Source organism: Lissotriton helveticus, chromosome 10 (genome assembly GCF_964261635.1).
Source record: "Lissotriton helveticus chromosome 10, aLisHel1.1, whole genome shotgun sequence".
NCBI lineage: Eukaryota > Metazoa > Chordata > Amphibia > Caudata > Salamandridae > Lissotriton > Lissotriton helveticus.
This window is the reverse complement of record NC_136071.1, coordinates 528,111,923-528,256,101: the sequence shown is the minus strand read 5'-3', so window position 1 is coordinate 528,256,101 and position 144,179 is coordinate 528,111,923. Positions and strand designations below refer to the sequence as shown.

Below are 144,179 nucleotides of genomic sequence, written 5' to 3'. Positions count from 1 at the left end.
GCCAAATTATGCTGTTCTACTTAAAAAATAGCATTGAAGAAAATGTATTTAAAATCCCGAACCTGCTGAAATGTGCAAGTCTTGGTGAAACGTGTAATTGATTTCTCCCCTCTCCCCACCTTAACCCTTGATTCAGTGCCCAGGATCTCAAACCGGCATCACTGTTGACCTCATATCGCATTTTATTGGTATCACAGAAGTTGCAAGCTGTCCCCTTATTATTTTTTTTCACCTGTTTGATAGCCTTGGCAGTGCAGGTTTGTTCTGTATGTGCTCATTGTGGTTACTTCATTTTGTTGAAGGTGGGACTATATGCTTCTAATTATAAAGAATGTACTGCTAGCTAGTTTATTAGCAGTATTTTTTGATTTGCTGCATTCTCTTAACAATTGAAATGATAATGTAATCAGTGGTCCTCGAAGATCTCTTGGTGACGTTGTGAACAGTGCAATATGAAAGTTAAGATAACATAGCTCCCAAAAGGGTGTGTGAAGGAAAAACCTAGTTTGGATCTATATCTTAAAAAGATTTTGGTCAGCCTGAGATAGGACTGAGTGAAAAGGGCTGTTGGGTACCTTTTTTGATTTGGTGTTTAAAATGAGGTAGTATATAGTGCTCCACCCCCCCCCCCCCCTTCATAATAGCTCTATTCCCCCAAAGACCATTGTTGGGTTTCGGCCGTGCCCTTCACTCAGACCTACACAACTGTGTGGTTGTAAATTGAGACTTGAATCCTCTGTTCTAAATCTTCCTCTCTTTGGATTTTTCCCAAGGGGCCCAGGGGGGCTCAGTAGCCCGAGCTCTAATCAGTGATGGCACCTTTGCTGTGAGGGCTGTGACTCGAGACCCCAGTAAGAGTGCTTCCCAGGAACTGAAGAAACTTGGTGCTGAGCTCTTCAAAGGAGACCTGGACCACATTGAGACTTTAAAGCCTGCCCTGACTGGTGCCTATGGAGCCTTCCTTGTTACCAACTACTGGGAGCATTGCAGTAAAGAGAAGGAGGTTGCACAGGTGAGACCTACCACTCTTATCAGGGGTGAGTGCAAGGAGCTGCCCAGCCATCGGGGGAAGCCCTCTCCCTCAACCCCATCTTGTTATGAGGCAGGGAAACACTGTACATAGCAGAGAACATCTAATATTGCATTGATGTCAGATTTTGTGACAAACTATGAATCCTACATGGTAGGAGCTTTCAACACCTGTATTTGCTAAATCGATCCTGGTTTTGGTGTGTGTCTTATAGGGTAAGGCTCTGGCTGACCTGTCCAAGGACGCAGGCTTAAAACATGTGGTGTTCAGTGGTCTGGAGAATGTGAAGAAGCTGACGGAAGGCAAGCTGGAAGTACTTCACTTTGACGGCAAGGGTGAGGTGGAAGAGTATTTCAGAGACATCAACGTCCCTATGACCAGCATCCGGTTGCCTTGTTATTTCGACAACTTTCTTAACTTCTTCCGACCTCAGAAGGCCCCAGATGGCGATGGCTACGTGCTTGGTAAGGGGAGGAGTGTGGTTATTTTAATTCAAGCTGCGTGGCTGGTTGTGGCGTAGGTGTTAGCCTTGCTTCTGGGACACTGTGTTCTTAAAAACATTGTATCAAAAATGAAAGCATGTCAGTGCCAATCATGGGCTTTATTCACAGTGAGCCAGATTACTTTGGGTATATCAACTTTCAAATGCTAAATGCCTAATATAAACCCATGACCTCCAGAGATTCTATTGCTACCATAGCTGTCAGGCTTAGTTAATTTTATGTCCCATCCTGTTTTTTTAGCTGTACCAATGGGAGACATTCCAATGGATGGGCTAGCTGTAGATGATCTTGGTCCTGTAGTAGTCGGTGTCCTGAAGGATCCAGAACAGTTCATTGGGAGGGACATCGGACTCAGCTCGGAGAAACTGACTACTGAACAGTATGCAGCCATCCTGACTAAATTCACCGGGAAGAAAATCAAGGATGCTAAGGTGAGACTTGCACCTTTTTTTCCATTGTTCATAGCTTCTCTATCAACACTTGTTTGTACTTTTTCAGGTATTGCCTGTGACAGTGCATGTGCTGCATGCTCTCATGTAAGACATATTGTATACAATAAGGGGCTTGCAGCCCACCCATTGCATAACATATGTTGGCTTCATTGTCCCTTTCATTTGCTTGCTTCAGATTGGCCATCACATGCTGGCTTCCATTTCTCTTTTTTTTCGGTTGGAGCATAGACTGCTGTCCTTCTGCTCATCACGCTTTGATTGAGGCACTACTTTATTTTTATTCCACTTTCTTGTCATCCTGGTAGAACCGTCACAATTTGTAGCTATGTTTTACTATGCTACACACACTTCAAAGAAGCCCTTTTCTCCTTTGAACTGGATGTTTATTGTGGCAAAAGATGTTATCTGCTTCCAAAAGTATTTTTACTAAGGCATCAACATGGGTGCATTTGCTTTCTTTTGGTAGGATTTTTTGCCAAATGTCATCTATTTTATTTAATGCATGGGGAGATTAGCAGATTTGCTCAGGATCATAGCGGTGTTCTGCCAGACTTAACAAGCATTGGAATAGTCAATGGGTATCACCATTTAGATTATTGGCCCTGCCATTGCCCTTTGATGCATCCAGCACTAATGCACTTTAAAAAAACTCATTATTACTGTCTGTGTCATAGCGCTTTTCAAAATTGGTTTTAGCCTCAGTGCAAAGCATCCACACTGCTGTACAGCATGGCTACAAAACCTTGCCAAAACCAATAGCTCTCGTTGGCAAGACCTGTTGGATTTGCCAATGTTTAAGTGTGGTGCTGTCTGGATCTGCTGCTTGCCTCTGTCTACCCCGCTTCCCCCAACTCTACTAGGTTTTGAGTCTGTCTAGATCTGCATCTGTCATTGAATTTGTACACATTTTGGACCATATGTGATTACCATTCTGTTTCTTGGTTTTGAGCACTGGTTTGCATTCTTGGAATTCTAGGTTTAGTGGCTCATTTGCAACTCCTGTTTACCACATCCCTGTTCTTTACATTAAATGGCTTCTAGTACAAGTGTTAGTTGCTACTTAACAGTTGAGCAAACTATTGTGGAAGAGGCTACAGCCTAGTTTTTGTTACAACCTTTTATAGTTGTACTTTTCATTTTTTGCATGTTTTGATGAGCGATTCCCAAGGGTGTTATTTTTCTTCACACGAGGTAGTTTTATGATTGTCTAATCCACCTGTAAAATGTGCAGCACTTCAGTCTAACTCACTCTTTATGTAGAGGGTTCTTTTAATTTTCCTTGGAAGTTCAGCAGTGCACTCAAGCCTGTTATTACCATCGTGGTTAATTCTGTACTATGCGGCTGGACTTTGCAGTGCTTTTTCCTGTTGGCAGGGCGTTGGACAGGCCTTCCACTGTCAGGTCTGTTTGGAGACTGCATGTCGCATCCGTAAGGCTTTTATTTTGGTAAATACAATTTTTACAAGTGTACGTAATCACATTTGTATAGCGCATACATCTGGCCAGCTGTTGAATGCTGCTTAAAATTGGTGGTGATTGGCTGGCAGGTAAGAGTCCATTAGGAACTTTTTTAACAGTACCATAATGTGAGGTGCAGAAGCCCAGATGAAGAGCTAGTGAAAGAGTTTCACAATGTGACGAAGTAACCCTTCTTCATAGTAGCCATTTTCAGCAGGCTGATGGTAGAAGTCATTGTCCATTTGCTCTTGTGTTTGGGGCGACATGCAATAAAAACATATTTGGAATTAAATATTTGGGACAGTTCCAAAGAAAAACTTGTATAGTAGGCATCCGATTTTAGAATAAGAATCTTCTTCAAAGCTTTCTGAAGCTATTTCCACACCCATTTCCTATGTTGCTGTCTCCTAGAAATGGTGCCTTTCTGCTTGGTTCAGTCTGGGCCAATATACATGCTGATCATGGCCAGTTCCATCTGGTGGCGACTCTGACTACCTGCGAGTACTAAGGGAAAGAGACCTAAAGCACTTGTCCCTGATTAGGAGAGCGAGCTTCAAAATGCGCACTTCGCCTTAAATGGCGACCGTGCGAACGCGCAGCGTTGACGCGCAGCGGGCGCGCCGATTGTGCGCCGAAGGCGCGCCAAAGGTAAGCCCGTCTGCGCCCGTCCGCGCCTGGACCGCGCCCAGGGCCAGGACCCCTGGACCTCGACGATCCCGACCGACCCGCAGGACGTACTCCGCCGCCACCCTCAGCGCACTCAACACCGGCCGACGCCCAGAGTGCCACCAAGCCACTCCACGACGCACCCACGGACCTTTCAGCTGCCACGCCTGCAAGTTCGCCTGCATCCGGACCTGCCTCACACCAGCACCCGCCAAGTCGAACACCAGCAGCACACACCTCAAGTGCATCTTGCTCAACACCCGCTCCGTCCACAGACACGCCGTAGAACTCTGGAACCTCCTAGACGCCACAGCCCCTGACGTTGCCTTCCTCACGGAGACCTGGATGAACGCCTCTTCAGCTCCCGACATCGCCATCGCCATCCCAGAAGGCTACAAGATCGTCCGCAGGGACCGCAACGCCAACCAGATGGGAGGAGGCATCGCCATCATCCACAGGAACACCATCCGTCTCACGACCAGCACCGACAACACCCTGACCAGCGCCGAACACCTGCATTTCCAGATCCACACCAACCCGAACACCACCCTCAGAGGCACCCTGATCTACCGACCCCCCGGACCACGCACACATTTCAGCGAGGACATCGCCGACTTCGTCAGCCCGCATGCCCTCCCCTCCGCTGACTACATCCTCCTGGGAGACCTCAACTTCCATCTGGAAAACAACAACGACCGCAACTCCAGCACCCTGCTCGACAACCTCGCCAACCTGGGACTCAAGCAACTGGTGTCCACCCCCACCCACCGCGCCGGACACACACTCGACGCAGTCTTCTCCTCCAGCAAAGACGTCCGCTTCAGCCACGCCACTGAGCTTCAATGGACGGACCACAGCTGCGTCCACTTCACCTTCAAGAGAACGACGACCCACCACCACCAGCAACAGACCGCCCGCAGAAGCTGGAACAAGATCACAGCAGACCAGCTCGCCACGTCCCTGAGCCAGCACCCTCCTGCCAGCTCAGCAGACCCCAGCCAGGCCGCCGACAACCTCACGAAGTGGATCAGCATCTGCGCGGACGAGCTCGCCCCTCTGAGGACCCCGCCTAGCAGACCCGGCAGCAAGAAGGCCCCATGGTTCACCGACGAACTCAAGAGCTCCAAGAAGAACTGCCGAGCCCTCGAAAGTCTGGAAAAGGGAACCGACACCGGACAACAGGACCTCCTTCAAACTCGCCACCCGGAAACACCACCAGCTGATCCGCGCCGCCAAGAAAACAGCATTCAAGGACCGGCTGGACAACAACGCACACAACTGCAAGGAACTCTTCAACATCGTGAAAGAGCTTTCCAACCCCAGCGCAGGAAACAACGACATCACCCCATCGCAAGACCTCTGCAACTCCCTCGCTTCATACTTCCACAACAAGATCGCGGACATACACAACAGCTTCAACAACCAACCAACGCACACCATGACCGAACAACCACCCCCACCACCACCCTCCACGCCTGGACCCCGATCAGCACCGAAGACACCATCCGCACAATGAACTCCATCCACTCCGGATCACCAACCGACCCCTGCCCTCACCACGTCTTCAACAAGGCCGACGCAGTCATCGCACCCCACCTGCGAGACATCATCAACACATCCTTCGACACCGCCACCTTCCCGGAGAGCTGGAAGCACGCCGAACTCAGCGCTCTACTCAAGAAACCAACAGCGGACCCCACCGACCTCAAGAATTACCGCCCCATCTCGCTCCTCCCGTTTCCAGCCAAAGTCATTGAGAAGAACGTCAACAAGCAGATGGCCGCCTTCCTCGAGACGAACGGATCCCTCGACCCCTCACAGTCCGGCTTCCGAGCCAATCACAGCACCGAGACCGCCCTCATCGCCGCCACCGATGACATCCGAGCCCTGATGGACAATGGAGAAACAGCGGCCCTCATCCTCCTTGACCTCTCCGCGGCCTTCGACACGGTCTGCCACCGCACCCTAGTGCAGCGCCTCGACAACGCCGGAGTCCAGGGGAAGGCACTGGAATGGATCATCTCCTTCCTCGACGGAAGAACACAGAGAGTCCGCCTACCACCGTACAAGTCAGAGGCCACCGAAGTCATCTGCGGCGTCCCCCAAGGATCCTCTCTGAGCCCAACCCTCTTCAACGTCTACATGAGCCCCCTCGCGGCCATCGTACGCAAACACAACCTCAGCATTATCTCCTACGCCGACGACACCCAGCTGATCCTCTCCCTGACCAACAACCCCGCCGCCGCCAGAGCCAACCTGCACGAAGGGATGAAAGAGGTAGCCGAGTGGATGACGACCAGCCGCCTGAAACTGAACTCGGAAAAGACGGAGGTCCTCATCCTGGGCTCCTCGCCCTCCGCCTGGGACGACTCCTGGTGGCCCCCCGCCCTGGGCACCGCACCCAAACCGACGGACCACGCACGCAACCTGGGCTTCATCCTGGACTCCTCCCTCTCCATGACCAGGCAAGTCAACAACGTCTCCTCGGCGTGCTTCAACATCCTGCGCATGCTACGGAAGATCTTCTGGTGGATCCCCACCGAGACCAGGAAGACCGTCACCCAGGCCCTCGTCACCAGCCGGCTGGACTACGGCAACGCCCTCTACGCCGGGACCACCGCCAAGCTCCAGAAGAGACTCCAGCGGATCCAGAACGCCTCAGCCAGACTCATCCTCGACCCCCCACGAACCAGCCACATCTCCGGACATCTGAGAGACCTTCACTGGCTCCCCGTCAACAAGAGAATCACGTTCCGCCTCCTCACCCACGCACACAAAGCCCTACACGACCAAGGCCCGAGCTACCTCAACAGCCGAGTCAACTTCTACGCTCCCAAACGCCACCTCCGATCAGCCAACCACGCCCTCGCCGCCGTCCCCCGCATCCGAAGAGCGACATCAGGAGGAAGGTCCTTCTCCTACCTGGCCGCCAAGACCTGGAACTCCCTCCTGACCGACCTGCGCCTGACCCAAGACCACCTCTCCTTCAGGAAGAAGCTGAAGACCTGGCTGTTCGAGCAGTAGCGGCACCCCCCCCCCCCCCCCCCCCCCCCCAGCGCCTTGAGACCCTTCGGGTAGGTAGCGCGCTCTATAAGTGTGACTGATTGAATGTTAACTGAGCAGAATTTTTGCCCAGGCTTCTTGTCTGCGCCCTCGAAGATGGTAAATAGTGTGTCCTTCATGGAAACGCGTTTGCCATGCATCAAAATATTGATGATATCCAGCTGTGCCTTGTACCCACAGACTAACCAGTGAAGTCCTTCCACTTTAATCAAGCAAACTGGATGCAGGCGCACTCACTGAGCTAACGGAACCCTCAAAACTGAGATCCAGAGATATTAAGATTCAATGTGCAAAAAGTAAAATGCGCACCTTTTTAAAAAAACTTTTATTATCCAATCATAATCATGCAGGGCTCGAAAAATCCATAAAAGGGTACTAGTCCTGCAGGACTAGTACCTTAAAAAATTTCGTCGACCTAACTGCAGCCTACTTGACCTCTGTCTCTGTAAGGGGAGCACATGTGACAAGATAACAAGATTTAAATGCATCTTTATTGCTCATTAACTTTGTGAGCAATAAAAATGCCTTTAAATCCTGTTATCTTGTCACATTTGCTCCGTTTTCACATACAGAGGACAAAAGTTGGTTTGTTCTCCTACGCACCAGAAAGTGCGAGTAGGACCTAAAAACAGCTCGACCTTGTTAAATTTACTTCGACTATGCGAGTGGTCGAGTGGAATTTTGGAGCCCTGCTATGTATCCGGAGTTGCCACACAATGCAGATATTTATGAATTCCTTGAAATCAGTTTTTATTTTTTTTATAAAATAAACTTGTAAACAGCATGCACCTTAAAATCTTTTGCGACTTTGTTAAAACTCCAGTCAAAGCAAGAAAAAATTTGTGCTTTGACGCGAAGCAATCAAGTGAGTCGTGTTCCACCTGAATCATTACGCTTATGTTTTCATTCTGAACCAGTTTGTAGCTTTGGTTTTCTCAAAACGCACAAATGCGCACCTAGGAATGGAGGCCGGAGGGAAACAAAGTATAATGGAAAAGGGGCTGGTGGGTGAAACGGAGGGTGGGTTATAAACAAGGGAAAGTGAGAGGAGAACAAGGGCTTTAGAAACCACAGAAGGTGGAGGTGGGTTAAAGGGGAGAGGATTTAGCCTTCTGGCTAGAGCAGTGGACCTCTAAACTCTGCAACGTGGGTGGGTTTACAAAATGGGGACTTGCAGTGGGGGTGGGGGGGGAGTCGCAGAACAAACTGCATAATTATTATTCATTAGGCAGATCTCTATTTACGATACCCCCCTATGATTGGCTCCAATTACCGGAATGGTAGCCTGCAAGCGACCACAGGACACCTTCCTTGTGATTGTGTTCCAACACTAACTTTTTATTTTCTCTTCTCCGTCTATATCAGAAAACATGGGGAGCAGGCAGTGGTCCCAGATTCAGAAAGCAATCAGTAAGAAAAATCCCTTTCATATCCATTTCAAATTGCGATTTGTTATGGTTTGCCAGCCCAGTTTTGTGATTTTGGAAAAACATTTTAAAATCCCAAAATAGAATTCATACATAAGAAAGGATTTTGCAGTTGCATGATTTTTCCAAATCGGAGGGTTTCCAACTGCAACATTGTAGCACATCTGACCCGAAATGCCGTCTCATGTTCTAAACTGAAAACCACCAGCAGTTCAAAATTGGCTGGCTTCTGCTTATAAATTGCTATCTTTCATCCCTTGTTCCTCCTGCAAAGATGCTTGGGTGAAGCCTTATCCATCATGGAAGGATATCACATAGCCCTGTGAGATTCCTACCGCCCACCTTGCCTGGAGAAGACTCATCTCTTGGGGCATGGAACTAGAGATATACTTCCCTTCATCTCTGGTGCTGCCCATGGCCATATCTATCTCATTTCTGGTGCCAGAGGCGCACAAAGTCCTTTCTTTCAAACGCTGCTATTGGAGCCACTTTCAATTTGTTGGGCCAGGTTCCTTGATACCAAAACAGTTGAATCACATTTCCAGTACTTTCAGTTCAGAATCTGATTGTAACTTGTTAAGCGTTTTGATGAGTGGGTGACAACCTTCTCCCCGAAAGCTTGAATAGCTGAACTGCAATTGAACATTTATAAGATCCAGGGCCATAAAGTCCAGTCAGTAACCCCAACAAGAATAATTTGGTTATCCTATCAGAGTGCAATGGTATTTCATTTTTAAACCTCAGTACCGACCCAAGCTCCTGGCCTGTAACACCCGATTGCCTTAGGCCTTTGAGGAAAAGGCATTGCAATGACCATTTAAATTTTGTACTGTCCTTGACATGAGCCAGCGAAGTGCTGGCGGTGCCCCAGGGACATGGTCCGTTCATCTCAGCCCTACAGTGAATTTTTTTTTTAATGTCTTGCAGTTTGCAGATTTTTTGTTTTTAATTCTTTTTATTGAAAAAGGAACAAACAAAATAGCATCAGGTCAGCAACATATAACATCATTGCAAGGTTTGAATTGTCATTCGTACAGAATCATAAACTACAATATGCAACATTTTTGGGGATCACGGGAATTCCTGTCTTTCAACTTTTATTTGTCTCGACGGGGGTGTACACAATTTATTTATTTTATTTGTTTACATTTGTAATGCGCACAGCTACCCAACAAAGGGTTTCCCGGCGCGGCAGATCCCAATAGCAATGCGGTTACAGAAAACTAGATGTTAAAGAGCCATGTTTTTAGGGCTTTTCTGAATTTGATGTAATTCGACTCAGACCGCAATGTATGTGGCATTGAGTTCCAGAGAGAAGGTCCTAGGAATGAGAAGGACTTGCCACCCATGCGTGACAGCCTGGTCCTTGGAATTTCAAAATGATTTGCCGTGGAAGACCGAAGAGATCTGGAAGGACGATAGGGGCGCACCAAGTTTTGCAGATATTTAGGAGCGGTGTTGGTGGAAATCCTGTGCATAAAACATAGAGATTTGAATTTAACTCGGTTTTCAATTTTTAGCCAGTGTAACTTCCTGATGTATTTAGTAGTTGGAGTAGAGATGGGAATTTTACAGAGTAGTCTGGCTGCTGCATTTTGCACAGATTGCAACCTGCGGACAGTAGCTTTGTTCGCCCCCAGGTACAAAACGTTGCCATAATCCAGCCTAGATGTTATCAGGGCATTGACAACTGTTTTCTTGGTGTTTTCAGGCAGCATCCAACAGATCTTTTTTAGCCATTTTAATATGGCAAAGCAGGTGGCTGAAGTCTTTACCGCTTGCTGATGTAAACTGAGTGAGTCGTCGATAATGACGCCCAGGTTGCGAGCATGAGTAACCGGGGTAGGGGGGGGTGCCCATTTCAGTTGGCCAATGTTGGGGTCCCCAAAGTTCTTTATTTTTGCCCAACACGATTAACTCGGTTTTTTCGCCGTTAAGTTTTAGAAAGTTTTTTTGCATCCAGTCGGCGATTTTACAGAGTCCGAGTTGTAGGGTGGAGGAATTGTCTGAATCTGCAGCTGATAAAGAAAAAAGCAGCTGGGAATCATCAGCGTAAGAAAACATTAAAAGCCCTGTTTCCTCCACTATTTTGGCCAGGGGGCTCATATACACGTTGAAAAGCAACGGGCTAAGGATAGAGCCCTGTGGAACTCCGTGTTTGAATGTCATGGTATCGGAGCAGGCAGTTTGTGAAAAGACCTGGAACGTGCTGTTTTCCAATAATAATCTAATCCAGTTAAGAGCTGCCCCACGGATGCCCAGGGAGTGGAGTGTTTGGGCGAGGACCGCATGCGACACGGTGTCGAATGCCGCGCTGAGGTCGAGCAGTACAAGTGCCACTGTTTCGCCCTTGTCCACCATGCGGCGGATATTTTCGGTTACCCCCAGCAAGTACCCCCAGCAAATCGCCACGGTGACTATTCCAGGCCCCCCAGATCTTCCCCTACTTCTTCGGACAACCCCAAGTCACATACACAGCCCTCTCCCTAAACCTACACCAGTCTAGATCCTGGGCCCACTTGGTAGGTTGGGGTGACTGGCTGGCCCCCCACAATTGAGCAGTGTTACGCTTTGCCACCATGCACGCCAACGTCACCCACTGTTTCTGATATCCATTCAAATCAGTGGGTTCCCATACATTCAATATACATCTCCGGGCTTCCGGTCGTATTTCCGCCCCCAACACTTCTGTAATCACATCATGTATTTTCATCCAATAATTTTGTATCTCATCACAGTGCCATAGGATATGCATGAAAGTGCCCAGTTCTCCACAACCTCTCCTACAGTCTCTGCTCGTCGCTCTCCCCATGTGCATCAGTCTAGGCTCTGTGATATATGATCTATGTAAGATCTTAAGTTGTACCAACCTAAGCCTCATCTGAACCGCAACCACTATGGGGTAGGAGATCGCCTCCACCCAATCTTCATCATCCAACTCCAATCCGTCCGCTCCCCACTCTGTTTTAATGCTCCCAAGTGGGTCCTCCATATTATTTACAAGCTTCCTATATATTAGGGAAATGTTTTTTTTCTGGGAGGTGACCATCAAGTACTCGGTGCTCAAGGGGGGAAGCCCCTGGAAGCTCCGTGCCTCTAGGTATGCGGGCGAGAAGGGCGTGCCTGATCTGCCGATACCGAAAGTGTTCATTTTCATGTAGGCTGTATTGTTTTTGGAGATTCGAAAGTCTTTACACAGCCCTTCCCCCATACATCTTTAATCTGACTAATTCCGATAAGGTCCCACTTAACGAACCCCCTAGACTTCCACAAGTTCCCTAGCCTCTCCGAGCTAAACAGGGGGGTGGCCAGTGTCAGTTCCCCTCCCATCCCAAACCTCTGGTAGCCGCGTGCCAGACATGCACTGCATGCGCCGTCTGGCCCGCCAACGTGAATCTTCCCGGTTTTTCATATAAAGCTTTAACAATATCCCCACCTGGTGCCTGTCCACGGTCCATAGCATAGCCTGGGTCCCCTGGGGGCCATAAATCATGATTCACCACTGCAAGGTGAGAGGCCCAGTAGTATTAAAGTCTGGTAGACCGATGCCCCCATCATATCACGGGAGAGTCAGCTTGACAAATGCTATGCGGGCCCTGCCGTCCCAAAGAAGTTGCCGTTGGAGTGTCTCTATCTCCCTGAAGTAAGCAACAGGCGCTGGATCCATAGTGTTTTTAAGTATGTATAGGAACCGAGGCAAGGCCATCATCTTCAACAGCACCGCCCTGCCAAGTAATGTCATGTAGATAGGCTTTGCCTTTACACTGTGTTAAGTTAGCATGAGCTTATTAGAAGTTTAAATGCCATTTTACCCCTCTGCTGCTTTTGCACACGACACATTGTTATTAATGCTTTGAGCCTAGTAGAATATTTTGCTTCACACGAGAATAATATGTTTTCCTTTTAGTATCGGCTTTGCTTGGTAAGCTATGTCTGAACAGTGAGTGCAGAGGCCTTCAAGGTTATTTCAACACAGCGGTTGTTGTTCGGTCTGATCAGCGCACGTCTTAGACATAACACATAGGCAGCTGTGGCTAACTCTGGCTTTTGGCGCGTTTAATAATGCACTGCGCAGAGCATGCACACGCACTTGATGAACATTCGCATGCAAAGAACTGGTGTAGAAGATGATGTGATCCCTTTCTACTAAAACCAGAGGTATGGGGCCGCCCTTCTAAATCCCAAAGAGACCTTCTATACTATAATATAATATACTAGCAAGGGAGGGTGAGACTGAGGTTCTATTTAGACCTTTTCCCTTTAGCATTTTAACATGCTTTCACCCTTTGTATTTTATGGACTAGTAACTATGCTGATAACCTTGTTGCTTATAATATGTTTGCTTGTATTAGCCAAGATACTGCGCTTGAGAACACTGCATTAGAAATAAATATTTCAAACTTGCACGTGTCCTCATTTACTCCTCGTTCTGGACTGGTATGATAGTATAACGAAAGAGTGTTCATGTGTTCCACGTGACCTGAGGTGTTCGAAGTTCATGTTCTGGGTTGTCTAATCATTGGGGGTGTGTAAGAACCAATGAGACACTGATTGCTAGTCTGGTAGGGGATTTTGGATACTAAGGTGAGTTTTGGCACACCCTAATACACTGAGGTTCCAAATCTCTATGCACAGTTCTGTGTAGGAGCAGAATCCCTGCGACAGTAATGACAGGGGAAGAGCCCTCCAACGTTCCACATCTTTTCTGAGCCGACCCAAAGGGGGTTCCAAGTTATTAGCATATCTCGCCTACGGTTCTAGTGTTATATACATGCCAAGATACTTAAATCCCACCAGTTCGATCTTTATAGGGCATGACTGCGGGACCACGGGCGGCACACCCGATATAACAAACAATACCGACTTCATCGAGTTTATTGCAAACCCGGAGTACCTACTAAATATAGTCAGGGCATCCAAGAAATTACTCAGGGATGCCCTGGGGTTAGTGAGATATAACAGGATATCGTTCGCGTAGAGCGAGATTTTATCTTCCCACTCCGGTGTCCACCGCAAGCCACGTATCGACCGGTCCCATCGGATCCATGCCGCCAGTGCGAAAAGAAGAGGGGACAATGGACATCCCTGTCTTGTGCCCCTCCCAAGGGCAAAATCAGCTGATTTACAATTATTTACGATCACTCTGGCCAAAGGAGCGGCATACAACAATCGAACCCATCTGATAAATTCCGAACAAAAGTCCATCTTAGTCAAAACCGCAAACAGATAAGCCCATTCAACCCCATCAAATGCCATAGTGGCATCCAAGAACACTAAGACCGCCGGTTCCAGTATTTTCCGGGAGCGACCCAAAATCCTGTGGAGTCTCCGCAGGTTCAGGATGTGTTACGACGCGGCATGAAGCCAGATTGATCGGGATGTATCGGGGTTGTAATGACCTTGACCAACCTAGTGGCGAGTAACTTCGCCAATATCTTGGGCTCAGCACTGAGGAGTGAGATGGGTCGATATGAGGAAGGGGACGTCCTAGTTTTGCCTGTCTTATGAATAACTACATTATTCGCCACCCGCTGGTCGTATGGGAGTTGTCCCGACTCTCTACTTTCTAGAAACATGGCATGGATATGCGGAGCAATTTTATGGGCATTCAATTTATATAGCTCTATAGGCACTCATTCGGACCTGTTGCCTTCCCAGACTTTATGCTTCTAATGGCTTGTGCAATTTAATCATCCATGATGGATGAGTCTAAATATTTTCTATTGTCTTCGGAGAGGCTCGGCATAGCTATATCTCTGATCATTTCGCCATTCTCGGTCTCGGTAAAACCATTCGCTGAGGTATATACTGCTTTATAATACTCGGAGAAGGCGTCTGCCACTGCCTGCGGATCCGTGATGCTATCCGATCCCGACCCTTCTAGCTCAGGCACCAAACAAGAGGCCTGCTCTCCACGTTCTAACCAAGCAATTAACTTACCGGCCTTATCCCCATGCTCGTATACTCGACTTTGTATGTCATTGTTATGAGAGACTGCCTTTTCCCTGGAGAGGCCCTTGTATTCATCTTGTTTCAATTTCAACAGATGCAGGTCTCCCTGAGCAGCAGTCTCGGCCACCAATTTCTCCAACTCCACAACTTCCGCCTCTACCCTGGTTACCTCTGCCTGGTGTGTCTTCTTTTTGCCTGCAATCAAGGAGGACCTGACCCCGCAGTACTACTTTATATGCCTCCCACAGAGACTGTGCTGAGTCGACTGTGCCCACATTTTCCTGAAAATAGTGTTCCGAAATTTGGCATATCTCCTTCTTTGTGGCCGGGTCCTGCAAGTGCCATGCCTTAATCGAAGCCACTCTGCCAACCACTGATTGCCCGATCTCGACCTGTAATCACATCGGGGAATGATCTGAAATACCCTCCCCAGGTATCTTGCTTCTCTAATTGTGTCTGCCATAGCCGCCGGCACCAGTATGTAGTCTAATCTAGACATGCTATTATCTGCGGCGGATATATGAGTGAAGTGTCTCTGGGTCGGGTTACTCACTCTCCAGCTATCTACTAACCCAAGCGATTCAAGAAAGTCAGGGAGCCACTTCTGTGATGGCGTATGAATACACGCTGGGAACCTATCCACTCCCCCATCAAGCACAGCGTTGGAATCTCCCCCTAGCACCAGGAGACCCAGGGGCAGGGTTGGAAAGACAGCACTCAAATCTTTAAAAGTATCGGAATGAAGGCCCGGTGGTAAATATATGGATAGGAAGGTAACCTTCCCACCTGCCCCGAGACACCCACATATCTGCCCCTCTGGTCCGACCATGTAGCCTGTAGATCGAACTGGGAAGGAATTTTTAATGAAGATGCCAACCTCCCTAGACCCGGATGTAAACCTAGCATGTGCGACTAGTTTATATCCCCCACTATGGAGGGCCATGCACCGATTCCCAACAAGATGCGTCTCCTGTAATAGTGCAACTTCCGGGGAGTGTCTTCTAATTAGCTGATTCACCATCCCTCTCTTGATCTTGTCACCCAGACCATTGACATTCCAGCTCAACACTCTTATCCCCGATCCCTGATTAGTACGAGACATTTACCCCACACCGCTAGCATTGAATAGCAAAACTGTCACCTGATGCGAAAGAAATTCGTACACATAAGAAAAAGTGAAACACCAAGCACCCCCCCACTCTAAACCCCCCCCTCCCCCCACCCTGCACCCCTGCATATAGCTAACGCTCATCCCCAACTAGCAGTGTGCCTGTCGCCCCAAATCTACTCTACAATTAACTAAAAGTAGAAAACCGAGGAGGGCCCTCGGACAGACCCGCCGCCACCTCCCCCCCCCCCCTCCCCTGACCCACCATCGCTACCCCTGTGTTGATCAACCCACCAAGATATCTTTCAGAACTCAGCAAGTCAGGGGATCAGTTACATACCTGCCCCAACCCTCACAACAACTTACTACAATTGAAGCCCATTCAGTCCCCATTGTGTACTAAATCATTGTCCATCCGCCTCTTCTCGATCTTGACTCTGGCATGTGGGTACTGTCTAACCAATTCGCTACCACCTCAGGATTGTCAAAAAAACAGGGTTTCCTGTTTAGTTCCACCCGGAGGCGGTCTGGAAACATAATAGCGTATTTTATACCCTTGTCTCTCAATTTCCTTTTCACCGACAAGAAGCCTTGACGTTGCTTTTGTACAGTTTGGGTAAAATCCAGGAAGTAGTCGCATTTTCAAATCTCAGTGGAGCCCCAGCTCGGGCCGCCTGGAGGATCACATCTGTCTCGAAAGTTCAGAACCCTTGAAATCATAGGACGGGGGGGCGCCCCCGGTCTAGGCCTACCTTCTGGGACTCTGTGGGCCGTTCAACCGTGAAGTAATTACTAAGACCTTTAGGTTTGAGGTGGTTGAGAATTAGATTTTCAACAAATAGGTCTGGTGTTTGGCCTTCTGACTTCTCTGGCACCCCCAGTATACGAACGTTGTTGCGCCGTGCCCTTCCTTCATAATCATCCAGTTTGCGATCGGTAAGAACTATTGAGGCCTTAAGATCACGCACCTCTTGCTGCAACAGGTTCATATCGTCTATTAGGCTGGCTGTCTTGAGTTCCAGTGTTTTGACCTTCTCACTTGTCTTTGTGAGATCCGCTCTCATCAGCCCCACCTCAATTGTGACGGTATCAAGTTTATTGTCTAGAGCCTCCATCTTCTGGCCCCAAGGATGTCTGAACTCCGGTGATGACCGCCATGAGATCTGTCAGCGTTGGTTCATCCCTGGCAGGAGTTCCCTCCCCCCCCCCCCCCCCCCCCCCCACGGGGGCCTTTTTCGATTCCACCGGAGACCCCTTAGGCAGAGTGTAGCGATCCAATTTGTTAGAATGTTTCTGGCCCCCTTAGAGGACCGGGACAGGGATTTATCCAGGTCAGTTTTTGTCGCCATCTCTCCTTCTGATCCCAAATGTCTCTTCTCCATACCTGCCGACGAGGCCCCAGCTCCGATATTCGACGGCAGGCTGTCTCCAATCTCGCCCCACTCGCCTCTACCAGGCCGCACCCAGTCGCCCAGACCGAGGCGCTCCTCGCACACTGCTCAACTCCTGGGGGGGGTATTTCACGACCCAGGGGTTCCTCGCTGCTGTTAAAATCTCCCCTACGGTCAAGATATCTTGCTGACTTCAACGCGGTGGATTTAACCCCCTGGCAGGGTCCTCCGCTTAACGAAGCAGATGTTATGGCCAGCACTCCCTCCGGGATCTCCCCCATAGTTTCAGCCAGCGTCCCCAAAACTCTCCTGGACGGCTCCTTACCACTCTGGAAGATATGCCCAGCAACACCTCACAGCTCTTCCTGGCCGCATCTACTGTCTCTCAGGCATCTCCCCTACAGGGTGGACTTTGGGGGCACCCCCTGCGACCAATTTCAGCATCTGACCACCGACAAGATGTTTAAAGGGTTCCCCCCCAGGTCAGCCACGCCAATATTCCCTTCTAAATGGGCTTCCACACCGCCTCTGGTACCTGTGTAACTCCACTGAGTGACGCCGCCACCATCGCTTCCCCAGGGCCGCGCCGCTCTCACGATCTTCAGTGCTAGGCCACCACGACGGCCAACACCCGCTCCCCCAAGGCTTCGCACCAATTCTCTGCCAAGCGCAGAGCGAACACTCTGTGCCTCGGGGGGGGGCACGCACGCCAGCCGGACCCATGCAGCCGGATCACAGCCAACACCAGGCAATCCCTAGGGGCGGCAAAAGTCTTCTGGGGCTCTCACACAGGGAGTGTGCAGGCAGGCTGAGCAGGTCGTCCTGTGCCAATTCCCCTCCTTTACAGTCCAGCCGCTGCATTCATGCTGTGGGGCCCGCCGAATATCCCGGGCCGATAGCAGCTTTCCTCCAGATCGGGCCGGCCCCACCAGGACCGCGGCAGCCGATGTTGATGCACTACCAGGCGGCCGCGCCGCCACCTGAGGCCCCGGCTCCTCGAACTGACCAGGCCCCAATCTTCCCGACGGCATATCTCCGCCGCCGGATCTCGGGGCCGGCCCAAAACACCTGCGAGCGTTGCTTCAGTTCCCCTGTATGGGAGTGGGGTTGGGGCTCAGGATTAATGGCAGGATGTTGTGGCAGGAAAGGGAGGTCGGCGGAGCAGAGTCCCTAAGCGGCCATCTTGGTCGCCGGCTTGACTTCTCCCCCCGCAGTTTGCAGATAAAAATTTTTTTCTTTTTAAATATTATAATGTCCAGGCTTCTGTTTTTTCGTACTGAAGGTTGATGTTTAGAGGAGTTCAAGGAAACATAAGGCACTGAGAATACAGTAGATGTTTTTTTTTTTTTTAAGACCTTTATTTCTCACATTTTAAAATAAAACAGCCGTTGGCCTACAACCCACCGGGCCGGCCGCATCACTTTCTTACTTTCATAAACATTACACTTGGTACACAGCCTTGTAGCCGACAACCCTGGGGTCCGGTGGCGCCGTAATGAATGACATATAGCTGTTATTCAGAAAGTATATCAGAGTACTGAAAAAGGTCTGCATTTTTCTATTACAGTCTTGTCATATAGTACATTTATACAAAACTTTGCACAATCAAACTAGTCGACACACAACACACCAGTAATCCCCGCACTTGTGAGAGGTAAGGCACGCCCCTGATCGGGGTACAACTATAAATTACCATCTAGTGGGATGCACCATGAAGTCCACCATGGCCCAGAAGGATTCTGTCTATTCCTACTCTTCCTCCATTTCCTCATCCGAGTCAGTGTCATCATCTTCCAGTAGTGGATCACACAGGTCACCCCTGTACGAGTTCCACGAGGACCAGACCCCATTCCATTTACGAGGACATGCCCTGTTCATCTAGACCGTCCGTTCTGTGATCATTAAAAGGTCCATGTTCCTACACCACTGCGCCACTGTGGGGAGCTCTGGGATCCCCATTTCTGCGCTGTGTCCCGCTTCGCCACCATCATGGCCAACGTACTCCACAACAACCCATACCGGGATAGATCGTTTGGCTCCCAGATGTTCAAGAGGCATTTTCGCGGTTCGGGAGTCAGTGATATACCCAATGCTTGCGACATTGTACGCATTACTTGGCGCCAGTAAGCGGCGATTAGTGGGCAATCCCAAAGGGTGTGAAGTAAAGTACCCTCCTCCCCGCATTTCCGAAGGCAATATGGGTGCAGAGCTATATGTAGTTTATGGAGCGTAACCCTTGTGTAGTACACTCGATGTAGGACTTTTAACTGGACTAGTTTGAGTCTAGATGAGATTCCTACCTCTCTTGGAGACGCCAGCGCCTCGTTCCATTCTGTCTCATCCATGTCCCCCAGCTCAGCCACCCATTTGTCGCGCAGATTCAGTGTCGGGTCTGGTTGGTTATTTAGTAGTTTCTTATAGGTGAGTGACGTGGCGCTGGGCTGCATATAGTCTGTAAGCAGTCTTTCTTCTAACGGCGAGTATTCCGGGACCTCACTGTCAGGTGGTATCGCCTGCATTAACGCATGCCTTATCTGCATATATCTGTAGGTTTCGTTTGGGCCCAAATCATACTGTTGCTGAAGAAGGGAGAATGGGATCACCGCGCCCTTGTCCCACAGGTCTCCCACCGTGGATATGCCAATGCGGTCCCATTGTGCTAACCCTTTACTTTTCCTCAATTGCCCCAACGCTTTAGTGTCCCAGAGCGGTGTAAGTTTAGTGATGGTGTCCCTCCATCCCAGCTGCGCCTGCGCCACATGCCACAACATGACCGTGTGCTTTGTGGGTCCCATCAATCGGGTCATCTGACTTCTGTTATAGAGTGTCGCAAGCATACATTCCGCGCCTAGCTGTGCCCAATCTGCCCTGTAAGCAGGGTCATCTCGGGGCGCATGTATCCACTGGTTGATTTTAAGTTGGGCGGCCCAGTAGTATAATCGCAGGTTAGGCAGAGCGATTTCTCCCCCCCCCCCCCAACTTGACCTGGGCGACACGCGCCGGTCTATTGTCCCAGAGCAGGGCAGACACCAGAGCCTGCACTTGTCAAAAGTAGGCCGCCGGGACAAGGTATGGTGAATTCTCCAGTGCGTACAGGAACCTGGGAAGTGCCATCATTTTATATAGCGCTGCTCTGCCTAGGAGTGTCAGCGGCAGTGAGGCCCAGTGCTTAACATCCACACTGAGTCGGGTCTTGGTTGGGATCAAATTTCTATTGAGGTAGTCTGCTTGATTATCAGTTATGTATATACCCAAATACTTACGGGGGATGTGGTTAATTGTAGCGGGCACCGTGCAGTAAGTTGTGGATCTGGCCCCTTCAGTACATAAACGACGGATTTCGACCAGTTAATAGTATACCCCGAACACTTCCCGTAGTCATCACACAGGGCCAGCAAGGCCGGTACACTACTATCTGGATCCGTAAGGTACACTAGCATATCATCAGCGTATAAGGACACACGGTCCCTCCCATCCCTCTCTCCATTGGATCCCTCTTAACAGCGGCGTACCTTTGATCAATATCGCCAGTGGCTCTAAGACCAAGGCAAAATAACGGTGGAGAGAGGGGACAGCTCTGTCGAGTCCCTCTCGCCAGACGAATCGTGCGGGAGATATCAATCAATCAATCAATCATCGCATTTATATAGCGCGCTACTCATCCAGAGGGTCTCAAGGCGCTGGGGGGGTCCGCTACTGCTCGAACAGGCAGGTCTTGAGTAGCTTCCTGAAGGTGAGGTGGTCCTGGGTCAGGCGGAGGTGGGTGGGGAGGGAGTTCCATGTCTTGGCGGCGAGGTAGGAGAAGGACCGTCCCCCTGTGGTGGCTCTTCGGATGCGGGGGACGGAGGCAAGGGCGTGGCTGGTCGATCGAAGCTGGCGTTTGGGAGCGTAGAAGTTGAGGCGGCTGTTGAGGTATCCTGGGCCTTGGTTGTGTAGGGCTTTGTGTGCGTGGGTGAGGAGACGGAAGGTGATTCTCTTGCTGACCGGGAGCCAGTGCAGGTCTCTCAGGTGTCCGGAGATGTGGCTGCGACGGGGGATGTCCAGGATGAGTCGCGCTGAGGCGTTCTGGATTCGCTGGAGTCTCTTTTGGAGTTTGGCGGTGGTTCCGGCGTAGAGGGAGTTGCCGTAGTCCAGACGGCTGGTGACGAGGGCCTGGGTGACCGTCTTCCTGGTCTCGGTGGGGATCCACCGGAAGATCTTACGTAGCATGCGCAGTATGTTGAAGCACGACGAGGAGACGGCGTTGACTTGTCTGGTCATGGAGAGGGAGGAGTCCAGGATGAAGCCCAGGTTGCGTGCGTGGTCTTTTGGTTTGGGTGCGCTGCCTAGGGCGGGGGGCCACCAGGAGTCGTCCCACGCGGCGGGTGAGGATCCCAGGATGAGGACTTCCGTCTTGTCTGAGTTCAGTTTCAGGCGGCTGTTCTTCATCCATTCGGCTACCTATTTCATCCCTTCGTGAAGGTTGGCTCTGGCGGTGGCGGGGTCGTTGGTGAGGGAGAGGATCAGCTGGGTGTCGTCGGCGTAGGAGATGATGTTGAGGTTGTGCTGGCGTGCGATGTCTGTGAGGGGGCTCATGTAGACGTTGAAGAGGGTTGGACTGAGCGAGGAGCCTTGAGGGACGCCGCAGATGACTTCGGTGGCTTCAGATCTGAACGGAGGGAGACGGACTCTCTGTGTCCTTCCGGCGAGGAAGGAGATGATCCACTCCAGTGCCTTCTCCTGGACTCCGACATTGCTGAGGCGCTGCACTAGGGTGCGGTGGCAGACAGTGTCGAAGGCCGCGGAGAGGTCGAGGAGGATGAGGGCCGCTGTTTCTCCGTTGTCGAGTAGCGCTCTGATGTCATCGGTGGCTGCGATCAGGGCGGTCTCGGTGCTGTGGTTGGCTCGGAAGCCAGACTGCGAGGGGTCGAGGGATCCGTTCGTTTCGAGGAAGATTGGCCAGTTGCTTGTTGACGGTCTTCTCGATGACTTTTGCTGGAAACGGGAGCAGCGAGATGGGGCGGTAGTTCTTGAGGTCGGTCGGGTCGGCCGATGGCTTCTTGAGTAGGGCGCTGAGTTTGGCGTGCTTCCAGCTCTCCGGGAAGGTGGCGGTGTCGAAGGAGGTGTTGATGATGTCCCGCAGGTGGGGTGCGATGACAGCGTCTGCCTTGTTGAAGACGTGGTGAGGGCAGGGGTCGGTCGGAGACCGGAGTGGATGGAGTTCATCGTGCGGACGGTGTCTTCGGTGCTGATCGGAGTCCAGGCGCGGAGGGTGGTGGTGGGGGGCGGTGGTTCGGTCGTGGCGTTCGTCGGTAGAGAGCTGAAGCTGTTGTGTATGTCCGCGTCCCCGACCACTGCGCCTCTGGCCTGGTTGCCCCCTCGCTCCTCCGCGCTCCTGCTCCAGAGCCCCTTGCTGAGCTAGATCTTCACCGACGCGAGAGCAGCGCCCCAGCCGCCACAGGGCCGCCCGCTCAACCCGATCCTGTTTTCCCGCCGCTTCCTGCCTGCGGCCCCGCCCCCTCGCCACACGATTGGTGGACGCGACCCCGCCTCCCAGCTGACCCGCCCTCCCGGCTCCCCTCTTAAGGGGCCATTTGTTGTGATGTGTGCCACTGGATTAGTGTATAGGAGACGTATCCACGCTATGTATTTGGGCCCGAAACCCATACGTGTCAGGACTGCAAAGAGGTGCCCCCACTCGACCATATCGAATGCCATCCATGCGTCTAGTGAAAGAAGTACAGCCGGCTCCGATAACAACGGAGCCCTTGCTATCACCCCATGCACTCGCCTGAGGTTGAGGGCAGTACTCCTGTTTGGCATGAAGCCGGACTGGTCTGGGTGTATTAGCTGTGTGAGGCAGGGCATCCGTCTCATGGCCAGTACTTTCGCAAGGATCTTAGCTTCAGCATTGATTAGAGATATTGGGCGGTATGACGCACTTGTTGCGGGTGGTTTACCAGGTTTTAAAATTGCTACAATGGTGGCAGTCCTTTGGTCTACGGGGAGCGTTGCCCTGTCTCGGCTCTCCATGTACATATCTAGTAGGGGCGTTCCAAGCGTGTCCGCCACTAGTTTGTACCACTCTATAGGAATTCCATTCGGGCCTGCTGCTTTCCCTGATTGTAACGCGTGGATTGCTGATTGTATTTCCTCGACCGTGAGGTCTGCGTCTAAGTCTTGGGCTGTTTCTGGTGTAATTGTTGGGATTTCTATATGTTGCATACTACTCAGTGCATCATACTCTGTGATCTCTTGTTTTGGGGTGTATACTGTCTCAAAGTGATCCGCTAGTGTGTTCACTATCTCTTCTGGGTGTGTATGTAGGTGCCCCGTGCTAGAATGCCCCTTCCACTCCTGTCCTTTTTGTCCAACCAGGCTAGCATCTTCCCTGCCTTGTCTCCTACTCGTAGACTCTGTGGGCTGTAGCTGAAATATTATTCATCACCTGCAGTCTAAGATGTTCCCTATGTCGTTGCTGACATAGCTGTAGTGTATGAGTTGTGTCCGGCGTGGGGTTTGCTGCCTGCGCCGCCGTAGCCACTTGTAAGGAGTGTTCTAATTCTTAAAGCTCCTTCCTACGCGTTTTCCTATGCCCTGCAATAGAAGCAATTGCTTGTCCACGAAAAACTGTTTTATATGCTTCCCATAAGATCGAGGGGGAGGATACCGAGCCCCCATTCTCGGCAAAATAGTGCGCCGTCACTTTTTTCAGGTCTTTCCTAATAATTGGGATTTTTAAATGGTTAGGATATATAGGATAAATTCTCCTTCGAGTCTTTTCCTGACAGCGCATTGTTAGCATTATCGGGGAGTGGTCCGAGATCCCCCTGGACAGGAGGATTTCGACCTTATCAACGCCCCGCATCCCATCCCCTACCCCGAAGAAATAGTCAATCCGGGATAAGCTGTTGTGTACTGCCGAGTGATAGGTGTATTGTCTCGCTGTTGGGTGCCTTTGGCGCCAAAGATCTATCAAGCCCATTGCCCCCAGGAATCCCTGCAGGTTAGTGGGACCAGGTGCATGTGTCCTAACTGGGAATGTATCTACCTTGGGGTCTAAAACCGCATTGAAATCTCCACCCAGGAGTGTCTCCCCCACTGGGAGTTCGAGTAGGAACGTTCCCAGTGCCGGCAGAGCTACTGCAAGGAGCGCTGGTGGGATGTAAATCGATACAATGTTCAGGAGTCGACCCTCCCACTGCCCATGTATTGCAGCAAAGCGGCCCTGGTCGTCCACCATCTGGCTCAACAATATAAATGGAGAGGTCTTCTTTAGGAGAATACCTGTACCTCTAGAACCAGAAGTGAACTCCGCGTGTGCCACCATTTTGTATCCTTTACGGTCAAGTGCCTTACCAGCCGTTCCTGTGAGGTGCGTCTCCTGCAGTAGCACTAGATGTGGGTTCTGGCGATTAAGAGCCTGCATTACTAATCCTCTCTTTATTTTATTACCCAGTCCCCGCACATTCCAGGTCATTATTTTCAGGGGTGAGGTGTCTCCCAGCCGTACTGCCCCGTTAAAGGCGAGCCCCTGTGAGCGTTGTGACATGGTAAGGTGTATTTGATTTAAGTCTCCGAGTCGCCCTTATTCGTGTCAAGAGTCCTGCTTCTCAGTGGGTGGATCGTGTGGTACGGTTGTGTCATGTCGCACAATGCAAAAACTAGAACAATAAAACATTCCCTTCCCACCCCCCTCCCTGCCTCCCTGCTACATGGACTTAGAACCGCCCCCCTGCCCAACTTAGCAGAGCGCCTAATCCCTTCCCAACCCATTGTACTTGCTTGTAGGGGGTAAGTAGTTCCGTGATGACAGCGGCCCCAGTTGCCCTCTTTCGCCTCCTCCAGAGTGGAGTCCAAGGGCCTCCTGCCCTACTTGCTAAGAAGTTCGTCACCAGTGTCAGCGCATCCGGGCGTTTACGACTCAGGTTGTTCTCTGTCCTCCAGACCCGATTCCGCGAACAGGTCTTGGCTGTGTCCTGGTGATGCCTGTTGACTCATCTGGTTCTCTGTCCTTTGATCTTTGTCCCCTGCCCGTTCTCCGAGGAGCCTCCACGCGCCTCCAGCCGTCCAGCCATTCTCTTGCCGCTTCAGGAGTGTCAAAAAACCATGCTTTATGATTTATCAACTACTCTCAATTTTGCCGGGTAAAGCATGGAGTAAGGTAACTCTTTTGCCCTCAGAGCTTTCTTGATGTCCGCAAAAGTCTTTCGGCGCCGGGCCCCCTCAGTTGTGTAGTCTGGGAAGAAGGCGATGGTGGAATTCTGTATTTTAATAGGTGATGAGGTCCTTGCTGCTTGAAGTATGGCGTCTCTATCACGGAAGTTAGAGTCTAGCTAGCACTGGCCGTGGCTGCGCCCCCGGTTTCGGTACTCCACCGGGGACCCGATGTGCTCTTTCGACAGAAAAGAAGTGTGAGAGGCCCTTTGGTTGTAATTTCGTCTTAATTAAGTCCTCGACGTAGAGATCCATCGTTTGTTTGCCTTCTGACTCTGGTACGCCTAGGATTCAGACGTTGTTCCTCCGGGAGCGCCCTTCCTGGTCGTCCAGCCTTTCCTGAAGCTTCTTGGTGACCGCATCCATGCGCTCCACAGCCAGTTGCAGTTCAGAAGTATCCTCTACTAATGATTTCGTGACCACCTCCACCTGCGCCACCCGTTCCGTCATCTTGTGGAGATCTGCCCTCAATAGGCCAACGTCCGCAGAGATAGAACCCACCGTCGCCTGCACGCTGGTAAGCATTTGCATTAGATCTTCCAGTGTCACTTTCTTGGCGCCATCTCCCTCCGAGCTCTTGCCATTGGAAGGACGTCCTTCCGGATGCTGCGCGGCGGCTTTGTCGAAGGCGTACTTTTCAAGTTTTGATTGTGCCGCATTGCCCCTGGGCCCCCGTCCCGTCATGGTTCCTGACTGTAGTCCCGCTACTGGATTGAAATCGCCTTTCAGTTGTATGCTGGGTACACTAGCCTCTCGTGGTTCAAGGCAACAGAGACAAAATGGCGCCTCGTCCCAGGGTCTCCTCGGTATGTCAGGGTGTGCTGGTATGGTCGCGTAGACAGGCAAAGTCACACGGTAGGAATGACTCCACAGTGTCTCCCCCGATGTGTCCGCAAGCCTTTTATCCAAAATTGCCAGTTAGCACCTCTGGCCTGCCTGATGGCAGTACAGTCGTTCAGCCACACCGCTCACCTCGAGTCTTGGCTCTGGGCACCCCTATAGTCCACAGGTGTTAGCAATCAGGCCCTGGTCTCTCGGCAGAACGGTCGGGTTCTCCGCCAGTTGGTACCGCAAGTCTCCAGCACTTGAGCTGTCTCCAGCGCCTGCCCTCGAGATCTGTTCGAAATATTGCCGGCCACTCTGGGCTCCGCCAAGGCCTCTGAGTGGGTGTCCCGTGCACCCCTGCCTTCCCGAATTTTAGGTGCCTCCGGGGAGGGGGGTTTCAAGGAGAAAGGATCAAGTGCCGTGATTGAGGTCCGGCAGTAAGGCGGCCGGCAAGCCTCCGAGTCCCGGTACTCGCAGCGCGCTGCAGTCGCACCTCCGTCGGGGCTCCGAGTGTTGACTCTCCGGTCAGTGGGCAGCAGCGCCGTAGGGTGTCGGGGCAGTCGTCACCTTCCCTCTATCCCGTCTTGTGTGCCGACAGCTCCCGCGGTCCACTTCCGTTCCGCCTCGACTTCCGGCTAACGTCCCCGTCACCTGGGCACTTCCGGCCGGCTCGCGGCTCAGCGCAAGGCCGGCGCCCCGTATGCACGGCAGGGCCCACTCAGTCTTCACGCTCCACTCCCGGTTCTTCTTGTCGGATTTCGTCCGGAGTTTCAGCGGACAGTGTCTCTCGGTCCCTCCACTCCAGATCAGCTCCCAGAGGTTCAAGTATGCCGGATTATTAATCGGATTGATTTAGTTAGAGCCGCCTCTTTCACAGAGCTCTTCCGCTACGCCGCCATCTCGGTCGGCTCGTAGCCACGCCCCGATAATTGTTTTGTACTGCAAGAGGTGACAACAGATTTTTCTTTGTGATGGTCCTAGCAATGTAGTGATTGGTTCTTCTGTAGAATGAATCCAAGCGTAGCTTGATGGGATGGAGTTGTAGGCTTGGTAAAGATGAGATTACACCCAGCCGCTCAACTCTTGGTTAATTAATTGAATGTTCTGAATAGAATAGCTCCTCTTTTGGCTGCTATTCTGCAGGCAGCTGGGTTGTATCCATTGTGAGATCAGTTTAGGCCAATATTTAGTCTGTGAAAATGTTTTGTTGCTGAACCCTTTTGAGCACTAATTATTTATCACCTGCATACAATGGATATTTCAGATGGAACATTAGTGTTTTTTTTTCAGGCAATTCTTTGTTAACCACTTCGGCGCTGATGACTCGTCATGAGTTGCGCCGCTCGCACGCTGATGAGCTGAGCTCGTCATGTAACGCGCGTTTTTAAAAAACGCCGCGTACAGCGGGAAAAGCCGCCGCGTGCATGTGGTTAAGCACATGAACCCAACACAGGGCTTTGCATGTTCATTCAGTGTCTGACAAAAAAGTAAGTTGCGATCCACAACTTGGGTGACATTACACCACTCAAGAAGGATGAAGATCTGTACAAAGTCTACATCTGCTGATCATGTTCTGTCTAATAACATTTATGGTATTGACCACTACTAACTCATAAGACCTGTGAGGTCACTTGACCTTTTTCTGCAGCTTCAAACACAATATGCCTCCTCTGTTTAGAAGTGGAGGGGGTTTACGTTCTCAATTTGGGTTCTAACACTGCCACCCTATCTCTTTTGTAATTAAGATCCGCTAATCAGGTCATCAAGGAATATTGTTAGCTTGGACAGGTGACCATTTCTTAGCTCTTCTTTAGCACCAGCTTACCTAATTTATTTGGGATTTCTGATGATCTGTTGCTCTCCCTAATACTGCTGCTCTCCCTAATACCCTGCTTCCGGTGAAGGGCTCAATCTCACAAGCATGCATATACCTTTCAATTTGCAGTTCATGGACAGACTTCACTCGAAGCCATCCAGTTCTTTTCCAAAGGAGTTTTTGGCAAGAGTTTGAGTAATTGAATGAAGACCACCATCATTTATAGGTATGATCCACTTCTGTAGGAGATTAACCAGGAGCCCTCGCCTATTGCAATTGAAAGATGCAGACCTCGATTCTTTGGGCAGATCTTCCAAAATGTTACCCTTTTCTTTCCCGCTGGCACCTCGTCACCTTTGATACCTCTTAATCTAGTGGGCTTTGGATGCCAGTTCGATACTGCTATAGGTCTGTGGCCTGTTATTGCAAGATTCCACAGAACTATTTTCCCATGAAACCTCACCCTCTTGCATGAATCTCCCTCTTCTCTTACACATTCGTTGTATGTTTTGGTCTGTGGCTGTTTGCTGGACTTTTGACTATTGCTGTAGGCAGAAACCTGCTAAACCGGGCTCAGTCTTGAGTGCTCTGTAACATGGTACGCCTTTCTCTTCTCATTGAAGCAGCTCCTCCCGTAGGCTTGCCCTGACTGTCAGGATTCACGATTGTCACTGGACATGTCCAAAATGTTTAGAAGCAGCCCATTGAAAAACAGCAGTATTAGTACAGGACAACCAGGCCTATTACTGGAGAATCCTTTTTTTAAAACCTTGGATCATAATACATTTTTATAGTTTTGAAAATGCCACTCAGCTTGGATACAGCACTGAATTCTGACACCTGCACTGCAAAACAATATCTTATCAAAATAAATACATCATTTGAGTTGGATAAAATCTGATCCTGACCCCACAATTTCTTTTTTTTTTTTTTTTTTGTGTTCAAATCATTTTTATTGGAAAAAAGAAATGAGAACGGCAATACAGCATCATTATTCATATGAGCATAGTGGCACAGTGCCGAGGTAAAGATGGGTCCATATATAGGAAATGATACATGAAATAAAAAGAGAAATTAAACAATACAATAAACATCGTTCAGATCCATAAAGAGGTGATCGCCAGTAACCAAACAATAACAAATTATCATTATTCTTCATCTTGCAGTTCCGTAGAGCATTTCAACCAGAAATAGCCCATGTAAAACCATATGATACCTTGTCAGTCCTGTACAGTAATTCTACAGTTATTTGCACATTCATTAAGCGTTGAATTTAGGCACATAAATATCTCATGGTGGATCAAAGGTAAAGGAGGCCTCATCTAAGGAGGACAATAGTTTTTTGTTGGTGACCTGCCACGGTGACGAATGTAGAGCGGGATTGTCAGTGCCCCTAATGCAGGACAACCATTCTCTCCAAGCATTAAAGGAAACCTCAGCCGCTGTCTTCCAGTTGCATAATACAACCTTACATGGCAGTGTTAGTAAAAGGTCCAGACGCTGGCGGTCATGGTCTCCCCCCACTGTTGGGTCTATGGCTCCCAGGATAACATAAATCAATTCTCTTTTGGGTTGTAGGGCAAAAATGTGTTCGATATAATCAAAAACTTTCCCCCAGTATGTGTGAAGCATGGGACAGTTGAATAACATGTGTGGCAGGTCTCCAGTACCTATTGAGCAGTTCCAGCATGTTGGTGTGTCTCGAAGGCCAGCCTTAAATAGTCTCTGCGGGGTCCAGAATGTTCTGTTAAGTATCATATACTTAGTCTGTGAGAGTATCGGTGACACCTTATGTGTAAGTGCCGATGTGTGTATCCTGATCCAGTCTATATCTATACCGGTGTTATTCAGTTCTGTCTCCCACTTGATTTCATTACGTCTCATTGCTTTGTTGGGCGTTGGAGCAAGTAGTTTATAAACTTTTGAGACGAAATGCCCCGAGGCTTGGAAGTGCGGTAGCATAGATTGTAGCCAGGGTGTAGCTAATCTAAATGTGCGTGTGGATAGAGCTGATTTGAGTTTCAGAAAGGCATAGAAGTCAATCGGTAGTAGGGAGTGTCTAGTCTGTAGAGTTGAGAAGGGTAATGGCATGTTATTTTCACTTAGATCTGAAACCACATTGATACCTTTGTCTGACCAATGGTCCCATATGGGAGGTAAACCGCTAATTCTGATCAATGGATTGCGCCATAAAGACGCAGAAGCAGGTTTGTGAATCTGCAGGCCAGTCTTATGAACTTGATCTAAACGTAAAAGTGCTCTCTTGGTATTAAGCATAATGTATTTAGAGTGCGGAAGGTGTGAAAGGTCCATTGTGAGTGCAGCAGAAAGCGGGGCCTTGCCCATGATGGATCTCTCAATATCAATCCACAGAGGCGTATAGCTCGAGTCTTCGGCAAACCAGGAAGCTCCTTGTTTGCAAAGAAAGGCGGTCTGGTAATTTTTAAAGTTTGGCAAACCAATACCTCCTTTAAGCTTGGGGAGTTGTAATTTTTTCATCGCAATTCTGGGTTTTTTCCCTGTCCACAGGAAGTCCGTAAAAGATTTATCTAATTTATGTAAATAATCCTCCGTGAAGGTCATGGGTAGCATACTCGCCATATAGTTTACGAAGGGACTGATCATCATCTTTAACGTCTCTGCTCTACCCCACCATGAGAGGAATTTCGGCGACCATCCATCTAGCAGTTTTTGTATTTTTTTATAGAGTATATCCTCATTGATTTTTAGGGTGGTGATCAGGTCTTTCTCGAATTCCAAACCTAAATACTTAAAGCTCTTCGGCTGCCACGTAAGCCCGGAGTCACCCAGAATATTTTTGTCACACAGGTTATTTAATAATTTCACTTCTGTCTTATCCTTATTCAGGGAGTATCCGGAGACACACGAGAAGTCCTCAAAGCTATTCCTGCATTACTAACCACGATTATCAGCTTTTTCACTCAATACCAGCACATCATCGGCATAGGCCGTCAGTTTAATTGTGCATCCTGCGAATCGAATACCAGGAATATCAGGGTTTTCCCTTATGTAATACAGGAAGGGTTCAATTGCCAGTAGGAACAAGGACGGGGACAGGGGGCAACCCTGTCTTGTGCCTTGTTCCAGGTTAAAGGGGGAGGAAAAGGCACCACCAGCTCTCACGCTAGCGGAGGGACAGGCATACATGGACCTGACTAATTTAGTGAATAGAGGACCCAGGTCAAATTTGTGAAGCACCGCATTCAAATACATCCAATCCACCTTGTCAAACGCTTTTTCTGCGTCTAGTGTTACCGCTACAGTAGGTGTGGATAGAAGCTTTGCCTTCTCAATAACGTGAGCCAGAATTCTAGTATCGGTTTGACAGCCTATTTTTCAGGAATCCCGCCTGTGATGGATGTATTAAGGACGGTAAGACCTTCTGGACGCGTTTTGCAAGGATCGAGGCCAAGAGCTTGCAGTCTAAGTTTATCAACGAGATAGGCCTGTAGTTTTTCGGCTGTTTAGAATCTTTGCCTTCTTTAGGTATCACTGCAATTACGGCTTCAGCCATTGTTCCTTTGACCTCTCCTGTGATACCAATTTCTTGGAATACTTCCAAGAGTGGAGTAGCTAGAGCGTGGGCGAAGGTCTTATAAAATGGTGCCGTGTAGCCATCCGGGCCAGGGGCTTTCCCTTTTTTGAGGGATTTGATCGCGGCAACGATCTCTGGTTCAGAAATCGGCACATTCAGAGACTCCCTTTCTGCGGCTGTGAGTGTTGGGAGTGCACAGTTTGAAAGATATTTCTCCATTTTTTCCCTGTCTATATTTTCATTCCTAGCATATAGTGTCTTATAGAATTCTCTGAAAATGTTCGCAATTTTATTGGGGTCAGAGTTAGGATCGCCACTATTGTCTAGCAGAGAGGTTATAGCGTTTTTTTGAATTTTAAATTTGAGATATGCCGCTAGTCCTTTTCCTGCCTTATTAGAATCGCAGATTTTAAAACGCTTCCTCTTATCAAGCCAGATTCCTGCCTTCTCACTAATAAGTTTATTATATGTGTTTCTTATTGGACAATTCAATTAGATCTTCAGGGTTTCTGTTATTCAGGTATTTGCGTTGGAGTGTAGAGATGTCCTCCTCCAATTCCAACAAGACCGCGAGTCGGTTCTTGTTAATTGCAGAGGATAGTTTTATGATAAGACCTCTAATGGTGGATTTGAGCGCCTCCCATCTCATGGTGTCCGAGGTGTCCCCTTTTTTGTTTGTCAGTAAGAAATCTGAGATGGCGTGGTCAATGGTTTCTTTGTGTTTTGTGTCATTAAGAATAGCATCATTAAATCTCCACATAGATTGACGAGTGGTTGGTGCGACATTAGAAAGTGTGAGAGAGACGCAAGAGTGATCAGAGACCAATCTCGGGGCAATATCCGAGTCTTCAACTCTGGTCAACGCATTTTTAGAAATGAGTATGTAGTCAATTCTCGAACGAGTCATGTGGTGGGGAGTAAAAAGAGTAATCTCTTCCATCAGGATGAAGTAGACGCCATGTGTCCACCAAATGGAACCTATTGCATAACTTCATGAACGCTTTGTGAGCTTTACCTGGGCGAAAGGTGCATTTGGAATCTGTCTAATACCGGATCATACGGAAGATTGAAATCACCGGCCAGAATATGAACTGCCGTGTCTGGGATGGAGTCGCTCTGTCTCGTGAGGCCTAGCCAGAAGGACGGGTCATGGGCATTAGGGGCATATATTGACGTGATAAAAAATTCTGTATTATCTTTAAGTAGTTTCGCCGATACCCATCTACCTTTTGTATCCATGGTGGAGGAGAGTATCTCCACACCCGCAGTCTTTGCTACAAGCATTACCACCCCATTCTTTTTAGAGATTGCCTCAGAGCCTAATGTAGTATTTGTTTCGCAGTGTGTGAAAATGTTTTGCTTCCAATTTAGTTTCTTGTAACAGGGCTATGTCCCCCCCCGCTGCCTACGCAGATAATCAAGTACCTTCTGACGTTTAACCGGTTGATTTAGGCCTTTTACATTTAGCGATAGTATTTTAAGATTGGCTATGGTTGTTGTCCCTATTGGAGTATCTAAGACAGAAGCCATCAATTATGTAGCGCCTGATATCGTATCATAACACATGTATATAAATGGGAATCAGATCCAAAAGAGAACAGTATACAGTAGGCACTACAGGCAATGACAGAACTTGCAGTAATCACAGGGCTAGCAGTGTTCTGAAGTACGGCGCGGAAGCTTCGGAATGCAAGATAAAACAGTGTGCTCATTGTGTGAAATAAAAGAAAAAGAAAAAAAGACAGAAAAAGTAAGAAATTAAACCCTCCCCACAGTCCCCCAAACCCCCCTCCACCCTCCGCCCTTCTCCTAGGCCCACCCCTCCCTCCCCCATGGAAGAATAGGAACATGGCGACTCGGGAACGACCACGAGGCCGCCTCCAAGCAGGCTTAGTCAACAAATTTTAACATCTGAGCTGCTGGAACAATCGCAGCCAAGAGAGCTAGACAGCTTTCAATAACCATCAACAAGGTATCATTATGAACAATCCAAGTGTAATTGCGGGGTACAGCAAAGAACATCTGAGATCAGATAAGGCACATATAGAGGCAGTTTGTACTTCTGATCCCTATGTGAAAGGAAAAGTTACAGGTCAACCAAGACCAGTGGCGCCCGCGCTTCCAGCTAAGGATTTCCCTGCTTTATTAGCCTTGCATAGGTTGATCTGTTTGTATTTGTTAATCCACAGTCCTGCCCTTTCACTCCGAATCCTGTTGTATTCGTATTTTTTTCCGTCAACTCTGTGAGGTTGTCTTCATTGTACCTTTGATATGGGTTTCCTCTAGACTTTTGATATCTGTATCTAACGTGTCTAGATATAATCTAGCTACCCTGTTCCGTTTAGCCATGATGTTGATTAATGTCCCTCTGACTGTCGCTTTTAGAGCGTCCCACACGATGTTGGGTTCCATATCTCCCATATCGTTGTGTTTAATGTACTCGTTAATGGCCTGCTTTATTTTAGCCTGGTCTTCTTGGTTTGTCAGGACAGCGTTTTTAAACCTCTACTTGTGTGTGATGTGTTCGTTGTGTCGGCCCGACAGTTGCAAGCTGATGCATGAGCGATCTGAGATGGTCCTAGCCGCTATCTCCGAGTGGTCTATTAGGTGGGTGTGAGTGCCTGATATTAGGATGTAGTCTATTCTACTGTAGGAGTTGTGTGGGTTGGCGTGAAAAGTATAGTCTCTGGTGTCCGGGTGTTGTAGTCGCCATGGAAACCTAAGATTGAATCTGTTGCATATGTTTTTTAAAATGTTATGTGAGGCTGGGGGGTGGAAGGGTGTGCGTTTGTGATTATCTGTCCAGGGTGTAGTCAAGAGCTAAGTTGAAGTCGCCCGCCAACAGTCATGTCGTTTTGGGCCCCTGCTTCTAGTCTCTTGGAGACATCTTCCCAGTATGCGGTGTCCTCTGTGTTTGGGGCGTTTATGTTCGATTGTTTCGCTCCCTCTTTTCAACTGTTACTAGTAGTCTACCTGCGTCATCGTGCAGTTGGTCTTCTATGGTGATTCCAGAGTTCTTGTTTATGAGTGATCACTCCTCATTTTTTTTCCCTACCGCTGGTGAGCATGCAGTCTGTCCTATCCATCTCGCCTTCACTCTAGCCGCGTCTTCTAGGGATAATTTGGTTTCTTGTAGCAGTGTGACTTCCCCTTTAGTCTTGGCTGAGTAGTCTAGTACCTTCTTCCTCTTGACTGGGTGGTTAAGGCCCTTGACATTGAGGGAGACTATCTTCAGATTTGCCAGGGAGGAGCTGTTATTGTGTGACATGTCTTAGATTGTATGCGTGCCGCGCATCCTCCCCGCACCCCATTGTGGGTATCGTTCCCTGTTTTTGGTTTTGTTAGTCAACCTTTTGCCCCGTCGGCATCCCTCAAGGGCCCCTCTCTTTGGTTAGGAGCTTCACTACGATAAGATCCCATTCCCGTGCATCTGGTTTCCTTTGGGAAAGGGTTGAGCAGGATGTAGAAAGGATTGTGTGTAGTAGGAGTTGACAGAGTAGTCCAGAGACACCGGTAGTTCGGATAAGACCGACAGGACGAACTAGACAAACTGGATGAGGCAGACAGACAAAACCAACAGACATTAACTTTCCACTCACTCTCCCCCCTCATCCCCAACCCCTCCCAGCTCCCCCCACCCCGTTCCTAGCACGCTGAAAGTGCGACGGCAAGATTCTCGATCCGCCTCCCTGAGATTGACTCGTTTCGCTCCCCATCTGTCTCATGGGTGGTGCCCTTTGTTAGACTTTATTGGTCTCCCATATTGGTAGCACCTGGTTAGGGCTGGCAGATTGTGTTGGACTGTCCTTTTGGAGCAGGGTCATGGCTGATTTGCATATGGTTGGGTCCAAACTGGCGTGGCATGGTGTGCAAAATGATGGTCTGGGATGCGGCTTGAGTAATTACCGGTGGATTCCGCATTTTCTGACTGTTTTTCTGCTCTCGTCTGCCCAACAAAGGTGAAATAAACATGTGTACTCCCAGGCATTCCCTGCTGGCCTGCTCGGCAAAGAGCTTTTCAGTACCTTTTTTAGTAGACGCGGGTAGATAGATGACTTCCAATAGTTTTTTTCTTAATGCATATTGTTTTTCTAGCAAGATCTCCTTTCCTTCGTTTTGATTCAGAGTTCTCACTTTTAAATTTCATGTCTTTTAAGATTACCCCACTGCACCTCCCATATTTATGAAGTGGCCATAAATATTATGTTAATTTATCGAACGATCAACCGAGCCTGACCGGATATGAATATGCGGTATTCATATCCTGTCAGCCAGATTTTTTTTTCTGCTTTAGTCTATCTTTCACTTTGAAGATTACTGTTTTTTAACTTTTGGCTGTTCTTCCTACACGTGATAGTCTTTCTCAACTGGTGTCAGTTGAGTTTGCAGTTTGTTTTTGTTTCTCTTTGTGCCTGGCCTGTGTTTGGTAAGCTTCTGAGAATGTATCTTGATCCCAATGCTAATCCCCAGGTTCAAATCAGAAAGGTAAATACTGTTCCAGAGATGTTACATGAATTTCCAGAAGTGTTTTTTGAAAAAGTGGGTGGCATTAAAGGTTATGTGCATTACATTAAATTCAAGACTGGTGATATGCTTGTTGTGTCTAAGGTTAGGGCTATATGGTTTATCCTGAAGGTTGCAGTCAAGATGGAAATTGAATCGATTAGGTGAGAAGGGGATAGTTGCACCTGCAGTAATTGCCACCCAGAATTATGGTGAGATCAGACTTTGCAGGGATCTATGGAAGCTCAACAGTGAAGTAGTTGGGGACAGGTTACCCCTACCTAACATTTCTAAGATGGTACGCCTATTGGGGGATGCAACGTTATTCACCACTTTGGCTCTAATCTCTGCTTTTCACCAGGATTGCTTGGTTGAAGATTCTTAGGATCTAACTGCTTTTTACACCAGTTGGGATTTTCTGTTTTAGCAGGATGCCGTTTGGATGCTTTTCAGCAGCGTCTGTCAACTCCTGGAGTGGCTAGGACCCCTGCATCGTTCACTCCAGCCCGCTACATTTATAACGGTTCTCACCTCAGGAAACTAAATAACCCCCCATGAACTAACTGTGGGCAAGTCTTTTCCCCTGACAAGATCTCAATCAAATGCCCTACATGTAAGCATGACCTTACCCCACACAGGCTAGACCACACCCACAATAAAGCTGAATTTAGAATCCTCCTCCTCAATTGTAGATCCCTGCCCAAACATACGGCAGAGATCTGGATGCTTCTCAGAGACCAAGACCCTGATCTACTTTTCCTTATGGAAACATGGCTCGCTCAGAGCCAGATATTGTGCAAGCTCTTCCCCCTGGCTTCGTGCTACAAAGAATTGACCGACCGACTGGTCGAGGTAGTGGGATCGCCATTGCCCATAAGGAACAGCTTACCTGTCGCCTCCTGGGCAACCCGCTCGAAGACTGCGAGAATGTTCAGTTTTCTATTGAATTCTCCCCACTTCTCGTCTTCACAGGCATTTTGATTTATCGTCCCCCGGGGCCAGTGGGGTCATTTAATAACTCACTGCTCGAGGCCACGATCAATTTGGCAGTGCAACGGGCAATTTCACGATCCTGGGAGATTTCAACCTCCATTTTGATGAGCCGCAAGTTCTCAATGCATGCGAGCTGTCCAGAGATCTCTCATCTCTTAAACTCTCCCCAAAAACTAGTAAGACCACTCACGCTAGAGGACACCTTCTCGACCAAGTGTTCTCTAGCCTAGCCGACTTCCTCGGCTGGATCTAGGAGTCACTCAATGCGGTCCTCCCAAAGATCAAGATAAATAAGTCGGCAGGGCCCCATAATGCCCAATGGTTCACACCAGAATTACGCACCTTAAAGCAGCAATGTAAAGTGAAGGAAAGACATTGGAGGAGAGATGTTCTTCCTTCTAAAGAACAGGACTATAGGCTAGCCATTCTTGCCTACAACGCAGAATTATGGAAATCTCAAGTATCTTATTATGAGAACAGATTCTTAGCAGCGTCCAACTCGCCCATAGAAACTTTTAACATTATCAAAAATTGACTTAAAGACCCCCTCCCTCCCCCCAGATCAGTCCCCGAAACCTCGGGCAAACGGTGCAATAAACTTGCCGAGTACTTCAATAACAAAGTCCAGCTTATCCTTGAATCCCTCCCACCTAAGATTGAGGAAGACCCTCCTCCCCTCCCTCAGACAGATTTTCAATCGGGCCCCCTGAATACATCCTTGAGGACTTCCCACCCGTGACTCAGGAAACCATCACCTTGCTGTTGGCCAAGGTAAAGAGCGGCTCCCCTACTGACCCAGCGCCACTGAACATTTTTGAAATGGGTCATTCCAATAATAGCCCCTAACTTGATAACCCTGATCAACGCCTCGCTTACCACTGGAAAAGTCCCCTGAAAGAGGGGAGGGTTAAAGCTCTACTAAAAAAAGTCCAATCTGGACCCGGTTGAATTGGGCAATTATCGCCCCATATCCCTTCTTCCGGCCATAAGCAAGGTAACAGAGAAGCACATTAACCTAGCTCTCTCTAGGTTTCTTGAAAGCCATAGCCTGCTCCAACCCTCCCAAACCGGTTTCTGACCGCGCCAAAGCACCAAAACCGCTCTATTGACTGTGGTAGAGGAAAGTAGAAAAATCTTGGACACTGGAGGTTCGGCGGCCATTCTACTCCTGGACCTGAGCACCGCTTTTGATAAAGGTGAACCACTCGATTCTAATCCGGCGACTCAGGAACTTAGGAGTGGATGGTACGGCCCTCCAATGGCTATCCTCTCTCCTGGAGGGAAGAACCTTTCGGGTTTTTGAGGAAAATATTATTTCTAAGCCCACACACCACCTGAGTGGGGTGCCTCAGGGCTCCTCATTCAGCCTGACTATTTTTAATGTTTATGTCCCCTCTAGCAGCCAGAATAGCTCCACATGGAATCCGGATAATCACCTACTCCGATGACACTCAACTGGTGGTCTGGCTCAATCAAGCCGAACAGTAAATCCATACCCTCTACTCCTGTCTAAACGATATCTCAAACTGGATGGACGACTCCCAGCTTAGGCTTTATGGAGGAAAAAACGAGATTATTATTTTAGGCAACTCTCTCCGCTTTAATCCCAGCTTGGTGTGGCCCTCTTGCATGGGCCCAGCCCCAATCCCGAAAGCAGAAATTAAGAGCCTAGGTGTATGGCTGGAGCAGGACCCCAGTCTTGGGACCTAAGCAAGGAAAACAGCAGCTCTCTGCTACGGCTTACTTCGAATGGCCCAATAGGTCCTGCCCCTCCTTCCCTTTGTGGCTAAGAAAGTACTGGTCCAATCATGAATACATTCCAGACTGGATTACGGGAACACCCTGTACCTGGGCGCTCCCATCTCCGCAGTCAGAAAACTTCAATCTGTACAAAACAGTGCTGCAAGACTGTTGATGGGAACCGCCAATAGGCTATCCGCCAAACCGGCCCTCCGTTCCCTCCACTGGCTCCCAGTCGAGGAACGGATTACGTTCAAGGCCTTGTGCTTAGTACATAAGGCAAGGCAGGGACTCTGCCCACCTATGATCTCCATGATTCGTCCATATAAAGCCAATCGTAATCTTCGATCAGATCTGTACTTGGCAGAGATCCCTAGGATCAAGAGGTCTAGGAGTGGTGGTTGTTTTTTTTCCTATAATGCTTCCAAACTCCGGAGTTCCTTGCCTCTCCACCTTCGCTCAATCCCTGACCACCTGGCTTTCCAGAAGCAATTAAAGACCATGCTCTTTCCTTAGCTTTTCTGGTCCCCTGTGTCAGTTACTAGCGCTAGGATGCTTCGGGGTAGCCATGTGCTCTATAAATGTCCTTCCATTCCATTATGTGTTCTAAGTCTTAAAGGTATTCATTTGAAAGTCAACAAATTCAAGTTTTGTCAACCTTGAACAGGTTTATTGGGTCATGCTATCCTAGCTGAAGATGTTAAACCCAGAACTGATATTGTCGTAACAATTACAGATTTGCCACATCACTCCAAGGAAGAAGAAATGCAAGTTTTTATGGGTATGGCTGAGTTTTGTAGCAAGTTAATTCCTAATTTTGCTTGTCAAACTTCGCTATTTGGCAGTTGCTCAAGAAATGGTCCAGTTGAATTGGGCCAAAAAATTGCAAGAAGAGTTTTCAAATATCAAAACTAGTTTAGCTTCCGCGCAGTCTTTTTGAAGAGAGCTTTGTTACTGGTTTGCCTTGTATTCTTGTGACTGATGCGAGTGAGAGGTTTTGGTGCTGTATTGACAGTACTGTGATGGCAGGGACGTTACGATTGTACTCGACTCTTTGAAAGGAGCAGAGGTTCAGTAACCCAACATAGAGAAGGAGGCTTTAGCAGGGCAGAGAACTGGGCAGTAAGGAAGTTCAAACCAGTTTTATGAGGTGTGAAGTCTGTTATTGAAACTGATCACAAACCTCTTCAAGAGGCTTTTGGCAAGAAAAGGTTGGAACATGTTACCTTTTGCATATATAGATTGTTGGCTGCTTTGCAGGACTATCATTTTTCTGTGTCCTGTATTCCTGGTATTAACAATAAGGCAACAGATTGTTTATTTAATTTGATCAGAGTCTTTAAGTGCTGGGGAAGATACACAGTGGAAAGAAGATGAGGTCAGGGTATGTAAACTTTCTGGTGGAAGTGTCTGAGTGGTTTGAAATTGGCCAGGAAGAATTTCCCTCAAAGGTCAGGAAAGCTATCAAGGGTGTTAGTGAGGTTTCAGGTTAGCGGAATGGATTTCATGAAGGTTTGGGTGAGCTTCATGTTAGCGACCAGCTAATAGTCAAATGTGGAAGGTTATTTCCTCCGTATGGTGTGAAGTCAGTTGGTGCTGCTTGCACACGAAGGTCATCAGGGCTTATGCAAGACTAAGTAATGATTAAAAGATCATTATTGGTGGCTTGGTATGGACATTCAGGTGGAAAATATTGTAAGATATTGTTATGACTGCCAGGTGAGTGATCAGACACAGAAAATCAAATTATCTCCTTTAGTTAGTCATGAGATTCCTGGAAGTGAGTGAGGAATTATCGTTGGATATCATGGGACCTTTGAACTTTGGTATGTCTAAGTATTTATTGGTACTAATGGCCATGCATTCGAGGTGTTGAGGTGGCCTGAGGTCAGTGTAGGTCAAGAAATATCAAAATCTTCGCTGATCAGGTTTTTCAACAAGGTGTTCTACCTCAAAAGAGATGAAGTTTCGGAATGAGAGAGGTATTCTACACAAGAAGCGTGCCTTGTACCACCCAAACACAAATGGGATGGTGAAATGATGCAATAGAACGCTCAAAGAAACCATTCTAATTGCAAAACATGGAGGACATGATTGGTTCCGAGTGGTGAAGGATATGATGGTGGAATATAGGTTTACTCCTCCCTGTACAACGGGCATTTCTTCTTTTTTAATTGCTTAAACAATGCATGCTATGTACTATGATGTGTCCGCCCTTGGTAAGCATGTACAACACTTCACGAGAGGGTTGAGATGAGGAAAGGCTAGAGAACTGTACATGCAATGTGAAAGAAAAAAAACTGTCTGACCGCCGTAAAGCAGTCCAGTCCCTTGGTGTTAAGGTGGGGTGGATATGGTAAAGGTGAAACTAGCAAAGGGAATGACGCAATTCTTAATGTTTTGTAGACTTTATCGAGTGACCAAAGTATTTCATGGGGCTGTAAAGTTGGATGATAGGATTTGGAATTTTAACAAAATTGTAATCCATAATCCCATCTGAAATGTTGTCATTTTCCTATTCCTTAGGGTTTTTGGTTTGTGTGATTTGTTTTTCTTTGGCAGTGGGGAAAAATGTGGTATAGTTAGCAGGTGTATTTATTAGAACATGTATTTGCCATCTCCTGCATGTTTCCCTTTGGCCTGTGTTATGGTATGTTCTTGTGGAATGTTGTAATGTTTGTACTTGAGTGGGGAGTTTTGAAGGCATTCTGACTCCCTCCGCTGGCTCCTGTGGCTGTAGTTTCCGTTTCTTGCAATAAGCTTACGGATTACTTTGATGCTGGAATTATTTACTGTCCACTTTTCTGTTTGTCCACCTTTCATTTTCAGGATTAATACTTTTTACCTTTTGGCTGTTCTCCCTCCATGTAAATGAGTCTTTCAGAAATGGTGTCAGCTGAGTTAACCTTTCCTGTTGGTGTGCACCTTCAAAACATACAAAATGATGAGGAAGCTGTACAGTGTGGCTACGAACAATTGGCAAAGCCAGCAAGGCTCAAAGACGAGACCGATTTGGCTTTGCCTATACATATTTCAGGCGAAAAGATGTCCTGTGTCCTTTATTAATGCTGTGCTTCCACAGTACCTTTTTCAGTTCATGCCCTCGTGACTCAAAGTTTCTTGCAAGGTTGTCTTCTTAAAGCCCTCGGTGTGTGGGATTTCTGCGATCCGTTGCGGCTCTGTAATCCCCCATTCCTTGTGTGGTTTAAAGATCCTTAACCTGAACTGCTCTACTTGTCTGATACAAGTCTCATGCTGTTAGGGTAGAGAAAGTGATGCATAGTATGGATATTAATTTTGAGATTTCCAAAATACGTGGAAGTAATTCTTTAACTTGTTGCAGATATTCATGTACACTGATTTAGGATGTTTTAAGGTTGTGGATGCCATGATTCGCACAATTTCCTGTCTGTAATAATCACATTTCTGGTCCAGGTGTGTCTGGAAGAAAAACCTCCATACCTAAAGGCAAGAGGGGAGGATTTGGATATGAAATCGAGAAATTACTTGTATTAACCAAAGTACTCCAGCTGTTCGTTATTTGTATTAATCTCACGTTTCCATGCTTTATTTGACCCTTGAAGGTACTTACTGCTGAATGCAATATTGAACAGTGGCCCCCAGGCTGGACAGGGTAAAGAATTGTAGGCAAGGGAATGGTGCCCATGGACCAACTACAGCATTTAATACACATGAGTGAATGCCTTATCTGGAACCAGCCCTTCGAGGAAAGAGCCTCAAACTCATGCAGACACTTTTTATTGTTTGTGTATTACATTTATGTGATGTTTGTCCCTTTTTAATGCTGCTGTTTCCTTTTACCTTTATTCAGATAACTCCCGAAGCTTATGAGAAACTGGGTTTCCCTGGTGCTGTAGAATTGGCGAACATGTTCCGTTTCTACGAAATGAAACCGAACCGTGACATACAGCTCACGTTACAGCTTAACCCCAAGGCCAAGAAGTTTGCAGAGTGGATGGAGCTGAAGAAAGATGCCTTCAAAGACCTGTAGTGGCTGGATCGTGCACATAAGTCGATTAGCTGGGACTCTTCTTGTGCTTTGTTTTGTTTCAGAGAACAACATTCTCTGAAATGTCTTCCTGCAACACAAAGCTTTCAAAGTTGAACTTTGTCTAAAGTGCTGGATGCTTCCTTGTGTACCATCGGAAGCTTTGGTTTAGCCCAAGTTAATAAAAGGCATCTTGTCTGAAACACCTGTTTTGAATCTTAATTTGTAAACACTTTGTTCGTTCAGCTGTGCATAGACGTAATCTCTCAAATACCATTCACCAAACAGTTTTTGTTTCTGAACTTGTTCCACCTTTTGCCATTGACCAGAAATGTACTGCTCAGACAAGTCCATTCAAAGATCATGATGGGACAGATAAAGCATTCGCATATACCACTTGTTGCTGACAAAAAAGTTACGTTTTAGTAGAGGCTTCTCCACCTGTGTTCTTTTGGAATGTGGCTAATATTATAGATTGAAAAGCTGTCCAAATGACTTGGATTCATAAATGTTTCCAGGACTACTTCTGAAGAGCTCGATGTAATCTGCTTTCAAGGCAGCTGTTTGTGAATTCATTTTAACGTTATTGAAAAAACATTTCTGATAAAAGCTCTTAAACAGGATAAGTTGGAAGAGCAGGTTTATTTGTACAACCATCAACAGCAAGCCACAGCAACTGACTCCGTATTTAGAATGTAATCATTCCATCAATGATGTAAAGTACACAGTGTTCCATTAAAGAGACAGTAACCATAACACATCCCCTAACCAAAATAAAAAAGGAAAAAAGGAATGAGATTGAAGGACAAAAACCGCATTAAAAGAAACTGTATAAAACGAACTTAATACAGAACATAATCCTTAAACTTCCTAGGAGCCGGTCTTGACCTAGGAACTAGTCATTTTCTTCGCTATAACTAGAAGTGCAAGTATGACTGGAATTATCAATAGGCCCAGAACCACTATTAGGATGATTTTTAAACTCGGTACACTTTGCCAATCTAGACATGTTCCAAGTGCACCCATTGTCTAACGTCGCAACATTTTTCCTAATAGCAGTAATGATGAAAGGACCACTGACATTGGAAGTACCCTTGTGTCTATATTTTGGCTTCTTCACAAGAACACAATCCCCCACATTCCATTTTCTAAATTTGACAGCCATCCTATCATCATAACGTTGTTTATACTTCCATTGATATTTAGCCAGCGCATCTCTCCTTCTCAACTCATTCTCCACACTATCATCACAAACCCTCTCAGGAAGCCAAGCTGGGTTGAGCTTGGAATTAGCCATTCTCCCCCTCAATGCTTCAAAAGGAGACTTTTGCATGATAGCATTGGGAACTGTGCGATGTGCCCACCAGGTCTCCCTCAACACACTACTGAAAGAAACCTTAGACTGCAAAGCCCTTTGCGCACAACTCTTTACAACCCTATTCATTCGCTCAGTAAGTCCATTCGCTTGAGGCGAATAAAGAGCTGTCTTCTGGTGAACAATCCCAAGATCTTTAAGAAAACAATCCATCTCATTGGATGTAAATTGTACCCCATTGTCAGTGAGCACATACTTAGGCACCCCTTCTGACACAAATACATCCTTAAACTCAATTATGGCTCTAGAATTCATCATACCCATGCATTTCGAAATCCCCCACTTTGAAGTGTAATCCACCAGCAATACCACAAACCTCTCATGTGAGGGCATGAGCTCAAAAGGACCCGCTATGTCCAACCCTACTTTTGTCCAAACTGTAACCGGAACTTCTACTGGAGAAAGAGGAGATTGGCTAATGGTGTGCGATTTGTCATTAGCAGCACACAAATGACCATCCTTTACAACAACTTCCACCATCCGATCCATACCAGGCCACCAGTATCTCTCTCTGATGCGAGCCTTAGTGAGATTCCTCCCCAGGTGGCCCTCATGAGCCAAATTGACAACTTTCTCTCGCAAATCACCTGGAGGTACCAGTCTGTCCCCTCTCAATAAGTTTTCCAACAAAACGTCAAATCATTTCTAACTGTCCAATATGGCTTTAATTCATTATCCAGCTGATCATACCTAGGCCAACCATTTCTGATAACATCCCTCAAAGATTGAAAAACAACATCATTCACAACACAACTTAACCATTCATCCTTAGACAAAGAAGATTCCAGTACCCAATTTACACATTCTAGGCTACCTGAAAAACCATCCCTTTCAATCGGCAACCTAGATAAACAGTCCGCAGGCTTGTTATTTTGGCCAGAAATGTACTGTACAATAAAATTAAACTCTTGTAGTCCTTCACTCCATCTCTTCAATCTAGGTGTCATATGGTCACTTAGATGGCACGAAAATATCTGAACAAGAGGGCGATGATCAGACCTCACAACAAACTGAATGCCCCATAAAAAGAATTTAAAATGATGTATCGACCAAAATACAGCCAACGCTTCTCTCTCAATGCAAGAGTAATTCAATTCTGCATCCTTCAAAGCTCTTGAAGCAAAAGCCACCACAACTTCCTCCCCATTCACAATCTGAGAAAGTACCGCGCCAAGACCTTTAAGGCTGGCATCGGTAGTGACCATAGTTTTTAATTTAGAATCAAAATGACCCAAAGTGGGCATCTTGCCAATCTCAGTCTTTATTAAACGGAATGCTTCCTCACAATCACTAGACCAAGTGAACCGTACACCCTTTTTCAAAAGATCTTATAGGCTCAACAATGCTTGCAAAACCTTTGACAAATTTGGAATAAAATTCCGCCATGCCCAAAAAAACTTAGCCTGGACTTTATCTTCTGGAGCCGGTGCCTTAACAATACTCTCAGCCAATTCTAACTTCGGTTGTATCCCTCCCAGAAATTACATGCCCAAGATAAGTGACTGAATCCAAACCAATTCTGCACTTCTCTTTCTTAACTGTGAGTCCCCTATCAGATAACCTGTCTAACACTGATCCTAACACTGCATCATGTTCCCTTGCATCTACACCATGAATCAAAATATCGTCCTGGAAAAACATCACATTCCGTAGATCTCCAAGAACCATTTTCATCACCCTTTGAAAGCAAGCAGTAGCCGAGGCCACCCCAAAGGGCATTCTTAAGAACTGATACGCACCAACGGGTGTTACAAAAGATGTTAAATGTCTGGACTCTTGATGTAAAACAATTTGGTGGTACGCAGAAGAGAGCTAGAACACTAAAAATATTTGCTCCTTTCAAGATACTGATTGATTCAGAAATATTCAGCAGGGGCTGCCGATCAACCCAAATACATTCATTTAAACCACGCAAGTCCACACACATTCTCACCGCCTTACCACCATCCTTGGGTGCTAAAACTATCGGACTCAACCATTCTGAAGACTCAATCTCTTCTATTACTCCCAATTTCAATAATTTCTCAATCTCCAGTTTCAAAGGCTCAACCATCATATTCGGAACTTTCCGAACTTTATGTACACAGGGTTTTGCTGAACTCTTTAGAATAATCTTGTGCTCAAATCCCTTTAAACATCCCAGTGTATCAGAGAACACTTTAGGATATTTTGAAAATATTGTCAGATTCAGACACACTGCTAACTCCATCAGGAAAAGCAGAAGAAAGTAAGTCTTCCATAAGCATGACTTGATCATGAGGATTTTTTTTTATTTTTTCTATAAACCTTTATTTGTATAGAAAGGATATACAAAGCTGGGCCTACAACCAAACTGGCCGGCCACGATACGAGAAAGCAGTCAAGAAATCCAGATGAAAGGTACAGAATCAATCGTAAAGGAGCGCGTTCAATACAATCTTAAAAAGGGGGAGGAAAGAGGATCTAGACGGCCAGCAAACAGGAGCAAAGAAGGTTAATTTTATAACGTAGCAATAAGGAGTACGACAGGCTCAGCGACAACATAGAGGAATCCGGATTCCCAAAACAAATCATTGGCAACAGGAAAGCTAAAGGGCAGCAATGCAGGAGTATCAGCACTGTATACATCGGTATAAAAACAGGTGCGGTGAACACAAATCAATATGCAATTACTAACAACTTTGCACACCCACCACCCAGTAGCACATTGGAAATAGAACAAAGGGGCCGGAATAGCGACATCACCAAGACTGACCCGTCCTACTAACCTTAGGAGAGAAGGAAAAAAAAAAGGGGGGGAGGGGAGAAGAAAGAGGGAAAGAAAAACACAGACTGAAAGAGAAGAATGCCTCGCCGAAACAAGCGCCCCGTAGCGAGGAACACATAAAAGAACAGGAATATTAGCAACGAGGAGGGCATGGGAGTCGCAATGGAAAGCAGCAGAACTATGAAAAGAAGAACAGCGACGTTACAGACCCCACCCCAACAATACCACGGAAGGCAAGGACAGACGCGGCACTCCAATAAAGAGACACAAAAGGGCCATAGAACTGAAGAAAATAAAACATCAAAGAAGACCCATCCCACCCAGCACCCCTGCAGAAGGCTACGGCCTACCCTCCAAACAGCGCGCCTGTCGCCCTAAATCAGAACCCGAAATGTAGTAGAGACAAGGGAGAAGAGGAATAAAGAGACAAAAAGAAGAACATGAAAACAAAGTAATAAATGGGAGGGAGGAGCAAGAGGGCAGAAACAAATACGGTCGGCCACAGCCCTCCGCCCAACCATACAATCATATTACTTGTGAACCAGAACGACACGACTTCGAGCGCCATAGAACTTACAGGGGGGTCTCCCACGGCACTATGAATATGAGCAACTGCGCCACGAATCCGTACACCAATAATCCACCGGGAGCCGTGCATCTCATCCCAGTCCTTTCCTAACCACAATTACCACCCACCACATGACAGTGTGAAGTGAGCAACACGATGCGAGGCAAGCACACAAATGAAAGTAATTACGACAAAGACATAGGCCAGGGAGGTCAATCGGCAGGCAAGTGAACAAAAGTTCAAATAGGCAGTTCAAATGTCTCAATAATAGCAACAAGGTCAGTAAAAGACAGGAGTTCAGTCTTGCCGTTCGAAGAAGCGGGGGTTTCCCAGCAGAATAGAAACACGACCTCACCAAGGCAAAAACACGCTGCAGTTCACCATTTTTCTCAGGCACCCGGGGAGGATCGGGGCCCCGCACGACATCCAAGTCCCCAAACTCCAAACATCGAAGAGCAGGAGGTTCCAAAGCCACCGGCCTGCAGACCCGTCGATGAACAGCGGCAGCACCCCTCGTAGCGACCGAGGGGGGCGAGGCAGTGGCATCACTGAGACAAGATGGCGGCGGACCGCAACGAGTCTCCAGGAGCACCGGGGGCCAAGGCCGCGTGCCAGGATCGCAGGGCATCAAGAACGTCTCCAATCGTAGGCTCGTGCAGACATGTCCATGTCCCCGTGCAGTCCAGCAACCCAAGACCGCCATCACGAGGAAATCCACAGCCCAAGTCGTCGGCAGCCATTTTGTAAGTTCAGCCTCTTCACCCCCCTCCGCGACTCCCGGGACAGTTCACAGATGCGGGCCTTTACAGATATCCAGGGGGTTATCATGAGGATTTTTAGCACAAGGATTTAGAATTATTCCAAAATCATGTTGATGTTTCCATCCAAGAAGATTATCTCCTCTAACAGCTACATAAACTTTGCCAGTAATTTCTTTACCCCTGAAAGAAATCTTAGCTACTGTGTACCCTAAAATATCTATTTTTGACCGACCATAGCTTAGAGGAGCAATGTCTGGAGGTAAAAGTGGAACATTTTCTAGACCAACAACCTCATCCCAAATTTTGTTTCCTATCAAAGTAAATGGAGATCCAGAATCCGCCATAAGTTTAAATACATACTTGTCAATACCTATATCACAAAATGGCATAGTAATTCGTTCAGAATCAATGCTCTCTCCAATATCCTTTACATTTGACACAACCACAGTGCGTACAATGTCAGACATATTTTCATTAGACTCTTTCTTTTTGTTAGACTTACAAACACGAGCATAGTGATCTTTACCCCCACAATTATTGCAAATGCTATATCTTGCAAAACAATTCGGAAAATTCGAAGTGTGAGAAACTACCACATCTGAAACAGCGCATTCTCTGATTAGTATATAAGCGTTGTTGACGAAAATCTCGTCCTTTAGGTAAAGCAGACTCTTTAGTAAAAGAGGGACGATTTTCTTGAACTTTTCTGAGCTAATGAATTCTTTTGAGACAGTTTGTTTCTTGAATTAACTGAAACTTTGGCAATACCATCAGGAGTTTCTTCCAAAAATTCTTCTTCTTCCAGTCTATGTACTACATCTTGATTTTTCTTTTTTACGTCAACCAAAGTGTGATTCACTTCCTCTTTATTTTTTCTAATCTCTTTAACCCAAGTAGAAGTATTCTCCATACCCTCAACAATAGCCATAGCCTCTTTCAGGGTAGGGTTTTTGGATAACAATTTTTTTTTTGGACTCTTGTGCTGTTCGTGCACCTCGCAAGCTGATCCCTCACAAGTGATTCTGATAATTCTCCAAAATCACACATGCGTGCAAGAGTTTTTAGAACAGCTACATAAGTACCTACACGTTCAACAGGACCTTGTACACGAGTGAAGAACCTATGGCGTTCTAAGACCACATTAATTCTAGGGCCAAAATAACTTTCCAACATAGACATAGACATTTCAAAGATATCTGAAGGTTCCCCATCAGCTCCACCTACTGGTATGGTATCCATGCTATCATATGTGTGCCTGCCTTCAACACCTAAATTATGCAATAAAATTTCCTGCTTTCTAGCGGCAGAAAATCCCCCCCCCCCCCCCCCCCAATCGCCACCAAATACGAATCAAAGATTTCGCCATCTCTTCCAAGGAAGTATAGGTTCTCCTTCCTCAGACAGAAATGGTGGGGGTTGTGACATGCTGGAAGTAGTAGCCATACTGTTGTAATAAGTGAAATGAAATCAAATTAGAATTAGAAAAGAGAAAAAAAAATAACTCACATTCCACACAAAATCATGAAGAGTTTCACTACCCAGACAATCATGAAGAGTCAATATGCTGTCATGCACATCGACGTTGTGAATTAAAGCTAATTATTAAGGAAGCATCAATGCGCTGCCGTGCGCATCGGCGCGATTAGTTACCGTGGCAATCCCAAAATGCGATGCCGTGCGCATCGGCGTGATCAGTTACTATGAGATCCAAAATGCGCTGCCGTGCGCATCGGCGTGTTTCCAATCTAAAATGCGTTGTTGGTTGCTAAGGTAACGGTGATCCAAAATGGCCGCTGTGACGTTGCACGTTGCGTGAGTTAGACGTCAAAGGTCAGAGTTCCTTTGGTCATTTCCAGCGTCGTATCGCGTTTCCAGCGTCGTGTCGCGTTCAGGAGCCGCTCTTAGAATGAAGATGCCGGAGAAGCCAGGGAACGCGCTGAAAAAACGGGTAAGCTATACACGATGCCACACGCGGAGCTGGTTTCAAAGCAAAACAAAGTCTCGAGGCAACCGTAACTGTTGAACAGGCAAACAAAATCAAGTGAAAGTTTCCTGTTTTAAGAAATATTCACGTAAACAATCCAGTAATCCTTGCAGGATAGCAGTTAAGGAATATTTCTTAGTTTATTGTGAAATTGCCGATTTTCACAAAAAGTAAATAGTCAATCCAGAGGAGGATGAAGGCATAAATGGACAGTTCAAACATCTAAATCCAAGTCCGAATAAGAAGTGCAGTAGTAATCCAAATCCAAATAGTAAGAAGAATCTGTAGAGTGTACCAGTACAGTAGTTAGTCCAAGATGAATCCAAAATCCAAATTTGTCCAAGCCAAGTCCAAATCCAGTCCAATTCAAAATGTAGGGGAATTGATGGTTGTAAATGCTTGTCCCCAATCGAGCCTTGACCCTCGTCGCCAGTGATAAAAGCTCTTAAACAGGATCAATCAATCAAAGCATTTGTATAGAGCACTACTCACCCGGAGGGTCTCAAGGCGCTAGGGGAGGGGGGGTCCGCTACTGTTCGAACAGCCAGGTCTTGAGCTGCTTCCTGAAGGCGAGATGGTCCTGGGTCAGGCGGAGGTGGGTCGGGAGGGAGTTCCAAGTCTTGGCGGCGAGGTAGGAGAAGGATCTTCCTCCTGTGGTGGCTCTTCGGATGCGGGGGACGGGGCCGAGGGCGTGGCCGGTCGATCGAAGCTGGCGTTTGGGAGCGTAGAAGTTGAGGTATCCTGGGCCTTGGTTGTGCAGGGCTTTGTGTGCGTGGGTGAGGAGACGGAAGGTGATTCTCTTGTTGACCGGGAGCCAGTGCAGGTCTCTCAGGTGTCCGGATATGTGGTTGTGGCGGGGGATGTCCAGGATGAGTCGTGCTGAGGCGTTCTGGATCCGCTGGAGTCTCTTCTGGAGTTTGGCGGTGGTTCCGGCGTAGAGGGAGTTGCCGTAGTCCAGTCGGCTGGTGACGAGGGCCTGGGTGACCGTCTTCCTGGTCTCGGTGGGGATCCATCGGAAGATCTTGCGTAGCATGCGTAGGATGTTGAAGCACGACGAGGAGACGGCGTTGACTTGTCTGGTCATGGAGAGGGAGGAGTTCAGGATGAAGCCCAGGTTGCGTGCGTGGTCTGTTGGTTTGGGTGCGCTGCCTAGGGCGGGGGGCCACCAGGAGTTGTCCCAGGCGGAGGGTGAGGATCCCAGGATGACGACTTCCGTCTTGTCCGCGTTCAGTTTCAGGCGGTTGTCCTTCATCCATTCGGCTACCTCTTTCATCCCTTCGTGTAGGTTGGCTCTGGCGGTGGCGGGGTCGTTGGTGAGGGAGAGGATCAGCTGGGTGTCGTCGGCGTAGGAGATGATGTTGAGGTTGTGCTGGCGTGCGATGGCTGCGAGGGGACTCATGTAGACGTTGAAGAGGGTTGGGCTGAGCGAGGAGCCTTGAGGAACGCCGCAGATGACTTCGGTAGCTTCTGATCTGAACGGGGGAAGGCGGACTCTCTGTGTCCTTCCGGCGAGGAAGGAGATGATCCACTCCAGTGCCTTCTCCTGGACTCCGACGTTGCTGAGGCGCTGTACTAGGGTACGGTGGCAGACAGTGTCGAAGGCCGCGGAGAGGTCTAGGAGGATGAGGGCCGCTGTTTCTCCGTTGTCTAGCAGGGCTCTGATGTCATCGGTTGCTGCGATCAGGGCGGTCTCGGTGCTGTGGTTGGCCCGGAAGCCAGACTGCGAGAGGTCGAGGGATCCGTTCGTCTCGAGGAAGGTGGCCAGCTGCTTGTTGACGGTTTTCTCGATGACTTTTGCGGGAAACGGGAGCAGCGAGATGGGTCGGTAGTTCTTGAGGTCGGTGGGGTCGGCTGATGGCTTCTTTAGTAGAGCGCTGAGTTTGGCGTGCTTCCAACTCTCCGGGAAGGTAGCGGTGTCGAAGGAGGTGTTGATGATGTCCCGCAGGTGGGGTGCGATGACAGCGTCGTCCTTGTTGAAGACGTGGTGAGGGCAAGGGTAGGTCGGAGATCCGGAGTGGATGGAGTTCATTGTGTGGACGGTGTCTTCGATGCTGATCGGGGTCCAGGCGCGGAGGGTGGTGGTGGGGGGCGGTGGTTCGGTCGTGGCGTGCGTCGGTTGGGTGCTGAAGCTGTTGTGTATGTCCACGATCTTGTTGTGGAAGTAGGAGGCGAGGGAGTTGCAGAGGTCTTGCGAAGGGGTGATGTCGTTGTTTCCGGCGTTGGGGTTGGAGAGCTCTTTAACGATGTTGAAGAGTTCCTTGCTGTTGTGTGCGTTGTTGTCCAGTCGTTCCTTGAATGCAGTTTTCTTGGTGGTGTGGATCAGTTGGTGGTGGTTTCGGGTGGCGAGCTTGAGGGCAGTCATGTTGTCCGGAGTTGGGTCTCTGCGCCAGGCTTTCTCAAGGGCTCTGCAGTTCCTCTTGGAGCTCTTGAGTTCGTCGGTGAACCATGGGGCTTTATTGCTGCCGGGTCTGCTAGGCGGGGTCCTCAGAGGGGCGAGGTCGTCTGCGCAGTCGCTGATCCACTTCGTGAGGTTGATGGCCGCTTGGCTGGGGTTCGTTGCGCTGGATAAGTTGGAAGAGCAGGTTTATTGGTACAACCATCAACAGCAAGCCACAGCAACTGACTCAGTATTTAGAATGTAATCATTCCATCAATGATGTAAAGTAAAGTGTCCATTAAAGAGACAGTAACCATAACAATTTCTTTATGCTTAAATACATAGTGTGCATTTGAAAGTGTATTTGCATCAATGTAGTTGCACTTGCTCTTTTCCACACTTGCTGTTTTCCACAATGGGAAAAGCTTTGCCCTCCAACCCTGCCGTTATTTTCAAGGTGTTCCCTTCTTTTTCCCACTATGGGAAGGGGTTTACGCCTGCTCTTGAAGGGAGTAAGGGGCATATGTACGACCATTAAGTTTAGCGAGTCGCAAATTGCGCAGGATTGCGACTCGCAATTTGGGACTCGCTAAACGAATGTACTGCAGTGTCCCAGACACTGTTTGCGATTCCCAATGAGGTCGCAAATTGCATGACTCATCAATATTCATGAGGCAAGCACAATTTGCGACTCATTGGGAATGGCTGGCACTCACAGGGATGGTGGTCTGCTGGGGTCAGCGGGCCACCATGTCTGTGACTGCTTTTTCATTAAAGCAGTTAAAAAAATGTTTTTATTAATTGCAGCCCGTTTACCTAGAAGTAAAACAGGCTGCATTTAAAAAAGAAAAAATTAAACTTTTCAGTTTCATTTTTTTTAAGGGCAGGCAGTGGTCCCTGAGTCCACTGCCTGCTCTCAAAAAATATTTTCGCACCCATTCCATCTCATTTGCGAGTGGTTTACCACCTACTTTAAGTATGTGGTAAACTGCAATTGTTTTGCAGTCTCAAAACAATCATACATTAGTATTAGATTCGCATTAGAAAGGGACTCCCTTGGCATGCCCCTTCCTAATACCAAGTCTTAAACCATATTTTGTGCGTTGCGAATACGTTGGCGACTTGAAAAATATGGTTTGTGCATGGGGCAGACCAAGTACATCTGCCCCCATATCTGACTGTCTCAACAATAGGAATAGGCTGCAAAAGTTTAAACACCCTCAGACTACACCCGTATAATGTTACTCAATAATGGGATTAATATTACAAGTGTGTGAATTAAGTGCAAAATCACTTTTTTGTGAATTACAAAGTGAATTTGTACCCATAAATCAAGCAATTTGCTGGTTAACATTAATTTCCACCTGAAAATGGCGTAAATCACCCCCCAAGTGTTCTCTAAAAGCTTTCTTACTGTGTGTTCACAAGCAGAGAGACTCATGTTGAGGCCTCATTTGACCTTTTTTATACCACTGTCGTTTAGGTGAAAGTATTTTGTTCAAACTATAGTATATGACTTTATGAACATTAGGCTTAAGATCAATGAAGCTTGGTGTGTGGGTGTCTGCTAACAATGCAAGAGTTGGATAGCCGTCAGTAGCTCGCAATTATTTTCACCGATCAGAAGTAACTCACTACAGAAAAGGTTGGAGACCCCTGTTTTAGGCTGTGCAGCTTGAGTTCGTACCTCTCATGCTAAATTTGTGTTAACAGTATTCTTCCACAAACTTGTTTTTCTGTAATAAGCCGGGCTTTACATCTTGTTCTTATTTTGTCACGTTTGATGGGCATTCAAAGACCGAGGTCAAATGTCAAGCTGTGTTTTCGTGGGATTCTAGCGTTTATTTTGCTTTCAGTTGACTTTAAAGTGAGAGCATTTATAGGAAGGAGGAATGGAGCGTCCTTTCTCCATGGAGCCTGCCTGTGTTATTTTTTTAAAACTTTATTTTAGACATAGCCATGTCAAAAGGTATCTCGTTCTTCATCTGCACAAAACATTTGCTTGTTTTATTTCAAAATTACTCTTCTTTGAGTCCATTTAATTTGAGGAAACAGGCATTTTTAGGTAAAGTACAAAACTGCATTTTATTCTCCATGTCAGGCTAACCTATTGTGATCTTGGGCAATTTACACTATTTATGGCCCATTCACTATCAAGCTGGATCCAGCATCGTGTATCAGAAAAGTGATGGCCAAAGAATTTGAGATTCATTTTGTGACCTGCATCAGCAACTAAACAACACACTTGTGTAAGAGCTATATAATGTTCCTTTAGTGTAGCTCCAAAAATGAATGTCATCACTGTAATTGAAAGCATTTATGACAGGTTGTATGATACGTTGAATGGCATCTTGAAAAAGTTCTATAGTTGATGACCCACCGAAACAAAATGGTTTATATCTGAACAAATCAATGTAAAAGGTAATAATGTACTTGAAATTTTCTTTGAGTTCCAACTGAGCATATCCTTTGTTCAGATCAAGCCGAGAGAAGACTTTGGCACCCATAACTATGTGATCATGTCATCAATGTCTGGACCAGGATGTCCTTCTATTTCAATTGCTTTATTAGCTTGACACATATCAACTCAGATGTGTACAGCTCCTTCACTGTCTTTTTTAGGAACCACCACTATGGACGCAAACCACGGAGTTGGACCAGTATATCACTCAATGATATCATTCTTTAGTAATGCCTCAAGCTCTTTCTCATCAGCTTCTTGTAGATGGAATGCAATTTGTCTATGTCTGGGCAACAGGATGAACATACTCATTGATCTGCAGTTGCACTTTTATGGTCTCAAGTTTTATGGATCCATGAAACAATAACGGGAACTGACTTCCTATTTTGTGATGGGCATTCATGTTGTAGTTCACAGTTGTCAGTCCCATATCAGCAGCAGTATTGAAACTAAGTAAAATAGGCACTTGACGCAGTACCTTGAAGTGCATGAATGGGTGCTTGTACTTTAATCTTTTTGTGACTCTTTGTTGCTACGAATGAACCTGGACTTCAATGGTATTGATGTAGCCCATGTATCCACCTTAGTAGTCGACAGTGTGAAACGGGGCAATGCAGACAGTTCATTGTATTTCTCCTCCGGCTTAATGTTTATCAACGCACCACTGTCAATAATAAAAGGTATGGAGCAAACATTTACTTTTAGGGTAATTTTCAGACAATATTTGAATGGCTTTTGCGGTAGTATTAGTCTACTTTTCTTTGACTCTTATTTTTCTTTGCATGCGGCCAGTCTGACGTCCACGTTTTTCTGAGGTAGACATAAGCATTGCACATCCTTCCTCACTGTCATTTGAAAATCAAACTGAAGAACTCTTAGACAAAGATTTAGGTGATGATCAACTTCATTTAATGGTGATTTGCCTCACATGACGTTGCCGCTTGGGGGCCTGCGTAGAACGTTGCTGCTGGAACATTCCGATGTCCATTTTGTTTTCTCATCGTGATGCACTTCGCTTTTCCTTTGCCACACAAACCGTTGCAAAATGGTTCTCGTTCCTATGGCCTTCGCATACTTGTTTAACTGCAGGACATTTACCTTTGTGTGTCAATGAAAAGCTACATCGAAAATACAGTTTCTTTTTCATTAGAGGCATCACTTTGTGTTCTTCAGCTTTGTGTTTCTGCATACTTTTCATGTTCATGACTGACTTATTCTGGGCACCTACAGTCTCTGTCAGCAGCTTGTCGATCAGCATGTTCCTCAGCTCTGGCAGCCATGAGAACTTGCTCCGGACTAAGGGTTTCTCTCAGCTGACATCTGTCGATAACTCGGAGACATGTGGCTTCTTCATAATTAAATTCATTAAACTTACACTGATATACAAGCGTATCAAGTCTAAACAACTTTGTTGATTGTTTCACCAGATTTCTGTTCCGGACTCAAAATATATCTTTCGTAATCGACATTCGGCATTGGATTGAACTTGATATTTAATGCGTCTTTGGTTTGACAGTATGTGACTTTGTCACTTCATGGAATTTCTTTATTACCTCTTTCATTCCTTCACTGGCAAGATTTTTTAGATTTTACAATCTTTTTCTTATCCATTTCTTCTAGTGCATCAATTAAATCGTCGAAGGTTTCTATCCAGCCGGTTCATCTGTCACAAGTTTTGTGCTTTTCTACGGTATCAAAGGGAGGCAGTGGCTCTAGGAATGCAGCAGCATCATAACCTTTGGAACTTTCTGCGGTCAAGAGCAGAGCTCGCTCTGGCAGCATCTGCTGCCCATTTGTACTGGCACCTTCGTCAAGCACTAGCTGTGTGCTACCACCTAAGTTGACGTGCCCGCTCTCTAGCTGTGAGGTGCTGTCTTCCTTTTTTTTTTTTCTGAATTTGTTCATTGATTTTTCACATGAGAATGCAAAGACAAACAGCGACACATACAGAGGAACATAATGAATGGGCCACGAGTAATGGGAGATTTGAATCTGCAGGACATTGCGAGTAGGTGCTGTCTTCTTCTTTAGTGGTGAGTAGTGGCTTTGTTTCTTGCCCAGGTTCTTCAATCTTCTCGCCTCTTTACATTGTAGTTTGTTTCTCCTGCCTTTAGCATTTCTTTGCATTAGAAATGTTTTCTGTTTTTAATGCTTCCTTGCATTCAGCAATCACTGCCTGTGGTGCTTCTCTGTACCTGGTTGTCACTGCCTTTAGCGTTGTCGTACTGTATGAATGACCGCTCAGTGTTGCGTGGTGGCGCAGTACCACTTTCACGGCCTTATTAGCAGGTTTCTGGCCAATGATGAGTAAACTTCTCAGTGAGACTCATTATCTTCAAAAGATTCATGCTGGCTGAAGTGGCGCTTTGACTCCATATACGCCCACTTTGTGGTACAGCATCTCGGTTCTTCAGGTAGCAGGGTTTACATAATCCCCTAACTCGTCGTCAGGTGTAGCATCCTCATTAGGCTGGGTACTCGTTAATGAACATTCCACACACAGAGCTTGGTCTTCCAAGTTTTCTTTGCTCTGCATGTAACTTTGAACTCAAAATTCTTAATATGAACTATTCACCACACCCCAGCACCTATGTCACAGTTCTACAGTCTATCAGGAACCAAAGGGGTCCCATCGCTAACTCACATGACACTACAGTTGGAAATAGTTTTATTTTTACCAGTCTGGAGGAGTATATTTAATGATCTCAACCTCTCGTCATTTCAACTGTACGAAGGCTAAACAAAATTGTCAGTACAAAACTACACAATTACTTTGTCCATGTGGGGTTGTCATGAAACCTATGTCTAAGTTGAATTTCAAAGGTTTGAAGATTCACAGCGCGTTTTTGCATTGAAACAAACCAATCTGGTACCTCAGTAAATATTTTTCTATGCAGTCCTTGATGGCGTATTTCATTTTAGTTTTTTTTACTGGTGGTATCGCAATGAGACGTGTGGCAGGCCTAGAAATTTAGGGACTTGTGTCAGTGAAAAGGGAAAACAGTTGTTTCTTTAAGCTCCTGTTTGTGATGCAAAGGGAGAATAATGGTCGCAAGAGGGTTGGTCGATAGAGGCATGGAAATGAGCTCAGCTGTGCTAAGCATGCTTTGGGTGTGCAGGGCTTTCGCCGAAGGCAAAAAATGCATCACCCGGAATACACTGGGCACATCTGATGGTCCATTGACTGCATGAAGGTTGTGACTTAAAACCTACCCTCGAACTAGCTTGAGTCTGAGCCCTTGGCTTCTAGAAGTTGGGAACTTGAATTTGCTCTAGAATCCGTGCCAGAAAAGCATGCCTTAAGGCCATGTCTATTGATAAGGGCCTGGGCTGTGCACAGAATCAGCTGGGTTTGCCTGAGGTCTATGCCTAGCACAGTCTGGGACAAAGGTACAGAAATATTGAAGGTGCTTGAAGTAAATCATTACAAAACCATCAAAAATGCGTGAAATATTCCATACAGGAATTTTATCTGTTTACTATGACTATATATGATTAACCTCTAAGATCAGTCACCAAATAATGAAATAACAGAAAAATGCCTACAAAAAATCATTGAAACAACTTTTTTGGCAATCCCAAATCTGCTAAAATGTGTTAGTCTTGGTGAGAAGTGTAACTGATTTCGCCCACCTTAGTCCTTGATTCATTGCTTGTGATCTCAAACTGGCATCACTGTTGCTATCATATCACATCTTATTGGTATCACAAAAGCTGCAACCCATTCCCTTTTTTTTAACTCACCGGTTTGCCGGCTTTGGCAGTACTGATTTGTTCTGTAAGTGCTCATTGTGGGTAATTCAGTATGTTGACGGTGGTACTGTATGCTTCCAACTATAAAGAACGTACTGCTAGTAAGTTTATTAACAGTTTTTTAATTTTCTGCATACTCCTGCAAAAACTGAAATGGTATTGCCATCAGTGGCCCTCTAAGATCTCTCTCTCTCTCTGGTGAAGTCATAAGCAGTGCAATATGAAAGTTAAGGTGATATAGCTCCCAATCGGGTGTGTGGGGGTCCCTAAAAAAACTAGTTTGGATCAGTTCATCTTAAAAGGACTTGGTTCAGCCTGAGCTAGGACTTAGTCAAAAGGGTTGTAGGGTACCTTTGCGATTTGGAGTTTAAGATAATGAGGTAGTATCCTGCCCCCCCCTTTCAAAGTAGTTCCATTCCCCCAAACGATTTTCTGGGTAAGAGAGAAAACATAGTGAAGTCCCTGCACTCAGACCTACCCAAATGTTTGGCTGTAAACTGAGACTTTAATCGTCCCTTCTAAATGTTCTTCTCTTTGGATTTTTCACTAGGGTCACAGCGTGGTTCAGTTGCCAGGGCTCTCATCAGTGATGGCACCTTTGCTGTGAGGGCTGTGACACGAGACCCCAATAAGAGTGCTTCCCAGGAACTGAAGAAACTTGGTGCTGAGCTCTTCAAGGGAGACCTGGATCACATTGAGACTTTAAAGCCTGCCCTGACCGGTGCCTACGTAGCCTTCGTTGTTTGTCAGGGTGGTGGCAGCTCCTGGCGTCACTGGGGGCTTCGAGGTCAAAGGATCCACAGTGTGCTTTGTGTTTGCTCCTGCTACTCGCGAATCGAGATTGCAGCATTTTCCATCTGATATTCCTGGTGCGCTGCACGACTAGGTGCAGGCGCCTTGTACTCTTTACACTGCCGTATTTTAAACATTGCTTGTGCTGATCCTGGCGCTCTGTACGAATAGGTGCAGGCGCCTTGTACTCTTTTTAATTTGTCGGTGTACTCCAACATTCTGCATTTGTGTGATTTACCATCTCCTGTGGCTGCACACGCCCTGGTCCATCGCGGCTCCTCTGCCGTTGCGTGGAGGGCGGCTCTTCCCCCACGGCTCTCTGTGCCGGTCAGGTGGAAAGCGGGCGCCATCTTGGGAGAGCCTGAAGGACACGGAGACCAGACTAGGCGGTCTAGTTGTCCGAGGCTCTCCCGCATAAAGCGCACATGTGCCTCCGGAAGCGCAGCGGACGCGACGATGGCGCGCCGAAGTTGCGCCAAAGTTCAGCCCGTCTGCGCCCGTCCGTGGCCGACCGGGGCAAGGGGCACACCACTATGCACGACTTTTAACATACACCTCCGCACAACTGCGCTCCCTCCATAAAAATTGGCCTCTTAACTCTGTAACATTGTCTTATGTTCAAGCCCTTGGCATTGCTTTGCCTATGCCCATTACGATCGCCCCCCCCCCTCCCCACTCCTTCTGAACACGAGGTCAGCTGTCAAGCACCAAACCGAAATATTTGATCTTAGATTCCAACTCCCCTGACCTATTGTTTTTAACCGAAACATGGTATCGCCCTGACTCCCCACCGAGCGTCTTTATGCTCCGTGCTGACCGACTGGAGGAGAGAGCAGGTGGCGGGGTAGCCTTGTTTGCCCGTAAGGGACTACATTTTCAGACACTCGCCTACGATACCAGCAGCTGACTGCCTCGTAGTACGCTCTACTTCTTTTAAGATTCCAATTACTTGTGTATTAATTTACCGGCCACCCCAGCCATCCCCTGGTTTCCTTCCTGCCCTCCAGGACTTATTGGCCACCTTAGCAGTCAATAGTGCCTCGTTCTGGGAGACTTTAATTTCTGGCCTACTGACCCTGCCGAGGACACCATATCCAAAGATTTTACTCAACTGCTACTCGGTCTCAATTTCACCCAGCACGCTCACGGTCCTACCCACCTCCGGGGCCATATCCTCGATCAGATATGGACACTAAATATCCCGATTTCCGCTCCAACTATTTCGCCCTGCCCATGGTCTGATCACTCCCTGCTCGCTTTCTCCTTGGATTTGAGCAAAAAAAAAACTCCTTTTTTCCCCAAAAACACCTGGGCAAGGAACTGGAATCGAGTCGACATTCCATCCTTGTGCAACTCGTTAACTGCCACCTGCCCGGATCTATCGGGCTCGGCTCCTCATTTCCAGGTCACCACCCTAGATCGCTGGCTTACCAAAGCCTGCGACCTAGTGGCCCCTCTGAAGCGGATTACCATCAACCGCACCCACAATGCCAACAAGTGGTTCAGCCCTGGCCTTAAAGCCAAGAAACTGGAGTTACGACAGGCTGAACGAGCTTGGAGAATAGCATATTGCTCGACCCGGAGGCAACACTATATTACTATTCTTAGTGAATATAAACAAGCTATCTTGGCAGCTAAGACAGAATATTTCTCGGGGCGTATTCTAGCTGCGGAAAGCCAGCCACGTGAGATTTTTGCCATCGTCCACGAGTTGGCATCATTGGACAGAACTCTGCCCAAGATTCCCCCCTCTCAGGCCCTATGCGACTCGCTTAACAAGTTTTTCATTGAAAAAATAGTTTGTATTAAAGCCAATATTCCTTCCCCTTCGCCTACTTTCACTCACCCCCAACCACCTGGCAATAATTTGTCCCTTACCTCCATTCCTGCACTGACTAGAGAATCCCTGCCCCCCTTACTTAGGCGTGTCGTCTGGCTCCCCAGCTGACATCTGCCCGGCACGCATTCTCCGTCAGATTTTCTCTGATTGTCCATCTCCTGTCCTCACCCTCCTGAATGATTCCCTCATGCATGGCTCCGTCCCTGCCCCTTTCAAGACCGCTATAATCTTCCCTATACTAAAAAAGCCTGCGGCGGACCATGCTTCCCCGGCAAACTATCGCCCTATATCCCTTCTCCCTTATCTGGGAAAGGTAGCTGAGTCCCATGTCACCCAGGCGCTCAGCTCCTTCATAGAGGACAGTAACTACCTTGCACCCTGCCAGGCGGGCTTTCGCCCCCGCCATTCCACTGAGAAGGTGGTTATTTCGGTCATGGACCAATTCAGGGAGGGGCTCGATACCAACACCCCTGAGGCCCTAGTCCTCCTGGATTTGTCCGCCGCTTTTGACACAGTGGACCATTCCATTCTCTTGTCCCGTGTCAAGGCGGCGGGCATAGGGGGACAGTTATTGGCCTGGATAGGCTCCTTCCTGTCTGACCGCACCCAGGCTGTCCATCTGGCCGAATTCTCTGCCCCGCCTCGCAGGGTGCAATGCGGCGTCCCTCAGGGCTCCTCTTTCTCCCCTCTTATTTAACCTTTACATTTTCCCTCTTATTTTTGCACTGCAACAAATGGAGGTCAGTTTACAACTATGCTGATGACCTCCAACGTATTTTTAATTTCTCCTCCCCTTCATTAGGTATCACTAGCTTCCAGTCCGTCATGCTGTTTATCCGGGATTGGATGAATGCGAACCACCTTAAACTCAACCCGGATAAAACAGAGCTGGTTCTGACTGGCGGCAGTGGTAACCCTTGGTCTCCCTCATTTTGGCCCCCCTCTCTTGGTCTACCTCCCACTCCTTCTCATTCAGTTAAGACCCTTGGTATCACACTTAATCGTCATCTGACACTCCACTCCCACATTAGTTCAGTTGTTTCCTCTTGTTTCTTTACCCTGTGTATTATTAGGAAAATATCCCGGTTTTATTCTCCCTCTGCACTCAAACTGATTCTTATGGCCATGGTCCTATCTAAAATAGACTATGGAAACATTATTTACAATGGTGTCCCCACCTATGCACTCCATCGCCTTCAGCTGGTGCAGAACCAGGCAGCTCGCCTGGTATATGGCCTATCTAAATCTCACCACTCCTCTCCCCTCCTCATTTCTCTTCATTGGCTTCCTATTAAACAACGGGCCCTTTTCAAACTTGGATGCCTTACTTTTCAAGCTCGGGCGGGCACGGCTCCTGCCTTTATTAACTCTGCCATCACCAACTACTGCCCTCCTAGAGATCTACGCTCATCCACTAAATCCCTACTAGTCATTCCCCGCTTCAAGAAACCAAGATCGGGAGGCCAGAAATTCTCGGTCCTTGCCCCCACCTTTTGGAACACCTCTCGCCCCCTGTTAGACTTTCTCCCTCCTATATGGAGTTTCGCAAGGCCCTTAAAACTTTTCTGTTCCAGCAAGCCTTCAGTTCCTAGTCCATTGTGTCCTCCCTGCTCAGTAATCCCCCCAGCGCCAAGAAACTGCATAGTGTACGTGCGCTCTACAAATCCCTAAAAATTCAAATTCAAAATTCAAAGTTGTTAACAACTAATGGGAGAATGGCAGTGCAGAAAAGGAGGTCGCCCAGGTGAGACCTAACACTCTTATCAGCGGTGAGACCAAGGAGCTGCCCAGCCATCGGGGGTAGCCCTCTCCCTCAACCCCACCTTGTAATGGGCTGGGAATGGAAGCTCAGTACAGACAGTTAACGTCTAATATTGCATTGATGTCTGATATTGTGACCAGCCTTGAATCCTACTTGGGAACAGCTTGAGGTATCAACACCTGTATTTGCTAAATCGATCCTGGTTTTGGTTTGTTTCTTACAGGGTAAGGCTCTGGCTGAACTGTCCAATGACACAGGCTTACAACACGTGGTGTTCCGTGGTCTGGAGAATGTGAAGAAGCTGACGGAAGGCAAGCTGGAAGTTCTTCCCTTTGATGGCAAGGGTGACGTTGAAGAGTATTTTAGAGACATCAACATCCCTATGACCTGTATACGATTGCCTTATTATTATTTTGACAACTTTCTTAACTGCTTCCGACCTCAGAAGGCCCCAGATGGCGATGGCTACTTGCTTGGTAAGGGAGGAATAACGTTATATTCATTCAAACTGGGATTGGCTACTTCTGGGGCTAGTGTTGGGTTTGCTTCTGGGATACTGTGTTATTAAAAACATTGCATACAAAATTAAAGCAACTCAGTGCCCAGCATGCGCTTTGTTCAGTGTGTGAGGTTACTTTGGTTTTATTGACTTTCAATTGCTAAATGCTTAATGGAAATCCATGACCTCCAGATTTTCAGAGATCTTAATGCTGCTGCTGCCACAGTTGTCAGTTTTAGGTTATTTGTGGTCCTTCCTTTTTTGTAGCTGTACCAATGGGAGACATTCCACTGGATGGACTAGCTGTAGATGATCTTGGTCCTGTAGTAGTCCGCTTCTGAAAGCCCCAGAACAGTTCATCGGGAGGGACATCGGACTCAGCTCGGAGAAGCTGACTACTGAACAGAATGCAGCCATCATGACTAAATCCACAGGGAAGAAATTCAAGAATGCTAAGGTGAGACTGTGCACCATCTTTCATTATTCAAAGCATGGTATTCAAAGCATGGGCTTCCCTATCAACATTTGTGTTTTTACTTTTTTAGGTCTCACCTGCAACAGTGCATGTGCAGCAAGTGCCCTCTCTTGCGAGAGATATTGTATGCAACAAGTGGCTTGCAGCCCACCCATTGCTTAACTTACATTCGCTTCAACTTCACTGTTATCTGCTTGCCTCTGATTAACCAACACAAGCTGGCTTCCCTTCCTCTTTTTTCGACCAGAGCATACACCAAGTACAGATTGCTTCAGCTTGATTTCTGTCATTCCGGTGATCACGCTGTGATTGAGGCTCTACTTTTTTGTTTTTGTTTTTATTTTGTTTTTATTTATTCCACTTTCTTGTCATCCTTGTTGGAACTCTCACTATTACCCTTTGTAGCTATGTTTTACTAAGCCATGTACTTCAAAAACCTTTTTCTCCTTTGAGCTGGATCTTTTTGTGGCAATAGTAGTTATCTGCTTCCAAAAGTGTTTATACTAAGTCATCAACATTTGAACAATTGCTTTCTTTGAATACGATTTTTTACAAGTGTCCGAGTTTTTTAAACATTTTTCACGCATGGCAAGAGTAACTGATTTGCTCAGAATCATAGGGGTGTTGTGCGAGACCTAACAAGCATGGGTAAAGCCAGTAGTCTCACCTTTAAGAGACTATTGGCCCTGCCATTGCTTTTTGTTCCGTAGCATGGGCGTTGACGACTTTGGCAATCATTTGTAGCTATGATGTGCAGCATGGCTTAAAAAAATATTAACAAGCATTGGCATAGCCAATAGGTCTAGCTTTTGGGACCTTATAAGTGTTTATCCATGCAACAGTTGATGTAGTTGCACCAAGGAGATTGTGCTGCATTACTAAATTCTTATAAGGTCCCAAAGGCGAGACCTATTGGCTATGCCAATGCTTGTTATCCCCAATTACCAGTCTTGAGAGGTAGATTGAGGGGGCGGTAGGCTGTAAGGGCCGCCATCTAACAAACTTCATTCAATTCTCACTTTTGCTGTCTGGTCGTAGGGGGTACGACACTTAAAAAATGAAGTGCAAGTGCTGAAAGATATTCTCTGTCAAGCTGTCTTCTGGTAGCATGCCCTTGACAATAGTATTGGTAGTGATAAACTTTTCATTTACCCTTCTTTATAGGGGTCCAGGCCTTCCCACCCTGTTGGCCACTAAGATTTCCATCAAGTGTTGAGAGTGGGAAACCCATATTTGTGATGACTGAAAGCTCTGCTTTTGGGCAGAAATAAAAGATTTTCATTTATGCAACATATCTATAATGACCGTACATATTTCAACAATCCCTCCCTGTTTGTTTTAATTACAAATAAATGTTACCGCCCTAAGACTCCGAACTGAAATGAGAATTACTTTGTGCCCAGTACACAAGACACATACATTTTTATTAAACTGTGCGATTACTTAAAATCTTAACAGTATAAAACACAGGAACATCCCCTCCCTCCCCCCCCCCCCAGCAGGCCAATAAAACCATATGTGCAATATTAAAATGAAGTACTGACTGTTTTTACCACTTTTGTCCAATCAAAGTACTATTAAAAGATAAAAAAGTTTTATGTGTTCCTTAACTTCACGCCTTTTAGAGACTAGGGAAAATGTGGAAGTTCGGCATGGTCATTCACACTGCACAGCCAGTTGACAGTGGATGGGTTCTTCATTGGGCCCTTATCCAACCCTGATTTAATTCCTGGGTCCAGTACGTCCAGTTACTTTACGGGAACACCCTGAGTTAACTGTAAGCCGACATCGTTAGGGCTCCAGATGGCGCTCCTTACACAGTGTAGGGACCCTTAGGATCGGTGGCCTTTTGATGGAGGTCAAGAGCCCTTTTGACTTGGTGGGTGAACTTGCCGACCCTGGCTAATAGACAGGTCGTAGTTTCTAAGAAGCACCAGTCCGAGGCCTCTCTGCATGTTCTATGGCCTCGATTCCGTAAGGCCGGGCGCAACAAGCGATGGCGGTCGCTAGCCAACTTTGTACAGCAACACAGCAGGTGTAACCAAGACTCTCTGCGGTAGTTGCATAATCGGCAGGCGATGGCAGCATCCATTCGAGCCCATTTTGGGTTGAAGTCCGTGATCATGAGGGCCAGGAGGCGCAGATACAGGATTTTCTTTCTCGCATGAGTTGTTAGTGCGTCTTGCAGATATGGTTTGGGTTTGCTAGGGATGTAAGACTTATCCAGGGCCAAAGTTAATGGATTGTGCCGTAGCGATAAGAGATCAAGCCCGAACGAGATGGACTGAACATGGCGCTTTACGGCTTGGGCCCAGGCAGAGTATGGAATTTCATGAAGGGGCAAACTCTTTCCCTCGATTTTCAATAGGTCAATGCCTTGTGCCACCTTAGAGTGCCATGGGAAGCCCACTTCACCAAATATAGTTTTTAACGCGTGCTTTAGGGTGTTTTCAGGAGCTTTCAGTGCTCTGATGTAGTATTTTATCAGGTCCCCCAGTAGTACCAACTCTGGTCGTTTCAGGCCTATTTCAAGCCTTAGCCTCTTATTCCTGGCCTGTCTAGGGGCCTGTAGCACCATCTTATACGCTTTCGCCTGGGCCGCGTTGACCATTTTCTCGAGTGCACCAGGGAAGGCAATGTGGCCATACGTAATGGAGGGAATGAGTTTTGCCCTAAGTACTGTCAGCATTGGTTCTACTGAGGGGCTGGCCAAGCGGTAGCTTAAGCGTCTTAAAGACAGAATTATTTTGTCTATTCTTGGTTTTAGCTCCTTTAGGTGTTTGGCTGCAGAGGCCCTCTCGGACACCCAGACTCCCAGATAGTTGTAAGATGAGGCAGTAATGATACGGTGCTCCCCCAGGGACCATGTTGCTTCTTTTTTATGGTGGTGTTTGCCGAAGATTACTATCTTGGTTTTACTCACATTAATTCGTAGGTCATTTTCCTTATTGTAGATTGCCAGGCTGTTTAAAGCTCTTTGAAGACCCACCCTGGTGTGGTCCATGACCACCGTATCGTCAGCGTACTGGAGCGTGCCCAAGACCAGCTTCCCCAATCTTGGAGGTACTAAGTTGGCATCTTTCAGGGCTTGCCCCATGTCCGCTGTGTACAGGTTGAAAAGTAGGGGGGCCAAGACGCACCCCTGCTTAAGTCCAGAGTTGGTGTTAATTCTTGCTGTTGTAATTGTGGGACTTAATTTCACCTGGACCCATGTTCCCTCATAGAGTGCCTTTATGGCTTTTAGCAGGACTTTGGGGAGCCCCCAGGACTCGAGTTTTGCCCATAGTCGACTTCTGTTCACTCGATCGAAGGCCGTAGAGTAGTCTATAAAACAGCAATACAATGGCGGCTTATTCCTCGTGTTGGCCTTCTTCGCAAGGTACGAAAGCGCTACGATGTTATCCAGGGTGGAACTATTAACCCTGAATCCGGTCTGTGAGGGCAGGAGAATGCCGTTCTTATCCACCCAGGCCTCCAAGTCCCTTAGTAGAAGACGGGCGTATACCTTGGCTTCTATGTCTAAAAGGGCTATGAGCCTGTAGTTGGCCGGGTTCGAGTGGTCACCCTTCTTGTGAATGGGAAATAGGACTGAGCCTTTCAAGGAGGTTGGCAGGGTTGCAGTAGCGAATGAGTGATTGAATAGTGGGGTAAGTGTGGTTGCAAAAAAGGCTGAGGCGGTTGTAAAAACCTGGGCAGGGATTCTGTTTGGGCCAGGGGCTCCATCGGTTCTGATGGCCTTAATGTACTTTAAAACCTCCTCCTCTGTGTACTTAGCGGGTCGACTCTGTCTAGGGACTTCAATCGGCACGCTTTGAGTATCGATGGTTACAGCTGCCGCCTTGGACCACTCTAGACTGCCGGGGTTAGCCCGGTTTAGCTCACAGGTGTACAGCCCCTTGGCATACTGTTCCCACACAATCCTTGCAACACTGTTTTCCTTGTGGACTCCACTAGGGGTCAGGCTGTTGATGTAACGCCATAACTTACTGTTATTTTTTCCTTAATTAATGAAAACACTGTAAGCCAGTTTTGTTCTGTCCGCTGCCTTTTCAGCTCCCAGACTTTCTTTTTATAGTTGGCTCGCAGGGCAGAGATGGAAGACCTCCCTGGCAAATGAATGCCTTTCTTTTTTGCCCTGATTGCCATGTTGAGTGCGCGCTTGCTCTGTGTCAAACTCCGCGAATTTTGGCGTCTTGGGCTGGTGTTATTTTGGCAGCTTCTTGGGAGACACATATAATTTTACTGGTGGAGATGCCCTGTGGCCCCTGGTGATACTCCATCAAAAAGTGTACTTTTAGATGGCCCTGTTCTCAAGCTGCAGGGAAACATCCTTAACAACGATGATTTTATAACGACTTACCTGAACAACGAAGCCGGAACCACGCTTTTCAAAAACCACGACTTTCCTTAAGCACGACTTCCCTAAACCACGAGTCTCTCCACTACCCTCCTCTTCTGTATAACGTCACTCCTCTGAATTAAGGGAACATTAGGGGGGTGTGGGGGGTCCCCCCCCCAAAAAAAGGATAAATTAAAAAAAAGAGCTAATGGTATGCGTTGTCAAAGCATATTAACATAGTACATTTAGATCCGTTTTTTTTTTTTTTACGAGTGGTTCATGCAAGAAGTATTGTAATTACAATAGTGCCATCTAATGGCCAAACACGAGATGTTTCATTTCGTGGTTTAGGAAGTCGTGTTAAAAAAGGTAGTGGTTAAGAATATCTCGTGGTTAGGCTTTCGTGGTTAAGGAAGTCGTGGTTTAGGCAGTAGTTGTTTAGACATACAACCCAAGCTGCAATCATTGACCTCCTCTCAACTAACCTATCTCTTCCACAGCAGCATATCTGGGCAGTGGTGGTTGCATGGCTTATTCTATGCCCTTACAGCAGAAGTGAGAAGCTGGAAGGGCTCAGCAGCATCAGTGCGGTCATTAGATATAGTGGTCAGTCCATTATGTCTTAAAAGCCTTTGTGGCTGATTGAGCAAGGCCCTGGCAGAAAGCAAGGCTGATGCATAAAGATGGCATTAAACCCACTTGGCTGGGCTCCTGCCAATGATTTCTTGTTGTCCCTCTGATGCTACTGATTTACAGCGAGGCTGTATATGGTAGGGTGTTCTTTGTGAAGAGAGCCAAGATATCACCAAATTTTCTGGCAGAGAATCAAAAGGATCAAAGGAAAAGTCTTTAGTAGTATTGTAAAGGCAAGTGTCAGCGCTCAAGTAATGCTGTCTGACTTAAGTTATTAGGAGCACAGAAGGCCTTTGGAGACTAGCTGTGTACGCTTTAACACATTATATCTCATGACGTGTGTTGTGAAGGCTGTGGTTTGAAAGTCCCAGTGGGTGGAGCATGCTTCGCTCTTTAATTGTAAACTAAGATGGAATCCAACTGTATAAACATGAGAGCATAAGTGTAGTCAGCAGGTAGTGAGAAAAGCAATATAGACTGAAATTACCGTAGCAATACAGTGAAACAATTGGGATGTCACGGAGTGATCTGGTGTAAGGAGACGGCGTCAAAAAAAAAAAGTTACTAGCTCATAAGTTACATTGAAACTTAAAAACTTCTTAATAAGCCTCTGCTTAAAACACAAACACTTGTCGCTTAATGAGGAACCCTGACCCAAACTGACTCGCTTCTTAACAAACAGAAATGCCCTGTTCCCCACAGGACCTGCCGGTGCACTGGGCTATTCATCCTGGCTTCTTTTGCATCTCTGAAGGTCTGGGTTTGCAATGCTCCTTTCAGGGAACCACACTTGTGCAGCTCCACATACACCCTTTGCTGTCTTGCTAGGTCTCGCAGCAGCCACAACAGCAGATCTTAGCAGAGCTGGGCAATGATCAAATAACCTTCCTCAATGAGGACGTCTGATTGCGTAACTGCAATCACGCGTGAGCTCTTTAAACTTGTTCCCGTATCCACCATGTGCTACATTATGTCGGCATTTGCAGACAGATCAGTTTAAACGTATCTAAACTATTTCTAAAGGATCACAAAAACAAAAGGGGTCTGGACTGCTACGTTCATAGTAATGTCCTATTACTTACCGGTAATCTTCATTACTCCTGGTCCCGTTGTCCTCGTCCCATTCCTAACTAATTGGAGATGACCATCTCCACGACAGAAAAAAAGAAAAGGAGCTTGCTGGGATACCCTACCCGCTCCCTCCCACTGGGAGTACATAAGCGGTACCAGCCCAGCATGCAGCCTGAAAACACCAAGCCAACAACCGGAATGCCGGCCGCCAGGGAGGGAGGGAGGGGCGTAAGGAATGGGAAGAGGACAACGGGACCAGGAGTAATGAAGATTACCGGTAAGTAATAGGACATTACCCCTAGGTCCCTCCTGTCCTCGTCCCATTCCTTACTAATTGGAGAATACCAAAGCAAAAAACCTGGCCTTCCAAAACACCACCAACGCCAAGGGCACCAGATCAAAAAACAGCACCCCACGGGAGCAAAATGAGCCCACAAGGAGAGGAACGCATGAAGGGAAACCCAACCAAGCACGCCCCCAACCCAGCGGACACCTAGAGCCAAGCCCCCAACAGAGCAACCAGAGAGGCCAAAACCAAAGGACAAAAGGAGCCAGAAAGGGCAAACGATCAGGGAGAAACCCCCACGGGCGCTGCCCCCGGACCCAGGCACCACCAGGCAGCCACCCATCCAGGGACCAAACAGGCCAACCCAGCCCAACGGCCAAGAGCGGAGGAGAACAGACCGCACGGGGCAGCAGGGCCGAAGACCCAGGTAGGAAAAAACAGAAGCAAAACACGACCAAGCACCTAATGATGACCCCAACACACCAGGGGAAGCAACCAGCAGAGCCGCAAAGAGGGCAGAACCGGACAAGCAAACAGGCACCCACCCAGAGGAACAGCCAGAAAGAGAAGGCACTGGGTACCCCCCACCCCCACTACCCCACTCCACAGACAACAGCAGCAACAGGGAAACCAGAGGCCAGAAACCCACAGAAGGACCAGGACTGGCCAACTGCCAACTCCATGCAAGACACCGAAGCGCCGCAGCAACCAAAAGGCCACCCCATCGGGATAAGAACCTGGGGAACAAGAAAAGGCCAGGCCAGAGGCACACCCCCAAAGCAGGAGACACTGGGACAAGACGCCCAGCAACGCGCCCAACGGAGGCCAGGGAGAACAACAAAGCGCAACCTGAAAACAGACTCGGCAAACACCAGGGCCCAAACAGGCCCAACACGGAACCGGGGAAACCAAAACCCCAGACCCGGAAAGGAGGAACCATACCAACCAAAAGCCGACCAACCGCCAGGAGGAGAAAGGAGGACACCAAGAACCACAGAAGGCGAACCCCAAGAGGCAGAAGGGCAAAACAGGAAAAACCTACAAGGAGGCCAAAGCCCAACCCCAAGAAGCCAGCCGAAAAACCGGCAGGCCAGCCAGCCAGGAGGCACAGAACATAGCACCACCAGGACCCGGAAGGAGAGGCAAAAAGAATCCCCAACCACGAAGGGGCACAGGGAAAGGCACAGCAGACAACCACTGCCAGGCCACCCTGAGAGCGGAGAAGCAGAGGGAGGGATCCCAGAGCCCACACAACAGACTCCGCACCACAGCCAGCCGAAGGGAGCGGCACCGGAAAGGATAGAAGACCAGCCCAAGACCTCGGCAAGGCACACGAGAACAAGCGGCCAGGAAAGGACCCAAGCAGCGACCGAAAGAGAACCCCAAGCAAACCAGGGCCCCACAGCACAAAGCCCAACCCAACCAAGCCAAGAGGCGCACCAGCAACCCAAACGCACAAGCGAACGGGAGGCCAAACACTGGGACTGCAAGGGCAAAACCAACAGAGGCAAAGCCCAGGCCCCCAGAGAACACCGGAACAACCCAGGCAACAAAAGCAAAGGAGAGGACCCCGGAGAAGTCAAAGGCGCACTACCCAACAGGGGAGCGGGAACAGACCCAAACAAGGGGAGAAGGAACACACCAGAGCCAACAAAAGAGCAAGGGCCTCAGACCGAAAAAAACAGCCCGAGCGGGAGCACAAGACCAACGACAGGCCCCCAAAGGAAAAAGGCCAGAGCCCCAGACCCGAGGCAAAGCCAACCGCAAAGCGGAGCGAGAGGGGCGGGGTAGCAAAGCACACCACTACAGCACCCCACCGAAAAGTACAGGAGAATGTAACATAACCATACGGAAGGCCCGGGAGCCCCACAGCGCAAACGGCGCCAGTAGAGCAACACCGGCAGGAGCCAGCTCCCGGGGAGGCAACACCTGCACTGCCCATTGGCTCAGGAAGCAGCAAAACGGCCCCCACAACAGGGGAAGCCACCACTCAACACCCACAAGCAGGGAAAAGGCACAGCAAACAGGGCAGGGCACAAAAGCCGGGCACCCGAAGAACAAGAGGCCACCCACGGCAGAGGCCCAGGAAGACCAACGATCACCGGCCCCCACAGAAGGCCAAAGAAGCAGCAGGTGAGAAGGCAAGCCTAACAAGCCAACACCCAACACCAGCCAGAACCCACCAGGGCCCCAACCAGCACCGCCCCGGAGCCAACAGCCCAACAAGGCCAAGGGACCCCCAGAACTGAGGAAGAACACAACAACCCCCCACCCCCGAAAACAAGGGGAGGACCCAGCGAACCAGCCGAAGGCAGAAACCCCCAGCACGGGGCAAGCCAAAAGCAACCGGAAGGATGGAAGAAGCGCCCAACAGCGAAAACCGCAGGAAAGCAGTCACCCAGACAGGCACGCACCAGGCCCTAACCCACAGAAGGGCAGGAACCAACCGGCGGATGGACCGCAAGCAGCCAAAGGAAAACCAAGAACCGCAAGGCACCAGGACCCGAAAAGGGCAAAACTTCAGACAAGCAGCCAGGGAAGACCAGAACAGGCCACAGCAACAGGCAAACCCAGGCGCTACCCAATCCAGGCAACAACCAGGGCCGACCAGGGTCAACAGAAGCCCGCAGGACAGGACAGCCGGGGACCCAGAGGCCAGAGCAAAGAAGCCACAAGAAGAAGCCAACAAACCTCGGTAGAGACAGCCCAAAGCGAGCCGCGGCCCAGCAAGCAGACACCACCCCAGGGAGGAAGCAGGGCCGACCCGGCCAAGCTACAGGGTGGGCAGCAGGCGCAACAGAAGCCAAGGCCGCAGCCCAGCACGTGTCGGGACCGACTCCCAGCCCAGAAGCCAACCAGCAACCAGTGCCGAGCAAGCAAAAAGCCAAAAGGCCAGAGAACACACAACCCACGGAGGAAGCCCCGAAGGACCCCCCCCACTCTTCCCCCCCCCCTCCTCCCCAGGCAGAACCACCCCAAAAAATAGGCAGCGACCCAGGGGAAACCATGGCCCAAGACAGGACAGCAAAGGCAGGGATGCCAACGTCGCAGGCAGCTGAAGAAGCTGAAGGAGCGCCAATACCCCGGGAGCAGGGGGCAGCAGAGGCAGCAAACCAGTCCGGAGACACCAAGGGCCCAGGACCGAGACCGCAAGCAGACCCACGCCACATGCAACCAGCAAAGCACAGCGTGCCAGCACGCAGGAACAGGCGCCAGCAAAGACAGGAATCCACCAGCACCGGGAGGGACCCGAGGCCGACTGGAACCAACAGCACCTGAAAGAAAGCAAAAAAAGGGTGAAGAAACGCAAGCAGGAGGGTTCTGGTGCAAACCCCGGCACCACCCATAGGCCCAGGCACACAGTGTGGCAGCGACCAGAAGGCCAAGCAGGCAGCAACCCAAACACCGGAAGAGGGCATGGGGAGGAGACACCACCCAGGGCTGCAAGCAAACCCCACGGAAAGCAGAAGCCTTAATGAACCCGGAAAACCCAGGCAAAAAAGAAGAGAGATGCAGTAGCAGGGAGCGAAACCACAAGAGCGTGTACAAAGGCACAGGAACGAAGGCAGCAATGCTGACCCCCTCAAACAGCCCATGCCCGAACCGGCCAAACTAGAAACAGCAGCATGTGACACTGCAAAGGAAGCCACAGCAAATGGACATGCACAGCAGCTCCACATAACATCAACATAATACACAAACGTGAGTCACAGCACACAAGGATTGGAACACGTATGGAAACACAGGATGCGGAGCGGATGCCCAGCCCAAAGCCGCTGACACAGTCTCGAAAGGCGGCAGCTCCAGCCGCACGCCACAACCTCGCCCACTGACAAGAACAGGAAGGAATGGCCAGAGGAGATGCGGCGAGGGCAGAAGTGGGGAGAAGCCCAGCAAAAGAGCCCCTGCACTGCAGGCATGGGGCCCCGGGTACAAACCCCGGCATCTCCAGGAGACCCGCCCCCCCTCCAGGCAGCACCCAGGAGAGTCAGCAAACATACCCCCAAAGCAGCAAGGAGAAAAAAAGGGACCGCTACGTGGTACTCACCAAGGGGGCAGGAAAGGCGCACAACAAGCCCACTGCCCCCAAGAACCAGCCCATGCGTGCACCAGGAAACCAGCGCCAGGAGGAGAAGCCTGCCGAAGATGGCTTCCAAGGCCACAGCAAGGCCTGCTCCAGCAACGACCCGACCGAGGGGAGGCAGGAAGAAGAGGAGGCCGGCAGGATAGCAAGCGCCAAGCAGAGGGCCCAGGAGCATCGCCCAGCAGAGCCCCAGGAACTGCCAAACAGCTGTAGCAGCACGCCCCCCACACCGGCCAAGCCACAGGGAGACGCGCAATGCAACCCGGAAGAGACCGGGAGGAACGGCGCCCCAGCCGCAAAGGACCGGTCGACAATCAACGCAGCCCCTGGCAAGCCCGGCAGGCCAGGAGAATGCGGAAGAGGACAGCGAGGACACCTCAGCAGCCCCGACGAGAAGTCCAGTGAAGAATCCATCAGGTAAGTCCAACACGTCCAAATCCGTTGGAAGACAGAAAAAAAGAACAGGCTGCATTCTGGGCTGGGCTGGTACCGCTTATGTACTCCCAGTGGGAGGGAGTGGGTAGGGTATCCCAGCATGCTCCTTTTCTTTTTTTTCTGTTGTGGAGATGGTCATCTCCAATTAGTAAGGAATGGGACGAGGACAGGAGGGACCTGGGGGTACTGGAAAGCAATCTTAACACGTTAGTGCCAAGGTGTTGATATAACGTCACATGAAGAAGGAGCAGCGCTTTCTTTACCTGGCTGACCCAGCAACAAAATGTTATCGCTCGATCTAGGTCTCCAGCCGGGAGCCCGAATTCTTGGTGGCCCTGGTGGAGCAGGGAGACCCCCGAGAGCAGAGGGAGGAGGTCGGGCAGAGAAGCAGGCTGAGGGAGGAGGGAGGACGCGGCTTCTGAAGGGGGTGGGGGGAATTCCCCCAGTGGGTGAATTGCAGGTCATAGCTCTAACCTGTCTAGTGGTTTCATACAGTTTCTCAAACCGGCTAGAGACACAACATGAAGTTTACATTGAATACATAGGATGGAAGGAGTGAACGTCACTCCGTAGAAAGGTTAAGAGGCGATTATTTTCTAGGAACAATTCTCCTGAAGCTTTCTAAAACAGGGCATTGTTTACAGCACACTCTACTGTGTTGTATTCGCATTTAAATAGCGGCTCGGGTTTTTGCTCTGTGCTGGCGGCTGAGGTGGGTCCGGAACTATCGAAAAAAATAGTCAATTATGTAAAAGTCTTTAAAATATATCTGCCAGCAGAATAATCCAACATCAAACTTGTGCCAGGTAAAGCCATTCATCCCTTTGTATGAAAACTGCATGGCGAGAAGAATGAAAGGCTGCATTGGGAGCCGCTTGTTTGTGAACAGGTGTAACAAGCATGTGAAAGTGATGGGACGGAGGCAGAGGGTAAAGCACGGGAAATAAAAACAATCAACTTAATGACCAGTGACGGAGGAGACAGGTGGCGGCTTTGCGCGTGAACGCAAGCGCTAGGCCAGCCAGTAGCACTTTGAAAACTCACCTACTAAATGTCTCTCCGAGCAGCAGCTCAGCGAGACCTAAAAAAGGACTACGATGCATCCAGTGGAAGAGTTGTGGCGCCGCGGCCAGGGCGACTGGCGCTGGAATCTGGGGATCACGGTTCGATCCCCGGCTCCGGCGGCAGGTTAGCCCAGCACATGTGACTCTGGGCAATAGCTTGCTTAATCTTCCCGACGGACCCCAGCGCCTAGAGACCCTAACGGGTGATTGTGCGCTTTACAAATGTGGATTATTATTATTATTTATTAGTGCTAATGCATTAATCCTGGTTGTGTCATAGCGTTTTTTTAAATTAGTTTTAGCCACATTGCAAAGCATCCATGCTGTTATCGACAAAGCCAATATCTCTCAATGGCGAGACCTACTGGCTTTCCCAATGCTTGTTGTGCTTCCTCAATATACTGCTGCTGGCCCATGTCTACCCAATCACATCAACCCCCACATCAACTAGGTTTTGAGTCTGTCTAGATCGGCTCTGTAGTTGAATTCACACACATTTTGGACCTTCTGTGAATACCATTCTGTTGCTTGGTTTTGAGCTCAGCGATCTGCCTTGTTTCTGGTAATCTCGGTTTGGCGGCTCGTTTGCACCGGCTGTTTACCACGTCACTGTTCTTTACATTAAATTGCTTGTAGAACAAGTGTTAGTTGCTGCTTAACTGTTGATGAAACTGTTGTGGAAGAGGCTACGGCCAGGTTTTTGTTACTGATCATCGTTTGCATGTTTTGATGAGCGATTCCCAAGGGTGTTCTTTTTCTTCACGAGAGACAGTTTTATGCTGGTCTTCTCCACCTCTTAAATATGCAGCACTTCAAAGTCCAACTCACTTTTCAAGTATAGGGTCCTTTCATTTGCTTTGTAGGTTCATCAGTGCTCCGCAAGCATTTATTACCATCTATGGTTGGATTCTGTACTTAGGAGCTGGCCTTCATAGTGCTTCTGCCTGAGAGCAGGGCACTGGTCAGACTTTCCACTGCCAGAACCCCTCCCAGGTGTCCTCCCTGTCGGACTTATCATAGCACCCCCGCCCTCTCAAATCAATCTGGGAACAACAGATTATGGTGCATCAAAGACTGCGGTTTATTTTTTTAAAACATGGATCATACACTTTGCAACTTACTGGTTGGTCATTCAAAAAGCCATGTTTATTACACATCCTATTTATCACTCAAAACACTAACCCAATGGTTTGTTTCTGGCTGACAGCACTTACCCTGCGTGAGACCCCCTTGGCAGGTGTCTGTGTCCTGTGGGTTCCAGGCTTCACTTGCTACTGACTTTGTGGGCAGCGCTCAGATGTGGCCCGGGCTGCAAGTGCCGTTCCGCTTGCCCTGGACCCTTGCTGACCACTCGCTTGCTCCCAGTGCCCCTGCCATGTGGCTTACCAAGGACATTGTCTGCGTAGCTCTTCTACTCTGGCCATCCTTGTGTGCTGTCACCTGCTACCCCATGTTCCTGCTGTGAGGCATCTCAAGGATAAAATTTGAGCAGCTCTTCCATCTGTGTTACTCTTTCCTCTGGGTATCTTTCTGGGCTGCCTCTGCCCCACCTTTCCCCATTGTTCCTGCAGCTGCGATGACCACCATTGTTCATGTGGGTGGGTGGGTACCGAGACAATAGAGTTGAGGTCAAAGGGGGCTTGCACCTTCTACCATTGGGCGGTTGGTGGTTTTCAAAGGGTGTGCCCAATCCCTGCGCTTCCTTTTTCGTGGGCTTTTCCCTGTTCCCCCTGGGATGTTCCTGCTGCTGGTATGCGTTCACTGGGGGCTCATACTTGGTCCAGATCTGGCTTCCCCGGCCGCGCCACTTCTGTTTGCAGACTGCATGTTGCATCCGTCAGGATTATATTTTGTTAAATAACATTTTAAGAAGTGTAGTTAAGCACATTTGCATAGCGCATACATCTGGCCAACTGTTGCCTGCTGCTTAAAGTTGCAGGTGACTGGCTGGCAACTATGCTTCAATTAGGAACTTTTTTAACACTGCTATATTGCGAAGTGCAAGTGGAAGAGTTGCACGACATGAAGTAACCGTTCCACAACGTATCCTTTTCAAGCAGGCTGCTGGAGGAGGAAACCATTTTCCATTTGATCTTGTGTTTTGGGCAGAAGGCGAGAGAAGCATGTTTTGAGTTTTGCAAAATACATATTTTGCTGCAGTTCTAAAGAATCACTTGGCATGTGTTTTAGAATAAGAACCCTCTTCAGAACTTTCTAAAGCTATGTTCCCATTTTTTCCACACCCATTTTCTATGTTGCTGTCTTCTAGAAGTGGTGACTTCATGGGGAGCTGGCGGTGGTCGGACCAATACCTACTCTGCCTCCCAGGCTGCTGCCTAGATTCAGAAAGCAACTTGTAAGGAAAACTCCTTTCATATCCCTTCCACGTTGAAATTTGTTGTGGTTTGCTGGCCCTGGTTTGGGATTTTAGCAGGGACCGCTCGTCCACTAAGGCGGAGGTGCGTTGCTCCACTGCTCTCGGATCAGTGAAAGAAGGAAAAAATAAAATAATAATAACTTCGTAATTAGCACTTTATTTTTTGCAGCTGCAGGACTGGGTTAGGGCGGGGCAGGGCTGGTGTCACAGTGGGAGGAGTGGTGGCACACTCAGTGTGCATGACTTTTTGGCTGGCCGTCTTGGACTGGACAAACTGTCATGCGTACTTTGCATGTTCCCCATCAGGCTGTAATGTGCAGCCTGGTGGGGAATATGCACAGCCTCCCAGCCCATATCTGAGCACCAAACCACGGCACTCAGACCAATCAAAACGCTGCATTGCAGCGTTGCAAGAGGCTTAGGGGATTCTGGGAGGCTGTGTGCTTCCTCCTTCTAGGACTCCAAGAAGAGGAGCAACAGCGGCCGTCAAAAGGTAAGTGGTTTCATTTTTAATAGGTTTTGTTTTTACCCACCCCTTTCCCCCTCAATGCTCCTCCCTCCCCGCCACCCATGAACCCTGCCAGCCACCACTGGATTTCGGAAAAGATTTCTGAATCTCAAAATGGGATTCGTACTCAAGAAAAAAGGATTTTGCAGTTGCATGATTTTTCTGAATCCGAGGGTTTTCAACTGCAGATATAATAGGTTTTGTTTTTACCCACCCCTTTCCCCCTCAATGCTCCTCCCTCCCCGCCACCCATGAACCCTGCCAGCCACCACTGGATTTCGGAAAAAGATTTTTGAATCTCAAAATGGGATTCGTACTCAAGAAAAAAGGATTTTGCAGTTGCATGATTTTTCTGAATCCAAGGGGTTTCAACTGCAGAATGTAGTCCATCTGGCCAGAAATGCCTTCCCCTGTTCTAAACTGAAAACCAACAGCAGTTCAAAATTGGCTGGCTGATGTTTATCAATTGGGTATCATCCATCCCTTGTTCATCCTGCAAAGATTTTTAGCTAAATCTTAAACCGTGACCCTACCTATATGACCACATCACTAATCTAACAAAAGTGGTATCTTATCAACTCTACCTGCTTGGGTAATTCAAACCCACCCTCCCTTCATACTTCAGATCCACAGCACAAGCCCTTCCACTCGCCCATGGTGATGGAGGAAACACTAGCTTTGCAGGCCTTCCCAAATCTACCACCACACCCCTTCGAGCTGTACTGCACACATCTGCCCAACTAGTTACTGGACCAAAGAAATCTGATCCCATGCCGATCCTAAAGCTTCTTCACTTGCAACTGTTTGAAGCAAGAGATGCCTTCAAGATTGCAGGCATCACTCACAAAGGGGTCCACACCATTCTGTTTCCTGATCTGGACAAAAAGACAGGAGGAAAAATCATTTAATTCTAGAAATTCCTAAAACCAAGGTAACCTAAACAACATTAGCAAGTATTTGCATGCCTAGCCACTTTATTGTGTGCGCTACACTTAACAATTGCTACTTTCTTAGGCTATGTCAAGGCAGTAAGAAGATTATGCACTAATTTTCCATGCACTATTTGTGTCCTAAGTGATGTAAGGAAGCCTCTTTCCTTCCAGAGTAGCCCAAAATCGTGAGCCACTCCAAAGGCATATCGGCTATCGGTGTAGATGTTAACAGACAAATCAGTGCTAAGCTCACACGCCCTAGTTTGTGCTATCAACTCAGCTGCCTGAGCTGACCTCTGTGAGATGCGATCTGTCTCAACTACCGTCTGAAATTTAATTGCATATGCAGTTGATGTCGTGCCATCTGGCAATTTCAAACAAGACCCATCAACCCACAATTCCCCATCAACACATGAAAGGGGCGTATCTTGCAGGTCAACACGGTCCTCTGTCTGTTCCTCAGTAAGGAATATACAGTCATGGGATTCTTATGACTGGGACCGAGTAGCTGGGAATGGCAATAGAGTAGCCAGATTAAGAGTTGAACATCTTTTCAAAGTAATATGAGGGGCCAAAAGTGTCAATTCATATCCTGTCAAGCGATCACTAGTTAAATGCTGCATTTTGGTTTGGTTTAAAAGGGCATCAACTGCATGGGGTACTAACAAGCAATCTATATGACAAGACTATTCCCTCACTCTGACGTATGGACACCGCTGCCACAGAGGGAAAACACCTAGGCAATGCACGAGCGACTGGATCAAGGACAGCTGAAATATATGCACAATGACGCTGTTTATCAGAGTGTGTCTCTGTTAAAACTGAGAGTGCAACCGTCCCTCTCGTGTACATAGTGTGAAGGCCTTAGTGTAGTCTAGAGTGCCTAATCCTGGTGCAGAACATAGAGCTTGACGCAATTGTTGAAAAGCAGCCTGCCATTTGGTCGTCCATGGGAGGGGCATCGCAGTGTCTTTAATCAAAAGGGCCAACAGAGGTTTAACAATATGTGACAAGCTAGGGATCCATTGCCTACAAAAAGAAGTAAGACCAATCAGTGCATGAACATCCTTCTGAGTACGGGGCACAGGCGTGTCTAAAATAGCCTGAATGCAGTCCGGTGTGAGTGCACGTCCCTCTTTAGACAGGAGGTGACCTAAATAGGTAACCTGCTGTCTACAATATTGCAATTTCTTCCTAGAAACCTTGTGATGGTGAGATGCAAGAAAGGAGAGCAGTGACAGTGTTCCTTCTTCACACTGGTCAGGAGTATCTTCAGTCAACAATATGCCATCGACATATTATGAGACACAGGGAAAGAATCAAGCTGTCTTTTCAATGCCTGGCTATAAATACTAGGACTCTCTGTATACCCCTGTGGAGCTCTACAAAATCTGAATGATTGATTATTCAAAGTGAAGCCGAACAAATAACGGCTGTCAGGATGAATAGGTATGGAGAAGAAAGCATTCTTCAAATCAATCACAGTAAATGTAGTAGCAGTCAGAGGAACCATGGTAAGAAGTGTCGTAATGTCAGAGACTACCGGGTATTGGGGCACTACGATATTATTAACCTCTCATAAGTCAACGATAAACCTGTATATTTTAGTATCCGTGTCTTTTTTCAAGATGGGAAGGATAGGGCTATTGCAAAAATTGTAAGGGACTTCTTCCACACCCCCGCTCCAATCAGATCTTGAAGAATATCTATTAGTGCCTCTTCACCTTCTCGAGATATTTTATATTGGGGAAGTCGTGGCAATAAAGCACCTTCCTTTACTTGAATGTGGACTGATGGGATAACCATTTGTCCCACATCGGTATCTGATGTAGCCCACAAGGTACTAGGTAGTGATGCCAAAGCAATATCTTCTCTGGGACAAGACCTATCAACCATGGGATAGTTATCGTTCAAAATAACACGCGCACCTTCTGGGGAACATCGTATCGTAGCACGAAAATGTCTGAGCATATTGAGACCCACAATATTGTCCGGTGTGTTGGGAAAAGCTAAAAAGGACATGCTGAAGTAAATTTATCAACATGAAATGGTAGTTGTGACAGTGGGCTAAGGGAAGTTGTCCCATCAAATCCTATCGATGTTATTGTTAAGCCAGACATGGGAGCCCTAGGAACCAATTGTTTAGACCGAGCACTATGAGTAGCTCCTGTATCAACCAGAAACCGATCAGTAGAACCCAAGACATTTGCATCTACATAGGAGCCCTTGTGATCTACTGGGATTTCAACTGGTTCCTTACCCCATCCTAGGCATTCCTATGCATAATTAGAATCCTTCAAATCATCAGTCGAATAATCAGACATTTGATATTGATTTCGCCTGTCAGAGGCATTAGAAGAATTCTGAGTATGCTCTGCTGCCTCGAACCTAGTGCGATTATTCATACCTCCCCTATTTCCTATATTCTCTGGGCGGCTTCTCATTTGTCCTCTACCACGCTGATACTGCTGACCTTGCAAAAGTGAGCACTCAAAACGCCAATGTCCTATCTCCTTACAATAAGCACACTGATCGGAAGACAAAGTAGCTCGAGGGAAAGAGGGTGCACCAGGACGATACATCGCACGTCCTCCTCTACGCCCACCTCTATAAGATGGACCATAAACCTGAGCTAACATAACTTTCGTCTTTAAATCTTTAGCCTTTTTATCCTCCTTGTCCTTCGCTTCCAATTCCTGACGTTCATAATACTGAGCCATAGTCATAAGAGAGACTGGGGAAGACGTAGTCCATGAACTGTCGCTGGCTACTAGCTATTTCTGGCAACATGTTTGTGACAAATTTGTCAACAAACGGATGCTTGCCCATGTCATCTGTCAATGACTGCCCACTAAAGTCATGGAATGTCTCCTCAAAACTTGTAAAGAAATCAGAAACCGACTCATCCGCTTACTGCTTACAGGACGCTAACATAGTCCAATCTATCTTTTTAGGAGGTATAAAGGTTTTCAATTTAGTTATTATAGCCTTTGGAAGGCCTAATATCTCTTGTTGCGGTTTCTGTGCATGCTCTCTTACTACATCTTTTCTCTATTTCCTTCCAAATATCTCCAAAAGCGGTATGATCGTCTACTCTATGAATAGATCTCCACATATCAGGGGTAAGAGAAGCCCAAAAAACATGTCCATATCAGGCAAGGTCATGATGCAAGAACTAATAGCTCCTTCAACTTCTTCATAAAAAGCAGCCGGGTTTTTCCGCGGGTTAGGCAAAGCAGCTTTAAGAGCCATGACATCCGGTCTCTACTCCAAGGAGCATAGACCTAATTGTAAACAAAATATCCCTTCACATCAGTTGAATCTTTATTGTCACTTGTTCCTGCACCCCTAGGAGGGTCAGGTCCAAATAAAAGCGGGGAGGAGCACAGTCGCGAGGCGGAGAAGAGGAAGCCGGTGGCAGTGGCTAACTCTATCTGCTTTGCGCTGTGGGACAGGAGAACAAATGTGTGAGCGCTGAAAACGAGCATTTTTTAATTATAGCGATTTACAGCTATTTTTAAATCTTTACTTGTGTCAATTGAAAATTGTTTATTAATTGTGTGCACTTCTGGGCTGAGTAAAAACTCGGGGGTCACTCACCTTCACCACTCCCGCCCCGGTCCGCCGCGTCCATTGTGGGCGTTTGTTGCGGAGGGCGTGGAGGAGCCCAGCACTTCCGGGTTCTGTGGGGTCAGGTCAGCGCTCTAGCTGCCTATCCCCTCTCTATAAATGTGTATGGGAAAGCAGACGCGTGCAGCGGGCGCGCCGAAGGCGCGCCTAAGTCAAGCCCGTCTGCGCCCGTCCACGGCCGAACGGGGCTCGGGGCCACGACCCCTGTGCAAACTGTTTCTTCCCATATACAGTACGGCAGACAACATCTGCTAGATCTTTGCCCTTCTAGCACGAAAACGCCTCTCCCACCATTCCTATCGCCATAAAGGCCCCGCTTGAATGCACTCTTACGCCCTTGCAAATAGATAATTGCGAGGCTGGCCTTTTTAATCTTAAATTTGGACCCCAACACACTGTATCAGGAATCCTTGTATATAGACCACCTGGAAAGCTTAAGGAATTCACTCCAAACTTAGTGGAGGCTATCGCTCATTTAGCTATTAGGAAGAGCAGACTCCTGATACTAGGTGTTTTTAATATTCACCTGTAGGATGAATTATCTAAGGAGGCGACAGACCTAAAGCAAGATTTAATGGCCCTACAATTAGTACTAAACAACAAGGTCCCCACCCACATACACGGTCATTTATTAGACCTGGTTTTTAGTAGCTGGAATGGAGTAAGAGTGAATCAGCCCATCCCTGTTCCTTGGTCGGACCATTTTTTAATCCCATTCATAATTCACTGCCCACATACAGTTACTCATAGAGGAGAAAAAAATAGCTATCCTCTTCGGAAGTGGAGGCGTTTCTCACAATTTATTTATTTATTTATTTATTATAAAGTTTTGTATAGCGCGAACAAGACCCGTAGGTATCAGAGCGCTTTACATGAGGTAGTAAAAGGAAACACGGTTACATATGTATACGTCGTTAGCAAGCAATCGCAGTGAGGTAGATGACATATAAATTCGTAACACATGTGACGTTAGCAAAAGTAAGTGAGCTATGATTAAATAAAATACAAGACATGTATATATATGAGGTAGATGACATATAAATTCGTAATACATGTGACGTTAGCAAAAGTAAGTGAGCTATGATTAAATAAAATACAAGACATGTATATATAACAAATATGAGGTAGCATGGTATAGGTTCATGTATGAGGTAGTACTGTATAGGTTCATGAAAAATAATTGTTCTTCTGTTCAATCCAATCTCCATTCCTGTTGACTTTGGGTTATTCCCATATCCTAGGATACATATTCCATTATAGTATTGTCTGAGCCTCCTATTTTGATAGCGTACATGATCTGTACTAAGGCAGTATTATAGCAGATCCAAGATCAGTGATCTTCATTAAGTAATGTATCTGTTCATCAGCAGGCTCTTCACTTCCCGTTTGAATGTTACCAGATTCTGGATCTTCCTGATGTTTGGAGGGAGTGAGTTCCATATTCTGGGGGCCGCTCCTGAGAACGCTCTGTCATAAGTTTTTTTCTTTCGGAAGAATGCTGGTCGTAGTAGCAGCTCCCCAGCACTCCTAGTTGTTCGGTTGCTACCGGACAACTGAATTTTCTTTGTAAGATATCTTGGGGTGTTGTCGTGTAATGCTTTATGTGTGATGCATGCTAACTTCATTTGGATTCTTGCTTCATATGGTAGCCAGTTTAATGCTTTCAGGTGTGGGGATATATGGTCATATTTTCTAGTTCCGGTGATGAGTCTTGCTGCAGCGTTAAGGCAGGCTTTCAATGGTCCTGTGGACATTTTTGGTAATCCAGCCAAGGTGGTGCACCCATATTCAATCCTCGAGATAACTAAGGATTGGATTGCCAATTTAAGGTCTGACTCTGTGATGAAAGGTTTCAGTTTTCTTAGGTAGTTCAAGTGAAATCGGGCACTTTTCGCCATTGAGTTAATGTGGGCTTTCATGTCTAGATTCTCATCTAAGATGATTCCTAGTGATTTGGCTGAGTTGACAAGGGTAGGGGTACAGTTTAGCGCAGTCACGACTTTCATCCATTCCGTTATTTCTATATTCTTCTTTGGTGGAGAGATTAATAGGAACTCTGTTTTATGTGCATTCAGCTTCAGGTGGTTTGCCATTAACCATTGAAGTGTCATTTTTAGTGTCTCATTCATTAATTCCAATTCTTTTATGGATCCAATCTTTACGTATATTTGCGTGTCGTCTGCATACATGTGATAGGATATTTGAGATTTTTGTAGAATTTCTGTGAGTGGCTCGACGTATAGGTTAAACAGATCTGGGGATAATGTCGATCCTTGAGGGACTCCAATTGTGGTAGGGCACGGAGGGGAGATTGATTGGTTAACTAGGAAGCGCTGTGTTCTGTTCTGTAAAAAGGACTCGAACCATTTCAGTACTGTTCCTGATATTCCCATCCTCTCCCGTAGCCTGGCCAGTAATGCTTCATGATTTACCGTATCAAATGCCGATGACAAGTCCAGGAGAATCAGTAAGCATGCTTGATTTTGGTCAAGGGCCTGTAATGCGTCATCAGTAATGTGGAGAATCGCTGTTTCAGTGCTGTGCCCTGCTCGGAATCCTGATTGGCATTCATCTAACAAGGAGAATTTGTTGATGTGTTGGCACAGTTGGTTCTGCACACATTTCTCAGTCAGCTTGGCCAGTAAAGGGATGTTGGTCACTGGGCGAAAGTTATTTGGATCTGATGTATCTGCTGTGGGTTTTTTGATTATGGGAACGACTTGACCTGTTTTTAGGCAGTCTGGAAGGATCCCTTGTGACAGTGACGCATTTATTATTTCGGTCCATATTGGAATCAAGATGTGATTGATTTCTTTTACGCATTTTGCAGGTAGAGGGTCTTGGTGGTGGTTGTTAGGTTTGATTCCTGAGAGCGTCTTGGCAATCGTGTGTTGGTCGTACAGTTCGAATGTTTCCCAGCTCGCCTTGTTTTTAGCCTTAGTGCAAACTGTTGTAGAGTTGGCATCGTTAGTAGCCCAAGGTTCGTTGGGAAGATTTAATGCCGAATTTTTAAGCTCTATTTCGAGTGCTTTGGCCTTTTCCATGAAAAATGTGGAGAAATCATCACAGCTTAGAGATGTTTTTGAATGTTCTTGCACTGTTTTGGCTAGTTTGTTTGATACCTTTAATCAAAATACCTTTAATCAACTGCTAAGGTTAGGGGGTCCACCAGGAGGCGCTGACTGCGAAAGCGCCAATAGCAATCTTGAGAAGCGGATATTAAACGCTCTGGATGCGTCAGCCCCACTGTGCCCATCAAGGATAAGAGGCCGAGATAAAAAGACTGCCCCTTGGTTCACATCTGAGTTACAGAACACCAAATCAGAGTGTAAAAAACTGGAGCGCAAATGGCGGTTAGATTTCTGTCCTCAAACTAAAACGAAATATAAGGAAGCATTGAGAATATATAAAGTTGAACTTCGTAGAACGAAGGCTGTACATTATAAAACTCGCATTGAAGAGGCAGAGAACTCCCCCAGAGAATTGTTTAAAATCTTTAAAGAAATCTCAGTTGTAGTAAATACTAGTACTCCGGACAACGATTCTGTTGAGGAATGTAATAGAATAGCAAACTATTTTTCCGGGAAAGTCCAAGACATCTATGCCTCCTTTTCGGGTGGCATAATCTGTGGTCGAGACTTTGAGGAAAAAGTGGGAGTAAGCACGGTAGAGAACTGTCTCAAAGTCTTCGCGGTGCCCCCCTCAGAGATACTAACGAACATCTGTCAGGGTATTAAATCTGGTTCCCCTCGAGACCCAGCACCTCCTCGGGTGCTGGGGGAAAGCATTGCGGTGCTGGAGCCTTATATCAGGCATGTACTTCAGGTCTCGTATGTATCGGAACTTTCCCGGATAGTTGGAAGAAAGCAATAGTTCTTCCCATTAAAAAGAAACCAACTGTTAGCCTTGAGGTGCTCGAAAACCTAAGACCCATCTCTCTACTGCCGTATCTGGCCAAAGTGGCAGAGAAAGTGGCCAACATACAACTAATGGCTCACCTGGAGAATAACAACCTCCTGCACCCCTCTCAATCTGGCTTTCGACCGGGTTTCTCCACGGAGACTGCCCTGCTGAGAGCAACAGAGACCCTACGGCAAGGGGCGGACTCCGGACATACCATGGCACTGATAATGCTTGACCTCAGTGCAGCGTTTGACACTGTAGCTCACTCAATCTTGCTACAGTGTCTAAACAAAGCAGGTATTACGGGGGCTGCACTAAGCTGGCTGAAAGCATTTCTTACTGATCGGAGTTTTCAAGTCCAAAGGGGCTCCTTTAAGTCGTCTGCCATTGCACTAGAACAGGGGGTGCCTCAGGGCTCTTCCCTGAGCCCAAGCTTGTTTAATTTGTATATGGCCCCCTTAGCAGAAGTGGTACAAGCATATGGAGTGGAGTTAGTCTCCTACGCTGACGACACCCAACTGCTGATCTCCCTGTCACAAGCCCCTGAAACAGCAGCATCCAACTTCAAAGCTTGTATGCAGGCTTTAGCTGGTTGGATGAATTCGCACTGTCTAAAGCTCAATGGCTCTAAGACAGAGGTAATGGTGATTGAAGGAAGTAACTCAAGCTGGACAGTGGACTGGTGGCCCACATGTTTAGGTCCCACGCCCAATCCCTGTCAGGAGGCTAAAAACCTAGGAATATGGGTTGATCCCAAACTTTCCTGTGAGGGACATGTCAACCGCCTTGTGGGAAAGTGCTTTGGGATATTAAAAACCCTCAATCACACTCTGGACTTACTCCCACTGGAGGCCAGACGCACCTTGGCCCAAGCCCTGGTCACGTCCCGTATGGACTACGCAAATGTGCTGCTCTTAGGCACCACGGAAAAAAACCTAGGGCGATTGCAAGTCCTTCAGAATACCGCCGCCCGTCTGGTGCTGAGACTGCCCAAAAGAGCAGCCTCTAAACCTGCTCTTACAGCACTACACTGGCTACCAGTCCGAAAGAGAATAATGTATAAAGCACTTTTAATTTGCCACAGGATTGTATGGCATAAAGCTCCATCTTATCTCTCTGACTTGGTGCACATTTATGAGCCAGCTAGAGTACTCCGCTCAGTAGGAACGGGTCTACTAAACATCCCCCATGTCAAAAGAGCTAAACTGGGTGGACGTTCCTTCAGACTGCTAGCAGCCAGCAACTGGAACAAACTCCCGATCAGTCTCAGACTGGAAGGATCGGAAGCTAATTTTAGAAAACTTCTCAAAACCCATTTGTATAACATCTAATGTCTCACGGGGGGAACAGTGGAGTTCTCTGCTCCTAACGTCCTTTCCTTCTTCGCAGCGCGGGGACACGCCGTGAAGGCGTCACCAGGCACTTTATAAATTTCTTTATTATTATCATTATATAAAGGCACAGCGTCACGCATTGGTTTCCCATGAACTATATTATCCTTATCTGTCCCTGGATCTTCCTCCTGTGGCACGGGGTCTGAACTGTTTGTTCAACCATAGCAGCTGCCTTTTTCTCCTCTCGCAAACGGAACGCATCAGTTCGTAGTTTAACCACACGTCTAATTAAATCGGCCACCTGGGAAGGGAGAAAAAGACCGTCACTCAATTGTTTATGATCAGATTTTATACCAACAGGCTCTAATTCTTTGGAATGTTTCCTAAAATTTTCTATTACTTCTCCAGTAAACGATTCTGCAAAATATAACTGCTCTGATTCTGGCCATTGCTGAACATCTGCTATGTCTATAGCAGAGGTGGTACAGCGAGCTGCTTTACGGGCAGCTGATCTAAGAGAGACTGCACGGTCCACGGTCAAGAAAGAGTGAGTTTTCCGTTTATTTTCTAATTCTGTCCGTTCCTGACCTTAGTAAGATTTATCGTCATCAAAATCATCCTCAGGAGCAGAGGGAAAAGTATATGGAGGCGGAGATCAGTCTAACAAAATGGCATCCTCCCGAGGTTGATTAAGTAGAGGATAAAGGGGGCGCCGGACAGGGTATTGGCCATTTACCTGTAAACGACGCTCCCTATCCTCTTTCTCTTTTATTTCCTTAATTTCTTTATTTTTCATTTCCAGCGCTTTCATATAGATATTTTTGCGCTGTTCTTATTCTGCTAAAGCTTGCTCTTTCCTCACTCTCTCATGCGCTTCTTTCTCCCACATTGGTACACAGTTAAACATATCTTGTCTACTTTTACGCTTAAACACACATTGTTCCACATACTGCATCTTTCTAAGATCAAATGACCCATGTATTAGCCATCGTAGATCAAGATCCTTTTTAGTGCATTTGTTCCACAGTGCACTGTACATTATGGACGAAATACAGTTTTTAATGTACATATACCTATTTGGTGTTCCCTCAGGGGAGCCGTCTGACTTTGTTCTAAATCCATTTTGGCACCTCCAAGAAAGCAACACATCCTACGGAGCGTGCTAGTGACAGGCATGTCGTAAATATTATAGTAAATATAATATTATAACAAAAATAGTACTTATCACAAATACAGTACCGTTCATAAATTCAAAAGTTATAGAAAAATCTCCTCATTGCCTGCCTATGTATGTTGCAACACACATATTACCTAAACCAAACCAGAATTTTGGCCAAAAATCAAGAGTGCCGCTTTAGCGATCTTACCGAGCATAAAATTCCAGCCTCCAACTGCCAAGCTCTGAATCGACCTAAGGGTCACTGTAAGACGAACGCCAAAGGGATCTCAGTCGGGGACCGATAGCCACCTGGAAAGTCAAATCGGAAAAATCGGAAAAGCACTTCGGTCTGCAAAGACAAGGGTCTCCTCATGCAGCATACGTCCTCAGTGAGATTCCAAACCTCCGTCAAGACCACTCCGTCGGGTAGCCATGTCTCCGATGAGCTGCACATGATGGGCGCCAATTTGTAATACCAAGAAAGTAATTCATTAACACTCATGAGTGGGATTACATCGATACATAACCCTCTGGCAATGTATGAGGCAGTCCAAGGAGTACAGAACCCATGGGCCTTTTATAGCCAGTTTGCAGCTGAGTAAGCGTGAAGGTTCAAAAAGAGGCGGTACAAGTATACACACGAATAGCTATTCACATATAAGGGTACATGAGAATCACTAAGTCAACAGAGTGGGAGGAGTTACATAGTTGCTGGCATCAGTTAGAAATAGCCATTTAAGACAGGTGCATTCTAGCAGCTACAGGCCTTTCTGAGCATGCGTAGTGCTCTGGCCCAGTGCTGAAGGAGTTAACTATAGATGATGATTCCGGCGAAATAGAGAAGCAGGCAACAGTGAAGACTGGGAAGCACATGGCAAACACGTGGCTTAACTAAAATGGAGGCCACAAACAAAATGGCTTCAGCTCATGCTAACAGTGATCTCTACCAATTTTCACAAAGGCATGCATGGTAAAGGTAAATCTAGATGCAGTTTGAGTAATTTCCAGTGGCTGAGATTAATTCAAGCATGCCACCCACCAATGTTTTGTATACTTCAACATAAAACACCTCAGCCTTTTCTTTGAGATCTGCTTTTACTTGGGTTATGTCATCATGGCTGAAGGTATTAAACCTAGAACTGACTTTATCAGGACCATTGCAGATTTGCCACAGCCCACCAAGAAAGGTGACATACAAGTTGCTTTGGGGGTATGACTTTATAGCAAGTTTATTCCTAATTTTGCTAGTTCAACTTGAGCTATTCGGCAGGTGCTCAGAAAAGATGCCCAGTACAATTGGGCCAAAAAAACGCCAAGAAGGGGTTTCTGTTATCAAAACTCGTCTTGCTCCTGCGCATTCTTTGAAGAGCTTTGTTCTGGGATTGCCTTCTATTCTTGTGACCGATATGAGCGAGAAAGGTTTGGGTGCTGTACTGTGGAAGAGACATGATGGTAGTGAGGTTACAATTGCATTCACCTTAAGATCTTTGAAAGGAGCAGAGGTTCAGTACTCCACCTTAGATAATGAAGCTTAGGCAAGGTACTGGGCAGTAAGTAAGATCAAACCATATTTATGGTGTTTGAAATTTTGTATTCATACTGATCACAAGCCTCTTCAAGAGGCTTTTGGCAAGAAAGGGTTGGATAATTTTCTTCTTACTTATGAAGATTGTTGCTTTGCGGGATTATCATTTTTCTGTGTCCTGTATTCCTGGTATTGAAAATTGGACAGCAGATTGTTTATTTAGGCTGGTGAAAGATTCTTTAAGTGTCAGGGAAGATACTTGGTGGTAATAAGATGAGGTTAGGGTTTTCAAAGTTACTGATGGTTGTGTGTCTGAGTGGTTGAGTGATATTGACAGAAGAGAGACTGTGACCCTCATTCTCCGCAGCCCTCGATACAGTCTCTCACCGCACCCTAGTCTGTAGATTTCACGATGCAGAAATCCGGGACAAGGCCTTCGACTGGATCCGCTCATTCCTATCCATCAGAACCCAGCAGGTCAGACTCCCACCCTTCCTCTCAGATCCCACACCGACCACCTGCAGAGGATCCTCCATCAGTCCCACCCTGTTCAACATCTACATGGCCCCGCTCGCAACCATTGTCAGATCCCACGGACTCAACATTGTATCCTACGCAGGCAACACCCAACTCATCCTCTCCCTATTCCAACAAACCCAAGATCTCCAAAAACAACTTTCAAGAAGGAATGGACTGCCAAATCAACACCCTCCATCTCCTACGAAAGACCTTCAATGGGATTCCCCTCGAACACAGGAAAACCATCACCAACACCCTCATCAGCAACAGACTGGACTATGGCAACACATTCTACTCTGAAATCAACAAGAACCTCACCAGCAAACTCCAGAACGTCTCCGCCAGACTAGTCCACAACTTACTGCGCCACTACCACCTCACCCAACACCTGCGGACACTACATTGGCTCCCCGTCGAGAAGAGAATAATTTTCAAGCTTCTCATCCACGCCCACAAAGCCCTCCACAACACCGGACATGCCTACCTGAACCACCGCCTCTCGTTCCACGCACCCCAAAGATCCTTCTGCTCACCCCAGCTCTCACTTGCGACGGTGCCGGGCATCAAGAAGACCCGAACAGGAGGAAGTTCTGTCTCCTTTCTCGCGGCCGAGCCATGGAACACCCTCCCTCTCAACCTCCGACAGGTGCCAACACTCTCCAAGTTCAGGAAGGACCTCAAGACCTGGCTCTTCGACAAATCGCTGTGAACTGCTCACCCTCCTCACCCCCCACAGCACCGTGAAACCCTATCGGGTGAGTAGTTGCGCGTAACAAACCCATGCTTGATTGAAGGATGACATTTTCTCATCGGTTGGGTAAGCCATTTAGGTTGGTAGTGAAGATCCAGTTAGCTGAACTGATTTCATGAGTTTTATGAAGGTTTGGGAATGAGCTTTCTATTGGCAACAACCTAGTAGTCAGAGGTGGAAGGTTTGTTCCTCCGTGTGGTGTGAAGTAGGTGGTGCAGCTTGCGCACGAAGGTCAGCAGGGCATCTGCAAGACTAAGAAACAAATAAGAGCACATTTTTGGTAGCCTGGTATGGACATTTCAGGTGGAGAGGATTGTAATATTTTGTTATGAATGCCGGATGAGTGATAAACAGAAAACCAAATCATCTCTTTTAATTTGTCATGAGATTCCTCAAGGTGTGTGGGAGGATTTAGCGTTGGATATCATGGGACCTTTGAACGTGGGTGGCACGTCTAAGTATTTGTTGGTACAAATGGACATGCTTTTGAGGTGTCCTGAGGTAAGTGTGGTGCAAGATATCTCCACATCTTCGGTGATCAGGTTTTTGGTTGAGGTGTTCTCTAGGGAAGGATGTCCCAAATGCATTCTGACCGATAATGCAGTGCAGTTTACTTCAAAAGAGATAGGGAAGTTCCGAATGAGAGACTTGTTATAAACAAGAAGAGTGCCTAGTACCACCCGGAAACAAATCGGATGGTGGAATGATTCAATAGAACGCTTAAGAAAACAAATATTTTAATTGCTTATAAAACGCAAACCATGTACAATGATGTTTTGGGTTTGGGAAGAAGTCTGTACCTTAAATGGTCAGTGGTGATATCCAGGATAATAATTCCCAAATCCGAAGAACTTTTTAAAGCATTGTATGCTGTATTTATTAATAATCCAAGCTACAGTCAACATGTGTTTCACCCATATGGCCAGCAGGCCAAAGGCTTTTTCAAGGCTGACATTCACAGTGAAACATAATGTGAAATGTGACAAAAGATATCAGAAAAATTCATAGGGTCATTGTTAAGTGAGTATGAACCATCAGGGTAAGTGAAGAAAGATGTTAACGTTATAGACACCATAAGGGGGGAGAGAAGATGGTTTAATTGGTGTGTTTGAGAGCAATGGGGAGAGGTGGCAGTAGAGGAATAACAGAAAAGGGAGAGGAATAGAGAAGTAAAGACAAAGTATAATTAGATTCAATGATTAACCAAAAATTAACAAAAGGTTACACAAATTAATAGCCGTATTCCTGTCTTAACCAAAAGGCTGACCAGCATGTATTCTATGAAATTAATCTGATCGAAATTTACATGGTTTTGGTTTAGACAAAATTGCAATGAAGGGCAAAAGGTAACATATATTTGAGGTAAACACAAACTTCATTTCATCTTAATGTTAAGAGAGAGAGACACTCATTCAACATAAATATTCAAGAAATAATTCGTTCATATGGATTCTATACAAGTCCCTTGAACTGCATAGCCCAACAAATTACGACAGAACCCCTGAATTGATACGGTTACGGTCCGTACTGTTCTGTCGGAAGCATTAAATGACACCACACAGGTTAGACTGTTCGTAGTTCTGGTGTGACCAGGATGTTTTTATTATGGGAAAAAACCCTCCCCCTAATTAATCAATTAAGTAATTACATATATAAGAACCATGTGAGGCGGCGCGTTCCCCTTTGGAATCGCCAATCGAATCAAGGTAAGTGGAATGAACACATCACATTCCTCCAAAAACACAATAAACAAAAGAAAAACACATGTTTATTTTACACATGTTACATAATCTTTCAGACGTGTGGAGCGAGCTGGACATGGACGTAATTGATACCTCCCTACACCCCGTCGTTGAGAATCAGGTTCGGGTAACATACATTCAGTGGGGGAAGACACAAGAACAGGCTCGGATTTCACACCAGATGGTGACACAGATGGTTGTTCTTCACATTGACGATAGGCCATCAAAGGAACATCAGAAGGAAACGAAGGAACAACAGAAGGAAAATAACCCAAATCATCAAATTCAGCATCTGAACACACAGACTCCGCAACAGATGGTGTCACAGGTCCATGGGTCGGAACCGCAACAGGAGCACGATATGGCTTAAAGAAAGATACATTACGGGAAATGACCATACCACCCCTCCCAGCAGTAACTTTTGTCACATGAACTGATTGCACAACCCATGGCTCAGGCTCGAAAAGCAAACTGGATTTTCCTTTATGATGCCAGGTCTTCACCATCACCAAATCTCCGACCACAAAAGTCTGGCGCATGGCCCCACGTTGAAGTGCCACTTTATCATTCCTCACCCGCCGGTTCTGCAACTCCCCAGCAACTGCTGGATAACCTGCTGGAATCGCACCCATTCGGGGCACAAAATCATTAATGGGACGATTCATACAGAGCGACATCGGACTGACTTTTGTGGTGGAATTAGGAGTCATCCGATATTCTTTCAGGAACAGAAATATAGCACAATCCAAATCCTGATGATCTGTGATGGCAATCCTGATTGCTTAATTCAGTGTTCGCATAAAGCGTTCTGCTTCTCCATTGGCCTGAGGCCATAAAGGGGTAACCTTGCGGTGAACAATGCCTCTGGTCTGCAAATATGTTGAGAACTCATGACTAGAAAAAGGGGGTCCGTTGTCAGTGCGTAGCTCGGAGATTAAACCATGAGTCGCCATGATTTTATCGAACAGAGGAATAGTGCGACATGCTGTGGTGGTGTCCATCATTTCCACTACGGGATACTTAGAAAAGTCATCTATCACTACCAACATATGCGGACCATCAGGCAAACAACCAAAATCAGCGCTCACCCGCTGCCACTGGAAAGATGGAATACCTTCGGTGAGGATGGGGGCTGGAGTGTCTCCGCCCCCAGTGCCTGACATAGTGCACAACCTAACATGGTATTCTCCACAAGAGTATCCAAACCAAGAAACCACACCTTGGATCTCAAACGGGATTTGGTCTTCACGACCCCTTGATGAACTAGATGAGCCAAGTCCACCACACGCTGTTGAAGACTGGCAGGGATCACCAACCGTGGCCCTCTCATGAGACACCCCTCCGGGGAACGAGTCAGTTCACCCCGTACCTGAAAAAAAGAAGCCAAAGTAGAACTAGCATCCACCGTGCGACACTTGGCGGAACGCAACAGCTCAGGCCATTTCCCAGACCCAACAGCGGACAGGCAAAGTTGAAGGCAATCATCCTGAGCCGTGGAATCCACGATTTCCTCCATGGTGATAGGAGGAAGAGGCCTGGAACGGTCCACCACCAGGCGCACATACTCCTCGATTTCCTCAGCATCATTTTCCTCCGCAGCAGTAGCAGGACGAAAGTGCCGGAAAAGGTAATCAGCAGGATTCGAAACCCCTAGACGAAAGACCACAGAAAAACAGTATTCTTGTAACTGCAAAGTCTATTTTTCAATACGGGGAGGAGGCTTCGAAGAGGAACCCATAAACAGGGGAATAAGAGGTTTATGGTCAGTATATGCAACAAAAGGATGGCCATACAAATATAAATGAAAATGACGGCATCCCCAATGCACTGCAATAGCCTCCTTCTCGATGTGTGAGTACTGCTGTTCAGTGGCAGTCAAAGCGCGGCTGGCATATGCCACTGGAGCCAACTCACCATCCCTCTGCCGCTGAGATAGTACAGCCCCCAATCCACCTGGACTGGCGTCCACGGAAAGCTCAGAGTCCAGTAATGGGTCAAAGTACATCAACGTAGTATCAGCAGAGAGGGCTTGCTTCGTAGCCTGGAAGGCAGACTCCTGCTCAGGGCACCAGTCCCAGGCAAAATTGGACCTGGTGAGTTCTCGCTAAGGAGCTGTGAGATCTAATAAACCACGAATGAAACGGCCACAATAATTTACCATCCCCATGAAGCTTCTGACACCAGACACATTCACAGGAACAGAGGCAGTCTGAATGTCGCATACTTTCGAATGATCAGGGGCACACCATCCTGCGAAAATCAATAACCAAAGAAAGTGAGTCCATGATCCAACAATCTTTGAAATACCCCCTTAAGGCGACTAAGATGTCCGTCGGGGCGTGTACCAAAATATCATTGCTGACATTTATTACGCCTTCCAATCCAGATAAAACCCCACGAATAGTGTCTTGGAAGACCTCAGCAGCACTAGATATGCCAAAGCTAAGGCGTTTATAACGCCGTAAACCCACATGCGTAGAGAAGGTGGTAAACGCTCTAGAAGCAGGGTCAAGCAACAACTGGTGGTACCCAGCACGAAGGTCCACTTTAGAAAACCACCTAGACCCGATTACTTCCACCACAATATCATCAATGGTAGGGGTAAGGTGCCGTTCGCGTTTAATTGCCAAGTTAGGCAAACGCATGTCCACACAAATACGGACCTCCCCTGGTTGTTTAGGCTTACGTGCAATGACAATTGGTGACACCCAAGGAGTAGGGCCCTCCACCTTCTCGATGATGTCCGCCTTCTCCAGTTTTAGCAATTCGGCCTCCACCTTCGGCCGAAGGTGAAAAGCCACTCTCCGATGACATAACGCCACAGATTGTATGGACTCATCTATATGCAGCTTAATCATCCGGTCCGTCAGACAGCCTATACCATCAAACAATGGGGAGAACTGGACTAACAAATCATCAACAGTCCATTGATGGATGGCCAATGCAAACACAACCAGGTGTAGTTTTTCGGCTGTCCGACAACTCAACAGCATTCCTCGTCCAGCCTTGGTAACATATACCAGCGTGTTCACTACATGGGAACCATAAGAGATCTCAGCGGTAAAAACACCAGCCAGCGGAAGAGGTTCACGGCTCCAAAAGCAAACACTTTAGTAGATGTCCCACTTAAGACAGGAATAGTTGGCAGCCCCAGCAGCATAGACTCAGTCATTACATTAATGAATGCACCGGTATTGATCAAGGCCGGCACCAAATGACCGTTCACCAGTACACCACACTTGGGTAGTCCTCTCCGTACATCACCTCCGGGTTGCAAAGCGTGCAAAATATGTACAGTCTCATTGTCATTGTCCATGTCACCGTCCGTTAACTCTGGAACAGTGGAATACACCTGGGCGGATGATGATGGACCAGAACCTCGAGCAGGAGCCGAACGACACACATTTGCGAAATGGTTCACCTTACTGCAATTGGAGCACCGCTTACCAACTGCAGGACAAGTCCCTTTATGAGGATATGAAACCCCACAACCATAACAAGTCCGAGGCATTTCCGTTTTGCCTCGAGGCAGCATCTTTTGTCTGTCAACTATCCTGGCTGAAATAGCGTGCACCGGCTCCACTTTTACAGCATGTTGAAGGGCAGCATCCATATGAGCGGCCCTGACCTTTGAGAGCTCCTTGGATCTACCACGAGTTAACATGTCAGCCATCGGCATATTCGGCACCTGCAATATTGCTTCCCGGAACTTGCTGGAATAACATCCCTGTACGAATTGTGCCCGAATCTCATCCGCAGCATCAGGCAATTGACAAGTACTAGCCAGAGTGCGCAGATTAGCAAAGAAAACGTCAACTGATTCATCAGGTAACTGCCGAGCCTGACGTAACAAGAACCTTTCATAATCAGGGTTCGCCAGGGGTTCAAAATGGGCAGTCAGGGCCTGTTTCAAAGTGTCATAAGTATGTGGAGTCCCTTCCACCACTGACCGCCCCAACCGATGGATCGCCGCTCCTCCAAGATGAAGCAACATTGGACGCCTCCGATCCTCCACCAAGTCGATGGCATCAAAGTAAGTCTCCAAACGGTCCACCCACTCCTTCAAGCGGGCCGCCTGGGCAGATGGTGGGCCATCCAGCAGGAAATTTTCCAATGGGGGTATAGTTGACATTATAAACCCCTTCGTAAAGAAGCAACAGTGGCCCAAAATATCAGGATGCAACACCACTCAAAAATATATGTGTATATGGCACTCTCCACATACGAGCAAGAAAAAGTATTTAGGGTACTCGAAATCCACTTGAGAAGTGCTCCTGCCACGAGACACTTCACATAGTAACACCTTCCCCTAGCGCTATAACTTAAAAGCGCTACTGCCACAAACTGCTTGTTTCTTCCGCTTGTGCTCACGCTGCAAGCGGACCCACAGCTCCGTCTGTAAACGCCGCCGAAGAAATGAACGCGCTGTCACTGCAGAGAGCCAGCCGGCCCACCACAGCAACGCGTCACACACTGAAGGCCAGCCACGCCCCCAAACACCGCCGGAGCGGGCAGCCAGCAAACGGGATCACTGGGCTCAAACAACCCGTCGAAGGACACCGCTCTCTTCACAGGAACTCGGCAAGATGGTACGCCGGTAAACGAACGCCCCAAAAGAGCGCCGCAGCACAACACCAGCACCGGGTAGAGAACGGGAGAACAGCCACAGGATCCCACCTTCATCGCCAAAGTTGTTCTGTTGGAAGCATTAAATGACACCACACTGGTTAGACTGATCGTCGTTCTGGTGTGACCAGGACGTTTTTATTACGAACAAAAACCCCTTCCCCCCCCTAATCAATCAATTAAGTAATTACATATATAAGAACCATGTGAGGCGGCGCGTTCCCCTTTGGAATCGCCAATCGAATCAAGGTAAGTGGAATGAACACATCAAACATACGTGAAAACACTGTTCAATTTGAGCAATGGTTAATGAGGGAGCAGGAGATTAAGGGAGCCACACTGACCAGAAAGTCTTGTTTGTGGTCATACAATATATAGAGCAAGTAAAAGAAGCAAAAACTGAAGACCGGGTACGGGAAAAACCCCGCTCTAATTATAACTGTGACTGTAGTCGAGCGTAAAATCATTTTAAGTCATATCCAACGGATTAAGGATATCGGGTCTGAGGTGGGGGCGTATTACGGCCGTAACTCGACTCAGACTCGAGAAATGTGAAGTCCAAGTGCGGATATAATCGGACATTGTAACCAGGACTAAAGACACACAGACAAGGAGAAAAGTATTGTATTTGTTTGTTGTCAAGTTCAATAGCGATATATATGTGGATGATTGTCGCACACTCTCCTTAACTTTAAACTCTTTTTAGACAGTATGTGTGCTGCTCTGCATTAATACCTGCTAAGTATTGAACAACTATGAATTATGGCCTAACACCACATGGGCTATTAGGGCTGCAGTGCGCACTACTTAAATGAAAAAATTCAGAACAATTCTAAGGTGTTCAAAACATTTGACCAATGTTATACCATGTCATAACATTTATTTTTAATTCATCTTCAAATCATGAACATAAACATATTATAATTTTAAATTTCAAACTTCAAACATATACATCAATATTTGCAAATTTGTCAGAACCACCACCCAATGCATTTCGGGACTTCTTTGTCCCTTCGTCAGGGGTTCCAGTAGTCAACTGTAAAAGCAACAAGGAAACAATATGAAACGATGCCTACTCGCATAAAATGATATCAATCATCACAATACATCAGCATTAAATGTATACTGTAACGTTCACATGGATGTTATTATGCCCACACTACATCTGTTTCCACTAGTATAATCTAAAACACAACATGTATAATCAGCGACGTGAAAGAACTCATGCTTAAACAGTGCCCAGCCACCAAAAGTGCCAACGTAAGAAAAACATACCTCGCAAATATTTGAAGACTTATTTCTGAAATAAAAGTATCAAAAACATCACTTCAACCAATCACGGAAAAATGATAAAAAATGAATCACCAATGTTATACTGATTAACTGCTCACCTTTTTAAACCAGTACTACCACTTAGTCCAAACAGCCACTCTCGTGGTCAGATGCTGACTCTAAAAAAATGCAATGACTGAAATCAGTAACACAATCCTCAAGCTAACAGTTCGTGATGCCTATAGTCGCCGCCAGCTGCTCACCTCTATTGTAACAGTAAATCCCACCAAGAGTCTGTGTACTTAATCCTCGATACCTACAAAAAACGTAAAGGTAACATAAATACCTTTGTGATATTAACCGCTCGTTGCCTTTACCAAAATAAAACCCTCCTCGCATACCTCTTACACGCGCCGAGTGCCTTTCAAACTCATCCGCCTGGCTGTCTGATGCACTTCCGTGTCATCGTTAACAGCTTATAACGATCCCTTCCGGTCGGACTCCCATCCTGAACATTGACGACAGACTATGCCTGACTACAACCGAAGAGTTGTAGAACTACAAAAAGTCCACTCGAGCCCGCAATTGTAATATGACTAAAAGTTCCTTTATATACATCAATCATTATTTCAAAACCACCGCGTTTTAAACAGTCATCACTGATGACAAAAGCGAAATACTCGCCGACCACTAGTATGTTCAAATCAACAAAAACTTTATCAAACAATACCCAATGTGTGAATATGCCAAAAAGACGTGACAAGACAGCAAGAGTGACATGAAGAAAATGAATAGTTTAAAAAGGATGAATTAGTGAAATGAAGTAAAATAAAATAAACTAAATGAATCCCTGCCTGCTATTTACACCTAAGCAAGAATAAACATGAATTAACCTGCCTGCTATTTACAACTTTCACTTCCACGATCTGTATACATCGGTTTCAAACCCTTTAGTTTAGATTGCAATATGTAGTGTTATCATGTGATTCTATAGGATTCCTTAAGGCAAACTGAGGCTGTCCTCCTGCCCTAGCTATTAAAGGAAACAACTGAATTCAAATTTGTCATTAAGCCCCCCTGGGGTCAAAGTTTGTAGTTTTTTGATCCAGAAAGCCTCTCTCTGGAGGAGTGCTTGGTCATTGTCTCTACCTGCATGCCGGACTACTGCTTCGATGATCTGACACTTCATCTGCGCGATGGTGTGTCTCTGTTCGATCCAATGTACTGCCAATGGAGACGTGCGATTTTGATTACGTATCCTACTCTTATGCTCTGATATTCGTGTTTTAAATTTCCTTGTGGTTTTACCAACATATAATAGCCCACATGGACATTTGATAGAGTAAACAACGAATTCAGTATTACAGTCCGACGTGTGATATAATGGGATTTTTTCACCAGTTCTAGGATGTAATAATGTGGTCCCTAATATCATATTGTTGCAGTTGTTGCAATTCCAACATTTCATAGTGCCCCGGAATGAGCCACTTTTTAGTTTGGCTTTTGCTGGTTTTGTTAGAAATTCTTTTAGATTTTGGGCTCTTGAATATGCGCATAATGGTTTTTCACTGAACAAATTTCCAAAATCTGGTTCAACTTCCAACAGTTCCCATCTATGCAGTAGGATCTTTTTGATGTCCCTCGAGGCTGATGAATACTTTGAAACGAAGATCATCCGGTTCGTGCTAGTTTTTTCTTTTTTAGTCAATAGCGAGCTTCTTGTCATGTTATTTACTTTTCTCAATTGACTGTCAAGTATGGGTTCTGGATACCCTCTTTGCATGTACCTTGCCTTTTGTTGAATTAAGGATGCAGCACAATCAGTTTCGTTCGAAGAGATACGTTTGATCCTCATGAATTGAGATGTGGGTAAATTGTCAATTAGATTTTTTGGATGGAAGCTGGTATATAACAATGCATTATTTCTGTCAGTTGGTTTCTTAAACAGCTTCGTTTCTATGGTTTGCTCCTTCAATTTTACCACAACATCCAGAAACGAAATTTCATCATGATGAATCGTAGAAGTAAATTGTATCCTCGGATCTATTTGGTTAAGACGAGTGATGTTACTCATGAGTGAATCTTCAGATAGACGCCAAATTAAAAAAATGTCATCGATATAACGTCGAAAGAACACAAGACCTTCTTGCCATTGTGAATCCAACATTATGTGGTCATGTTCAAATTTCGCCATGAAGGTATTGGCATACATGGGTGCCCCTGGAAAACCCATAGATGTCCCGTTCATCTGATTGTAGAAGACATCTTGCCACTCAAAATAACTGTTCATAAGGCAAAACTCCAGTAGCTGTAGCACAAAACATTTCTGGCTGTCTGTTCCTTCTTCTTGGAGAAGTGCCCATTCGACTGCTTCCAAACCAGACTGATGTGGAATAGATGTATATAATGCCACGACATCTATCGTGCATAGTATCCAATGTTCCTGAGTTTTAGGGATCGCTGTTAAACTCCTCAGAAAGTCAGAAGTATCTTCAATGTAGGTTGACCATTTCTGCACAAAAGACTGAAGAAAATGATCAATGTATCTCCCTGGATTTTCAAAAATTGATCCACAGCCAGATACAATGGGTCGGAATGGCGGATCCTGAAGATTTTTATGAATCTTAGGTAGGAAATAAATCCTAGGACGTCTTGGGTGAATTTGCTGTAGATATTTCCTAGTTTTTTCGTCAATCCAATTGAGTTGTACTGCTTGCTCAAGAATCTTATCGAGGATTTGAGTGATTTCACTGGTAGGATCTTGACCCAACTTTAGGTATGTGTTTTCATCCGTGACATGTTCAGTCCCTTTCTTCATGTAGAAGTCACCATCCATCATGATTTCACTGGTAGGATCTTGACCCAACTTTAGGTACGTGTTTTCATCCGTGACATGTTCAGTCCCTTTCTTCATGTAGAAGTCACCATCCACCATCCATCCTGACGAAGGGACAAAGAAGTCCCGAAATGCATTGGGTGGTGGTTCTGACAAATTTGCAAATATTGATGTATATGTTTGAAGTTTGAAATTTAAAATTATAATATGTTTATGATTTGAAGATGAATTAAAAATAAATGTTATGACATGGTATAACATTGGTCAAATGTTTTGAACACCTTAGAATTGTTCTGAATTTTTTCATTTAAGTAGTGCGCACTGCAGCCCTAATAGCCCATGTGGTGTTAGGCCATAATTCATAGTTGTTCAATACTTAGCAGGTATTAATGCAGAGCAGCACACATACCGTCTAAAAAGAGTTTAAAGTTAAGGAGAGTGTGCGACAATCATCCACATATATATCTTATGACTTTCTGCTAAAAATTGATTGTCAGCACCAAGTTTAAAATGTCTTTTGAAAGCATTTCTTCAATCACAGAAAACAGAGCTCCAACCAAATCATATACACCTGAGGAAGCAGACAAAATATATAATTTGATCAAGGAAGCAAAAAAATTCGATGCCCAAAGTGGAACTGTGACGCAACAGTTACGTCAACTTGAATATCTGACTAGGCGTGAATTGAATCAAAGACTACACGCCTCAACTTTAATCCAGTATCATAGAGTAAAAAGGATTCCGCGAGGTCTGAGACTGGCCATCAGGCCAATGTTATTCCGACTACACAGCAACAGTAAATTCATGGAAAAGTGGTATAGCATTTTAAATAAATGCTCATTAGATCTGATTTTATTACTAATTGAGGAATTATCTACTACCATCAAAGATCTTGAGGAAGAGATTTACCACATTAAAGAGGATTTGGCAGCAAGGATGGACGCAGAACCATGGGAATCTTTTCTGGCAGAAATGGAAATTAAGCTTGATAAATACGGGAAAGAGCTCCAGGAAACGAAACTGAGGAAATTCAAAAGAGATACTATCGATTATAAGCTTAATGAAGCTTATACATGGGCCGAGGTATATGCTCAGCGAAGATACACCCGAAGGAAACCTCAATCACAAACCCAATCGTCTGAAGAAAGTGGAGTGTCAGATCAAGACACCGATACATCAAGGCCGTCGGCCAGCTCACATTTGAAGCATAAACCAAGTAATCAAAGACAAGGAGAGGCTTCTACCAATAAAGCTGACGCATCTTCTGAAAGTATTCCTACAGTGGCTTTTTTAGAGGAAGGCCTGGATTTGACCAAACCACCGGATCCCTCTACATCAAAACATTCAGACAAAAGACAAGACGTGGGAAAAGAAAAAGAAATAGAAAAAAAGACCGGATTGAGGAGTCAAGTGAAACTCTCATAATAAATATTTCCACTAAAAGGTTAACCTCATTTGAGGAGAGAGTACTAAACAAGGGCACTTCTTTTGTGAGTACATATCACACCACAGATTTGGAGACTGAAGTTTCGTTTTTTAAATTTATGAGACTGTTGAGATTGCGTCACTTCTTCACTAATGTTTGCCCAAATGTCACACCACAAGAAACCATTATTTTCAAACCGAAAAGTAAATTTCAAGCCCCAGTGTCTCATAAGACGCTAGATAATTTTGAAACTTTGGTGAAAATTGATCTGAATAAATTGAAATACAAAAGGCAGTTGAGAAACATGACTCGTGCAGAATATAGCACGCTACAAAAATTATCACAGGACAAAACTATCACTTTCCAGAAGGCTGAAAAAGGAGGAGGGCTTGTCATGATGGATGGTGACTTCTACATGAAGAAAGGGACTGAACATGTCACGGATGAAAACACGTACCTAAAGTTGGGTCAAGATCCTACCAGTGAAATCACTCAAATCCTCGATAAGATTCTTGAGCAAGCAGTACAACTCAATTGGATTGACGAAAAAACTAGGAAATATCTACAGCAAATTCACCCAAGACGTCCTAGGATTTATTTCCTACCTAAGATTCATAAAAATCTTCAGGATCCGCCATTCCGACCCATTGTATCTGGCTGTGGATCAATTTTTGAAAATCCAGGGAGATACATTGATCATTTTCTTCAGTCTTTTGTGCAGAAATGGTCAACCTACATTGAAGATACTTCTGACTTTCTGAGGAGTTTAACAGCGATCCCTAAAACTCAGGAACATTGGATACTATGCACGATAGATGTCGTGGCATTATATACATCTATTCCACATCAGTCTGGTTTGGAAGCAGTCGAATGGGCACTTCTCCAAGAAGAAGGAACAGACAGCCAGAAATGTTTTGTGCTACAGCTACTGGAGTTTTGCCTTATGAACAGTTATTTTGAGTGGCAAGATGTCTTCTACAATCAGATGAACGGGACATCTATGGGTTTCCCAGGGGCACCCATGTATGCCAATACCTTCATGGCGAAATTTGAACATGACCACATAATGTTGGATTCACAATGGCAAGAAGGTCTTGTGTTCTTTCGACGTTATATCGATGACATTTTTTTAATTTGGCGTCTATCTGAAGATTCACTCATGAGTAACATCACTCGTCTTAACCAAATAGATCCGAGGATACAATTTACTTCTACGATTCATCATGATGAAATTTCGTTTCTGGATGTTGTGGTAAAATTGAAGGAGCAAACCATAGAAACGAAGCTGTTTAAGAAACCAACTGACAGAAATAATGCATTGTTATATACCAGCTTCCATCCAAAAAATCTAATTGACAATTTACCCACATCTCAATTCATGAGGATCAAACGTATCTCTTCGAACGAAACTGATTGTGCTGCATCCTTAATTCAACAAAAGGCAAGGTACATGCAAAGAGGGTATCCAGAACCCATACTTGACAGTCAATTGAGAAAAGTAAATAACATGACAAGAAGCTCGCTATTGACTAAAAAAGAAAAAACTAGCACGAACCGGATGATCTTCGTTTCAAAGTATTCATCAGCCTCGAGGGACATCAAAAAGATCCTACTGCATAGATGGGAACTGTTGGAAGTTGAACCAGATTTTGGAAATTTGTTCAGTGAAAAACCATTATGCGCATATTCAAGAGCCCAAAATCTAAAAGAATTTCTAACAAAACCAGCAAAAGCCAAACTAAAAAGTGGCTCATTCCGGGGCACTATGAAATGTTGGAATTGCAACAACTGCAACAATATGATATTAGGGACCACATTATTACATCCTAGAACTGGTGAAAAAATCCCATTATATCACACGTCGGACTGTAATACTGAATTTGTTGTTTACTCTATCAAATGTCCATGTGGGCTATTATATGTTGGTAAAACCACAAGGAAATTTAAAACACGAATATCAGAGCATAAGAGTAGGATACGTAATCAAAATCGCACGTCTCCATTGGCAGTACATTGGATCGAACAGAGACACACCATCGCGCAGATGAAGTGTCAGATCATCGAAGCAGTAGTCCGGCATGCAGGTAGAGACAATGACCAAGCACTCCTCCAGAGAGAGGCTTTCTGGATCAAAAAACTACAAACTTTGACCCCAGGGGGGCTTAATGACAAATTTGAATTCAGTTGTTTCCTTTAATAGCTAGGGCAGGAGGACAGCCTCAGTTTGCCTTAAGGAATCCTATAGAATCACATGATAACACTACATATTGCAATCTAAACTAAAGGGTTTGAAACCGATGTATACAGATCGTGGAAGTGAAAGTTGTAAATAGCAGGCAGGTTAATTCATGTTTATTCTTGCTTAGGTGTAAATAGCAGGCAGGGATTCATTTAGTTTATTTTATTTTACTTCATTTCACTAATTCATCCTTTTTAAACTATTCATTTTCTTCATGTCACTCTTGCTGTCTTGTCACGTCTTTTTGGCATATTCACACATTGGGTATTGTTTGATAAAGTTTTTGTTGATTTGAACATACTAGTGGTCGGCGAGTATTTCGCTTTTGTCATCAGTGATGACTGTCTGTTTAAAACGCGGTGGTTTTGAAATAATGATTGATGTATATAAAGGAACTTTTAGTCATATTACAATTGCGGGCTCGAGTGGACTTTTTGTAGTTCTACAACTCTTCGGTTGTAGTCAGGCATAGTCTGTCGTCAATGTTCAGGATGGGAGTCCGACCGGAAGGGATCGTTATAAGCTGTTAACGATGACACAGAAGTGCATCAGACAGCCAGGCGGATGAGTTTGAAAGGCACTCGGCGCGTGTAAGAGGTATGCGAGGAGGGTTTTATTTTGGTAAAGGCAACGAGCGGTTAATATCACAAAGGTATTTATGTTACCTTTACGTTTTTTGTAGGTATCGAGGATTAAGTACACGGACTCTTGGTGGGATTTACTGTTACAATAGAGGTGAGCAGCTGGCGGCGACTATAGGCATCACGAACTGTTAGCTTGAGGATTGTGTTACTGATTTCAGTCATTGCATTTTTTTAGAGTCAGCATCTGACCACGAGAGTGGCTGTTTGGACTAAGTGGTAGTACTGGTTTAAAAAGGTGAGCAGTTAATCAGTATAACATTGGTGATTCATTTTTTATCATTTTTCCGTGATTGGTTGAAGTGATGTTTTTGATACTTTTATTTCAGAAATAAGTCTTCAAATATTTGCGAGGTATGTTTTTCTTACGTTGGCACTTTTGGTGGCTGGGCACTGTTTAAGCATGAGTTCTTTCACGTCGCTGATTATACATGTTGTGTTTTAGATTATACTAGTGGAAACAGATGTAGTGTGGGCATAATAACATCCATGTGAACGTTACAGTATACATTTAATGCTGATGTATTGTGATGATTGATATCATTTTATGCGAGTAGGCATCGTTTCATATTGTTTCCTTGTTGCTTTTACAGTTGACTACTGGAACCCCTGACGAAGGGACAAAGAAGTCCCGAAATGCATTGGGTGGTGGTTCTGACAAATTTGCAAATATTGATGTATATGTTTGAAGTTTGAAATTTAAAATTATAATATGTTTATGTTCATGATTTGAAGATGAATTAAAAATAAATATTATGACATGGTATAACATTGGTCAAATGTTTTGAACACCTTAGAATTGTTCTGAATTTTTTCATTTAAGTAGTGCGCACTGCAGCCCTAATAGCCCATGTGGTGTTAGGCCATAATTCAAAGTTCAATAGCGATGCCAGACGTACAAATAGATACATCATCACTGCGGTCGGAAATTACGGTCTAAATCACAATGGTAATCGAATGAGGTTGTTGACGAGGATTGAAAACTACAAACTTTTGTAAACTACGAAGTCCGATTGTAGGCTTGGACTTGCAAATTGGACACTATATAGGCCATAAATTGAACCCAACAGTCATTCTATGTGACTAGAAAGTAACATGTTACGGAGTGAACTCAAAAACACTTACAATAGAGCACCTGTTTCTGAATCTTGTCCCTACGGTCCAGAGAAAGGTTAACTCGGCCTGCATCCATTACTCATGATTAAGTAAGTGCTGGAGAGCTGACATAGGAGTGACGTTTGACGTCAGACGCTTGTAGCTTATATGGCGCGAAGTTGAAAGACATAGAGAAGTTACTGCGGGCAGCAATATTTGTTAATTCATATGATGGTTGATCCCCAGCAGGAACCAAGTGCATTGAAAATCGTTAGTAAAATCACCAAAAACTTGCAATAAAGAAGCAATCGCAACAACATTATAATAGGCCATGTACTATGCTGTGTCCGCCCTGGGTAAACATGCATAACACTTTTGGCTCAAATATTCAACAGATGGTTCAGATGGAAAAGGCTAGGGAACATTGCATGCAGTGTGAAAGAAAACAAGCATTTGCAATGCAATAGGTCTCGCATTATTAAAGTTTTAGCTATTGGCATTGCTAATAATAATGCAACACCAATAGCTCAAACATCCAGTAATGCGAGACCTATTGCATTGCAAATGCTTGTTTAGTGAGTGCCCGGGCCTAATTGTGATCCCAATCCAACCGTGACTGGGTTAGTCAATAAAATTACAGGACACCTGATAACTGAGCTGAGCTCATCTAGTAACGCATATTTCAGAGCGATCAGCTGTCACGGAACACCCTTTCTGTCAGAAGAGCATCAGGGGCGCCAGGGCTACACACAGTACTACATAGAGGCACGTACATCAAAAAGAAAAGTGTTGTGTCTAGTGTTGGTATTCTAGCGTTCATGCTACGTCACCACGTAGCGTAAACGGTGGCCATTTTGGGTCGCGCGCGAGGAGCGCAAGATCGGGTGCCGGGGCTGCAGAGGAAGGCAGCCAGCTCGGCGCTCTCTGTATAAGTGCATAATTTATAAATAAATAGCGGTGCCACAACGAACTGGTGTCCTGTCATCTCTGGGGAAGTACCACCTCTACAGTGGCGACGAGGCTGGGACCTAACAAACAGGAAAAAATCGAAAATATTGGGGAGAAGGTACCCACAGCTGCAAGAGGAGGCTACACCCACACAGCACTACAAGGCTGGTCCACAGAAGGAGGCTAGATGACCACAGAGAGCGTGGCAGAAGCGGCAGGGCGCCAACTCCCATGAAAAGGATCAGTGAGTCCAGGTACAAGGGCACCATGCACCAGGACTAAGAGGGAGGAAATAGGACACCCAGCAAGGTTGAGGCAGTAGGAAGACAGCCAAACCCAGGCCCCGATAGGCGCCAGGAAGCGCACAAGGGGTAACACTGCGAGGAAGAGCCCTACAGAGCAGGAGCACTGGCGGAGTCAAGGGGCAGTGATAGAGGAGACGCAGGGAGTCCCCAACTCCACCCAGACCAGGGAGAGGAGAGCAGTGCACCAGGTAGCCCCAAGAGCCTGAATACAGCGCCGGAAAAGCGCGAGGCCATGTGTGCGCAGACATCTTCAGCGACGGCTCAGATACCATTCCTGCCCAAACCGGGAGAACCCCTGATGAAGTGGGATGATTGGAGAGAGTACATCCTGAATTGCATTGAGGTCTTTGAAGATGAAAATGAGGAGGCGTTCACAAGTAAAAGAAAAAAGAGGATTTTACCGCACAACTTAGGCCCGGAAGGGATCAGGGTGTTTAAGAACCTGGTACCCAAGCCCCGGCAAGATACGGATGACGATGTCTTCGCTCATGCGATCAAAGAACTCAACGAGCACTACCGGCCGGCAGTGTGCGTGTTGATAGATGCTACAACTTTCAGCAGCGGAAACAAGAAAATGGAGAATCGATCGAGTATGTGGCGGCGTTAAAAAGGTTAGCGACAACATGCAAATATGGCGCACTCCATGATGAGTTAATCAAGGACCAAATTGTGATGCACACGACAAATAAAACGGTGCAAGACAAATTATGGGAGAGCGGAGATGCCTCTTTAAAAGAAGTGATCGCGATAGTGAAAATGGCGGAATTGGCGCGGAGATGCGCAGAAGCAGTTAAAAGAGAACCAGCGGCGAGGCCAATGGTAAATAAGATAGACAAGGAAGAGCCCAAAGGAGGGAACAAGAACACGGAGGCGGCCTACAGAGGACCCAACAGGTGGCCGGGGAAGCCGGGACCACAAGGGAAGAAGACGAAAGGAGTCAAGAATCCCTGCTACCGTTGTGGCAGTTCAGCTCATGAAGCACACGACAAGAGATGCCCAGCGTTCCGTGCTAAGTGCATGTTTTGTGGCATAATGGGTCATTACGAGAAGGTATGTCGGAGGAAGGCAGGCCGCAACATGGTGAAGTATGTGGACCAAGATCAGGAAGACATAGAAGGAAGAGGTCAAGAGGAAGAGGAAGAGGTGCTATGTATAGAGGATCAAGTACTATGCGTGGACGTCAGGAGGTCAAGCAAACTGCTACTTGATATGCTAATAGGCGGTGTGATGATAAGCATTGTGGCGGACTCAGGATCACCGTCCACGATAGTCCAGAGAGCAGTATGGACTGAGAAATTCATGCCTCACTTAGGTCCTAGGTTAGAACCGCCAGACATCAGCCCTGTCACGTACAATGGAGATCGCATCCCGATGGTGGGGTTTAGACCGTTGAAATTCGAGTTCAATGGACGCAGTGCCGATTGTAAATTATATGTATCAGAAAAGGGCCCGTCGGTCCTAGGCTGGATGGATCAAGGAGACCTGGGCATCAAGCTGGACCCCGGGGGAGCAGTACAGGTGCTGTTGACGGCGCCGGAACAATGGCCGGACCTAGAAAAATGGAAGAGAGACTTCCCAAAGGTGTTCGGCGGGAAGGTCGGGAAGTTGGAAAAATTCTCGCACAAGATCGTCCTCAAGATTGATGCCACGCCGGTATCACACAAAGTGAGGAACGTACCGATCGCAGTAAGGGAAGCGGTGCAACAGGAACTGTGGGAGCTGGAAAGGAATGGTATAATAGAACCCATCACGTGTGCGGAGTGGCTAGCGCCCCTGGTGGTGGTAATGAAGCCCAGCAGCAAGGTCAGGTTGTGCGTGGACCTGCGTGAACTGAACAAAAGCATCGTGGTGGAAAAGTTCCCGTTACCCCGCATTGAGGAAATATTGGCGAAAACTAAGGGTATAAAATGGTACTCCACCATTGACTTGACGTCGGCGTACCACCAGATAGCGTTACACCCGGAGAGCAGGAAGTTGACGTTATTCATAACTCCCTTTGGGTGTTACCAATTCTGCAGAATGCCTTTTGGCCTTGCCTCAGCAGCGGCCGTCTTCCAGAAACTCATACACCACCTCTTCAAAGACATGGAAGGGATCCAATACTTCCAAGATGATATCCTGGTGATGGGTAGAGACCGACGAGACCACGACACCAAGTAGTCCAGAGTACTGAATGTGCTGGAAGATAAAGGACTGACCGCAGAATGGGAGAAGTGCAGTCTAGGGATGGCCTCGGTCACCTATCTGGGACATGAAATTGGTGAACAGGGTATTACACCAAAGAAGGAGAATGTGAAGGCAATATGTGATGCTCCACCCCCCTCCAGCAAGGAAGAAGTCAGGTCCTTTCTAGGGATGGCTGAATACTACAGCAAGTTCGTACAACACTTTGCCACCAAGACTCACCACATGAGGCAACTCACGAGAGAGAAGACTGCATTCGCATGGTCGGAAGAGACGCAGACTGAGTTCGAATGCATCAAAAGGGATGTTTTTTTTTTTTTTATTTTTTTTTATTGCAGAATTAGAGACAAGTCCTCAAAAATAGACCAACCATTACACTTTTGGCATCACAATTGAAAATGAAGCAAATACTCTACACAGCCATTTAGCCCACATCCCGGAGGCTGGGCAGCGCGCCAAAGGTACTGATCTCCAGAAGCTGCCTCAATGTATGTCCTTCTCAAGCGTCCGGTCGGTAACACCATGTAGTATCCGCTTTCATCCCCCCAAAGCCCGTCCCCCCCGTGCACCATCAAGCCCCAGATTACTCCCTGGGCACCTATTGCAGTTCTCGTCCACATCCGTCCAGGCCTAGTTGGTTCTTCCGAATCACGACACGGTGCCTAACTACCCCTCTCAAGAACGTTTCCCCCCCCCCCTCCAACTGCTGCTAATTCGGGTACCGATAAGCCTTGCAAACACCAGAGTACACCCTCCATAGGATCCATTCACCTTCGTTCAATCCACATGGAGCCCAACTATCACCGCTCTTCCTCTTCGTCTTCCGTCATATAGTCACGCAATGCCTGGACTACCATCTCCCATGCCCTCGCCAACTCCAAGCATTTCTCATTGCCAGTCCTAGTGGCCTGCCGCATTCTAAGAATACTTTCGCAACCAAACCACTTCAACAACTCATTCATCCATCGCCTCACTGACGGCCCTTCCTTAGACTTCCAGTGCCAAGTGATCTCTCTTTGAGCCAGCATGACTCCCAGGTCTATAAATTTACTAGTAATTTTTGTCCTCTTAGTATGAGGGAACCAGAGGAGCAGGCATGCTGCCATATAAAGGTCTACCTCCCTATCCGTTACTGCGTTCAGGAGTTCCCCTACTACCGGCCAGTACGTCCCTAACTTCGGGCAGTTCCATAGCATATGATCCAGATCTACCTCGGGCGCCAAGCATCTCGGGCACACGGCATCGAGGACCTGGAAATACCGTCTCACCCTCTCCGGTGTCAGGTACGCCCTATGGATAATGAAAAAATGCACCAGTTGAAATCGCGCATTCCTCGTTCCCTTCCAAGTACGTCTCAACACTTGGCTCCAAACCGTGTCCGGTATGGGCTTTCCTATGCTGACCTCCCACCGCGATTTCAACACCAGCAGTGGAGCCAGTCCCTCACTCAGCAGTCTAGCTTGGAGACAAGTCACCGCTTTAACAGTGCCCGCCGCCATCACCACATATTGACATGCCATGGCCACTTCCGGCTCCTCCAACCCTTTCTTCCAATGTTTCTGCATCGCTGCCACCACCGCTGCGTGCAGCAGGAAAGTTCCATCCGGTAGGCCAAATTGTTCCTGTAGCGCCTGATAGGGGACCAGTGTCCCATCAACATACAGATCCCCCACTACCTGCAAGCCCAGCTCCTCCCATGCCAACAGTTGAGACCAATCGCCCCCATGAGGCAGCGCGGTCAGCATGCCCAGCGGTATCTCCGGCGCACACGGCCGGTCTCTTTTCGCTCTTTTTAAGCTCCTATGCCAACATAATTTAAGCGTCCTTTCCTCTATCGTAAGCCCTCTTACTTCTAGTTTCTGTTGCATTATGATATATGACAAAACCCACCTCTGGATGCCAAGCCCCCGTCCGTGCTCAGGGCCCCTGAATTCTCTGGCGACATTCAGTGTCAATACCTGAAGTTGTGCCGCCAGGTAATATAACTCCAAGTCGGGAACGGCTAATCCCCCCTCAGGCTTGGGTCTAGTCAGGGTACCCAATGCCACCCTGCTCCGCCCATTGCCCCAAAGGAAGCCAATCACCAATGTCTTCAGATCTTTAAAAATCCGCTGCGGGATCCATATCGGTAGCGTCCGGAAATAGTAGAGCAGCCGCGGGAGTGCCACCATCTTCAACAATGCCACTCGTCCCAATACGGACAACGGAAGGGAGGCCCAGAAATCCATGCAGCCCTTCAGCGCACGAATACACCACCCCACGTTCCCGTCCAAGAGGTCCACAGCCTCATGATAAATGCGCACCCCCAGATAGGTAAAACAGGAGGACTCCCATACCACCTCTCTCGTCAGCAGTGGACTGGGCGTATCCTTCCGCAAAGGAAATACACAGGTCTTGGTCCAATTCACCCTGAGGCCTGATAGTTGCCCAAATCTACTCAGCATATCCACTGCTCCCTCCAGCGAGCGTACTGGGTCCGCTAGATATAATAATAAATCATCAGCGTACAGTGATATATAGTGTGACTCCGGTCCTTGCGCTATCCCATTGTACATGGTGCCCGACCGTGCCTGTGCCGCCAACGGCTCCATTGCCAAAGCAAACAGCAGAGGGGACAGCGAGCAACCCTGTCTCGTCCCCCTACATACTGGGTAGGCTGAAGATATAAGAGGCCCCAGCCGCACTCGCGCCTTCGCCGATGAGTAAAGCACCCTCGTCCATCTCCGAAAGCCTTCACCTATCCCGAATTTCAACAGTACTCCATCCAGGTATTCCCATTCGAGGCCATCAAAAGCCTTTTCGATATCAACCGCCAGCACCACGGGGTCAAGAGCCGATGCCCCGGCACCATCCATGATGCGGATCAGACGACGTATGTTCATCGAGGTGTTCCTGGTCGGGATAAATCCCGCCTGATCCCTGTGTACTAATGTGGTCATGTGGGGCAGCAACCTGGCGGCCAGGATGCGACTCAATATCTTATAGTCCACCGTCAACATAGACAGCGGGCGGTAAGAAGTCACGTCCAATGCATCCCTCCCCGGCTTCAGCAGCGGTACTACCAGCGCCTCTCTCATTGATTCAGGCAAGCACCCCACCTGCTTCGCCTCCGAGTACACCTCCAACAATCTAGGTGCTAATATATCAACAAATTTGGCATAGAATTCTATCGGAAGCCCGTCCACCCCCGGGGTTTTATTCCGTGCCATATGGTTAATCGCTCCCCGTATCTCTGCCAATGTCATGGGTCCCCCCAATGCTACCGCTTCTTCGCTATCTAACACCGGCAGCGGAATCAGATCCAAGTACTCGCCTATCTCCGAGACCCCTGCTTCCAGGTGGCTTTCATACAATCCCGTGTAGTAGGACTGAAAGCGCGCCAGGACTGCTGACTGAGAATAAACCACGTCCCCATCTTCCTTTCGTACACTCATGATCAGGCACCCCCTTGGCCCTGGATCAGCTAGTTTGGCCAAGAGCGTCCCCACCTTATCACGTTCCTCATGTACCTTAGTAATATACGATTTATAATCATAGCACCGCAGCCGCTCCGTCTCCGTCGCTACCACTTCTTTAGCCTGCATCAGTTGGTCCTGCAAGTCTGGCCGCTCAGGTCTTCGCTGTTCCAGCCCTCTCAACACCTCTTCCGCAAGATCATTCAGTACTGTTTGTCTCGCATTCGAAAATCTGCCCATGCACACCCCTCTCACCACCACTTTCATTGCATCCCATTCCACTGATCTGGTCGAGGCCGAGCCTCCATTTTCCCCGAAATAATAGTCAATGCCCTGTCGGACCGTGTCACTAAACACCGGATCTTCCAAGGTATCAGGCCGCAGTCGCCAAGACGGGACTGCCGATCTCGCCTGCTGCCACTGCATCGAGATCAGTAGAGGGTTATGATCTGAAATGGTTCTGGTCAAGTATTCAGACTGGGTCACTGCAGCCGCCAGGGGGCCACCGCACAGCACAGAGTCCAATCTAACATGCAAATCATGAAGTGTGGAAAAGTAAGAGTAATCCCTGACCTCAGGATGTTGTTCCCTCCACACATCTATCAATCCCCACCTCTCCTGCCACTCCCTCCTGTGGGTTGCTAGCCTGTGCACCGGGGAATCGACCAATGGCGGATGTGACCTATCCAGCCGCACATCCGTGATTGAATTGAAATCTCCTGCCAGTAGGAGAGGGCCTGCCAAGAAATAGGCCAGCGAGCTTGATAGACCCTCAAAGAAGAGGGCCTGATCAGAGTTGGGGGCATATATATTGCACAGGACCACCTCCCTGCCACAAAGTCGCCCCTCAACTGCTACATATCTGCCCTCCGGATCAACCCGCTGGCTCGTCATTTGGAACGGCGTGCCCGCCCTTACCCAAATCAGCACCCCTCTGGCGAATGCTGAGTATGTCGTGCCAAATACCTGACCTCGCCACCTCTTCTGTAAAGCCCCGCACTCTGTCTTGGATAGGTGGGTCTCCTGAAGCATTGCAATTTGTACACCCCGCCTCACCAGGTAGGCATGCACCCTATGACGTTTCACCATCGTACGAAGCCCTCGGACATTCCATGTGATACATTTCAAATTAGGTAACGTCCCCATGGTGGATCCCTTTGCATAATGGTACTAGCCAACAAATATCCCCCGCACTGCAGCAGTTGTATATCCCCTTCAAAACACCCCAAACAACTCCCCAAACCCCTCTCCCCAGGACAGGACCTAATAACCCAGCTTCAGCCCCGTTCCAAACCACCAACACCCCACACATTAATCTAACCTGTGGTCGTCACCACAGAAGGCCTTAAGGGCCTTGGGAGGTCAATGGAACGCCGATCCGGTCTAGGCGGAGCCCCAACCCCACGCCCGCAGTCTCATAGTGCTTGTACATCCCCATACCTCATAGTCCAACAAATGTCCGGAGAGTCTGTACCAGCAATTACCTCAGGATTGTTCAACGTTCTCAGGCCTCACTCATTAAACACACCATCTGAAGTTTGTGGAGTGACCGCCGGTCCCTTCGTACTTCCCGTGTCAGAGTCGTCGCCTCCGGACCCCTCCTCCCCCTCCCCCGACTCCGATGCTCCGGGTATCCTCTCCTGTTGCGATCCTGTGATGGTCGCCGTTGCAGCCAGCGCTCCCCTCCTGTCCGCCGCCATTAATGCCTCCCGTTCAGCCTGTTTGCGCCTGTTCCGGGAGCGGATGTGCTGTGACTTTCTGATCCGTACTGGGATTTGCCTTTCCCTCCCATTTCTGTGCGCACGATCAGTCCCCGCACGGTACAGTTCAAGCCACGACCAAGCCTCGTCGGGAGTCTGAAAAAAGTGGGTCTTGTCATCAATGATCACTCTGTTTCGCAGGGAAGAGCAAGGAGTATTGGATCCCTTCCTCTCTCAGTTCCTTTTTCACTGACAAGGACGCTCTGCTTTTCTGGACTTCCTGAGTGTAATCCGGAAAGACTGTAACGTTACTATTGTCCACTTGGAAGGGGCCCTGGGATCGTGCCCTCTGTATCAACAGGTGGCGGTCTTTATAATGCAGCAATTTGACCACCATCGGCCGAGGTGGCCTGCCCTCCAGGGGTGGTCTGGCTGGTACCCTATGTGCCTTTTCCAGGGAGAAAAATGGAGACAACCCCTCCGGCGCCACCACCGTCCTGAACCAGTTCTCCATGTAGGACACAGCATCCCCTTTTTCAATTTTTTCTGGAAGGCCCACCACCCTCACATTATTCCTCCGGTTACGACTTTCCGCATCCTCCGCTCGACGCTCCAGAGTCGCCAGACGATCGAGGATATCCGACAATTTATGTTCTGCCGTCACCACCGCCGGTTTCAGTTCCTGGAGCAGTTGTTCATTCGATTTTACTCTATCCGAGAGTTTGGCGTGGTCCGCCCTCAGGAGACCCAGTCCCGTGGCTACCTGCGCAATGTCCTGGTGCAGCGAATCCTTTGTCGCAGTGATCGCCTCTAGGATAGAGTCAAAGCGCTGGTGTAGCCGTTGCTCTTGCGTTGATGCGTCCGGCGGGGCATGAGCGCCGCCATCCTGGGCCAGAACGACCGTACCCTCCCGCTCCTGTTGCGCATGCGGGACATCGCCCAGAGCCGCCATCGTGGTCGTAATATGTGGAGCACTCAGGCCGCCACCGAGGCCACACCAGTTCACCGTACTCACAGCGCAGGCCCCTCGGACCCGAATCCCTTCTCCGCGTCACCTAGCCAGGAAGCGCACCGTGTCCGGCAACCTCAATCACAGTCCCACCGTGTCCCTGCAGCACTATTGGGCGCCCTGCCGCTCACAGAATGGTCCTGCTAGTGTACGGCCGGGTGGTGCCCGACGCCCATAGTGTTCAGCCCTACCAGGGCAGCAAATCCTCAGTGCCCCACTAGCAAATCGGGCGAGCACCGTCCATAGTCGATCATGCCCGCTGTCCAAGCCAGCACACCGCAGCCTCCGGGTCCGCTGTCTCTGGACTCCACCCCCGTTCGCCCAGCATCCACACTGCACGGGCCCTTCGTGGGCTGCGCCTGCCACTGGTCCCAGGGCACCCAGGACTCCCCCACCAGTTCCAGTCACTCCAATGGGGGCCCTACGAGCAGAGGGACCCAGGTCCAATTCGGACTCGCGGCCGATGCGCAGGCCGCCACTCTTCCACAGCACCGCTCACGCTGGCAGCCGCTCTCCCTGCGACCGGCCCCTTGCAGCGCCGCCCGACCGGTCCCTCAGGCAGGAGGCCACCACCAGATGCTCACGCCGCTGCCCAGGAGCAACCCGTTGTCCCCCAAGCCCTCTCGTCAGGGCGTGCAGAAGCCGGGGTGGGGGGAGGGGCGCCGCACTCCCCGAGCCACAGGGTGCTTACAGTCCCACCGCTCCTCACCGCAGTCAGCCCCGGTTCGTCCCCGCTCCGCTCACCCCGCCGGGCAGCCTCCGTCGGGTCAGAGCAGAGCACGGACGCAGCTCTCAGACCCTCCGAGCTCCGCTCGCCGCCATCTTCCCTTTGTCTGCGGACCAGCGGCTCCGGGCTCCGATGTCCGATCCGCACGCTGCAAGCGAGGACCCGCTGAGGTCCAGACTCTCCCCTCCGGTGAAGTGACCCCCTACACAGCAGGAGCGTGCCTCCAAGGGCACCAAAGGGCAGACTTACAGGATAAATGAAGGGACTCGGCGCGGAGCTGCAAGCTCACACAGCCATCCCGGTCAGCGCGTAAGCCACGCCTGCATCAAAAGGGATGTTGTTCAGGCCATACCCCTCCAGAGGTATGATCCGCAGGGGCAAACAGTGTTGACAATGGATGCCAGCGACAAAGGGCTGGGAGCAGTCCTAATGCAAGACAGAGGCGGAGGAACCATGGAGACATTAAGCTTTGCATCCAGAGCCCTGACAGACACAGAAAAGAAGTTCAGTGTCATCGAAAAGGAAATGCTTGCAGTAGTATGGGCCATGGGCAGGTTCCGCCAGTTCTTATGGGGCACGAGGTTCCAACTTAAAACAGACCACAAACCATTGGTGAGAGTTCTCACGTCTAGTGGGCATGCGAGCGCCACTCCCAGAATTGCGAAAATGACCCTCAAACTATTGGAGTATCGATACGATGTGGAATACATCCCGGGAAGCAGGAACAAGGTGGCAGACTACCTGAGCAGGGCTGCTGCAATGGAAATAGCCGATAAGGAGAAGGAAGTGAGTGAAGAGATGGTGGCATTGATGGAAGACCCGGAGAAGGTAATAAGCAATCAAGAATGGAAGGATGGTACAAGGCGGACAAGAACATCCAAAGGTGATAGAACACATAGTCGGGGGATGGCCCGAGAAAAAGCATTTAAGAGGAAATATAAGGAAGTATTACGAAGTAAGAGAGGACCTGTCCCTGGATGACAAGGGTGTGTTTGTATACAGAGGGGATAAGGTGGTACCCCTGGAGGAGCTAATCCCGAGGCTCCTAGCCATACTGCACCACGTCCATCTAGGTATTGGAAAAACCAAACTGAGGGCCAAACAAGGGTACTGGTGGCCTGGTATGGACATACAAACTGAACGACATGTAAGAGAGTGTGACCAATGCCAGCGTGCAGACAAAACAATGATACCATTGAGGCCGGCCTTAGGAAAATTTGCTGCCCCGAAGAATCCATGGGAGGAACTCTCCATTGACATACTGGGACAAATACTGGATGAACAAGGAACTCCGAAATATCTGTGTGTCCTAATAGACAGGTACTCCAAATGGCCTGAAGTTCATGTCCAAGAGGAGATGGATACGGAAACCATACTTAGGTTCCTCACTGCGACCTTTCTCAGGGAAGGCATTCCCAAGTCCATATTGAGCGATAATGGTCCTCAATTCACATCAGAAAAATGGCTTAAATACATGGAGAGGAATGGGATCATCACAAAACACACTTCCATATATCACCCCGCTGGAAATGGACAAGTGGAACGATTTAATAGAGTACTAATGGGGTCCATCCAGGCAGCCATCATGATAGGGAAGGACTGGGAAAAAGAGATTTTACACATGATTTGGGCCTACCGCATCACACCCACAAGCACGGGGTACAGCCCCTTACAGATTCTCAGAAGCAGAGATCCCTTCACTAAAGACAATTTGGCATGGAAGGAAAAGACTGTCACCAGCAAGTGGCCTCCTGCTGTAGTGTAGAAAAATTTGGAAAAAGCTTAAACCATATATACTGAACATTATAACAAGTGGCAAAATGTAAAGGACACGTCATTGGAAGAAGGAGAATGGGTGAGAGTCAAGCTGGCGGTGTTACAGAAGAAGGGTGACAGTAAATACAGCCGGCCCCTTCAAGTCAAAGAGGTTTATGATCGAGCAGCGTTGCTTAGTGATGGAAATGTGCGGTCCCAGGATCGCAAGGCTCGGTGCAACAAGATCATCCAATGGGCTCCCGAAGATCGGGAACAAGGAGCGACAGATCAGAGTACATCGGAGAAGGAGCACACCACCCAGGAAAGAGACATGGAAGGTGCGGACCCAGGGTTGGAGCAAGGAGGCTGTGAAACTCCCAGAGCAGAGACAGAGTTGAGAGAGGAGAGAGCCGTCTTGCAGAGAGAGTCTGTGTACCCAAGAAGGTAGAGAGAGGGGGTCCACGATGGCCAGCGGGAGAGAAGTGACGTCCACCCCGGTAAGATGCACAAGGGGGGGGCGATTGATTGTGAGACCTTCCAGGTTCCGGGACTATGAGATGGGTGATGGACAGTAACGCCCCTCAAGACTGTTTTATTCATGTGATACAAAAAGGGGGAGATATGTAGGGTTGGCATTCTAGCGTTCACGCTACGTCACCACGTAGCGTGAACGGCGGCTGTTGGGTAATAAATCCATTAAGTTGGGCAATAAATCCTCCAACCCTCTTCAGAGCGACGCAAAGCAAATGAACCACAGCTGCCTCCCAAAACACAGGAAATGTTCTTGCACCTTTGTCCGTTTATTGGCATGCCAAGGCAGAATGCAGACAGTGTCACGTCTTGGAACAAGCTTCTTCTACCCCTCATGAATAGTCACAGCAGAATATATAGGGCAGAAAGTGCAGTCTCCAGTAAAATCATAAGATGTGGCCATGGCCAAATACGGTTGTACATATACAAATAGAAGTGCCATGCAGGCCCAGGACATAGAGCAATATATGGGCACAAGGGACCAGAAAGCAAGTTTAAGCCAACCTGCAAGATTCAGAGGCTTTCCACAGCTGTTAACCCATGACGTGTCAATGAGGGCACTACAGGTCATGGGGTCAGGAGTTAATAGATTTCTAAGGGGAGGGGTGTTCAGGAGCACGGAGCAAGCAGCTTGGTCAGAGCGGTTAGCTGAGTAGGTCTGAGATAGTGTGGAGGAGAATATGGGATTGAGATATATTTTTCCCCACAATATCCCTCCTTTTTGATAGCAATATCAAATACCATTGTAAGAAAAATATGAATATATACATATGGTAGAAATATCGAAAAAGTACTTATCTTTGACTAGCATCACACAGTGTTTAAATAACATGCATATATTGGCGTAGACCCATCCAAGAGGTATTCATTTTTCTACATAGATAAAATTATATACTAATACTTAATGCTTTTATATTATATCTCTATAGCCATTAATTGAAATGTTTCTTTGTGTGCTTTCTCTACATCCTGTTGTATTTGGAGATATTTGTAGGCTAGCTCCTGCTCTGTAGGAGGTAGAATTTTAACTGCGGAAATTGAATGGATGCTTTTAGTACACCATTGCTGTACCATGGAGCAGCAACACTGAAGACAACACAAAAATATCACTATTGTTAAAAAGATACCCAGTAGCGCTAAAAGTAAGTGCTTTAACCATCCTGTTGGTAGCCATGACCATAGCCAGGACCAGTCATCAGAATCTGTAATTTTCCCTGCTCCACGGAATATTTGAACTGCATTCTTAATTTGCGCCACATCCCTTGCTATGTTCCCACTTTTGTTTAAAAAATAACAGCAAGAGGAATTTAATAAAACGCACAGTCCTCCTTGTTGTAGTGTCAGGAGGTCAAGTGCAATTCAATGTTGAATAGTCATGGCAGCTACTGAGTTAATTTCCATCTGCAACTGTTGAAGTGCATCTCTTGTTGCATTGAATGCTACAGCTAGCTCAGCAGACATATTAACTAGAGCCAATTCTAAATCATATACCCCATATCCAGGGATAAATATACACATTAGTTCAAAGAATAGGCCCCGTCTAGTTTCCAGAATAGGTGCATGTATATCTCTTTTATATCTATGAGCAAAACTCCCCAAATTTAGTGGCTCATGGGCTGCAATGTGTGGCACGACTGAAATGTTTGGTGTAAGGTAAGAAATAGCACACATGCCTTTCCAGTGCCGGGGAAGCACCTTGTATGCTTCAGTGCCACAAACAAAATACATTCCGCCCTGTAACTGTGTGTCTAATGTGTGATATTTACTGAGCGGAAGGCCTACCCCTTCAGGGAAAGTATTTTGGAATTGATCACACCATTTGTAATCAATCCATGAAGAATTTATAAGCGTAACAATTGCCCATGGTGCCATGTATGAGCAGCGAACTGACCATAAGGGGTATTCTAATATTTTAGAAATCACATTTGGTGCCCTAGCGTGCTTATTCTTTTGCTCAATAAATGGATCATATAGAAGACCATCAGGTGTTATTAACAGCGTCTCTCCATCTACAGTGATGTTCCAGTAATGCAAAGTATAGTTTACTTGTTTTCCTCGTACCTTAGCTGTCCAGTTCCTACTTACTGTCTGTCTTTTATGTTCCAATTCCCTGTGATATTATCAAATTCTAATATGTTAGGACACTGGCTACTTTTTAAATGTCCTGTATCGCAAAGCTGGGTTATATCCTGAAACACGATGCTTTAAACATACAGGAAATGCTGTTTCCTTGTCTTTGTATTCTACTGTAGGAGACACTTGGTATTGGGCTTGAATATTTGGCAGTATGGTACACCGTGGGTACCATCCAATCCTTCCTTCTCCACAATCCCAGGTTACATTGGCTATGATGCATCCTATTCCTTGCGCATAATTTTGTATAGGCACAGGTGTTTCATAAAGGCCAATAGGGTCGCTGGGGTGTCTGGATAACTCTCTACAAATCCAGCAATTTTGAAGACCTAAAGCCTGGGCAACTTTCTCATGTACTGCAATGAGGGGATGGTCAGCAGGTTGTTGCAGTACAGGTAGCACACACATAATTAAGGTACTAAAAATTAGTGTTGGCATAATGCAATGCATTATCTGGACAGTGGTAAATGTCACTTTCAGAATTTAAAAATGTTGTTAGGCAGTGCCTTTCTGTCTCAGTTCCAGGGTACTTTCTGTAAGTGTCAATAATGAAAGTGCTTGTGGTGTGCTGTCATCTGCTTCTCCTCCTGGGCCGTAGTCGTCTTGTTCAGGGACGGGTTCACGGACCTGCCCTGCGTGCTTCGCTCAACAGCATCAGTTGGTGTCACCGTTCCTGGGACACTTGATGAAGGACCCTCGGCGTTGTTGTTAGGAAAGGTCTGGTCTGTCTCCCCCTTGTCCTGTGTTTCGCGCTGCTCCACTTGTGGCCGTTGCTCATCTGTTAAAGGTAACTCTGCCTCAGGCATTGTTGGTGCAGCTCTGCATTGTGTTCTGTGCAGCCACTCGGGACGTCCCTCCACCTTTAGTGATGTTCTGGTAACCAGGAGAACAACGTGGGGTCCAGTCCACCTAGAAGTAAAAGAAATATTTTTTATTTTTCTCACCATGACCATGTCGCCAGGTTTAAAAGGGTGTGTTTGTTCTAAAGGAGGATGGGGCAAAGCTTCCTTCACCTGGAGATGGTGATGCCTCAATACCACTGACAATTGTACAGCATAGTCAGAAATCTGCTCATCCGTCCACAACAGTGCAACTTGGGATGTTGTGAGAGGCAACCTCAACCCCACCGACATAGGCCGGCCCATCAATACCTCATGTGGGGACAAGAGAGTTGTTCTCGATGGTGTTGCTCTTATGGCATGCAGCAATAAAGGCAGCGCCTCTGGCCATTTCAGGCCTGTTGCATCAGTTGTTTTGGCTAATTTATGTTTTATTGTGGAGTTCATTCTCTCCACCTGGCCTGAACTTTGTGGGTGGTAAGGGGCATGCAGTTTCCACTCTATTCCCAAACAGTCACACATCTTTTCCACAATGGCAGCAACAAATTCACCCCCTCTGTCACTGTTTATGCTCTGGGGGACCCCAAATCGGGGTATTATATCTTTCATCAAGCATCGCACAACAGTTGCTGCATCATTCTTCCTAGTGGCAAATGCCTCCACCCATTTTGAAAATTGATCCACACATACCAGCAAATATTTGAATCCATTCACTGGGGGAATGTAGGCAAAGTCTATTTGAAGGTTGGTAAAGGGACCCTCTGGTATTGGCAAGTGATCATGGGTAGCGGGGGACCGACCTTTAGCATGTTGGGCACAGACAAGACATTGGGAGCAGAATTGTGCAGTGAAAGCTGTTATCCCTGGTGCAAACCATTCTTGTCTAATCAAAGCATTCATCCCTCCTTGAGCCATGTGTGTGGGTCCATGGGCAAGCCTTGTAAGGGGCAGGAACATACTGCGTGGGGCCACAGGCCTCCCATCCTGGTGTACCCACAACCCCTCATCATTTGGCTCACATCCAGCATCATTCCACGCTCTTTCTTCCTCTGGTGGTGCAGACCATTGTGCTTCTTTCACATCAGCTAGCAACAATTGTCTCTGAATCAGCTTTATTTTTGGAATACTTTTTGCCATTGAAGGCACCATCTGTACTGGCTGTAACATGCTCTCTTTTGCTGCTGTGTCAGCCATCGCGTTACCTATGGCTATCTCAGTATTAGCTCCTGTATGTGCCTCACATTTTATTACTGCTATTCTGCTGGGCAGTAGTATTGCCTGTAGTAAATTCTTTACTAAGGGGCCATTTTGAATGGGGCGTCCTGCTGCTGTAATGAAACCACGATACTGCCACAGCTGGCCAAAATCATGGACAACTCCAAAGGCATATCGTGAATCAGTGTAAATATTAACATCTTTCCCCTCAGCTAGGATGCATGCCCTTGTGACAGCATACAGCTCGGCTTTCTGGGCAGATGTGCCAGGTGGGAGGGCTGCACTTTCAATTATGGTGTCTACTGTTGTTATAGCATACCCTGCTCTGTAATCAGTGTCTGTTAGTCTGCTGGAGGAACCGTCAGTGTACCACTCATAGTCAGTTTTTTTCCAATGGTGTTTGCTGCAAATCTGGTCTGGGTGTGGTGCATGTCTCTACAACTTCAACACAGTCATGGTCAGGGGTCTCATCTGAATCACCTAGTGGAGGTAATAATGTTGCCAAATTAACAGGTGGGCATCTTTTAATGGTGATATTGGTGTTAGACAACAGAGTGACCTCATAACCTGTTTGCCTGGCTGCCGAAAAATGTTGTTGCTGCAGATAACAACAACTGTACCGAATGTGGCACATAAACAATACAAGGGTAGTCCAACACAATGGGAGCCGTCCTCTCTACCATCACAGCTGCGGATGCCACTGCTCTCAAACAAGCTGGATGCCCAGTTACTGGTGCAGGCAAAGTCATGGAGTAGTATGCCACAGGTCTTTTTCCAGAGCCATGCTGCTGTGTCAGCACACCATTTCAAATGCCATTTTGCTCTGACACATAGAGATGGAAGGGCAGTTTGTAATCAGGCAGCCCCAGGGCTGGTGCAGTACACAAAGTCTCTTTCAGTTTCTTAAAACAGTTTGCAAGTTCATTAGTCCATACAATGTTGTTGGGAGCATCTTGTAGTGTACATTGTCGCAGGATGGCATCATAGGATCTATACTCAGGGATCCACTGGCGTCAGTAGTTCATCATCCCCAGGAATGACAGCATTCCTTTCTTGGTGGACGGAGGCTGCATGCCCTGAATCATTTTTATCCTGTCGGGTGATATGCGGCGTGTTCCTTTGGATACCACATAACCCAGGTAAGTCACCTCTTTTTGGCAGCACTGGAATTTTGACAATGAAGCTTTGTGTCCTCTCTCCTGGAGGTGATTCAGCAGCGCTACAGTGTCTTTTTCACAAGCTGCAAGGGATGGAGATGCCACAAGTAGATCATCAGCGTACTGCAAGATGATGCTACCTCCTTCCAGGTGTAGGCTATCCAGGTCTCTCTTTACTGCCTGCGCATAGACCGTGGGACTCTCAGTATAGCTTGTGCCAGTCTTCTGAAAGTATATTGGGTATCTTTCACTGTGAAAGCAAAAAGGTACTCGCTCTCTGGATGGACTCTAATACTGAAAAATGCAGAGGAGAGATCAATGACTGAAAAGTACTCTGCCTCTACAGGTATAGAAGATAATATAGTATTGGTGTCAGGCACAACAGGTGCTAAGGGAACCACAATGTTGTTTATCTGTCGTAAGTCTTGTATGAACCTATACTGCTCAGTATTGCCCTTGGGTAATGGAATGATAGGACTTTACAGGGGCTGGATGTCTTTTTAATGATGCCTTGCTGCAAGAGAGATTCAATCACAGGTTTTATTCCCTCCTCAGCCTGAGGTGACAGCCTGTACTGACGGGCATAAGGTAATTCAGCATTCTCTTTAAGTTTCACTTTACGGGGAGGGCATGTTTTCAATAATCCTGCCTCATTTTTGTGTTTTGCCCAGACCTCTGAGTTCACTTGCTCTAGGATTTTATTTTTAGTCAGCTGTAAAGCCATATTCCCTTCAAGTTTGTCAAAAACTGCAGTCCTGTCCTTTCTGTTCATACACAACGTCCAACACCACCCTTCTCCATCTCCTAACACAGACACCGTTCCTAAAGGAAATATAAAATCCTTAGTTCTAGGTAAGTCCTGAAGGCGTTTGACCATAGGGCCCAAATTCTTAGGGTAGTAACCTGGTGCTACAGCTATGGATACATGTGGTTCAGAATCTGGCACTTGAAATAATCTCATTTCCTGTGGTCCTAGTTCAATGCTCACTGCACACCCTTCTTTTTCTACATATAATGTGTGCTCAAGCAACTCCATTGTCCAGTGCAAATGTTTGTCTGCCCTGTAGGCGTACCATTCAGGCACTGCTCCTGAGAAAAATGCTGCAGTACAGTGTATGGGCTCAGGTACTAATGTCAACTGCACTAAATGAGTGACCAATTCACTCTCAATGTCAGGGCTGTATTTAAACAGTTCTTGAAACATGTTTTCATAAAAATCTCCATGTAATGGAGTCCATTGGTAACGTGTTGGAGAGAGAGAGAGAAGACAGGGGTTGCACATAAGAGTCCTCACTTAATTTGCAAGCAGTAAGTGCTCTATTAGCCAATTCTAACCTGTCCTCAGGTACTTGTAAGTAAATCCCATTTTGTGAAAAATATAATGTTGCATGCAATTTACAGAGGAGGTCTCTCCCCAGCAAATTGATGGGTGCATCTGGTGACAGCAGAAACTGATGGGTCATTGTGAAGTCATCAACAGAAACTGGTAGGGGTTCTGACAATTCTTCATGCATCATCATTCCATTTACTGCTATAGTAGTGACTGTTTCACCACTACCAGGAGCCAACTTGTTTCTTACTGCGGATAGGGTTGCACCACTGTCTATTAGGAAATCAATCTCTTTATCTCCTACCTTAATTTGAAACATAGGATTCTCCTCTGGTGTCTCGGATACCTTCATCATAAAGCACTGGGCTCTGGTTGCTGCAGTTTGTCCCATCTCTCTCTCCGCGTTGTCCTATGCTGATCCATGTTGCTCCTGGAAAGGATTCCTCCGGGAGTGCTGGGTCTGCTTCAGGTCTCTGGGCATGGGTGGTGCAGATGGCTGGGTCTTATTTCTGTCAAACCTTTCATTCCTGTTTCTATAATTTCTATTATACTGGTCACTTCTCTCATTCCAGTCCCTTCTACCTCTATTATTTTTACAATTGCGTCCCCAGTGCCCATACCTCTGGCATTTATAGCACCGATCCCTACTCTTGTCTCTCCTCTGGTATCCTTGTCCATTATCTTGTTTGCTGTGCCCCCTGATAGTACATTCCCTCTGGCTCATCCTCTCTTTGTACTTGCTGCAACATCATTCCTTTGTCATTTTTAGTGATGTCCTTCCTTACCTTAAAAATACCATCTCTTTCCATAGTTATGAGAAGCGTGCACAACTCGTTATATCCTTTAGTGGACCAATCAGGGTGGTGTAGTTTACAACTGTGGGCCACAGAAGCTAGCAATCCATTCATAAGGGTTTGCGTAGCCAATACCTTATAGGCCTCTGTGGTCCGTGGTACCTCTGCACTGTTATCCCATGCTTCATTGCACCTTAAGATGTAATCAGCCACTGACTCACCTGGCTTCTGCAACATGGCAGTGACTTGAGAAAAATCACCATGTTTAACTGCTAGGCCATTAATTGTGCCCCTGATAGACTCTAACCAATGAATCAATCTATTTTCTGTGACATCCATAATATTAGTCAGTATGGTCAAATCCCTTTCCTGTGGAATTTGGAATGCACTTTTTACTAAAGATCATCTGCTCCCATATCCTATTTTTAATAGCTTTTCTACATCTCGAGGGAGGAGGGTATAGGCAATACATATTTTATGAACCCACTCATAATATTTTACACTGGTGGGTCAGGCGCGTCCTTAGTCATTTGGGTTGCCTCCAAGGGGGTCCATAGTTTTAGCATGGCTGTCCCCCCAACACTATTTTTGGTGCAGTTATTTTAGTGTTCAATAGTATGCCATCAGTATATGAGTTCTCACCCTTTCCCTTTAGGGTCCGTGTTTGTGACCGTATATGTATCAGACGTTCCCTTCTCTCTAGCTTATCCTGTAGTTTATTAATGGAGCGTTGTATTTCCTCCCTATCAGTGTTTACTTCTTCTTGGAACTCATCTGCCTCTTTCCTCAGGTGTGTTAACTGCTCATGTTCCTCCTCATCTTTTCTCTCTTTTGCACTCAGCCCTAAATCTTCACTCAGACCAAAAGTGGAAGGTTGGGCTGGGGATTCAAAAACATGTAGCATGTCCCCTCCTAAGGATAAGTACCCATTCAAGAATGGTGTTCTAAAACTGCCCTCTCTGGGGTTAGTTGGTATGTCAGGTACCCTGGTTAAATCACCTTCCAGGGATATGTGGAAATAAGGTACACGTGCTAAGCTTGGTTGTGAAGCCAGTGCTTGCTCAGGTGTTTTATGTCTTTCACACTGTTTGTAGGGGCCTGAAAGTGATGGGTAAATTGAAGTTGCTGGAAGAGGGGATGAGAATTGAGGTACAGGAGAAACAGGCCATGCAGACTGGATGTTTTGTCCCAATGTTTGGTGGCTGTTCTCATTGCTGGCTCTATCTGAGACCCCGGAATTAAATTCACTAGTTGCATTTACTCCCTGTCTTTTCCTTTCTTCCTTAGTAAGCAACAAAATCTCCTCCTCAGTCAATGCGCTACTAGTTATTTGCTCATTGTCTGTTCCTTCCCCCAGTTTGACAAAAAGGCCTTGAGGCTTGGAGGCGATAAACAGTTTTTTCAACGTATTTATATCAATATTTACTTGGCGGTGCGTCCAAATACATAGCAGAGCAGCAGCCCGTCTAGAAGTAGTGGCATTTGGTATTTCTTTAACCCGGTCTGCTTCAATTGTTGAAAACCCACACTTTTGCCATAGTGACAACAAATGCTGTTCTGTTTGCACATAGTTACTTAATTCTAATAAACACTGGCTATAAGATGTGGGCTAATCTTTTGCTAATTCTAGCTCTTTTTTAGTAGGCTTCTTGCACTCACTATTCACCATTGCTATTGCAGAACAGTCTTTATATTCAGTGGAGGCATTCCCCTGGCCTTTCTTTTTTGAAAGGAGAGGTTTATTTTTTGCAATTGAAAGCCACTGCTGTAAACAATCTTTTACATAATGTGAATCCCATGATGGGTCACCCTTTAAGTGTATACGTTCTGTCAAGCGTTCAATATCATCTATCTCAAGAGAACCAAATCTAGGCCACAGCCCTTCATTCCCTTTCCACATCCATACTAGCGCGCAAAAAGGAGTTACATATTCTAAACAATTTGTATCTTTCACAACCTGAGCTGCAGGGCTATCTGCTGGTAATTTAAAACCCTTCTCTAATGACAGTTCTTTAAATAATTTCTTTGTCTTTTTCACCATGCGAGGCCTTACCACCTCCATAGTTCCTTTAGAATGACCAGACTCCAGTTGGGCCCCTAACAAGGGCCAAAGTTAAGTGGGCAGCAGGCCTTCTTTTGATTGAGTTTGCTGGCTACAAGCTATCTGGAGCCTCACACCTACCTGCAAACGCAATGGAGGGTAAACAAAGACCAACAGCTTGTTATTACTTCACAAGTACTTGAGAGGCATGCTTTTGACTTTGTTGAGGTACAAGACATAATCATGCACTATAAGAATTTCAGATGTAACTCAGTATATACCATTTGTATGCCCTACCATTAACGACCGTATTTGTGAATCCAATTCTGCACTGCCCTCTTTCTGTAACTTGGAATGACGATTCACAACTATTTAATAAAAAGCGTTAATAAAAAAAAGGATTTCAGATGTGATGGTCGCCCCAATATTGACACAAATAATTTAAATACCACTATTTTCTTATATTTCTTTTATAGTTGTACTCATCCCAATCCAGGGTGTCTGCGCATTTTACAGCACACATACACATTATACATAGACAGTAATTCATATGTCTTTAAATCAATGTACAGGATGTGTTACATAAGACAGTGAGAGTTACAAGGTGTAGGAGTCACATGTCCTTAGCTCACTGTGCTATATTAGAAAGATTCAAATGTATGAATTGCAAGTAACAAAAGGATCTCTGTGTTAAAAGCAGTAACCTGCTTACCTATCAACGTTAAATAAAAATCTGTCATCTGCATGTCACATGATGTACTTTGAAGGAGACATATTAACCCTCTATGCTACTTTATATCAAAACTGGGACTAGACAAAACACAGATCTCTCTAGCAAGTTCATTAACCTCCTGAGTTATTTTACAATTATTATTAACTGAGATGTACTCTGTAAACAACGATCTATGCATCAGGTGCCTCAACCGCATAAGATATTTTAAAATGCAGGCTATGCAAACCAGCAGAACAGATTTACAGCCAGTTCTCCTTGTCAATTTCTTTGTGGCAGCGTTTTCAAAAATAAATGTTTAAGTTGATGCCCAGATTTTGTCTGGTTTTTTTTTGTCACAACCTCGACACAAAATCTAATTTGTTAAATATTGTAATCTGCTCAAATGTACTGCTAAACATATGTGTGATGTCTTAAGTTCTGATGTCACTTCTTGTGATGTCACTTTCTGTGAGATCATGGGTTGTGATGCCAATTTCTGTAATGACACGTGCGATGTCAGGCGCCATGATGCTACTTGCATATTACCTGACTTGGTTAGTCCACCCTCTTCTGTTTTTTAGGACGTGTGCCCTGGTATACAATATATAAGAGATGCTGTACACCAAGGCATTAGACAATAATCTGCTCAAATGTACTGCTAAACATATGTGTGATGTCTTAAGTTCTGATGTCACTTCTTGTGATGTCACTTTCTGTGAGATCATGGGTTGTGATGCCAATTTCTGTAATGACACGTGCGATGTCAGGCGCCATGATGCTACTTGCATATTACCTGACTTGGTTAGTCCACCCTCTTCTGTTTTTTAGGACGTGTGCCCTGGTATACAATATATAAGAGATGCTGTACACCAAGGCATTAGACAATGAAAGGTGAAATGGGGGCATGCAGGAAGGGCAGAGTAACCAGGTCAGTGCTCTGCGAAAGGGAGTAGCTTGACCTGGGAAGTTACCTGGTTGATCCACAGTGCCAGAAAGGTGTAGTGGTCACTTGCCTTGGCTGTGCTCCAACGCGAAGAGGGTGCACCTTGAGAGAACTGTGATGCACACCAAGGGGCTCTGCAGAACAGGGATAGATAGGCAGAGGAATCACGTCTCTGGTCTTCATGAGGTCATGCTGACCAGGGCTGCTTGCGGGGTACAGAAGACAGACAGAATGGTCAGAAAAGTGTTTTGGCCATTGCAAAAGCCTGGGAGGAGGGACACTGTGACTTGAGCTGTGCTGTATAGTTAGGGAGGGGCAGAGAGACCCAAGCAAGCTGTATGGGAGACTGTCCTGTGTGATTCAAGAAGGAAGATTGTTCAGAGCCCTATGTATACAGAAGGTGGCACAGTGCGCGGGGCTGTGCATGAGAGGCAGAGAGATCTAAGCAGTGCCATAAAGGAGAGGCACAATGCCATGTCTGCGGCATGCGAGAATAGAAGATCCATCGCGTGCCGTAGTGTTACGTGAGTGGCCATGGCTGTGCAGAACTGCAGAGGCACTAGTGATCACAGCAGTGCTGCGGAAAGGGCGAGGTGTCCAGTGCGATTCTGTACAGAATGATATTGGCCAATGGTGTGTACCTTACAGCAGCGATGTGTATTGAAGTGCCCAGGGGTGTGCTGCAAGACACCAGGGCAAGTGACCAGATGTGTGTTGTACAGTTATGGCCAGCGACTGTTCTGTACAGCAAGTGGTTAAGTGGCAAAGGCTGTGCCCTACAAGGGGCGCAGTGGCCTGGAGTGTATAGAAGGAACAGAGTGACCAAGGTCTTGCTGTGCATAAGGAAGAGAGAGTGATGAGCCTGGCTGCACGGAAGTGGTCAGCAGGGACTCAGGTGCCCAGGGCGGTGCTAACTAGAATGTCAGTTACCAGGGCAGTGGGAGTCAAAGGAGTCTGGGAGGAGCGTAAGAAACACTGTTTGAATTTAGTGTAAAGGCGGAGAGGCTTCCGTAGGCGTACAATAACAAAGCAAACAAAACAGCCAACGCACAGTGGAGGGCGGGAGAGGGGGAGACGAAGGAGCTTGCACGGCCGTGCCTGCGGCTCTTACCTCCTGGCCGCTGTGGGGGCTGCGACTGATGCTGGGCACAAGCTCTTTGCCCTGCGCCGCTGACAGTCCGGCGCTGGGCTGCCAGGATACTGGAGGAGCAGGGAACTGGCAGGGAAGCGGCTCTGTGACGTCTGAAGCAAGCTGGCAGGGAGGAGGGGGCCGAGGACGGCGCTCCACTGTACACAAATCAGTAGCGCCGGCCTCCTCAGAGCCAGCACTGCACCAACAGGATGTCAGAAGGAGTTCATAGTACACACTGGAGCTGCACAATAAAGCTCCTCGCAATGCTGCCCCCGCCGGTCATTTCTACCAGGAGGATAGCTTTTCCATTTCAGTAGTGTCTTGTGCAATAGCAAGGCCTGTTTTCCTGGAACTCTGCCAAGTCCTCCCAATTCTTTTGTAACCTCGTTCTTGTTGTCCAGTAATTTTTTGCTGTACTGTGAGGGTGAGGAATACTTTAAATAAACGCACCATGTTTGGATCAAGAAAATCTAGGACACCGAAAGTGTCTGTATATGAGAACGAGCAAGCACAAGCAGAAACGCTTACAAAACAAGAAGCCCACGAGCGGTGTGCCAGTGCGCGCCACAGGAAGACATGTGGTTTCGATTATCACGCCCGTGCCTGGGCACGATATTGAAACCACATGGCCTTTGGTGTGCGTAATAGACACCAATAGGCCGTGGGCGGAGCTATGCGCCCGCCTTTGGCCTATTGCGTGCTGGCTTTGTGAACAACATGCACGCAAAGGGCAATAACGTGCCCCGAAAGGAAAAGCACACGCTCATGCGTTTGCTATTCCTAGGTCATCATCTTGAACCCCATTTTTACCTACTAAATGTCTCGCGCTGCGCGAGTGGTGCTGTGCACTGCAACGCTAGGCACGAGACCTAAAATATTGGCATGACCGTTGTAAAGCAGTTCAGTCACTTTGTGTTAAGGTGGGGGGGTATGTTGAAGGTGAAACTACAAACGGGAGTAAGTAATTCTTCATGTTTTATCAGACTGTATCGAGTGACCAAAGTGTTTGCTGGGGTTGTAAAGTAGAAGAATTTGGAATTTTAGCAGAATTGTGATCAATAATCATAAAATATTTTTGTTGTTGCTTTTTCTTATTTCTTAGAGGATTTTTTTTTTTTTGCTGGTATAGTTATCAGTTGTTTTTATTAGAACATATATTTGGTATCTCCTATATTCTTCCCTTTGGCCTGTTATGGTATGTTCTTGTGGAATGCTGGTATGTTTGTACTTGAGTGGGGAACAGTGAAGGCTGCTAACATTCTGACTGCCTGAGCTTCTTCCTGTGTCAAGTTTCCTTTTCCTACACTAAACTTGCAGATACTTTAACTCTGAAGTTGTTAATTACTTTGCACATTTCTGTTTAGTCCATCTTTCACTTTCAAGATTATTGGCTTTTAACTCTGGGCGGTTCTCCCTACGTGTAATCAAGTCTTTCGGAAATAGTGTCAGCTGACTTCACAGTTTGTTTCTGTTTCTCTCTGTTCTCTGCTTGTGATGTAACTCCACGTGTAAGAACTAAGTTGGGCATTGAGGGAAATACTCATTGCCCTTCAGTCTCCTCTGCCACCCTACCCCTCATGCCTCCTTTTTAGGTGTAAGCCTATTTGATAGCGCTTGCGCTAACTGCTGCAAGACATATTGTGGCTCATCAAGAACAAGCAGGCTCTTTAGAGCCTGTGCATTCCTACCATTGGTTGGCTTTCCTTGTAATTTTCTTTTGCCAGCTTATTAGTTTCCCAGGTTGTCAATACTGTTTGTCCCTGCCATGGAACATTCTCTTTTTCAGTCTTTTAATTGGTTTCCTTTGCTGCTTCCAGTGCTTCCTTTTCAAAAAGGTCTTGTTTTCTTTTATGTTAAGCCATTCAAGAGACTGCCTGTGTTTCTGAGTAGTCTGCCTTGTTTACTTCTCACCCCCGCTGCACTTAGTGTTGCTGTGTCGCAAATTTGCTTTTCCCTGCTCCTCCTTTATAATGCTGTGCTGTCAGAGCATATTTTTTCAGTTCATGGCCTCATCAGTTAACACTGACTTGGAAGCTTGTCTTCTTATAGCCCTCAGTGTGTTAGTAACACACCAGACTTTATGGCTTCAGATCCAGCCATGGGATTTCTGAGATCTGTTGCTGTTCTGTAATCCTCAATTCCTACTATTGTTTAAATGTCCTTAACCTGATCTCTTCAGCTTGTCTGATACAAGTCTCATGCTGTGAGGGCAGACAAAGTGATGCATAATATGGCTATTGATTGTTGAGATAGTCAAGCTACGTGGACGTAATACAATAACTTGTAGCAGATATTCCTGTCTTCTGTAATCTGATTTGGATGTTTTAAGGCTGTGGAAGGCATGGAATCATGCGATTTCCTGCTCATATTACTATACTGAATTTCTGGTCCAGATGTGTCTAGTAGGTAAACCTCAGTACCTAAAGGCAAGAGGGGAGGATTTAAGATATCAGACTTCTAAATTACTTGTATTAACCAAAGTACTCCAGCTGTTGGTTATTTTTATTCTCACAATTCCATGCTTTATATGCCTCTTCATGGTAGTTACTGAGTGCAATATTGAACCGTTGACCCCTGGCTGGACAGGGTCAAGAATGGCAGGCAAGGGAATGGTGCCCATGGACCAACTACTGCATTTAATACAGGTGAGGGAATGCCTTCTCTGGAACCAGCCTTTCTGTGAAAGAGAGTGCATCAACTTCGTGCAGAGACTTCTCTTATTGTTTGTGTATTCCATTTGTGGGATGTTTGTCCCTTTTAATGCTGGTGTTTCCTGTTACTTTCAATCAGATGACTCCCAAAGCTTATAAGAAACTGGGCTTCCCTGGTGCTGTAGAATTGGCGAACATGTTCAGTTTCTACGAAATGAAACCAAAAATGTGACATACCGCTCACGTTGCAGCGTAACCCCAAGGCCAAGAAGTTTGCAGAGTGGATGGAGCTGAAGAAAGATGCCTTCAAAGACCTGTAGTGGCTGGATCATGTACACTGGCTGATAAGCTGGTACTCTTTTCTTGTGGCTTTGTTTTTTGGTTTCAACTAACAACATTCTTTCAACTGTGCCTTCCTTACCACATAAAGCTTTCAACGTTGGACTTTGTCGTAAGTGCTGGATGCTTCTTTGCGTACTATGGGAATAATTTGGTAAAGCTCAAGTTAATGAAAGGCATTTTGTATGAAACACCTCTTTGAATCCTAATGTTTAAACATTTTGCTTTTGCTATTGTGCATAGACGTAATCTCTCAAATATGATTCACTAGTTTTTGTTTCTAAACTTGTGCCACCTTTTGCACTTGACCAGAAATTTACTTTTCAGACAAGTCCATTCAAAGATCATGATGGGACAGATGAAGCCTTCGCAAGTGCCACTTGTTGCTGACACAAAAGTTATGTTTTAGGAGAGGTTTCTCCACCTGAGTTCTAGCGTGACTAATATTATAGATTGGGAAGCTGTCCAAATTTCTAGGATTCATAAATGTTTCCAGGACTATTTCGGAAAAGCTCGATGTGATCTTTCAATTCTCTTGAACTTTATTGAAAAATAATTTCTTTATGCCTAAATATACATAGTGTGCATTTGAAAGTGTATTTGCACCAATGTGCTTGCACTTGATCTTTTCCACATTTATAAAATGTATTTCCTTGTGAGATAACGGCTTCTCCCTATCCAAGCCTGCCGTTGTTATTTTGGAGGTGTTGCCTTCCTTTTTCCACTATGGAAAGGGGTTTACGCCTGCTCTTGAAGGGAGTAAATCTGACTGTCTTAAGCATGGGAATAGGCTGTAAAAGTTTGAAAACTCTGTTTTATGGCAGTTAGGGTCATTGTTAACATTGCTAAGTTAGCATGAGCTCTGCTGCCATGATGCTGCTTTTGCACACATTACTACATGACTTTAGTTTGCAAGACTCGGTTTGTGCCTTTCACAATAGAACTGTCTGCTTTCTGTGTTTTTTTGCTTGTTCTTGGAGTTTAGTCTGAACACGATGTGCAAGGTCGATAAACAATGCCCCTTGTTATTCTGTTCTGGTCAGTCCCTAGCATCTAGACAAAACATGCTAACACAGCTGTGCTGCTGGAAACACGTGCTTTGATATTATGGGGATGCAAGTTGTTCTAAAAACACACTTGGAGAGGGACCTTTCCAGGGAAAAGTTATGCTGTTCCTATGATGGAAAACTTCCATCTAGGCAGTAAGGTATGGGGTCTGTTGACAAAGCTCAGAGATCTTCCTTTATATAATAAACTTCACCTTACCATAGGGGAGGCTGGTTAAGCCTTATAGTCCTTTTTCCACTGTCTGTATATGATGACATCCCCTTTTATATTCAATCGAATTGTAACAATGCTAACTGTTTTAGGTTTATGCATTTCGCTGCTGGTAGTAGCTCGTATGCTGGATTATGGAGCACAATAGTTAAAATAAACATTTTGAGCTATATCCATGACTCTGACAATTCTTATTGTGGACAAGTACGAGTGAGTGAGCGAAAGGGTATGTCTTGTTACCGCGATTCCTGGGAGAGTCGGGAGTGTTGTGTTCTTGGTTGTCTAATCATTTGTAGCTTCATGATTATGTAGGAGAATGAATGAGACACTACAGCTAGTCTATTTGGGGTACTAAGGTGGTAGGAAGGTTCAGCCCCTATACACAGAGGTCCTGTTTTCCTGCGCATAGTTCTGTGTATGTGCAAAATCCCCGCAACATAGCACCCAACATTTGGTCTGGTACTTATCTGCAAGACTCCTGAGTATGAGTAGTGCTTGTGCTCGTCGACAATCCCCTCACATCTATTTCCGGAGACTGTTGTGATGGAGTAACCTCCTGTAATATAAAGTTATCGTTTTTTCAAGCTTGAATTCTAAAAGGTCTTTTTCTTTCTCTAACCCATAGTCGCGCTGCCTGGTATAGGATGTTTTATATTTTTCTTCCATTATGGCAGTCGCCATGGCACCTCTGAACCACGCCCCAGTCACTGCTTATCTGGCTCAATATGGAGTCCCAAATGGTGGTGCAGAACTTATTTTTGTTGTTGAGGCAGATGCAGCACACTGCTTCAAGGTGTTTTATTCTTAGGTAACATTCCAGGCGGCGGATGGCACAGATAACTTCTTTCTCGAGTATACTGCCACTGTGTTACTACGGAATTACCGCCCTTATCGATTTCTTGAAGTTTCATTAACAGCTTGGCAAGAATCTATATGGTTTAATGGCGCCTTTCCTCACCCTATGACAGCGGTCCTTTTAGGCACCTTATCGATCGATGGGGCCATGTGGCCTGTTTTGGCTGGGTCTACCCGCACCCAAATTATCTTAATGCTACAGTCGCAGAGCTATGCGTATTGCAGTGCTTAATTTGTTAAATTTTAAGTGCAGGTGCTCAACTTTTTGGAGGGAGACCACAACCACTTCCTTGGCTCCACCCACTTCCTCTACTAGCCCCACCCATGCCCTCTATTGGCCCCACCCACATCCACAACTAGCACTACTGAAAACCAGATGTAATAACCAATCTGAATTTCAGTGTGCGACTCTCTACCAGAGGAAAGATCTTTCTTTCCAACTTTGACTCATTTCCTGATAGAGCTATTGGGGAAAGCTGGGCAATGATCTGTGTGCTGCAAAATTTGCAGGATGGGGCCCTGATATCAGACAAAGGCCCTCTTCCACCATTACCCTTCCCCAAGATTAATACCCAACCACATTTGACAGCTCTCTACTGAGCCAGAAGACCTTCCTTCTCATTAGGAGTAGAAAAGAGATTGAGGGATCCACCGATCCTGAAATGTACTTTCCAAAGCAATAGCTATACAAATCTATTCAAAGACCTTGGAGAACACATGTCAGTCATCAGAGATGGAAGACAATTCCTCTGATACCCACTAGGTTGAGTCAGAGCCCTCAGCACAACATTGAAACAGTAGAAATCACCTATAACAACCACAAGGCCATTATGGTGTATAAATATTTTTTTATTTTTTGTGCCAGTTACAAACACTAGGAATGAAAATGATCATTTGAAGTTTCATAGACCCCCACCACATTCTATAAATCCAAACACCCACACTGTGCACAAATAACATCTGCAGTCACTTGTTGTAGAGCATTTTAGGACCCTAGTGTAATTTTCCCGATTCATGCCCTTATATAGGTATAAATCACCATATCCTTATATAGGCATAGAAATCATAACCATATTAAGATTTAGCTCAGGCAGTCCAAATACGGCATGGCTACTTCCACTAGTTCCGAAAATCCACAACGATTTCTTGGAAAAACCCGCCTTCAGCAGTCAGGGACCTCCCCTTGCTTGAATATTGATTTATCCAAGAACTCATGGAGTTTTCAAATAACTGAGTCTTTGATGACGTTATTATGTCCAACCTTACGTCAAACTCAGCACCTTCAAGGTATAAATGTACCCACAATTGCCCAGGCAAAGATACAGTGGTTTGGAGCAGTTCGACTATCTACCTACACGACACAGCTCGCCGAAGCAAGTGCCGAAGAAAGCCGACCCTCCAGCAGACACACTGAGAGAGACGCTGCCTTTTCTCCTGCCGAGAAATCCAGCTCCAGTGTTTCCAAGCTACACTTGCGGGTTGTTGGGAAATCGAGTCCTGAGAGAGAGATACCAGACCTCCTTCATTCTAAAACCAAGGTATGGAGCTGATTAGACCCTTAGAGAATTCTTGGATAGATTCTTGGCAAAGAATACTGAAACTAAGCTACACCTCACTTACTTCTTCCCTCGTACTAGACTTAGGTCAGGTACACCGGGGTAGGCGTATTTTAGAAGAACCAGTTGAGTACTTTTAGTCTTTATTTATTAATGTATGTATTCAATGTATTTTATAGCTTAGAAACCATATGCTTTTACAGTATTATTTTATAATACTCTTCGTGCTATACGCATTGTACTTTGCAACCAGTATTACGATTGTAGCAGTTTATTTCTCCTGCATGAGACAGAAGACTGTTCAATAAATACTTTTTATTGAAAACGCCCTTCTCTCTAATTCTCTGCACCTCTGGTGAAACGAAGCATGCACGATTGACTGAGTGAAATAACTATCTATTGTTTCCGCGACTCTAGAGATATATTTCTTATTCTTGGGAAACAAAGTTGTCATGTTTATGCGGTTGTCAGAAACGAATCCCTTCTTGTTCATTCGAGAAAGTTTCTAGTGACTTCTGAGCTAGCTGCCACTCACAATTAAGTCTAATATATTCGATAGAGACTTAGTAAACCTCAATCCTACGTCAAATCTATAGTATATATTTTTCCAATGCGCAGAGCCTATTGGCAATATAGAAACTACACTACATGGTGCCCAACTTTTGGCAAGGCACTAATTTAACGCTAGATACTAGAGTAACTCAGTCGTGCTTTTCACACAGACCCCTTTTTCCCGTAAAAATACTCAAATAGACGTCTGGAGTGGGTAAAAGGATATAATATCCGCCATAACTAAGTAGGACGAAAAACCTATGTATTAGTTTTTTGGTTTGTTCAACGTTGAAGGATACAGTGTTCCAAAAATATTGTGCACCTTATGTTTGTTTCCTTGAAACTTGCTCTGCAAACTTTCGGTCAACAAAGTCAGAGAGTGACGACGTAAGGGAGAGAGCTGCAGCAGCAGCTCAGGCAGTTTTAGACGACACAAGTCTCCAACAGAATTACCCGGATGCTATACCCATCCCGGTAAATATAAAGAAAACAATCACTATAAAGCTTATAAATAATGGAGTATCATCGAGAGGTGGTAAAGTAATATTTGTTATAGAGGCACATGAATATCTGCAGACAGAGGTATTCTATTCATAGATTCTGTTTCCTGCAGCAAATCCAGTAACACACGAGTTCCACTACTACACAGTAGAGGAACCTCCAGTGGAATACGTTCCTTTTGAGGAAGTTGAAATACTACTAACTTACCAAGCGCATCAGCTCTGGTTTAAAGGCGCCCTACAACATCAAAATCACAAGACCAGGCTCCGTCCACTAGGTAGACCAGGAGCAACATGGCCGGTATTAGCCAGCTATACACCACATCCTGCCATTGAACAAATGACAGGTCCAGAATTATTAGCTCAGCTAAAACAATTAATTAAAATACATAGACAGTTGGTTCAATATGTCATGCCGACTTTAACAGTCCAACCTACTATAAGGATTCCACAGCACACCCCTCAACAGGGGAACACAAACAAAATTACACCACAGACTACACAATCAGTCATTGGTAAATTGCCCGCAAAAAGGGAACAAATTCCGTTCTGGTTAGCTCAAAAAATTACTCAAATAGACGCAGTATTTCCCAATAGTACACCTCATGAAAAACACAGAATTCTGACAATCTGTTTACCAATGGGGATTGCACCACACGTGGAGGACTGTGACACTTGGGGTACAATATTTGCTTCAATCTACACAAAAACACATGGTGTTCCGTCTATGGCGGTAATACCAGACGTCCCAAGACAGATTCAAAATGAATACGGACCAGAACCTGCCTTAAATCTTGGTATGAAGTTACTAAAAGATTTCAAACCGGTCTCGGCTATACTATTAGCTAACATCAAAGGTGAAGCAGCATCCGTGGGAATCCGCCAAAAACTAAAATAAACTGATATAACAGAGCAACCACATGAACTTGCAAGAATTATTGAAAAATCCTATGAAGAACTAGGAAGAGATAGTTTGGGGGGGAAACCAGTAAAACCCGAACTAACAGAAAATCCTGAAAAAGTTTTTATTAAAAATAATCTCACTACTCTTAAAAAGAAGTGGGAAAACACTAAACAGACACTTCCCAAAGAGAAACGCTCTCGGTCCAGAGGTAGGTCTCCTCAAAAGGAGCCCTGTGAAAAGAGGTATAACCACAGAAATAGGGATAATTTGAGAAAACCTGTTGAATATCAAGATACTGATACACGTTCCTCTCGTACCTTTCAGACTTCCTCACAGAAATCTGAAAGAAGAGGACGATCAGAACAAAAGGAAGAACGCGTGAAGTCCAAAGACGAACAGCACGTTCCAAAAAAATAAGAAAACTCAATTCACCAAGAAGAAGGTAGCAAGTCTAAAAATCAGACATGCCGAGAATCTTGAGGACACAACTCAATAACGGGGAGTGGGCCCAGACAATGCTAGACAGCGCAGCAGAAGTCACCATAGCTCGCAAGATCCTGAAGGATCATCTGGAGACAGTGGACTTGAATGAGTGCATTCAAGTTGAAACTGTCGACACCAGGGTTAGTGTACCCCATAAGTTATATGAAGTAGCTCTCCGGATGGAGGGGGACATGACTTGAAAGATAAAAGCACTCTTTTGGGAGAAGCTATCTAAGGGTTATGACATTCTTCTAGCTGAACAAGACTGGCCACCTGAATTTGTCAAGGAGTGCCCACATGGTGAAGAGATCATTATGCCAGCCTTCTCTAACCACATTCCAATTCATAAAAAATACACCTATGCCAGAAAATGGGCTGTAGCCCAGGCTCCAGCATTATATAAAAATCACGTAGGATGGGATGAGGATTCTCCTCACCATAAAATCCAGTTAAAAACTCAACCAACCATGCAAAGGCAATATCCTGTTAAACAGGAAGCTAAAAAACAGGTCAGGGAGATTTTAAATCAACTTGAATACCAAGGGGTGATTGAAACATGCACCTCATCTATGAGCAATCCTTTGTTTCCTGTCTCCAAGCCAGACAATACATATTGTCTAGTTTTGGACTATTGACACTTAAACTCTTGTTGCAAAACATTTGCATTTCAGAATGCACAAAGTGCAGCACTGATGAATAACATTGTGCGGAAAAAATATAAAACCACATTAGATATTTCTAACGGTTTCTTCTATCAAAACATTGCACCAGAAAGCAGGAACTTGACAGCTTTCTCAATTATGGGGGCACAGCGACAATGTTGCCGTCTCCCCCAGGAATTCAAGAATAGTCCAGGGTTATTTTCAGCCAGAGTAACAGAGTTACTACAAACGTATGATGATGAGGCATTATCTTATGTCAATGACATCTATCTTACAGACGACGATTTGGACGTGCACTTGAAAAGAGTGAACACCATAATACTTGAGTTCGCCTCTGAAGGGTACAAATTAAATTTTAAGAAATCACGAATTGCCCACCTCAAGGTCCTATTTTTAGGATACAAACTTTCAAGCGAAGGCAAAAGCCTTGCAGCAAACTTTCTAGAGAAATGTGCGCTGCTTCAACCTCCAAAGACGCTGAAGAACTTACAATCAACCCTAGGTTTCCTGAATTTTGGAAGAACTTATGTTCTAAATTACGCAGAAAGGGTTAAACCTCTCTACGAACTAATAAAACCTGATTTTAAACCAACTAATTGGACTCAAAAACACACAGAAATTTTGCGTTCAGTACAAACAGACATGTTAACAAAAACACAGTTACAAACGTGCGCAATCTTGTGATCCGAATCATCCCAGGGAGATCCGGATTCACATAACTAACCTTTAATGAAGGTGAAAAGGTACCAATAGCTTATAAGTCACACTTGTACACACAAGCTGAAATGAAATTCACTTCAACAGAAAAAAATTCTGACAGCGGTTCAAACTGCAGTAGCAAAAGAAAGAACTCTCGCACAGGGTAAACGGATAATGATCGTTACACCTGTACCTGCTTTAGAGGCAGTAACAAAAGCGAGCATTCCAAATGCAAAGGCTTTGCATCAGAGATGGATACAATGGGTTAATTCTCTTGCTGCA

The 144,179-nt window shown here is 46.6% G+C and overlaps 1 protein-coding gene and 1 pseudogene across 2 annotated transcripts in view; both read left to right on the top strand.

Annotated features, from left to right (window-relative positions):
* The window catches only part of LOC144784345 (nmrA-like family domain-containing protein 1), a 216,045-nt gene extending 173,154 nt beyond the window's left edge, over positions 1 to 42,891 (top strand). For both annotated transcript variants that reach the window (XM_078663070.1, XM_078663069.1), the window contains exons 2-5: positions 774 to 1,012; positions 1,245 to 1,494; positions 1,774 to 1,964; positions 42,512 to 42,891. In XM_078663070.1, coding sequence (XP_078519196.1) covers positions 774 to 1,012; positions 1,245 to 1,494; positions 1,774 to 1,964; positions 42,512 to 42,691 — 860 coding nt within the window. In that variant the 3' untranslated portion in view covers positions 42,692 to 42,891. The remainder of the gene's footprint in view (positions 1 to 773; positions 1,013 to 1,244; positions 1,495 to 1,773; positions 1,965 to 42,511) is intronic.
* A 14,046-nt stretch (positions 42,892 to 56,937) lies between these two features.
* LOC144784051 (nmrA-like family domain-containing protein 1) lies at positions 56,938 to 136,389 on the top strand (annotated as a pseudogene).
* The last annotated feature ends 7,790 nt before the right edge of the window (positions 136,390 to 144,179 follow it).